A 144179-nucleotide genomic window follows, 5' to 3' on the forward strand; every position below is an offset into this window, starting at 1 on the left:
AGGGTCTTGTTAGTCACCAAATGTCTCCAATGTGAATCCTTCTTGTGACTTTCAGAAAATATGTTTCTATTAGAAGATTTCTGTAGCATTTTCCACTTATTTATCTCATATTCTCCTGAGAACAAATTTGTTACAGTCCATTTCAAAAGCAAACATTACACAAATTCAGAAAAGGTGCTTTATTCCAAGGATGAAATCTTGTTAGATATTGTGCAGTGTCAAGGCTGAGAAGAGGGTGAAATACTGATGCTCTTTGATGAATACATCTTCATCTGTGCTGCATCTATGTATGACTGAACACACAAGAACAACCCAGCTCCACAGATGATGCAGCTTTACTTGCTTCGTGGACTTAACAGGCAGTCATGAATTTTGTTTTATTTTAAATTGGCTTTGATATGTTGCAAATCAAATACTAACATTTTCATTTAAAATGTTAGAAAATATTATCAGAATTGCTTTTATGGGAAAAAGGAGGCTTGTATTTCAGAACTACTTATCAATGCTACATTTTGTAAATTTAGAGTAAATGCTACCTATTATTTATCATTTTATATGTATCTATGTATCATAATCTATATATCTATGCATCTATATATCTAACATCTATCGATCCATCCATTCATTCATCTGTGCTGAGGATGGAATCTGTCTTAGTTTGGGTTTCTAATGCTTCGAGGAAACACCATGACCAAAAAGCAAGTCAGGGAGGAAAGGGTTTATTAGGCTTACACTTCAGCATTGCTGTTGATCCACTGAAGGAAGTCAGGACAGGAACTCAAACAGAGCAGGATCCTGGAGGCTGGAGCTGATGCAGAGACCATGGAGGGGAGATGCTTACTGACTTTTTTTCCATGACTTGCTGAACCCACCTTCTTATAGAATTCAGGACCAATAGCCCAGGGATGGCACCACCCACTGTGGTGATTGATCACTAAATAAGAAAATGCCTTACAGCTGGCTCTCAATGAGGCATTTCCTTAGCTGAAGCCTCTTTCTCTGATGACTCTACCAAGTTGACACACACAGTACAGAACCCATGGCCTGGTGTCTAACAATACCTCCAATCCAGTAAGTGTGGCTTATTAAGCAAAAACAAATATTATGCAAAAAATGAGGAATAACATCAAATTACATGTACATATAAGAGTGCTAGCTAGGAACTGTTAGTGATTTTTTTGAATGAGTTTATACACATATCATCATTTTACTTTATCATGTGTTCACCAGAAGATAAACTTGTTAGAGTTAGAAGACATATGTGTGTCTTCTTAAAATATATAGGATAAGAGAAAGAATAGGATAGAGAAAATAGGAGGTAGGACAGAGGGAAGGAGGGAATTACAATATGGATGTACTTGCCTTCCAAAATGATCCCAGTGTCCCTACATTGATTCTTCCATTTTTACTCTCCTTTGTCTGATTGAGAGCTTCTCTCTTTGTGTGCAAAGTTAACAGTAAGCCTCCATCCTGAGAAGACTGTGAAATGTATCCATTATCACAACTGTGATGTTTGGTTACAATCTTGTTCTTTGTGTAGCTGTTTTTAGTCCAAAATTTGTCTCCCCTCTCTTTTGTCACCAAAACTATTTTCTCAATCCAACAGTACAGGTCACCCTGAACTTTCAAAGATACCTCCTAATCTTGATCTCCATGGCATCACAGTATATGGTTTCCAGTCCATCTCATTAACCACCTCTACATCCTTGCCTTCTGTTTCACCAAATTCCCAACAACTTCCATGCCCATCAAATGTCAGTGATATCCATTGATCTGTTCAGGTCAACCTTTTCACTGACAAAATTATTGCCCCATCTACTTAGGCTATGTTATAAGCACTAAATGTTAACCTGTTCAAGAATGAGTGAATCCTCTCTGTCCAAGAACAACTGTTCAAACACAATCCTTTGTGTTCTTAATATAGACCGATTCAGAATGTCTTAGTATTTCCAACACAGATTCCTCTGTTATTTAGTTCTGTATTTAGTTTCTTTCTGCCGATTTGCAGGAGCATAACTCAGGACTCCAAATTTCACTACTTGGATTCCCCAACAAATTGTTCTAACACCTGCCTATCTGAACTACAACTCCACATTCTACCCTTACAAACAGAATCATATTTTTGTGCTGGATATTTCTTCCCTGTTGAACACCTCATTAAAACCATGGGTGTCTTCTTAAGATTCTAAAGATAAAATCCAAATGTAAACCTAACTAAATTTCCCATTATTTGGAGTTTTCTTTCTTTCTTTCTTCCTTGTTTTCTTTTTTTTTCAACTTTTCAGCATCTTCTCTTGATTAACTTACAGTAAGTCCTCCCTATAGTTCTTCCTTTCTCTCAGTCTGGGCATGCTATATCTGCTGCTTTTATATTATATTTTACCTGTCTCACACTGCCTTCAGGAAAACTGTGTTTTCCTTCTTGTAATTTGCTTTAATTCTTCACCTTCCTCCATGAGCTTTCAGGCACATGAGAAGAGCAGTTTATCTACCTGTCTGGGAAATAGTAAATTCTCTTAGTTATTTTTGACCTGCTATAACAGAATCATTCAAATAGCTAATTTATCAATACAATGTATTTTTGGTTTTCATGGCTCTGAAGGGTGGAAAATGCTGTAAGTCAGTTAACATTTGGCAAAGACTGTATTGCTACATCATCATGAAGAAGAAGGTGAAGGAGCAAGCACAAGAGTGAGGGAGAGACTGGTCCTTTATGAAAACTCACTCCAGAGATCATTAATTTTCCCTCATATAATGCATTAAGGCATTCCTGGCTGATCACAGTTCGAAACCACAACTTCCCAACACTGTTTTATTGATGATCCCTTTTCCTCATGTGAAGTATGAGGGAAAGTCATGTTCAAACCATTAAATTTATCTAAAGGATGACCTTTGTTGCCCTTGACCTACTTGCTCTTCTGTCTCATGTAAAATCTTATCAGAATTTTTTTCTTACCATATATACTTCTACCAGCTTCTACATCACCCCCCAACACCACTCCTTTGCTGGGATCCCCTTTAATGTTCTATTCTTTACAATCTATATGTTTTCCAATCATGTTCCCCCAAACTTTTCATCTCTGTCAACAGATTCCAAAGCTACGTCCACATTTTCAGTTATTTGCAGCAACAGATGACTCACTCTCAGTACCAATTTCCTGTTTAATATTTCTGTAACAGAATTCCACAGATGAGTAACATATAAAGAAACTAATATAGTTCTCACAGTTCTAGAGGTGGGAAGTCTAACATAAATGTTTCAGCATTTGGTGACAACTTTCTTCTTATATCATCCATGGCAGAGGCAGAAGGCAAGAGAACATAGAAAAGATAGCAAGAAGAGTGTGGCATGGGGATAGAAATAGAGGTAAACTCTTTTTCTCTTAATCCCATATAAGGAATTTATTCCCACAATATTGGTGTTAAGCCCTTTGAGTGGGCACAACCTTAACAATACTACAAAAGTCCCATTGCGCTTGGAGCTAAGTTAGTAATACTTGAGCTTTGTGAGGCATAGTCACAACACTGCCTAGCTCCTCACTGAACATTTGTGCATGGTTGAACGTTTTATAGATGAGATCCATAGCAAATTTCCCCCAAATCCCTTCACTCTGTTGAATTACTGTTGCTAAATCAGTTGTCAATTAATTTAATCTAATACACAATTCTATGTAGAAGTGATGGGGAATGTCCTTTTGTGTATGTTCATCTTATTGGTTGTTGAATAATGTACTGTTGGCCAATGAAGGAGCAAGTTAGGTGGGACTAGGAGTCAAGGAGTATTCTGGGAAATGTAGCAAAGAAGTGTTGTGATCCAGGCAGGAAGTGACATAGCAGGCAGACTCAGAATTTAAGGAAGGACAAGCAGGAAGTCGTTTTCTTTCTCTTGCTCTTGCTCTTCCTCCTGTTCTCTGCTCTGGAGCCGCCAGGTGATCTGCCAGCAAGAGAGGGTGCTTACCCCTGGCATCCTCCATAAGATAAGTGTTGTGATTATGGTTTATAATTAAAAATAAGCTAGTAGATGAGAAATCCTAGTCATTGGCCTAGCAGCATTTGTACCTAATGTAAGTCTCTGTGTGTTACTTGGGACCTAAATGTGGTGGCAGGCAGAACTCCATCAGCCTGGTGGAAAGTGCCCATTTGGCAGCAGGCCTTGGACAGATGGAGTAAAGACTTATCATAACATAGAAGCAGATGCTAGCTCTGAGTTCTTTTGATACTGTTCTTGAGTGTCCAATGAACTACAGAGATGAACCTAAATCTTACCTGGAAAGACACTGTCCTAAGCAGAGATCAGGAGGTGACTTGTGATGCCTTTTCCTGAGAGATGCAGAGAACTAGCTTAGGTTTGGTCCACATTTTCCTGCTTTATGTGTCTCCTCCTGTTCACATATTACTGCTTTGATTTCTACAACTATTCTGTTCCTTCAGTTACCTCCAGTTATACCCATTTAATCATCTATTTTATTATTATTATTATTATTATTATTATTATTATTATTATTATTATTATCATTATTATCAGCCACTCTGTGAATCACTTCTTGCAATGAATTATTTCTACTAATAACCCAGTGAAGTTTCTTTCTGTGCTTAATTTGGAAAAAAAAACTAGGGATAGTTTGTAATCACATAGATATTCTGTAACCAAATTTGACTTTGAACTCTAATGTAAGTACTCATTTTATGGTGTCTGAAGGGTACAGAGACTTTCTGTACGTCACTGTCACCTGACAAAGTTAAGTAGTCGGTGAGTACTTTCTGTGTTAATGAAGGAGTTATCATTTTGAAAGAAATGGGAAATTCTTTTCACTTTATATTAATCCATCTTCATCAAACACTGAAAGGGTGTATATTAAGAACTACTTGCAGCTGCAGTAAAATGATTGACAACAAATATTTAAAAGAGCAACAAATAAAATAGCATGACACTATCTAACCAACAATAAAGACCATTGAACTTAAGGAAAGTGATATCCCAGCAAACCAAAAATGGACTAAGGCAAATATTGGGACAATTTCTATTTTGTTTCTAAAACTTCTATTTTAACCAATGTGAAGTTTAGATCAGCTGTATGTCATCACAGTTTATGTGGATATATTTAAGATATATAAGTTTTGTCTGAGGTAAAATGAAACATAAAATGAGTAGTTCTCAAAGGTATTCATAGCAAAAATTAGTTAAATATTTGTGATACTGGCATGCACTATCAGTTCTTTTCATGATTGCCTTACAGTAGATTGCATATTTACTCTTGGAGAAATAAAAGCATAAACAGCTAATGCTGGGTTAAAATGAAATCATAAAATAATGACAGACTTATTAGGAAGTATTAATGATTCAACTTTGGCTATTTGCCTGAAATAGTAAATTATCTGGAAAATAGACATATTTTTACTTTAAAAGAAATATATAAAATAAATTAGCAGGGTTAACTGTGGGCACAGAAACTGATATTTGAAAATTTAGTTGTGTTTGTGGGTTGAATAGATTTCTGTATGTCACTGTCTTCTGACTTAAGTGTCATTTTATGGCTTCTTTATCAGAAAATGTCTTTTTAAAAAAACGACTTATATAGCCTAGTTAGGACTTTAACTCACCATGTTAGTTACTTTTTTATTGTTGTCAGAAGGCAAGGCAACTTGTAGAAAGAGTTTATTTTGGGCTTACCACTTCAAAGGGTTACTGTTGGTGATTGCAGAGTGAAGGCAAAGGGTGGGAGGGAGAGCAGCATCTGAGAGAAGGAGGCAGAGAGAACTCATTCAAAATAACATGAGCCTTCTGGAATCTCAAAGCCCAGTGCAGTTCTAGAATATTATTTTAAGGTGTGTTATACTTGTTTATGCTCTGGAACATTTGTGATGTTCCAGTGATGTAAAGATGTGTTGCTTTTGTCTATGCTGCATTTGATAACTTTGTGAAGCTGTGATTCTTTGCCTGTCTAAAATACCTAGTGATCTAATAAAGAGCTGAATGGCCAATATCGAGGCAGGAGAATGACTAGGTGGGGCTGGCAGGCAGAGAATACAAACAAAAGGAGAAATCTGGAAGAAGGAGAAGCAAGATAGAACAAGGATAGGAGGATGCTAGGGGTCAGCCACTCAGCCAACCATGGAGTAAGAGTGAAAGTAAGATATACAGAAGTAAGAAAAGGAAAAAGTCCAGAGGCAAGAAGTAGATGGATAATTCAAGATAAGAAAAGCTGGAAATAAACAAGCCAAGCTAAGGCTAGGGATTTATAACTGAGAATAAGACTCTGTGTGTAATTTGGGAGCTGGGTTGTAGGTCCCCCAAAAGAGGCAAAAGAGCAAAGAGCAAAGGAGTAAAAAGAGTATTTAAAACACCAACAACATTTTGACATTCCAATGTGGGACTACAGTAAAAAACAAGAACCACACCAATGGCATATTTCCTCCAGAAGTGCCACACCTCCTAATCCCCTCTAAACAGCCACCTACTAGGGACCAAGTATCTAAATGCCTGAGACTTTGCAAAGGGCATCTCAATCAAAATGCCATGCTCGCTAAGTAAGCAGAGCTAAGGAAGGCCTTGAACTCTCTTCTTCCTGCCTCCTCAGCACTGAGAGTACAGGTGTATACCACTTCACTCTGCTAAAAAGGTAGGGTTGTTTTGTATTTTGTTTGTTTTTACCAAGTTTGCTTGATGAAAATCAGTACTCATTTCTCTCCCACTATCCAATCTCTTCTGATGCCACAATCCAATCTGGATACTTGAGTCAAATCAGTGCAGAAAATTCATTCTTAATGATGACATAATGAAAAGTAGGAAAAAGAACATGCATATTTTTCTGTTAACATTTCCAAAAATAGTACAGAGTCACAGTTATCAACAGGCCATGTCACAAACCTGGGGACACTAGGCATTATCAGTGGAAGTTAAAGCACTGTGGACCAAAATATAATGGTGACTATTCTAAGAGTGACTGAAAGCAAATTGTGAAGCAATTTGTGGAAGCAAATTGTAAAGTGGATACTGAATTTTAAAAGGCAACTATTTTATTAAGAAAGACACAGGGTAACCAAGATTGATAAACCAAGTACAAGATGAAGAAATGAGTAGGCTACACAGGAGAGTGAAGAACTTCCCACAATTTGTGCATATGCCTGTGTCTCTGTCACCAGCATAACTTTCTTTATAGATATGCATTTCCTCATAAAAACTCCACAAAATTGTAAAAGAATCATCCAGCAAAGTGTGAACAGACTCATTTGTTTTTGACTTATGAAATATTAAAGAAAATCTAGTATTTTTTGGCTTGCTAAGATTGTAGAAGTTTATGTGTTTTTGAGACACTGATCTACCATTAGTTACTACATCAACAACCCTGAAAGAAACAGAATTGGTGTTGCTGAGAATTTGGACTTCATTAAATGGTACCTATTGTTCTGCTGGAAGAATTGGTGTGTTGCTGAGTATTTTGAACTTCATTAAATAACATCTATTTTTGTGGTGGAAATGCCGCCACCTCAACTTCTGGCATCCATATACCCAAACAGCCTAAAATGTTCCAGTGGAAGCTCCTGAGCCCCTGGCACACACATACCCAAAAAGTCCGAGATGATTATGTGGAAGCCCCACTCCTGTCTCTATCTCTAGACCTTGCCCCCCTCAGAAAGCCTGCCACAGCAGCTTCTTCTCTCAGAACGCCCACCAAGATTTTGCCCCTCACCAGGGCTGCTCAAACCATGCCTATAGGCTACTTAAGATCTGACTGCCATATTTGCCATGGGATTCTTCTCCTGCCCTCCTGAGGGTCACCCAGGAGTTCTATGCTCTGTTCATTAAAAATGGATTTATTAATTCTGTTTGACTGGCTTATTACATCAGTGGTGGTGGATATCCAATAACCAGGAATTCAAAACTTATCATCTTTGAATAGACTTTAAAAATAATGATTCATGACTAGTGTTGAAAGTATTTCCTGTTCTACACTAATTGAAGAGCTGCCAGCTCATATGGAGATGACCAAGAAGATACGTCAGTATATTTGTGTGTGTGTGTGTGTGTGTGTGTGTGTGTGTGTGTGTGTATTAGAAAGAGGAAAGAATGCTCTTATGTTTCTTAATTACCTTTGTTTTTACTGGAAGTTAAAATAATTTTGTGAATGTGAGGACTTCTCTGATGGATACTCATATGGCTACCCCTCCAAGTTATACATAAAGATGAGGTAGCTGTGGAACTGGAGGGTTTTGAAATGTGTAACTTTATTTGTACTTAACATAGAAATGACTTCATGATCTTAGGTGCAATAGCAAAGTCCAAGAGTTGAGAAAGAAGAAGAGATCCTTTTCTGTCCTGGATTTTTATAAAGTAATTCTTTTTTATAGTTCCACCTAAATATTTTCCTGGATAACTCTTAGTATCACTTATAGAAGTGTTGCTAGGAGGCCTAATTAGTGGTAAATGTGTCATTATATAAGCATGACATTTTTTCCAATTGTTAATGTTGTCAGGAAATAATAAAGTCAACCAAGTAGGCATAAACATGGGGAAAACAAATTTGTTGCCATCTAAAAATTACTAGAAGCCCTCGATATAGAAAATCAGTAAAAAGTTAATACAACACAGTTGTGTTATAATTTATAACCTTCACCTTTCAACACATATCAAATAGCTTTTATTTCCTGTGCCTGAATTAATTTTACTTAGAAAGTTCCCACCAAAAGGGAAAAGAAAAGTCTCTGTCAACAGCATTTCAGTTGCTTTTAGTTTAAATGGTCTCTTAGTATGGAATAACCAGGAAGCCAGGGCATTTTAGGGGTGACTGCTTTTATACCCAAGAGCAAACAGCAGAGTTTCTGGTAGATAAAGGGAAACTGCCTTCTCTGAACAGGACAGCTACAGGCTTGGTCCACTGGCTGTCACTAGCTCCTTATTGTTCTCTGTTATGATGCAGCTGTGCTACTCTCCCTGTTCTAGTTACATTGACTGCAACTGATCCAATCACCCTGACTTGGACACATGGTCCCAACACTAAGCCCCTTATTTTGCAATTTCTTTTGCAGACTCTTATTCTACCTATAATGTTTTGGCAATCCACAACTGTGTATGGGAATTTACAAGTCTCCTGCCTGCCACATATTTGCAGAATGAATTCACCAACACAATCTGTGCAGGATAGAGTACCCTCCACCCTACAACAAACTTTCAGCATAGGCTCCTTAGTGGGGCCCTCCGGTCCATCGGATCTGCAATTTGAGGAAAGCATTGTGGGGCCTGGAAAGTCTGTTTACAATCTCAGGATTGATGTAGGATGGACAGGAGAATATCCAGAGATTTTATTGTTTATGTTTCCCTGAAACAGAGCTGGGAGTTAATCTTAGCAGGGATTTAGAAGCTTCAGTCCATCCGGTGTAGAGGGAGAAAACTGCCATGGTAATAAATCCTTATTAATTCTTCTGTGTGAGGACATTACTCCCCAGTTTTATCAGGTCCCAATTATTACTTGTTGATCTTAATGCCTATGCTGTGGTGTTCTGTTTAGGAAGTGTTTTATTGAGCCAATGACTACAAGGCTGTTCCCCACTTTCCCTTCTATCAGAATCAATGTATATGGTTGTATGTTGAGTTCTTTGATCTATTTGGAGTTGAGTTTTGTGCAGGGTGATAAGTGTGGCTCTATTAACACTCTTCTACATGCTGACATCTAGTTTGACCAGTATGATTTGTTGAAGATGACATCTTTTTTTCTAGTGTATATTTCTGGCTTCTTTATTGAAAACCAGATGTTTGTAGGGTATGGATTTATGTCTGGGTCTTCAGTTTGATTCCATTGATCAACATGTCAGTATTTATTATTATAGATCTGTATTACAACTTGAATTAGGGAATGGTGACACCTTCAGCAGGTCTTTTGTTGTTTTAGATCTCCTGTTTTTTGTTTTGTATTGTTTTGTTGCAGTTGTTTGTTTTTCCAAATGAAGCTGAGAATTGTCCTTCCAAGGTCTGTGAAGAATTATGATGGAATTTAACGAGGATTGCATTTAATAGTATATTGCTTTGGGTGGGATAAACATTTTCAATATAGTAAGCCTATCTATCCATGGGCATGGGAGAACTTACCCTCTTCTGGTATCTTTTCAACTTCTTTCTTCAATGATTTGAAGATTGTATCATACAAGTATTTCATTTGCTTGGTTAAAGTTACCTCAAGATAGTTTATATTATTTGAGGCTATTGTTAAAGATGCTATTTCTCTGATTTCTTTCTCAATTTTTCATTTGTGTTTAGAAAGACTACTGTTTTTTGTGAGTTAAACTTTCATCCAACTACTTTGCTGGAAGTATTTATCAACTGTAGAAGTTTCCCTGATGATATTTCTTGGTTCACTTATGTATACTAGCATATAATCTACAAATAAAAATACTTTGACATCTCCCATTCCAATTTGTATTCCTCTGATCCCCTTCAGTTTTCTTATTATACTTGCCAAGACTTCAAGTAATATATATTATAGATATGGAGAGAGTGGACAACTTTGTATTGTTCCTGATTTTAGTGGAATTTCTTCAAATTTTCCACCATTTAAGTTGATGAAGGCTGTCAGCTTATCGTAAACTGCCTTTATTATGTTTAGGTATGTCCCTTGTATCCATAATTTCTCTAAGACTTTTATCATGAAGGATATTTTGACAAAGGCCTTTTCTGCATCTGAGATGATCATGTGGGTTTTGTCTTTCAGTTTGCATATAGTGGATTACATTTATTTTCTTAAATTGAACTATCCCTGAATTTCTGGGATGAAACCTACTTGATCATGGTGTGTAAAGTGAGATTTTTCTGGCCCGGTGAGGCCCTGTGGCCACTTCAGCCCCAAATGATCACACAGATGCTATATTAATTATTAAACTGTTGGCCACTAGCTATGATTTCTTAATTATTAACCCATTACTACTAATCTATGTATTTCCACATGGTCTTATCTTACTGGAGAAAGGTCCAGGGACCTCTTACTCCTCTGGCATCCTCCATCTTGACTGTTCAGCGTTTCTGCAGAGAAGAGAAGAGAGAAGAGAGTGGTTTCCTGCTTGTCCCTACTTATATACTGATTCTTCCCTGCTGTGTCATTTCTTGGAATCCCATGATGGCTCCTCTCCAACTATACTTCTCAGAGTCCTCCTTGTCTCCTAGCCCCACCTATCTTGCTTCTCTATTGACCAACAGTGCTTATTCATCAACCAATAAGACAAACATATACAGAAGGACATTCCCCATCAATGGTGGATGATCTTTTTGATGTGTTCTTCAATTTGGTTTTCATGTATTTTACTGAGTATTTTTGCATCTATGCTCATAGGGGAAATTGGTCTGTAATTCTCTTTTCCCTTGGGCTTTTATGTAGTTTGGGTATCAGGTAACTATGATCTCATAAAATGATTTGTGCAATTTTATGTTTCTATTTGTGGAATAATTTGAGGAGTATTGGCACTAACTCTTCTTTAAGTCTGGTATAATTCTTTGCTAAAACTTCCTGGCTCTGGACTTTTAGTGGTAGGGAGGCTTTTAATGACTTCTATTCACTAGAGGTTATAGATCTGTTTAAATTGTTTATCTGACCTTAACTTAACTTTGGTAAGTGGTACATATTGAGAAAATTATCTCTTTTATATTTTCTAATTAGGTGGAGTACAGCTTTTTAAACTAGGTCTTTATATTCTCTGGAGTTTCTCAGTGTTTGTTGGCTATGTTCCCCTTTTTGTTTCTGATTTTGTTAATTTGTATCTTATCTCTGGGTCTTTTAGTTAGGTTGTCTATCTTGTTGATTTTCATTGATTCTTCATATTGTTATCATTGTTTCTATTTGGTTGATTTTGGTCTTCAGTTTTATTATTTCTTCCTGTCTTTTCCTCTTGGGTGTGATTAATTCTTTTGGTTCTAGAGTTTTCAAGTATGCTGTTAAATTGCTAGTAGGAGATCTCTCCAGTTTTGTTTGGGTTTCAGTTTGGGTTTTTCCACACAGGGTTTCTCTGTGTAACCCTTGCTGTCCTGGAACTCATTTTGTAGACCTGGGTGGCCTTGAATTCACAAAGATCAGTCTTGCCTCTGCCTCTAGAGTACTGAGATTAAAGGCATATGCCATGAGGCCCAGCTTGTCTCCAGGCTCATTATGTATGCACTTAGTACTGTGAACTTGCCTCTTAGTACCACTTTATTGTGTACCAAAAGTTTGGGTAGTGTTTGTATCCATTTTCATTGAATTCTACAAAACCTTTAAGTTTTTTTTTTATTTCTATCTTCACCCATTTTCCATTCAGTAGAAAGTTGTTCATTTCCATGGGTTTGTAATCTTTCTGTTGTTGTTGATATCTACCTTTAATCCATACTAGTCTGATAGGACACAGAATTATTTCATTTTTCTCAAATCTGTTGATACTTGCATTATGTCTGATTATGTGATAAATTTTGGAGATTCCATGGTTGAAGTCTTCTGTAAATATCTGTTAGGTCCTTTATGTTTATAGCATCTGTTCACTCTCCTATTTTTCTGTTAAAGTTTTGACTGGGTGACCTATTCATTTGTGAGAGTGGGATACTGAAGTCTCCCTCTATCAGTATGTGAGGGTCAATATGTAGTTTAAGTTGTATTAGTGTTTCTTTTACAAACTTAGGTGTCCTTGTTTAAGGCATAGATGTTTTATTCACTTGGTGGTAATGTCCTCTAGGTGGATTTTCCCTTTGATGCGTATCTTCTTGACAGAGACCCCCACACACACCCTCACACATTAGGTGCTCCTTCCCAGATCCCAGATTAGTCACAAACCACACATAAGCATCTGTTTTTACAGACAGAACTTTTAGTAAGCAGGAAAGAAAAGTTTCAAGAGACTGCTTTCCAACTCAGGCAGAAAACAGGAGCAAATGAACTTGCAGGTATATTTTTTATTTAAATTAGAAACAAGCTTGTTTTACATGTCAATCCCAGTTTCCTCCCTCCCCTCCTCCCCTAACCCTCACTACCCCTTATCCCATGCCCTTTCTACTCCCCAGGGAGGGTGAGGCTTTCCATGGGGGGGTCATCAAAGTCTGTCATATCATTTGGAACAGGGCCTAGGCATTCCCCCATGTGTCTAGCCTGAGAGAGTATTCCTCTATGTGGAATGGGCTCCCAAAGTCAATTTGTATACTAGGGATAAATGCTAATCCACTACCAGAGGTCCCATAGATTGCTCAGACCTCCCAATTGACACTCATGTTCAGGGGGTAAGGGTCGATCCTATGCTGGTTTCCCAGCTATCAGTCTGGGGTCCATGAGCTTGAAACCTGCAGGTATAATTTTTAGGAAGAGAAAAAAGGGAAGGTCTGTGTTAGAATTGTCTAGGATGTGGTGGTATATTTTGATTGAGAATGTTAATTAGGTGAACCAAAGAGGGCTTTTGATTGCTGAACTTTGGTACTCATTCTCAGGAATGAGTCTGGTATAAGAAAGTGTTCAATAAGGGAATAGACCTTGGTGGCTATCTCTAGGGATGTAATCTAAAGGTTCTTAGCAAGGCATATGGAACAGGAAAGAAAGGCAAGGACTGCCAGAACCACATGCTCAAGTGGTCTAGTACTCCTTCAATTCTCTATTTCCCTTGATTACCTTTAGTTTGTTGTCTATTTTGTTAGATATTAAAATAGTTATGCTAGCTTGCTTCTTAGGTCCATTTGCTTGGAATATCTTTCCAACCTGTTATCCTGAGTCTGTCCTTGGTGCTGAGATGTGTTTCTTGGATGCAAAAGAAGGACAGATCCTGGATTTGCATCCATTCTGTTAGTCTGCATCTTTTTATTGTGGAATTGAGCACCTTGATATTGAGAGGTATCGATAGTTGATTCCTGTTATTTTGTTATTGGTGGTGGTGGTGTTTGTCTGTGTATGTGTTTTCCAGGTTTTCTTTAAGGAATTTATTTTCTTTTTCTCACCCTGTTTATGTTTTCCTGGATTCCTTTAAGGGATTTACTAATTTCTTCTTTTAAGGACCTTTATCATCTTCCTATAGGCAGTTTTAAGGTCTTTTTCTTGTGTTTCAGCTGTGTTGGAGTAGTCAAGGTCTGCTGTGGTAAAGACCTATTGCCCTGGCTGTCATTGTTGTGTTATTACACTGGCATCTAGGTATCTGGGATTGGGATGATTACAGGCCTACATGCTAATTTCTGGTTTTGTCTTTGTTGGATGGGTGTTTTGTTCCTTGGTTTCTGCTTTCTTTCTGGGTTTTCAGATAGTCTAATGACTGTGTGTTGTCTGGTAGGATATTTTCTTTGGACCTGATAGTTGTGGCCACTGTGTGAGGGGGGATTCTGGATAAAGCGTGTTTCTGGGTATTGAGAGCTAACACTTAGGAATGGGGATAGGCTGTGTTCACAGGAGGGAAGAGAGCAGAGTAATTAACCAGGATCTGCTTATTTTATCTCCTTGGAATGAAGGAGACAGTAGAGGAGTCACTACAGAAGGTCTGCTGTAGTCCTGGGGATGACACTAGGGGGTGGTTGGATCTAGAGGTACAGAAGGAGAGGGAAAGATTTATAGACAGCCTACTTGCTTCCCTGGCAGAAGTAGTCTGTGAGTTGCCTACTGAATTTGGGGGCTGGGATAAAGTAGGGGAAGGAAGGTTAGGAGGATATGGTAGTTTGAATATATGCCCCCATAAACTCACAGGGGGTAGCACTATTAGGAGGTATGGCTTTAGTGTAGTGGGTGTGACCTTTTTGGAGGAAGTGTGTCACTGTGAGGGTGGACTTTGAGGTCTCCTTTGCTCAAACTTTACTTATAGTGACACTCAGTTCACTTCCTGTTGGCTGTGTGTCAAGATGTAGGACCCTCAGCTCCTTCTCCAACACCATGTCTGCCTGGATACTGCTGTGTTCTACCATGATGCTAATGGACTAGACCTCTGAAACTATAAGCCACCCCATTAAATGCTCTTTTATAAGAGTTGTGATTATAGTGTCTCTTTACAGCAATAGAAATCCTAACTAAACCTGTCTGGGTGGGCAATGGCCTATGACTTCAGAGAAGTTAGAGGCTCTAGAGGTTTAGGAACAGCTAAATGTTGACATATTGAAGAAACCTACCATCCCTTGGAATTCTCCTATATTTGTTATTAAAAAGAAATCTGGAAAATGGAGAATGCTTACAAACATGAGAGCCATTAATAAAATAATTCAGCCAATGTGCTCTCTATAGGATGGTCTGTGGGATCCACAAGAGATGTAGGCAGGTGAGAAAGAAGGTTGCATCTGGTTTCTGTTGCTGAGTTAGGGATGAGAATGGGGAATTGGATTTGGTGGGGAGAAGAGAGTGGTGAAGCTCTTCAGCTTACTTGCTTCCCTGGCAGGAGTGGTCACCTAGTTCCCTTCTAGTTAGGTAATATCTGTTGCCTTATGAATCTAAATGAAACCTACATCAAACTAAACTAGCAATTCTTAAGTGGTAATGTTCATATTATCATGTGGGATGCTGATTAAATATGCAGATTGCGTGTATATGTCCTTTACATTTTTATTATTTATCTGCATTATATTTATACCAGTATAAGAATGTAAGACCAGAGTTCAATAAGGCTTAGAGCAGTGGTTTTCAACCTTCCTAATGCTGCCACCCTTTAAGACAGTTTGTCACATTATGGTGACCCCCAACAATAAAATTATTTTCATTACTACTTCATAACTAAATTTTGCTAGTGTTATGGATCATAATGTAAATATTTGTGTTTCTGATAGTATTAAGCAAATCCGGGGACCCAAATGTTTCCAACACACACGTTGAGAACCACTGCTTTAGAGTAAGCCACTTTATCTAATCCCATGTTACATTTACAGATATGGAAAGTCACCATATCCAGGATACCATATCTACAAATCTATTCTATATAAGTCACTGTCCAATTCATTTGCAATTAAATAATAAAGATTTCAAAAGTGAAAGAGTAATTAGAGTTGATTTCAGTTTATTTAAATAGGTCATTTTTGAGTCAAAATTTTGGATAAAATTAAGAGTACAGGTATAGTTAGTTCAACAACTGTTAAGCATGTTGGTCTGAGGTTTGCTCTGACACGTTCTTAAATCTAGCAATACAGAGAAGAAAATTGGAATTATATATGGTAATTATTGGCATTCTAGGTGGATAAAATTAAAGATGAAAGGAATATCTACAGAAATAGCTATCTTGGAGCTCCAATTTTTCATTTTTACATACTAAAAAATAATTTGTTTCTCTTACATGTGAGCTTTAACTTTATGTCAATAAGTCTCCCAGAAGCCACTAGATTCAATAAATAGACTGATGACTACAATCACATTTAGTGTTTAGAACTCATTATAGAGGAATACTTTCTCTTTGTCTCCTCTTCCAGTGCTAAATAGGTAGCAGATGATAGGGACACCATGCCTATGATTCATTCACTAGTATTGTGTCTAAAAGTAATTTATGTGGCAGCTCAACCACGGAGTGATTTCAAATTTCTAAACAGATGGTAAAGTACATGAGCGTGATTAAATACACCCCCACAAGAACAAGTTTTTGTTCTCCATAGCATCATGTAGCCTGTACAGCTCTAATTCCAGTCTAGATGTTAAAAAACAACTGTCAAAATACACAGAACATGATTACACTTTCTATAGTGGGAAGGTGCATGGAAAGCTAAAGTTCCTGACTCAGAAGCAAATTATTATGTGGCCTCTTTTCTCCAGTAATGATTCAGCTGCAAAGGTGATACTTTCTCTATTCGAGGAATTATTTCAAATTACAGAAAAATATTTTGCATATTTAGAAAACTTTTTCACTTTATTTCATTTGGATCATTTCTCAGGTTGGTGACTTTAAGGACTTGATTAAAATTGACACAAGAGACCCCTTTGAGGAATACCCAAGAGTAAAAGAGAATATGTTGTCAAATAATTATCAAGATAGCATGAAAATAAAACACACATCTATACTAATATAAACAAGATTTCTAATAGATACTATTCCTAATTTAATGATCTATGATCCTCTGGAAAATACCTCTGTATAGAAACAGCTTATATACAGTAAGACATAATTTGTCAAAGGCATACATGTGTTTTTACATTTATTGAAAATTTCCAAGGAATATGAGCTTAAGAGACTCTAAAATTATCAAGAATATGGTATAAATTAAGATATGAAGTGCATTGTAGTTTTTAATTAATAAGTGTTATATTTAACTGGCTTTAGCTAATTTTATTTCAGATATTTTAAGTGGGACTTTCCTTGGTAGAATATAAAATCATACCCACATACCCTATATATTACATATTTCTAGAGGCAAAATTAAGTAAAAACAAGAAACCACTTATTTAAGCAAACACAGGCATAAGATATGTTATCTTAAAAATGGAGAGATAAAAAATATGCATAAAATAAAAATGGTAAAATGAATGATCCACATTGTACAGACACATGAAGTCTAGAAAATAACAAAATAGCAGATTATAGATAAAATGTTACTGGTGCACAATATGTAAAACCATACACTATACTATAGTATTAACCAAAGTATGAAATAAACAACCAGATAATGATGTAGGTAAAATAATAGAAATACTGGAAAGGCAAGAACAGAGAAAAGCATCATGTTGCTGACATTCAAATTATGTGCATAAGTGAAACATTTTAACCTTACTGCATTGCATAATGCTGTGTGTCAGCCGTGGTTCTAAATAGAATACTGACTTAAATTCTCAGAAGGATTAGTTAATGTGTCAACTTATTTTACAAATATCAACTATCAGAAATGTTATTAGCACATTCTTTAACTCAGTAATAAGTTTCCATAGGTGTTACATGAGTGTAAAAGATAGATTTGCATATTCTTTACAGTTAAGAACCAGGAAGGGCCAGGCCATTTGTGAAAGTTGTATATTAGTTGGCTGATGATGATCTTGGATGCTACTTTAAGAGTCATTGATCTGCATAGTTAAAGGAAATACATCTATTTTTCTAAGTTGTATAAGTCTAAATGCATAGAGACTGCCTTAGTTAGGGTTTCTATTGTGATAAAAAATACCATGACCAAAAATAACTTGGGGAAGAAGGGGTTTATTTCATTTTACAGTTTGTAGTTCAGCATCCAGAGAAATTAAGGTAAGAACTCAAGGCAGGAACCTGAAGGCATGAACTTATATAGACGCTACTTGCTTAGCTTGCTTTCTTAAAGCATTCAGGAACAATAGCCTAAGGGAAGCACCAACCACAGTGAGCTGGGCCCTATCAATCACCAATTGAGAAAATGCACCACAGGCTTGCCAACAGGCCAGTCTGATGGGGGCATTTTATCAATTTAGGTTCCCTTTTCCCAAATGGCTCTTGCTTGTGTTGAGTTAACATAAAACTAGTCTGCATAGATATGCTGCGAATTGTTATTCCTAGAAATCACTCAATGACATCTTAGTGCGTTTCACTACTCAAATCAAATTAACCAATAGGACTCTTCTCATGAAAACATATTACAGACAGAGAAGAATGATGAAGTCATTGCCATAGTACAACACTTACAATGATGCTGAACTGGGTGAGACTGACCAGGAGATCCATGTAATTGAGTTCAGACTAGAGGCCACAGAAGCTATAAGTGATTGATGTCACTAGACCGATTGAAGACAAGTTAAATTTTCACAATGTCGTGATTTTAAAACATTGAGTCAATAACTCCAGGGTCATAATCTTCAGATTTTAAATGAGAGACAATTAATTATTTAACATAATATTTACCAGGAGGGAACAAGAGATAAACTTCTTGCTATGCAATCATGAGGAATTGAGTTCAGATCTCCAGTGATCATGTAAAAATGCTACACATGACAGTGCATACCTGTAATCTTAGTGATGGCTGGTGGAAAAAGGAGGATCATAGGGGCTTTCCAGGTCAGCTGGAAGAGTGAAATAAGTGAGTTCCAGGTTCAGTAAGAGACCCTGTCTAAGAAAATATTGTGGCAAGTGATAGGGGAAGACATTCATTAGTAATGCCTTGCCTTCATATGCACATATATACACACACCTGCATGTATATATGTGTATATACAAGACATATATCTATGCATTTACAGAGATAGATAGCTGCTAGGTAGATAGATAGATAGTTAAGAGTAGATTCAGCCATTTAGAGTCCATACATCTATACATACACAAATATGCACACATATAGATAGATAGATGATAGATAGATAACCAAGAGGAGGCTCAGACATTAAGAGTACATACATCTATACATACATACATACATACATACATACATACATACAGATGATAGATAGCAAAGAGGATGCTCAGCCATTAAGAGTACATGTTACTATTCCAGAGAATCCAGGTTCAAGTTCCAGAAACCCACATGACAGCTCACAAAGATCTGCAATTCAGTCTCAGAGAATGATACACTCTTCTGGTCTCTGTGCTCACTAGGCATGCAAGTGGGACACAGACATACATGCAAGAAAAACATCCATGCATTAAAAATAAGTAATTTTAAACATAAATTATAAAGACAGCCAAACAAATTTTCAAGGCAAAAAAATTCAATATATAAAAGTCAATTTTATATTACAAATGACAGAGCATAAGGAGTACAACTTGAAAAAAAGACATTTACAAATTAGAAAAACATTGCATTTCCAGAAACAAACCTGCCAGGTATAGATGTGTTAGATATCTATACAGAAAAGTACAGAATATTCTGAGAAGAAACACAAATACCTGATGAATTTATTAAGTCATTGATTAGAAGAGCCAGTTTTACACTTACTTTTCCCCACATTGACCTGTAGATATAATGTAAACATTATCAAACACACAGTGGGATTTCTATTAGAATCTGTTTCTGAAATTTAAATGGAAAAACGAGGGGAGGCAATAAATAGTCCTGGAGAACATATAGCAAGCATTTACTGTGTTGGATGCCAATATTAACATCATCTGTAGCTGAAAATGCGTGCTGTTTATTGGCCTCTGAAGTGACTATATAATGTGTTGTACATTAAAACTTAGTTGCTTTTTTGGAGTAGGCCATTTTATTGTGGTATGCTTCATAATAAAAATGGTATCTAAAAATGAAAAATTTAAAGATTTTCTCTTTATAGCTTCCTAAATCTAAATTCATTAATAAGTCTTAAGTATGACATGACACATTGCTCTTACACACTGTTGCTCAGGTAGTTTAGTGAAATACTTCTTGACCAGGCTGGAATTAATTGAGGAATATCAAGCATACTGATCTTTATATTCAAGAATCAAATATGAAAAATTAGGCCCCTGATTAAAATATCTTTTATGTGAACATTGGTTATGTCCTACAATTCAGTTGCATAATCACTCATTTCTGAAGTTCCTTTCAAATACATCAGAAATAGGAAATACTTTTACTTCTGGCTGAACAAAAGAGTCCCTAAGTAATATTAGGAGGGAAACAGTCCCCCTAAAATAGTTTGTTCATAATTTTATATTTAAAAAAGAAATATGTTCATCAAAAGCCTTCATGTTTGAGATGGTCTGGTCTGCAAGCTTATTTCCCAGTCTAGCCCCCATGGTATCAGAAAATGCTATGTAAGCTGCCAAGGGTGGAAAGCAACTAATCAACTTACCTAACTTCAACACCTATGAAACATGATGATGACAAGCATGGCAGGATATCCATAAAGGTGTAATAAATGTCCTTCAATGTTGGTGGTAACCAACGTGTATCTTATTGACTTAAGCCCCATTCCACAGGAAGGAAATCATGCTTGGTACTGACTGGTACTGAAACCATTGTCAGCTCCTGGGGCTATTAAGTCATGAACCTACTACTACCACTGGCTAGACCAAGGTAATTTCTTACTACATTCTAAATCTTATCCTTATACCCACAGAGAAGGGTAGCCACCATCCTTCATCAAAGATGCCTCTCTTTACAGCAAATGGAGCCCATAACAGTAAATCACAACTAGACACAAAGCAGAGATCACTAGAACACAGAGATTCCAGCCACAACGGATACATCATACTATATCACAGTTCCTGCATCTGTGGCTTAGGGACTATTGCAGAAGAGGGGTCAGAAAGATTGTAAGAGCTATAATACAAGGAAGCCTTGAAACAGTATCTTTTAGAAGTGGCTGCATAGCTGGGCAGTAATAGAACATCACTTTAATCCTAGGATCGCTGTGAGTTCCAGACCAGCCTGGTATATAGAGCTAGTTCCAGGACAGCCAAGGCTGTAAAACCTTGCTGACCCCCCACCCCCAGGCCCATGGAAGAAACTGTGTCGATAGAAAGTGTGGTGATATCGTGCTTGAACAGATAAAGCCTGACTGAAGGTCAGAGAATAGAGTTTGCCTCTAGCTAACCATAGAAGTCTGGAGATCTGTACTTATAGGCAGCAAGGAGATGCTGGGTAGAGAGAGGATACAAGCAGGCAGACACAGGAACTCACTCTCTTGTCTGCTGAGATGCTAAGGAGGTAAGATGTGGCTGTGGCTGGCTGTGGCTTGCTCCTTCTTCTCTCTGATCTCTCAGCATTTTCCTCTATATTTGACTCCAAGTTTTTATTACATAGACTTATTAAGGACTCATTTTACATTTTGGCAGCCAACATGGGGCTCGAACCCATGACCCTGAGATTAAGACTGCATATCTGCTTCCAAGAAATATATAATCACCTGTTCATATAAACACAGTTTGCCATTGTTGTGAGACAGAGTCTCATGTATGCCAAACTGACCTCAAACTTGAAATCACTATACAGCCAAGAATGACCCCATACTTAGTTTTTTGGGTTTTTGTTTGTTTGTTTGTTTTTGTTTTTTTGTTTTTGTTTTTGTTTTTTTCCTAGACAGGGTTTCTCTGTGGCTTTGGAGGCTGCCCTGGAACTAGCTCTTGTAGACCAGGCTGGTCTCAAACTCACAGAGATCCGCCTGCCTCTGCCTCCTGAGTCCTGGGATTAAAGGCATGTGCCACCAACACCCAGCGACCCCAAACTTCTTATCTTCCTGCTTCTACATTCTAAGGCCTGGGGTTATAAGTGTGTGGCACTATGGTGGGTTTATATGATCCTGAGACTCTAACCCAGGGCTTTGTACATTCAAGGAAGCCACTCTATCAACAGACCCACATCCCAAGTGCCAAATTGTAATAATGATTCAGGTACAACACAATAGAAAACTTCCCTCCTGTATTTCCCTGCAAATCCTGCTGCATCTCAGAGAGCCCAACAAATGATGACACCTCCCCCAGAAATGATCAAGACCACTCCCACAGGGTATTTAAACTGGCCCCCAGAAAGTAGACATGTGGTTTTCCAGTTTTTCTTTTCCATCTCTTCTCTGGTGGCTGGAAGGTCATCTGGGAGCTTTGTATCCATTAAACATGGACTTTTTCTAATTCTGTTTGATCTGGTCTGATTTGGATTGCTGCATAAGTGGAGAGGTTTATCGGGTGCAGAAACTTTTCAGTATGTAACCAACTAAACAAGAATTGTTAAAAAGAGAAAGCTATTATTTCATTTTTGTTTAAAGATATACAGCTTACACTAAAATTGTGAATATGGAAAATATGTTCATATATTTTTGTTCACCTTAAAAACAAACAAACAAACAAACAACAACAACAACAAATCGTGAGGATAATGTGAGGTGAAGCAGGCCAAGAAATATGCAAGGGTTTTATGCAACTGTGGTGTTTTTCCATTTTATTGTCTCCCTTATCCACTTCATTGCAATTTACATAGACAAACAGAACATTGAACGCCATTTTCAATTCTAAGGCAACGCTTTGGACTTGAGCTTTCTTCTCTAATCAGATTCTTATAATCCTTCTGTCTCTATCTTCTCCACATTTTCAAGCAACTCTTCTCATACCTTATCGGCTGTTTTTAGGTCTCATATCTTGGTTATGCCATGAAATCGTGTTAAACGATACCTAACATGCACACTATTAAATTCCGGTGTTGGACATGTTACATGCCCCACCCCCCCATCAGAGCCTCTTCTGATTCTAGGTACTCATCAATCCTCTCATCTTCTGGCTGTTGACCTGTTCATTTCCCAGTCCTTTCCCTGGTTGGGTCTGGAATTGTTAGCCAAATGAAAGAAGCCTGGGTGCTAAGTGAAGAGCTGTTCAGAGGCTCCTTCCTGTTTGCACTGCCTGGTGTGGGCAGAGAGGGCAAGGTCTCCTGCTGCGTGTGTCTGTTTGAACAGAACACAGGAGAGGCTGTTTTTGTCTCACTTCCCCAGGCACTCACTCAGAACTGCTTTCTAGATCCATCTGTGGTAAAATCTGAAAATGTGCTACGCACAATTACACAAGCAAATACAATGTCCCAAGATAAATATGCCCTATTAGCAGGCAGGCCAGAACTGAAGTAAAAGCAGGTGTTTCTTATATTGGGTCTGATTGCCTACATGTGTGGCTACTCTGAATTATTTCTTAATGAACCCTGAAGAGTGATCTCCAGTAGAAAGGGAATAAAAACACTCCACAGTGCTTCTAAGGCCTATCTGATCCTCTGCTGAATTAATACTTAAAAGCTGAGTCTTGTAATTAACTTAAATTTTTTAGATTCACCATGACCCATTTTTCCTAAGCCAGCAAATTATAAATTCTAACTCTGAGTTAGATTTCCTCTTCTTGTTATTCCTGAAGGATCATGGCCTTTTAAGCACAGAATTCTAATTTGATAATGATGTTCCCTAACTGGATGCCACACAGCATGTGAAATATTCCTGAGTTTTAATGTGCATTATATTGTTCAGCTCTAGGAGGAATGAATTACATGGAAGGAAATGTGATCTTAACAGTAGAGGGATATTGTCTTGTTTGTGTTGTCAGGCTGAACTACACTAGCCAGCTCTACACAGCATTCTTGTGTCTATCAAGTAGAAAAGATAGATGATGACCTTGTTTATTTCTCAGCATCAGTATTTTACATAGCAAAACAGGAGGACAGCATTCAGAGCCAGAGTAGTCCTCAGTTACGGAGATGATGTGCAATACATCACGGATGATGTACAACCAAAGTTTGTAAAAAAAAAAAAAGGGGGGTGGGGGGGCACAGATAGAAACTGCTTTAAGCTTTGTGACTCATTCAGGTGTCATTTGTAACAAGCCAACCTTGTAGTACATAACAAAAGCAGTGAGAGCCAACACATGGACAAACTAGCATGACTACATTCCAATAAAATTTAATTTGGACACAGAAATTTTAGTTTTATAAGATTTTTTGTCCTGCAGGATATTATATTTTCAGTATTTTTAACTACTTGGGAATATAATAACTATTGTTACCTCTAAGACTGCAAAAATAGATTGATCGGGTATTTTTGTCCCATGGTTCAATATTTGCTGACCCTTACTCTAGAGGATAACAGACTGGGCAAATCATTAACATGTAGAAATGGAAAGAGGATTTATTTTGACAACTTTCTACCATGATAATTTCATTTTATCATCCTCCATCAATCTGACATAACAAAAATAAGGAACATAAAAGGATGAGATACACCTTTTTCAAATCAAAATACAAATTGTATGGCACAGAAAAACTGACTGCTCACCTGAGTGGCTTCCAAGTAGAGAATGTGACAACCCTTAGTATAGCCAGGGAGACAAAAGACCATTCAGTCCTTTAAAAATGATTTAAATAGGAAGGGTAAAGGACAGTTGAGGATTGAAAAGGATTTATTTGCATATATTAGTGCAGAAGGAAGTGCTTAAGTTGAGTTTAAGAACTATAGAAAAGGCAAAGGATTTGGGCAAACAGATTAATTGAAGGCCAAATATCAAACCTAGTAAGATGTTAGATGGTGGAAGTTTCTGTTCTGCCTACTCCCTCAGCCAATTAGCTCCAAATAAGCACACAGAGACATATTAATTATTAAACTGTTGGCCGATGGCTAACATACCCCATCAGATGTTCTCTTAGGGCAGTATAGAAGTCTGTACTTTATGGTAAATGTCAGAGGTTGGAAGTGAGTTGTCAGGGAATACAATAATATATATATATATATATATATATAGCTTGGAGTCTTTCAATTCCAGTTTCCTATGAAAAAATAGATCTGACAACATTACTCTAGCATTTCTATACCTGTTTATGAAACAGTGTCTCACTTTTTCTTAGTTCTAAACTCTTGTTATTGGATCATTTTTCTGTCCCATTTCACTAGTTTTGATATATATATATATATAAGGATGGTTCATATACACTTCATATCCATGAAATCATCATGTATTAATTGTACTCATCTCAAAGCCTTAACACACACTCCCAACTATTCTATCATGGAAAATGTTACAGTATTTAATGTAGTTCTGGATGCTGACAATAAAGAATAATCACTCAATTCTCTTGGTGCTTAAATCAAGTAAAGGGTTATAAACAATCATGGAATAAAAAGTTAATAAATAGTTTGGAAGAAATTACCAGCTGGGATGGATAATATAAAATAGAATAAGGGGCTGAGCTGATCAGACTTTATTGGTAGAGAGACAGCAGAGCAGATACATGAAGGGAGCTAAGGAGGAAGGCAGGTGCACAGCTGGAAGAAGAGAAGAATCAGAACAAAGCCTTGCATTTTGTACTGTATTGAAGGAGACCACAGCAGCTGGAGAATACAATGGGTGAGGTACCACAGAAGGAAATGATAAAACATCACTGAGAAACATGGAAATTTATTAGAGAGTTTTGAGAGGGAGATGACGTGATTTGACACATTTCTAAAGAGAGTCATACTGGCTGCTGTATTGAGGACAGACAACAGAAGGTGGCCAAGGAACAAACAAAAAGATGCTGATTAATGTTGTTTTAGTTCTTCAAATAAAACTTATGTTGACTTAGGCTAGAGCAGCCTTAGTCAGAGAAAAAAGAAAAATGAAGCAATTTGTGAGAACTAAGCATCCCTCATCTATGAGGGTGACCAGGCAAAGGCATGAACACAAACCTAAGAATGAATGTGTTTTAGAGGACCACTTGGGTGTAGATAGCACTTCAGCACCTCCCTTATTCAGAGGCTATGGATCTAGAAGTGACAGTCTCTGATATAAAGAAAATGGTTCTCCATACCTGACATGGGCCTGACAAAGCCCATCAATTAAGCTCAGACACATGAGCCACTTCATAAGAGAGCTCTCCCCTATCCCTGTGGAGCACTTACATTTTAAAAATTAGTTTCCAAAATCAGGTTAGAAAAGAGAAGTATGAAAAGTAGCAGTAAGAATTTGGAAACTTGACCTCACCAAGTCTATTATGGCACAGTGAAATCACTTCATGAATTTTATACTGCCAGTAACTGTGAGATCAGCAGTCCCACTTGCTTTGTTAATTTCCACAGAGAAAACCCGCAAGGAGGTATTGCAGAGTCATAGTGTAGACTAAGAGACTGTTTCACCAGGTAAGAGTGAGAAACACCATGGAAGGACTTCTTTATGGCATGATTCTATAAAAGCAGTTTCAGGAACTTAGATAGTGGGCTTCATTAATCCAGTCAAAAAAGGACTCCTTAGCTCACATGTCTGTTTTTATTTAAATTAGAAACAAGCTTATTTTACATGTCAATCCCAGTTCCTTCTCCCTCCCCTCCTCCCCTGCCCCCCACCAACCCACTATGTCATCACCTTTCTGCTCCCAAGGGAGTGTGAGGCCTTCCATGGGAGATCTTCATAGTCTTTCATATCATTTGCAGCAGGGCCTAGACACTCCCCCACGTGTCTAGGCTGAGACATTAACCCTTTATGGGGAATGGGCTCCCAAAGTGCATTCATGCACTAGGCATAAATACTGATCCACTATCAGAGGCCCCATAGAATGCCCAGGCCTCCTAACTGACACCCATGTTCAGGAGGTCTGGATCAGTCGTATGCTGGTATCCTAGATATCAGTCTGGGTCCATGAGCTCCCACTTGCTCAGTTCAGCTGTTTCTATGGTTTCTCCATCCTGGTCTTGAACCCTTTGCTCATTACTCCTCCCTCTCTACAGCTGGATTCCAGGAGTTCAGCTCAGTATTTAGCTTCTTCTTCCAGCAGCTACTGGATGAAGGCTCTAGGATAACATATAAGGTAGTCATCAATATCATTATCGAGGAAGGGCATTTAAGGTAGCCTCTCCACTATTACTTAGCTTGTTAGTTGGGGTGATCCTTGTAGATCTAGTGCCAGATTTCTCTTTAAACCTATAATGGCTCCCTCTCTTATGGTATTTCTTATCTGGCTCTCCTCTATTCTTCCCCTGACTCAACCTTTCTGGTCCTTCATGTCATGCTCTCCCCTCCTCTTCTCCCCTTCTCTTTCTCCTCACTCCCTCTCCTCTCGCCCCATACTCCCAATTAGCCAAGAAGATCTTGTTCCTTTCCCCTTCTCGAGAGGACCATGTATGTCTCTCTTAGGGTCCTCCTTATTTCCTACTTTCTCTGGCAGTGTGGATTGTAGGCTGGTAATCCTTTGCTCTATGTCTAAAATCTATATACGAGTAAGTACATACCATGTTTATCTTTTTTGTGACTGGGTTGCCTCACTTGGAATAGTTTCTTCTAGTTCCATCCATATGCCTGTGAATTTCAAGATTCCATTATTTTTTTCCACTGAGTAGTACTCCATTGTGCAATTGTACCAACATTTTCTTTATCCATTCTTCAGTTGAGGAGCATCTAGGTTGCTTCCAGGTTCTGGGTATTACAAATAATGCTGCTATGAACATAGTTGAACAGATGTTCTTGTGTGAAAGTTCATCCTTTGGGTATATGCCTAAGAGTGGAATTGCTGGATATTGTGGTAGACTGATTCCCATTTTCCTTGACTATGTCCTTTGCCTTACAGAAGCTTCTCAGTTTCAGGAGGTCCCATTTATTAATTGTCAAACTCAGTGTCTGTGCTACTGGTGTTATGTTCAGGAAGTTGTTTCCTGTACCAATTCATTCAAGGTACCTCCCACTTTCTTTTCTAAGAGGTTCAGTGTGGCTGGGTTTATGTTGAGGTCTTTAATCCACTGGGACTTAAGTTTTGTGCATGGCAATAGATATTGACCAATCTGCAGTGTTCTGCACACCAGCATCCAGTTATGCCAGCACCATTTGTTGAAGATGCTTTCTTTCTTCCATTGTATAATTTTAGCTTCTTTGTCAAAAATCAGATGTACATAGGTGTGTGGGTTAATATCAGGGTTTTCAATTCAATTTCATCGGTCTACCTGTCTATGTTTGCACCAATACCAAGCTTTTTTCATTACTATAGTTCTATAATAGAGCTTGAAGTCAGGGATGGTGATGCCTCCAGATGTTTATTGTACAGCGTTATTTTGTCTACCGTAGTCTTTTATTTTTCCATATAAAATTATCACACATTTCTATAGCAGGAAAAACTCTATGTCCATCTTAGAAGTGTCAGCATGTTGAAAGGGGTTTAGAGTTTGGGCACAACAGTGTGGACTTCGGATTCTTGGACAGTGTTAGACAAGCTAGATCCCTTAGCTTTCTGTTTGCATTGGAAGGGGAAAGGTTGTAAAAGAGACCCTCCTCATATGTTGCAAAAAAGTCACAGATGTATTACATCCTGGTTTAATTTCCTCCAATGAGACTCTTAATTACTGGAACCATGATAGTGACATTTACTATCCTTTTCTTGTTATAAACAACTTGGCTTTATTTCCAAAGTTTATTTATAGTTTGCCTGGGATGGAAATCAGTTATTGGTCACTCTGTTACTTATGATAGAATCTAATTACTGAAAGTGAGGCTTCTATGAGTAATTCTTAGTTCACAATTTCTCTTCTGTAAAATACGATTTTTCACTTCTGTTTACAGATGGCAGGCAGAATAGTCTTTATTTGCAAATGTTCTGAGCTTGATCCTTGTCCAAGAGAGGTAGAGACAGGAGTTCCCAGGACATTTGAGTTCCTTGGTGATGATATTTCAAGTCATTCTTCTTCAGGGTTGACTGAGTTTCTTCCTATGGCTTATACTATTATTCACTATGTACCATTATCATATGGCTTTATTATTCTTTTAAATGTTATTTATTTTAATTGACTTTATTTTTATCCTGAGTCATTTTAGAAATGAAATTTATATCAGTATCACAATTGAAAAATTAGCATCAATAGTCATAAATAGAGGAAACCAATAAGGCAAATACTTTGTTGCTTTTAAAAATGATTTTGAGGCAAATACTTGCTTTATTTTATTGGCAAGGAGATTCGAGGCAGCTTTGACAGCATTCTAGCTCCAGCCATTCTGTTGATGGCCATTGAAGGGATGCAAAAGTCATTGTACCTCTCTTGTGGTTCAGTATTAATTCAGGGTCAATGGACTACCTAAAATAATTTCAAATGTTATCTGCAGAATACTCAGGAAATATGCTAATTGTGAAAGAAAAGGAAACTCTGCTCAAAATAACATCCACAAATTGATTATTTTAATGGTAAGGATTATGGCACAGTAAGATGGCTGAATGGAAATATACAAGAACTCTGCTGAGGCTATTGATAGTCAATACCAACACATCTTTTTAAAGGGCCATTCACTCTGGAATCAGATTCCAATCTAGTCTAACGACCTTACTTGTTTCAGACCTCATAAAGGGGATTTTAACCTCTCTGGCTTCAGTTTCCTTGTGTTTTATATGGGTCTGATAATGCCTCTCTCATATGAATGTTATCAGGATTAATAAAATAACATAAATGATATATCTGCCACATACTAGGGGCTTAGTTATTCAGAGCTAATTTTGAGGGCAATGGTTGCTGGCATTAGCCCCAAAGCCTTATATTATATTATAATTGAGAAAACAAAACATATTTGGTAAATTAAACAAAGCCCCAAATTATTTCTGTGAATTCATATTGAAGAGAAATGTCAAGGAAATTATCTAAATGATCCATATGAAAACCTTGACTACTTAGTGCTGCCCAATACCAGCATGACACCTTTTTATTTGCTTAGTTCTTTGTGACTGAAGTCATCTGGACAACTGACTAAATTATAAGTTGTGTTGTAACAGCTTGAGTGTATCCAAAGTGAGGAAATATACACTGTTTAAGCATTTCTCTTGTTTAGATCAATGCCCAAAAGCAATTAGTTAAGTCTAGTGACTTGAAAGAGCCAGTGAATCCTAGCCATACACACTTTGAAAGAATTATCACATGCAGGTTCAGATGAACATGGTCACTGAGAGTAACCCAGCTCCTCATCATCCTTACAAACATCTCCTGTGTATACCTAACACATACTGTGATATGCCCACAGCTGACGTTCTAATTTTATATTGTATAGCTCTTTGTTTTACAAAGAAATTTCATTGTCTTAAAATGTACCTTACTGTTGTGGAATATTGCTTTAATGGTGTAAAGATGCTGAACTAGACAACTCAGTAGGAGGAAAAGGGTCCCAGGAGTAGGGAAAAGAGTCAGACATCCCCTACTCCCACAGCACATATGCAGAGGGCCCATCTTAGAGCCATCTAGGCTCCATGGTTGCTGCTTAGGTCTTTGTAAGCCACTATGAGACCTGATTAGTTGATTCTGTGGGCCGTGTTCTCCTGGTGCTTTTAACCCCTCTGGCATCTAAATTCTTCCTCCCCCTTTTCTGTGGGGTTCTCAGAGCTCCACCTAATATTTCAATGTGGGGTTATACTCTGACTAAAACATATATTTGATAAGTTTTAATAGTTAGTAGAAGGCAGGTAGACTGTCTCCACAATGACCAATCTAGAGCTGTATATTTAATAAATATTTGGTGAATGAATGAGTGAATGGATGAATGAATAAAACAAAGAAAGTTGCTCGTTATATATCTGATCATGCAGTGTCCATATGCCAGAACACAACACTTGGTTATTTGCTCTCATTCTCCCCTTTAAATTTAGAATAACAAAGAGTTAGAGCATCAAAGTGCCAAGGGACATAATTAGAGACCTGTATGTGCAAATGTTCCAGTTCATTTTGAGTCAGGACTTAGAATTTTAAAATTTATATTCTCCACATGTGGGTTAGGATATTTTTATGAAATATGCTCAGTATAGCAATTAGGCGAACAATAATGTCAAAGTGGCTTTGTTTCAAGGGCGCTTCAGTTCCATAAAGATACTATGTGAATGTTTGGGGAGGGTTCTGGTCCCTCATCTTTGCTTGGCCAAAATGGCCTTGATTTTTTTTCTTTTTCTCTTTTCTTTATGTATAGGCAAATCATTCCAAATGAAATCTCTGCCACTTGGACTTGGTGTGGGCAGAGCTGCTATGTTAGAGCAGCTTCTTGTTGCAATTTTTTTCAAAGACTCAAGAAAGGTACTAATAGCATATGAGCCAATTTAATTAAAATATCAAAGGCAGAGTACTTTAGCATACACAAAAATGCACACAAACACATGTCTAAATAAGAAGCAGTGGTTGAAAAATAGAGCTTTATGTTTCTATAACCAAATACACTATTTTGTCATAATTCCACATTTCCCATTAAAAATAACAAACTGGATCAAGTTAGTCCAAGTAAACTCAGTCAAATTATTGCTATTTTAAGAAAATGTAACATTTTACCTTTCTATAATTCTTTACCAAGCAGTATTAAAATTCTAAAGGAGTGTTGTAGTCTTTGTGTGTGTATGTATGTATGTATATTGTATGTATGTATGTATGTATGTATGTATGTATGTATGTATGTATGTATTATTGTGTATGCATGTCTGTTACTGTGTGCATGTGTGCCCATGTATATGTATATGTGTGTATGTGTGAATGTGCATGTGTATCTGGGTGTGTGTTCATGTGTGCCTGTGATGTGTGCATGTGTGTGTGCTTGTGTATGCATGTATATGTGTGAAGGTCTGTGTGCATGCATGCACGCACAAATGCATGTCATTGTCTGTGTCTTGCATCAACTACTATTTAAATCATCTTGCCTACATTTTGGGAATTAGCACTGTGTCCAGTATTTCTGATGCTTCCTGGGCTTATAACCTGGTTTTGAGTCCTCTGTTGATCTCTTGCCATTCCCAAATTCCCTCAGGAATGCACATTTCACCATATTAACTGAAAGTCTAATAGAGATTCAAGCAGGCCTCTCATGCATTCTCATGTCTAAGTTCATTTTCTTTTATTCCTCCCTTGTTACTATGCTGTGAAGCACAGAAGCAAGACTGACTATTCCTGTACTGTCTCACATGGGAACCCAGCATTAGCTCTTCACTTTAGGACTGGCTTTTGGCCTGCATCCTGGAGAGTGCTTATTGGAGTAATTGTATAGCTCCTCTGACAGGCCAATGCTAGTGATTTTCTGGTTGCCACTTTCATTGAGTCCTTCCCTTCCTCAATCCTCCAAATGACAGGAAGCTCATCACTGTGCCCTGCTGTGGATATTGGTCTGATGAGGACAGAAGCTACAATCACATGCTTCCTTACTTGAGTTTCTTCAAGAGGACTCTGCTTCCTGGCCTAGGCAAATTCTGGTCAGTCTCTAGGATACAGCAATCTAGTCCTCCATCTATTCTCTTTCCATTATGCTGTTTATCACATAAACTTTAAACCTGGCTTTCTTTGAGATGTGGCCTCATGTAGAAAAAAAAGGAAAATGTATCTTGAATATCAATACCCTTGACTTTGTAGATTGTGTGTCAGCTGTGAGGTAAATATTTTATTTTTAGAGATTCAAAAGCTAAGCACTGACTGCTTATTTTCTTTGTGTTCCTGGAATAAAGACTACATCCTCTGTGAAGGATTGCCTGCTGCTGGATGAACAGGAGAGGAGCTTGAGAAACCCTGGATAATATCTCAAAATGTCATCCTTCCACACAACAGATGCATGGAGCCTAGTCAGCCATTCTTGTCTGAGAGCACAGAGGAAAGAAAAGAGATATTCCAGGGACTCAGTGGCTATAGTCATATAAGATTCCAAAGTCATGTAAATGGTAGAGTGTTTTGTATTAAAGCAAAGGCTCATTAGCCGATAGTTCTTGGGTCATTAAAAAGGTCAAGTAATATTAACAACAGGCAAATGGGCTTGCTGTGTAAACAAAGGAGGTGTTTTCTCCAGACTGATAGCTGGGAAACCAGCATGGGACTGATCCAGACCCCCTCAATGTGGATGTCAGTGAAGAAACCTTGGAAATCTATGGGGCCTCTTGTAGTGGATCAGTACTTATCTCCACCACAGGAATGGATTTTAGGAGCCCATCCCACATGGAGGGATACTCCCTGAGCCTAGACACAAGGGGATTGGCCCAGGCCCTATCCCAAAGGATATGACAGACTTTGAAGACCCCCTATGGAAGACCTCACCCTACCTGGGGAGCAGAAAGGGTATGGGATAGGTAGGGTGTTAGTTTGGGGGGGTTAGGGGAGGAGGGAAGGGAGAGGGGCCTGGGATTGACATGTAAAATAATTTTCTTTCTAATTAAAAAAAAAGGAGGTGCTTTTATAAGAAAGGAGACTTGATTTTCTTTGAATACTTAGAAATTATTGTTCCATACTGAGTAGAAAACTTCAAGCTGGCTAATGTCCTTCCTTCCCCTATTCATGCTACATCACATTTACCTCCCCAGGATTCCACGAAGTAAATGGACCTAGTGCTCATTGCTCAGAACAAGCACGGGAAAGGAAGCATAAGGAATGCTGGGAATTTTTTTTAATTATGAGGCTAAGGAAATTTACAAGGTGATACCAAATTGGAATGCTTGGGTTTCCAGAGAAAGAAAGAGAAAATTTCTCAAGGGAGAGAAGGGTGAAAATCAGAGAGAAGACACACAGGCTTATAGAGGCACTGAGCATTGGGAGAATAATTCCCAGCCCCATGGATGCTGGCTCACCTGGAGATCCAAAGGATACCTGAGGAGCCCAGTTAGTATCTGGGCAATGAGGACATTCTCTTCCTTCAGGTAAGAGGTAAGGGAGCTACATAGGCCTTTGGTTTTCAAATGTCCATCACTTCACTATTTATGTTTTGAATTTGTCACCAGTAGCCTGTATAGGCACTCAATTGGGGACCAATTGCAGTCTTTTTAAAAGGAAGAATTTTCTTCTTGTGCTGTCTTTCATTTGAGTTTTTCTTTTATTATGCAAATTAAGTCCATGGATGAGAGACCACAGGAACCATGGGACTGCTAGCAGTGTCTAGTACTTCATCATGCATTCCTTGGGATTTCATGTGGGTTATAGAAGTGTTTCTTTTTTAATATAGAAATCAAATCATGTACTAAGACCTTTGCTTATTAACTATGAAAGTAGATTGCAACATTCCAGAGGGAGTCTCTCAGTGTACATAATGGAAAATTTCCACAATTCAAGAGCAAAATAAAATAAATCACATAAATTTGTTACAACAAAATCTCTGGTCCAGAACCTATACAAAAGCCCAGATATCAGGTTCACTGAGTTGCAGATTCATTACTTTACACAGAAGAAGCTGTTGCTGGAAAGAGGAAGGAGATCAAGCCTGCCCATGTCTGCCCTAGGCCTCGTAGCCCTGTCATATTTCTTTTCTGACTTAGCTGCTAGACATGGTGTTGTTCACAGAGACAAGCAAAACCCCATAGGCCACTCTTGGTTGGATATACCCTTGTCACCCATTCTGTCATTTAGCTCAATTTCAGCTAATAAATAGAACTCATTTGGTGCTTATAAGTTCAGGAAGCATTGTTAGTTGAGGTGGTTAGTTATAAATGGTAACTTGAAAGAATCTGGAGTCACCCAGGAAGGGGAGCAGCAATGAAGAATTTCCTATATTGGATTGGCCTGTGGGAATGACTGTGGGTGTCATGATTATCTTCATGGCATTAGTATAAGTGGAGAGATCTATGCACTGTTGGTAGCACCATCACTAGATAGAGGATTCTGAATTGTGTAAGAGAGGGGAAAGTGAGCTCAGCATAAGAATACATATATTAACTTGCTTCTTTCTGCTTCTTAATTGTGGATGTACTGTGACCTCAAACTCCTGCCATGGTGAATTCTCAATAATAATAGACTATAACCTGGAACTGAAAGCTGCTTTTGTAACAGCCACAGACTTAAATACAAGAAAAAAAGGGTTCTCAAATCTGGGTTTCAGATATTTTAGCCTTAAGAAATTACTTAAATCACTCTAAGTCTCAGATTTCCCACATAAAAATGGATTATAACAATAGGTCCTTTGCATATTTTTGTGAAATTAAATCAATGTAAGATCAGTAGGAGAAATAAGGACTAAAGTTCTTAATTTTGCTTAGTTTACTTCCATAGTTATACCAACTATAATTTTCATATATTGTATAATTGTATTATATATCAGCATTCATAGGTATAAATTTCAGTGGTTGTACAGTTTTTCATTGTATAGATGCCCAGGAATTTAATGAACTAACCAAATACCCGGGACTATTGAGACTATTTGGCTTCCATACATTATTAAAGTTCAATGGTTAAATATATGTGTCAAATTTTATATTGCATAGAATAGCAATAAAAGTAGAGAAAACAATAGCAACAAGATTATTAATGCAGAAAAGCAAGTAATTATATTTTTAGACCCAATCATCAGGGAAATCCAAAGAAAACTGTGTCTGTATCTCAGAATTCCTCAAAATTGACAGTTATTAGAACGAACAGTTCTAGAAGAGAAAAGGAGAAGAGGTGCTCAATAAAAGAATAACTTGAAAGTTGATTTTAGGAGCATTCTTCTTCCCCTTCTTCCCTCATCACCCTCTACTGCCAGGAAATGTCACTCTAGAATCGTGTGTGAGTGTGTGTGTGTGTGTGTGTGTGTGTGTGTGTGTGTGTGTGTGAGAGAGAGAGAGAGAGAGAGAGAGAGAGAGAGAGAGAGAGAGAGAGAGAGAGCTCCTTCTCCAGAGAATAGATCAGGGGTTCCCCAGGAAAACCAGGCTTACTTTTATTTTTGTTTTTTAGTTATTGTTTTTTGATACAGGATGTCTCTGTGTGTAGCTCTGGTTGTCCTGGAACTTGCTCTGTAGATCAGGCTGGCCTTGAACTCTGCCTGCCTCTTCCTCTTCCTCTTCCTCCCAAATGATGAGATTAAAGGCGTGCGCCACCACTGCCCCATAAACCAGGCTCTTTCTAAACCTTAGATTTCCCACTGCAGTATAGAACTAAATGATGCACACTGGATGCTGAGTTTCTTAGGATTTTAGTCCTTCCTCTATCAGTGAGCCTACTTTCTAGGAGATAGGGTATCCACCTTTCTGAAAGCTGGCTGACTAAAGAATAGAGCCTTTCAATTCTGAATCCTGGAGATTTCTCAGGACATCTTCCTGACAGGTCATCCAGCAGTTAGGTGAGGTCACATCTAAACAACAGCCTTTCTTTCCTCACTTTTAGTGTGGCCCATTGACCAAGGATTGGCAGATATCTGGGACATACTTTTACCATGAGAGATAGAGCTGATATCAAACAGGCAAATACAAGTTGCTGATTCCTTAAGGGAAGAGAAGTACACACACACACACACACACACACACACACACACACACACACACACACACCAAAACCCAAGCCTTAACATTTTCAATCATGAAATAAAAACATGGATGAAGTGAAAGAAATCATCATAAAGTGGAACACCTTAGAGGTTAGCAACATGGTGTGAAAATGAAAACTCAGTTGAAGTGCTGAAATGTAAGTTGGGAAATGCTTTCAGAAACTGTAGACAGATCTGGGGCTGTAGTTCAGCATCAGTGCCTTTGCCTAACATACATGAAACAAATTCAATCTCCATTGCTGTAAAAGTATATATATATATATTTGGCTATTGTAGACAAAAGAGGATATTTGAATGAAAAAAAGAGTATTTAAAAACTTTAGAACCATCTTATTTTGCAGCTTGAAGTGAAACCAAAAGAGCATTTAATCACTTAAAGTCTTTAAGTATGGAAAAATAAAAGTTTATTTCTACCAGAACCTCCGTGCAGAAAGAAAAGACTAGAACATCATTAGTGACCATTCTAAATGGCTAACAGAAAACCAATAAAAACTATGCTACACAGACTTATTGCCAAGTCATGGTTCCAATGCACCAGTTTTCAATAAGAACAGAAATGATATAAGCCAGAAACACAGGACAGAGGACATCCTCCAGATGTAAGTCTCCTCAGCTTCTCTTTCTGAATCCACAGAAGATACAGTAGGGTGAACTTAAGACTCCTGTGCCTTTTTCTATAATGACCCTGGTTCCACCAAGAGAAACAGCTCAATGTCAGATTTACTTCTTAACATCCATCTTTCATCATTGCCATTGATTCATTTGGAAAATCTTTGGGGTGCTCTGTGTTTCAACACTCTGGGAGAATTTACACAAAATCACACACACTGCCAAAATGCAATAGAGAATCCTGACAAATAAGAAATCCTTGACTAATATTTTGCTTTCCCTAAAATATGCCAGGAATTAAAACAGAGGTGTTCTTGAGGTTGTTTGCTTCATTTATTTCTAGATATAATGTATATCCATATATTGTGGAAGGTCTTAAAGATATGTCAATTGTTAAGTGAACTTGATTCATATATAACAATACACATTCCCAGAAACCCAATACAACAATCACCTGACATATTCAGAGTCACAAAAATTAAATTATATTGTTAGAATTTAGGTTCGAGGCATTGCTATTTGAATGCTGCCAAGTAACTATACTATACAGAAAAAAAAACTAAATATCTAATTCAGGTTAAAAAGATTTTGAATTGAATGGCTTGAGTTGACTCTTATGGTTTTCTAAAATCTGGTTACTACTTTCCTTGAAGCTCTCTACAGAAGGTACAAATTGGAGACTACATTTAGCTAGTGTAAGCTATTGCATACTTGGGACTTGGTTTTCTTATCTGGTTCTCGGGAATGCAGACACAATAAGAATGGGGTAGGAGTATAGAGTAGTAACTGTGACAGTATTCTCAATGTGCCTGACTAATTTGAAGCAGTGGGTCAGGGCTAGCTTTCTATTGAACTGTTAGGATGGCTACCCTGTATCTAGCTGTGTACGTTCTTCATAGAGAAGAATATGCCTTACCACCCACATGCTAAATGTGGGTCCAATATTGACAAGCTCCAGAAATTATCATGAGCTACTGTACTGCTTATGAGAGGGACACAGCCTGAAGTGATGTATGAGCAAATGTTTGCTTTTACTTTATGATTCTCTTTCTAATTGGCTCTGGGGAAGTTTTATGTGTATAACTTTTTTCTTTGAGGTATTGTTCTGTATTTCCTCATATGTTCAGTGGCATTTTCTCCAAACATATAATAATTGAGTTATCCTAATGGTGCAAACTAGCCCCAGGCTGTCCATTGGAGACGAAAAACAAACAAACAAACAAACAAAAACAATGGAAAGAGTGATATGAAAAGAAAGTGGAGAAAAGAAAGAACACAATAATGATGCAAACAGTCAAGGAGAAAAAGAAGGAGCCCCTTCAGTGGAGTAGGGGACAAAAACACTTAAGGGCTGCTTGTAGAGTTTCTTACAATGTTGAGCATATTTATTAAAGTTTCTAGATTCCTGGTTTCTTCACGATCTTAGAGTCAAGAGCAGGGCAAAGGAAAACAAGTGCTCTAAGCACAGAACACTACTGTGCACACAACAAACCATTTGGAAACCATTGACCTATAACTCTTTGTCTACAAATTCCAGACAGACATTCTTACCAAAGCAGCAATGGACAGTAGATACCTATATACTCAGGAGGAGGGTAGTGCTTCTAGAATTAGTCTAAAATTACTGTTCAATGAAAAGTAAAGATGATATGGCAGCCAGCCTCCACTAGACACTTATGATGTGCCAAGTTTTGTTCTAAGAGATGTTGATGATTTAATCATGTTCAGTTCTCACAAATAGTAGGGGATTTATTTCTGTTGACTTATTGAGGAGGACACTGGAACCCCAGGAGCTGTTGTAAGTAATGGTGCCAGTAAAGGGCAGAGAAAATTCCCCATTCAACTTCTCAGAATATTAAGATACCAACCAGTTCCACTTGATGAAGTGTAGAAGCACTGCAGATCTCAGTTTATGCTTTAATTCCATTAAATTAACTATAAAATCCAGATGGCATTGCCTGCCTGTGACTTAGTTTATTTGTCTATAAAATGGGAGGAGTAATAATCGTGTGGTAAGATGCCAATATATGAAAGTCTTTATGAAAATTATAAATAGTATTCCTCATGATAGCCCTGTAATCATGGCTCATATGGGCCTGATCCAAGCCTTAACTATGAAGTTATAAAAGAAGTGTGTTATTATTCAGTCACTCACAGAATCACAGGTAACTGGTTCTAACATCAAGACATAAGGTGGCAGTAAGCACAGTACAAATTGAACCCTGTCTTCCACCACTATTTTCTTTGTGTGCCTCGTCATCTGATCACCACTGTTGAATGTGAGTGCCTTGACATCTTCCTTCCCACTTCATATATGCCCAGAATCTTAACAATATGGAGTGTGTTTAGATCAAGCAGAATTCTCTGGGTTCCCAGTATTCCTAATTCCATCAAGAAATTAAATGCCAAGTGCTCTAAGAGGGAAGACCTTGGAGCAAGTGTATGGGCAAATAGATGGCTTTATACACTGCATGTCAGTGAACTGTGATTCAGGAAGTGAGGAAAGAGATATGAAAGTGATGTTCCAAAGCCAGGCACACAACTCAGACAGTAAAATCATTTCCACATTGAACTTGCCTCCCCAACCCCACAACACTGCCTATTTCAGGATCTGAAGCATGCTTGTATAACAAATTGTGATGTAATGAGTGATCTATTTCTCAGTAAACATAATGATTATTTACTTGTACTGAAACAGAGTTACATGTACATTATATGTAATAATTCCATCATGTAATTAGCTATTATATCTCACATTATAAATAAGGAAAATAAATACTTTTAAAGAAGTATTGAAAAGATGACTGAATGTTGCTAAAAAGGAAATAGCAGAGCTGTGAATCAGATACTTGTTGTCTATGCGTTTGCTTTTATCCATGTGCCTACTGTCTTTGAAATGGTGCTTAGCTAGAGTTTTGGCAATGTTTATTGAATGGTGTCATCTTTTCTATCAATTCTCATCCAATTATGCATGCAAAATTATAGCCACTGTCTTATCTAGAAACAGAGAAATAGGTAAGAACCAGGTCATCAGCCATTGCACCCTTATGTTCTTCCATACCAATTTATTTCCTGTGTTTCCAATGTCAGATGCTGTATTTCTGCCATGTGTTGGTGTAGAGCCAACCTAGACATCTGGGTGAGGCCAAAGTGCCAGAAGAGCATGAGGGCTATAACCTGTCCACTCATCACACCTCTTCCCACTTCATGAATAGATCTATCTCTTTCTCATTCATATATTCACCATACCATACCATACCATACCGTACATGCTTGTTTGTGCTGTGGTGCCAACTGCTTTTTGTCTTTCCTCTTTACTGTAAATAAAGAGCTAAGGCTGCCATGAATATGAATAGTACATGGAAGAGTCTAGAAATAGCTCTAGGAGATGTCTGCATACATAGATGCTCAAGGAGACAGAGGACACCATTATAAAATAGGTAAGTCAAGTATGAAAGAAAACGTTCTCCATACAATTGATTTTTGCTACTACATCCCTACTTTTGATAGATGAACATTCCTGAGCTCCTACTGTGAGGAGAAAAAGGAAGTTAAATGTAATTGCAAAGATTAGTACTACATCTCAGTGTCTGGACCCCTGTTATAGACCCACATTTTCTAGCTCTAAAAAAAATCCAGAAAACTAGAGTTGTATAGTTATTTTCTTAATTTAAACATAACTAACTTAGAATTTCAGAGTTACTGTTTAGTGGATTGACTCAGCCTAGAATTATTGTTTTCTTCCACTAGTTTATCATGATCAGTATGCCTCAGGAGGGTAGGACAGATACAAGTGGCTGAGGAACAGCTTGACTGTGCTGTAGTGTGAGTCAACTATGTTTTCTTCTTAGCATTAGTTAGGATGGATCTCCTCATGCATCGTACTGGCAGATACCCATCTTTTGAGGGGAATCATGAATGAAACATAATTTGTTTCTCACCTCCCTCTAGGGATTTCTGAAAATAATTGCTTATTGTTTAAATAAATGTTATCCTTGAGAAATTGCATTGAAGCAGCTGTAAACAACTGCCTCTAATTGTGGCTAAAACTGTTCTAATTTTGATCCCAGGCAACAAGCAAGAAAAACAACAGTAAAAGAAAATCCTCCCTGACATGAGGGAAAAGATGATATGCCATGAACACACATCTTCTCACTTTCTTCCCCAAATTCCTATTCCTAGGAATCTTGAAAATGATTTTGAATTGAAATGTTCTTTTATAAATAATAACTTTACATCGGAGAATCCTGGTCAACAAAATCTCAACAAAGTGATCAAGCATAGTATAGCATCACAAGTAATTAAAAGTATTTCTTATGCCTTCTGATACAAGGTACTGACAAATAGCATGACATCATTTCTTGATGGAACTTCTTAGACCTAACTTAATCATAAGACCATGTCAAGTCAACCAAAATTGAGGAATGATAACTAATTACTGCTTCTAAAATTTTCAAGGTTATGAAAGACAAAAAGGAAGTGTCTTGGATCAGGGAAGATGTAACAACCAAAATGCAATGAAACACATCAACTGATTGTCAGATAATAAAACAGATACGTAGAACAGTTGGACTCATTGGAAAATTAATTAACAGTATTGTACTCATATTAATGTTCTGTTTCGGCTAATTTTTATGGTAGTCCAACAAAATGTATGTTTAGAAAAGCTAAGTGGAAGATATACAAGAGTTCCAGGAACTAATTTGGAAGCTTTTTAAAAGTCTAAAATCGTTGCAAAATAGAGGCCTTAACCCTATATGAAAACGACAGACAACTAAGGAATACTAAGATTAGTAGAAATAATCTTCCCTAAGTAAGAGCATACCAATCTGTTATTCAATATCAAATGGTCACTTCTAAAAATCTATAATACAAGTAACATTATACAGACTGAGCAGGTTATATTTAGGAATATGCATGTATACATATACACATATATTCATGCAACAACAATCAGTGAAAAAAGAAGCAATGGCTTTGAAAAGAGTAAGTAGACATATAGGAGGCTCAAGAGGGAAGAAATGGAAGGAGAAATGATGTGATTATATTACAATCTCAAAAAATAAAAGAAATAATTTTTTAAAAATTAAGGAAATATTTATACATATAAACACATATTTCATAACCATAGGCCAGGTGTACTTTAAAAATATTTAAATCCATTGTAACTAGTACTCATATTATGCAAGTTAAGCAATTCAACATTAATATTATCTTTTAAATATTGGATGACATCTAAATACATAAATTGAAGGAGGGGAGATATTAAAAATGGGAACCTGGAGTGTATCTACTTTTTACACTCTTTCTTCTCACTGAAGAGGATGATGATTGTTACATATTTCTAAACATGTTTTTTTTTTTTTTACTTCAGAGACCCACCCAATTCCTTTGAGTAATTGTCCTTACTTTACATAAGGATGTATGTACAAGTCAGTAAAGAATACTTTCCTCCCATCCAAAAGCAAGAAAAAAAAAAGTCAGTGTTGATCATATGATACATACCTAAAGGTAACAAGTTTAAAATGCCCTACTCAAGCACACACTTGACATTTTTCTCTATGTCGGTAGCATTGAACGTGGAAGGAGGTTTTCTTTCTATCCTGTGTCATGAACCCAAACACAGTGGCCCTAAAAGTACTGAAGATGTATGTACTTTACCCTCTAGAAGAGTTGAGAACTTACAGGATGTGGGAGGGAGACGAGAAAGAATTGAGAGGAAGAGAACAATGGCAAGTGGAAGCCAAAGTGAGAGTGAGAGTGAGAGGGCTCACTGGTGTTATGTCTGTGGTTTTTGCTTCAGCTCCTGCCTTGTTCCATTGATGCTGCACTGTAACCTAGAAGTAATATAAACCCCTTCCTCCTCCAAATTGCTTTTGGTAAATATTTTATCACAGCCACAGAGAAACAATCTTGATACCAGTGAGTGAAGACAACAATGAGTAAATGACACAAAGCTAGCAGCAAATCACTTAGTAATAAAATAACAGTTTTCAAGCATCTTGTAAGGTTGAAACTCAGAAAGGTAGGGGAAAATTTAATTTCACTCATCCCTTCTCCCACACACACAGAACAAAAATACATAAATTATACAAATATGGTCAGAAATGTAATTTGGAAGCATCACAAGAAACATAAAGAGTCTAATCAACCATTAGTTGAGAAAAAAAACAAGAAAAATAATTCTATTTAAACTCTTGTGACCAAAAAGAATGTTCCATAGAAAGGCAAAATTCCTGTTCTGGTCAGCACAAAATTTGGCCAGTTATGCACATTTTATTTCATTGTAGGTGTTACAGTTTTATAATTTTTGTCAGAAGGAACCTGTTCCTGATTGACAGGGATAAAAACAATAAAAAGATAAGGGATATTTAATATAGAATAGAAAATGTGTCATCAAAGTGTAACCATTTATCTTTAAATAATGAAGAGCTAGAACTGTCATAAAGAAGCCTGAGTGGACTTGTATGGTCCTACAAGGCAAAATTAAATGGGAAACCCAGGAAGAATTGTGTTGCCACAAAGAAGGATTTTGTAACCATTTGCACCAATTCAAATAAAAGAAGACTGCTTTGGGAGACCGATGACTATCTAACAACTTGTTAGGAGTATCACATAAGAGTGTCATCTACACAAAGGTTTTGTTAACTATATCAGAGCTTTGCAAACTCTAATTACATTTGAATCATCAAGGACTAGATAAAAATGCAGTAGTTTCTGGGGTTGAGTAAAAGTCTGAATGCCTAATTAGCTCCCAAGTGATATTTGGAATGCTCATATGTAGATCACACTTTGAGAAGCAAAGAACCTGTTAACTAAAGTTCAAAAATAATAGTCACTAATTCTCTGAGAGGAGCAGAGGAAAGAGGGAGGTAAGAGTTCTACTATGCATACACTGGAGTTGAAGAACAGAGGTGTCACGGGCATGTCCTCGAAGCAAGGGCTATGCTAAAAACCCACTCAGTAAATCTTTGCAGACTTTGTTCTAAAGAAAGGAAGGTTCTTACTAAATGTTTGTGTATAAAATGGACTTTCATTAGAAAAGACCAATTATTTTCAACAATCGAAATTAACAGCACTTACCAATTCCATTTTAGTAATTCTGTATTAAATTCAAGAGTTAAGTATTTGTCTACTTTATTCAACAAAAGTCCTTCAGAATTATTCATCTACACCCAAATCATTTTGTCCACAAGCTTTGCTTTGTTACTCTACCATTTATATAGACCAGTGCTTTCCAACTGGCTGAATCATAGGTGTGCCTCAAGATACTTGGTCTTATCATCCTTGGGAAAGGCCAGGAAAGCAACTTCAAGTTGGGCGCCTGTTTCTAAAACAAGAACAACAGAGTTCCACCAAGCTAATATTTATTTTAGCAACCTACTCCAAGCATGCCCCTTTTATATCATGTAACAACAATCTATGGATCAACTAGACAAATTCATATTTTAAGTTGCTAATTAGTACAACATGACCGACAAAATCCAGTATGGGAAGATATCTACTGAGAAAGTAAGCCAGGCATCCTGGCAGGTACCACGTCACTTGGCGTGTCCAATATCAGTCTTCTCATATACTAAATACACTCATTTGTGATAAAGCTGGATATGGTAATCTCTCTAAGGGTGCCTATTTTCCAATTTACATTTTCAATATTATTTCAATACTAATATATATATACAGGTAGATTCTAAATCTATAAATATCCTCACATGGAATTATGATAATTAATTTGACAGGGAAACATTATTTCAAATCAAATAACTGATGGATATAATTCTTGGCTGGTTTTAGAGTTCTGGAGTCATTTCATTCTCTACTGTGTAACAATACATCACTGGTGGCAGCATCAAAAATTTGAAAAATTTATTTGTTATTAAAGCATGCCATAATAGAAACACAGTTCTGTATAGTGTCTAAATTATTTAAAGTATTTCCTTTGATATGAAAACCAATTAAATCAAAATGTTAAGGTGTTTTGATGAGAAATATCTTATCAGCTTCCAAACATAAAACCCAAGGTAAGTTGTCTTGATGGGATCATATATATATAAATGATTGAAAGTTATCTATATTCAAATTTAATATTGTTAAAATAGTGCATTTTATGTTCTTATCATAACTATATTATGTAAAGAAATTATCTTCTGTGAGTCCTATATACCAAATACCCAAAGTTTTTCCAGTTTGTCTCAATGTGCCACATAAATATTATTTTCTAGGTTGAGAAATCCACTAAACATTGCCTCTAGTATATATTCTATTTCAAGATATCTTCTGCTTTAGTTATGGACTCAACAGGTAGTTGTTATTACCCATGGCACACTTTTAAGTCTAAATAATGACTGGGAAATATTAAACTAAGGTATTTCATTACCATCCTTTTTTATTTGTAAATAATGCCTTGTTTTGCTACCCTGGCTGGATTGAAGCAATCCCCGTCCCTCTACATTCTTAATGCTTTCTGAAAACTTAATATTTTGAATAATATTATATTGGGTCTGGAAGTGTTCATTTTTGTTCAGTTTGCAATGAATTTTAATGAAAATTTCATATTGTGCCAGGGTACATATCTAATTTTACAGTAGCATAAGTTTCTAGATGCAGTGATCTGTAGGAGCCTATTCTTTCTTTCATACTGACCTTGCTCTTGTTACTTTCTCAAACATCTAATAAATTATTAACTGAAAGACTGGGCATTGAGAGCTGTCACAATGGGCATGCCATAATAGAAACAGTTCTGTTCAATGTCTGAATCATTCCTTCTTTATAAAAACTGGTAAGATAAAAATTTTATTAAAAAACAATTTAAGGGCTGGAGAGACAGCTGATGTGCCACACAAATAAGAATCTGAGTTTAGATCCCAGAAACCATGTTTAAGAAGGTAAAAAAAAAAGCCCAGATTAACCTCAGCACTATGAAGGGCAGAAGAAGGATCACTGGGGCTTGGTGACTGCCAGCCTAGCTCCAGGTTCAGTGAGAGACCTTGTCTCAAGGGAAATAATGCAAAAAGTGATAGAGTAGGACACCCAGCATTGTGTTCCAGGCTCTGAGCACACACAACGATATGCACAAACATGAAGTGCACATATACAAGTCCCACACAGAAGCACCTTAGCAACACTGAGCCCCATCCTCAAGTCTCGCCTTGCTTGCTTAGAGTGGAAAACAATTCTTGGCTTCATTTCTCTGCTTGTTCGGAAGTCTTTCCCCAGTATCCTCCTTTTTTTCTACACACACACACACACACACACACACACACACACACACACACACACACACACACACCCCTAAGGAGGTTGAAGAATCTTTTTCAGAAGAAATACACTCTCACTTTCTTTTCCTTACACTTTTAATTTTGGACAGAGTCCAAACCATTCCGGCAACCAAGATGCGCAAAGTAACCGTCATGAACCTCATCACACTCCCACTTAGGCCAGCTTCCCGTTTTGTTGTTCAAAAGTGGGAAAGACCCAGGTCAAAGAAGAAGCGGCTGAGAGTTGGTCAGGGGCAGCAAAGCAGAGACCCTGTCTGCTCAGGAGGAGGAGCTCTTCTACACAAGCACAGTCGCTGTCGCTGTCCAGACCTCGGTGCTGAATACCAAAGGCTGGGCTTGCTCTGGCCAGTTCAATCCTTTGGAAAGAATCCAGATGGATTCTGTCAAGGAAGTCTAAATGCTGTCTCACAGGCGTGGGGACGTTCTCTTATTCTCTCTCTAAGGAAAAGCTGTCTTTCACAAAGATACATGGTGTATTCAATGTGAAAATAGTGGCACAGTTTCAGGTAAGCACCCAAATTGAAATCTCCAGTGAGGGAAAAATAGAAAAGTTCTGGGGTAATAAAAATTATTCCCCCCTTTCCTGAGTCAATACAAAAGCCCTTGGGACACCGAACCTCCTTATTGAAAATTCAAAACTTTTTTTCTATTAATCTCTCTCCCCCTCTCTCCCTCTCCCCCTCTCCCTTCTCTCCCCCTCTCCCCCTTTCTTCTTCTCCCCCTCCTCCCCCCTCTCTCTCTCTGGGTTAGACTTTTAGATATCGCTTTAGCAGGGCTCAGAAACAAGAGAGAAGGAGATATGAGTAATTTAAAACATACTTTGAAACCGTTGTTTCAATACCCTCTTGGGGAAGCATTCATTTTCTTAGGTGATTTGGGGTAGAAGGAAGGTAGCAGGTAGCTTCCTTCCTCTGCTCCTAGCTTCTGTCAGATTTGAAAGATCTAGGAACGAGTCCTGGTTTTTGTCTGTTTTATAGCAAATGCTCATATCCAAGGGACATTAGAATCCTATCTTCACTCCCCACCCCCAGGCACATTCATAGGAGACAATAAAGTAACACAGGGAAGGGAGAGGGATACACTTCCTGCCTTGGGATCTTGGTAACTGTATTCAAATGGGGCGCTTCTCTTTGAAGAATGGAGATGTTTCTGATAGCTCCAGTATTTATGGGCAGACAGCAGAATGGACTGATACCACTAAGCCGTCCTTTCCTTTCCTTAATCCTTCCCTGCTTATTTTAGTCGTTTCTCCACCCCGCAGGGAATACCATCCACTTCTCAGTCCAGGTAGATGTGACGTCAAGAGATGGCTTTCGTAGATTTGACGTGTAAACACTCATTTCTATTCTGGCTGGGGAGGCTGGGGCTCCACTCTGCCAGGAGACTGAAGCGCTTCAGTGAGCGCTCGCCACCGCCCAGCCTCTCCCAGCGCGCCTCCTAGCTCTCGCGGAGCAACCCCGAGCCACGAGTGGTTCAGAGAGGCAGGGTGGAAAGGTCGAGTCTAGCTGGTGTTTCTCTTGTCTCGCTTCTTTTCTCTCAGCCCTTCTTGATTGTGTGAGAGCAAGGGTGGGAGCCATGGAGCAAAGAGGCTGGTCTCTGCAGTGTACGGCTTTCGCCCTGTTTTGCGCTTGGTGTGCACTGAACTGTGTAAAAGCCAAGAGGCAGTTTGTCAATGAATGGGCGGCGGAGATCCCCGGAGGGCCGGAGGCTGCCTCTGCCATCGCCGAGGAGCTGGGCTATGACCTCTTGGGTCAGGTAAGAGTTTCCACTTTCGAGAAACTTTCTGGAGCTTGACTGGTGGGGCTGGCGTACAGTCTCCCGACTGGGAGCCAGAGATTACAGTCTCCTGCTCTCAGTGTCACAACAAGCGAGGAGCATCCCCTTTGCCCCTGCGCCCCCTGTGCGCTTTCAGAAGGAAAATGCTTCCCTTATTTATTGTTTGGGCTGGGCGCCGCCAAGCAAAAGGAAGCTGCTGCAGCAGACCCTGATCTCTCTGTTGTCCGCTCTAGACTTGAAATACGCACCCATGATGTTTGGGGAGGGGGAGGGGGAGGGGGATTCCTCCACCAGGAACTTGAGGTGTACACAGGCTCTCGCCTACTGTGGGAGAGCCAGAGCTCTCCGTCTCCCTGGCAAGCAGGCAGACTGCGTCCAGAGCCGGCGCTTTCCTTCCTTTCAATATGGCAGCACCAGTTCCCAGTCCTGAAGCAAGGGGCCGGGCAAGCTTAGGGATGCCCGCGCGTGTAGGGGCTAGCCAAGAGCTCCCAGAGAGAGCCAACTGCTGGGACTAGTGACTCCAGGGTTTGGGTTGGTGGTGGTGCTACAGAGTGGTGGGGGGAGCTGAAGGGGGCCGAGGTAAAGGAAGACTCCCGAGTGTAGCATATGGGGGAGTTCAGGATTTTCACCCATAACTTGTGAAGTCCGAGCTTCCTAACTTCGCATGGCCAATGTCTCAGCAGGGTCTAGCTGCAGAAATGAATGTGGGGAAAGGATCTCTTTCTGTCTTGTTCCTCGGCCAAGTGCAAAATCATCTCCTAGGGGTGTCAGATTACGAGATAAACTGATGTCTGTCTAAGTGTGTGCTGAATTAACAGATAGGTGGGGAGGGGCGCGCAGAAGCATTAATAGCGATCCTAAAGGGGAATCCAGAGGGTGTGATTTCTAATCTCAGATTTCTTTTCCTTGAAGTAGAGTCAAACCCTCGACCCTTGCTGGGGAAACTGTCCACAGTCAAGCGGGGGAGGAGGGAGTTGTAAAACATTTTGGCGCGTTTTCTATTCTGGAGGTGGTGATTGAGACTCTGAAGTCACAGATGAGTAATCGGCGTGGGCGGCGTCGATTCCGAGCATCAAATCCACTAGGAAATACGCCTTCTCTAGCCAGAGGCTTCATTCTCTAACTGTGTGAGGCAAATGGTCTTTGAAAGGCCCATCATGAAACTCAATAAATTCCCAGTGCCTTTTTGAACCGTCCCTTAGGGACTGGGGACTAAAAAGGAGGAATTAAGATCTATGGGACAGTGGATTCAAAATGAAGATTGGCACCTAAATTCGATTTGTGTAAGAGAAGTTGTAGTTAGTGGTTTAATACAGCATTTTTGTTTTTCGGAGAGAAGGGAGAAAGGTAAAAGGGAATATGGGTGGCAGGAAAGAAGGCTACCGAAAATATCTACTTTTCAGGGCTTGGAAAGAAGTGTCAGGTTGCCAGGAGAACACGGTAAGACCAGAGAAGCACTTCAGCATACAAAATAGCTTGCAGAAAAGCAGACACAAAACAGCTTCATAATTAAGTTTGTTTATTGTGCAATTCTTGAGCATTTGGGGACCAAAATAGAGAGTAGCAGATGGAATTATCCGGGTGGGTACTATAAGCACCTTGGAAATGTGTTTGTCCTGGGGTGGCAGAGGCAGTATTTCATAGGCAGTTTGGTGTTTGTGACTGGGAAAGAAAAGAAACACATAAAACTCTTTCACCTCCTTCACACATTAGCCCCAGACACACATACAAACATAGACCACTCGGTATGAAAATAATTTTTCAAAATAAACTAGCTTCCTTCTAGTCATTTTGAATTAAAATGCTATATTCAATAACAAAATTTCAGAAAATAGTAACTTGCTTTCCTGATTCTGCTCACATCCCATTTTGTTTAGCATATAATCCTAAGAGAAGTATCCTGACATTACAGCCTCATGATAAAGCTAGGGCTAGAGTAGAGACAAGGAGCAAAGCTAGTTGACCATAGAAATAGGGCTAGCAACCCTGGCCTTTTCTTATGGCTTTTGCTATCTCTTCCCAGATCCATCTACAGCTAGCAGTACAGCTCATAGTAGATTTGCTGTCTAAGGCTCTGTTTCCCAGCTAAGCCTCAGCATTTCCACTAAAAGCAATTCCCTGGGTGACAAGAACCAACAGCATAAAGAAAATATTTCTTTTGCAACAACACAATTGTTCATCTCTTAATTAAAAAAACAAAACAGGCATCTAAAGGATTTAGTCAGCTCACATTTTGTGCTGGTTTATGTAAAAGGACATTAGCTCAAAGACTATTAAACATAGTCTAAATGATCCAGAAGGCATTGATAGCTACCAAGGAAGTACAAACATCGTGAAGTGGGGCACCTGTCTTAGATACAGCACACTTCCTGACAGCACTGAGCTAATGAAAAACTAAATCACCAAAAATTTTACCTACAATATCTTGTTTTAGCTGGATGTGGCAGTAACCACTAATAAATCCTAAGGATTTTTTTTTTTGTGTTCCACAAATAATTGTTTTCTGACAGAGTGTATTTGTTTAAATGGGCATATTTTGAGAAATATCTACATACACATTTTTTTCATCAAAAATATACCAAGGCACTCATCAAAAATTGCTATGGGAAACAGAAACATCCCTATTCTTGAGTCCTGAAGGTCATCTCAAGACTTCCATGCTTTCCTCATGAAGAAAAAGTTAATTTCAGTGGGTTTAATAAAAGATATTTTTATTAATAAAATCCATCTAACTGTGTTAGTTGCTTTTTTAAACTAGTCTGTCCATATGTTCTGAAGAAAGTGGAATGTTATTTTGATTTTTTAATAGATTGGATCCCTTGAAAATCACTACCTATTCAAACACAAAAATCATCCTCGAAGGTCTCGAAGAAGTGCTCTTCATATCACTAAGAGGTTATCTGATGATGATCGTGTAAGTGTGCATTTGTCCTCAAACTCAGTCTGACCAACTACATTCTGTGTAACTCCCAACAGGAGAAAAGCATTTCACATTTGATCCTTTTGTGTTGTAACTGTGGTTGCTTCTCTATGCTTCTCTATATTGCTTATTATTTCGTTCTGTAGAATCACAATTGCTCATAATATATTTGGATTGGATTAAGCTAACAAACATTAATTTTATACATATTCTTAGTTATATGTGATATACATTTACATATCTAGAGTTGGGTTTTGAGTGCTGAAAATCAGGGGAAAGAATTAATGAAATAATCGACACTGTAGTCAATCAACAACCTTTTATATGGTACGTGGCAAATATGAAATGCTCCTTCTTGAAATCCTTAAAGTAAAATCTAAAGATCATTTTAATATGAACCCAATGGTGCCACAGAAATATGTAGGCCTGGTTTCAGTAACACTTCAGTATAACGGAAAAACATTTTATCACTTGCATTGTTAAAATATATTAGTATTTATGAGAAAGCTTCTAATCCATTTGTTAATGAGGGATTTCTAAGTACATTATGTTCTTTGAGACAAACTGTCAGTCCCAGTTCTTTTCATCCCTTTTTGGACACCAAGTCACAATTATTTGCCAATAACAAGAATGTCTGGAATCAATATAGATAAATAGTGTGAGGACCATTTGAATCCATATTCAATTATACCTATTGGTTTGGGGGTATATTTTTAAGGTCAGAATTATGCTAATAGAAAAGACTGAATGGATATATTAGGAGTGTTGAAATATGTATGCACAATGTTGCCTCCTAACTCTGGTGTTCCTGGAGAAATGCATGCTGGTTGGCCTAATGTCTGTGCGCATGACTACTCTTTCTTAGGACACCCAGAGAGTTACTGTGAGAAATACAGAGTATTATCTCAACTTTGGGAGGGAGGAGAAGTTAAGTGACAGACGGTGATAGTGACATAACAGTTGAAAATATATAGAATATAGAAATCCTGGAAATTACATGTGGTTCAGTAATTGTTTGTTTTAAATAAGAAAACAGATTATGAGGAGAAATAATTGTTGGGCCTTAGGCTGCAGGTATCAAAAGCATTAGAGCATCCCACACTGATGCTGCTTAATCAGGACCAAGGACCACGTTGCTAGGTCTTCGTGTCAACATATGGCTAGGTGTGGTAGACCAAACTGGAAGTCAGCAAGCTTATTTAAAAAGTTTTCTTGTCTAGTGAGATCTTTTCTTATGCCCCAAACTCTCATATACTATTCTTAAAAATTGCTCTTGATTTTCACTTTACTGCTCTTTTTTAATTTTTTAATTTAATTCTTTCAATTAAACCCCATGAAATGTATCATGTTGCCTATTTTTACACACTGGTGAAATTCCCAACTTTAAGTTTCCCCTCACACAAAGATTTCTATGTATTTCCTAGCAGCTAGCTTCCAAAGACCAAGCTAGATGACAAGCAATGTATACTAAGAAGTGTGTTATTTTAAGCCACAATGATAGTGTTTGAAAATACAAGCACTTTAAAATAAATTATAGTGACTAATTGCTGGCTCTCTAGTACCTCTACTGTTTATAAAAGACTTGCAATATACTTTCTACTTGAAAATTTAAGGCATTACTAGTGGATGTCTTTGGCCTTCTGCTGGAAATTATTTTTCATTTTTTATTTTTGGATTTGATCCTCTCATTTTAAACATATCCCACATACACAACAGAAAAATCTGTGTTTGGAGCATGAAATAGTCACGTTTCCCAGCAAAATAAGAATATAGTATTATCTCATAATGATAATAACTACAAGACAGCCCTGCATTCTCTCAGGGCCTCAAGTATAATAAGATTATGCCAGAGATGTGGGCCAGGTAATTTTTATACTGTCAGATCTGTTTGCATAATGCATGCAGCTGAATTAATGACAGGTGTGCTTGGTCAGTAACACTCATCAATCACCTCAGTTCTTTAATCTGTTTCTCATATTAAATACTCCTAGGTAGGAGGTAGAAACAAAGAGGAACCAAAGTTCCACATTTCTACACACAGTACCATTCTTACATAACACCTAGAATTTTTACCTTTGGATGTAAAGGGACAAATGAAGCAGTAAGAAAGTTCTAAAACAGTCCCGGAGGACCCTTGACTTGTTGACTCATTCTGTGAAACTGGCAAGTTTTCAGCCTCAGAGCCCCGGAACTTCAGTGTGGAAATCTGTACTGTGGCCTGGTTTCTGATGACAGCAGCCTGCACTTCTATTCCCCCTGTCAACACAGTGTAAATAATATGAAGGACTTGCTGCTTTGCTTATTGCTTCTACCCAGAAGAGGACTCCTTACTGTAATAGAAGGAACCCTTGTCTCCTCAGTGGGCAATCTCTTATTCTCCCTGGGCTGGGAGTTTGGGCCATGGTCAGGCAAAAACATCACCAAGCTATGTAAAGTTTTGGTGGGAAGGCTCTTGGAGATGGAGGGAAGATGATTATACCCAGGTGGAAGCTTTATTTTGATTTCTTACCATAAAAACCTTTGTAGGTGATATGGGCTGAACAACAATATCAAAAAGAGAGAAGCAAACGTTCAGTTCAAAGAGACTCAGCATTGAATCTCTTCAATGACCCAATGTGGAATCAGCAGTGGTACTTGGTAAGTACTGAAAGAACTGTGTGGGATCTAGGTTCTTATACAGCTACATCATCTATGTGGTGTATCTGTCTGTTTTTATCTGTATTAGTTGGTGTTTCTAAAGGAACAGAACTTACAGAATAAATCTATTTCTAGCCATCTAACATCTACCATCTAACTATCTATCAATATATATATATATATATATATATATATATATATATATGGATTTATTAGAATGGCTTATGGGCTGTGGTCCAACAGTCCAAAAGTGGTTGTCTAGCAAGAGAAGTACCAAGAATCCAGTAGTTGTTCAGTCTATGAGGTCAGATGTCGCAGATGGTCTTCCATATGGGAAGGAATCTTTAATGCCAGGGAAGGAATGGACTTGTTAGCAATGGCAAGCAAGAAAAAAGAGAGTCAGCTTCCTTCTTCCATTCTTCCATGTCCTTTATATAGGGTGCAGACTAAAGGTGGATCCTTCCACCTTGAAAGATCAGGATTGAAGTAATGAAAGATCTGGATTGAAGTGAGTCTTCCCACTTCAGATGACTTAATTAAGAAAAAGCCAATCACAGAGTGTGCCAGCCATTTGGGTTTTGATTAATTCCAAATATAGTCAACTTGACAACCAAGAGGAGCCATCAGCATTGAAACCAGAATTTGGGAGAAAGTTATGCCTCTAGAAAGTAGGACTGGTAGAACTTTCCTGGTGTGGACATTTTGTTTTGCTGAATGAGTGTCTAAAACAAATCCATATGTTAATACTTCTTGTCTTTGTGTCTTAAGAGTAACTGGTGTAAATGCAGAAGAATCATGTTGGGCAGAAAAGAATTTCTTTTTTCCATCTTAAAAATTTAAGTTAGAAACAAGATTGTTTTACATGTCAATCCCAGTTCCCTCTTCCTCCCCTCCTCCCCTGCCCCTCTAACACCCTACCTACCCTATACCCTTTCTGCTCCCCAGGGAGGGTAAGACCTTCCATAGGGGGTCTTAGGAGTCTGGCACATCCTTTGGGATAGGGCCTAGGCCTTCTGCCATGTGTCTAGGCTCAGGGAATACTATTCTGTGTGGAATGGGCTCCCAAAGTTCATTCCTATGATAGGGATAAGCACAGATCTACTACAAGAAGACCCATAGATTTCCAAGCCTCTTCATGGACACCCACGTTCATGGGGTCTGGATCAGTCAAATTCTGGCATCCCAGCTATTAGTCTGGGGACCATGAGCTCCCCCTTGTTCAGGTCAGCTGTTTCTGTGGGTTTCAACAGCCTGATCTTGACCCCTTTGCTCATTACTCCTCCTTTACTGCAACTGGATTCCAGTTCAGTTCAGTATTTAACTGTGGGTGTCTGCTTCTATTTCCATCAGCTGCTGGATGAAGGCTCTAGTATGGCACATAAGTTAGTCATCAATCTCATTATCAGGGGAGAACATTTAAGGTATCCTCTCCTTGCTTAGATTGTTAGTTGGGGTCATCCTTGTAGATCTCCAGACTTTTCCCTAGTGCCTGATTTCTCTTTAAACCTATAATGGCTCCCTCTATTAGGTTATCTCTTATCTTGTTCTCCTCTATTCTTCCCCTGACTAAACCTTCCTGCTCCTTCATGTCCTCCTCACCCCTGCTCTTCTCCCCTTCTCATTCTCCTAGCTCCCTCTCCCTTCTCAGCATGCTCCCAATTTGCTCAGGATATCTTGTCTCTCTACATCTCTCCGGGGGACCATGTATGACTCTCTTAGATTCCTCCTTGTTTCCTAGGATTGTAGGCTGGTAATCTTTGCTCTATATCTAGAATCCATATGTGAATGAGTACATACCCTCTTATCTTTTTGTGACTGTGTTACCTTGCTCAGAATAGTTTCTTCTAGTTCCATCCATTTGCCTGTGAATTTCAAGATTCCATTGTCCCCCACCTCAGTAATACTGCATTGTGTAAATGTACCACATTTTCTCTATCCATTCTTCAGTTGAGGGTCTTCTACATTGCTTCCAGGTTCTGGCTATTACAAATAATACTGCTATGAACATGATTGAACAGATGTCCTTGTATGAAAGTGCTTCTTTTGGGTATATGCCTAAGTATGGAATTGCTGGATCTTGTGGTAGACTGATTCCCATTTTGCTGAGGCATCAGCATATTGATTTCCAAAGTGGCTGTATGAGTTGGCATTCCCATGAGCGGGGAAGGAGTGTTCCCCTTTCTCCACATCCACTCATGAACTGACAGCATGAACTGTCATTGGTGTTTTTGATTTTAGCCATTCTAACAGGAGTAAGATGGTGTCTTAGAGTTGTTTTGATTTGCATTTCCCTGATGGCTAAGGATGTTGAGAACTTTTTTTATGTAACTTTCAGCTATTTTAGATTCCTCTATTGAGAATTCTGTATTTATTTCTCTACCCCACTTTTAATTGGATTATTTGGTGTTTTAGAGACTTGCTTCTTGGGTTCTTTGTAAATTTTGGAGATCAGCCCTCTGTCAGATGTCAGATTGGTGAATATCTTTTCCCATTCTGTGGGCTGCCATTTTGTCTTGCTGACTGTCATTTGCCTTACAGAAGTTTTTCAGTTTCAGGAGGTCCCATTCAATAATTGTTGATCTCAGTGTCTGTGCTACTGGTGCTAGGTTCAGGAAGCAGTCTCCTGTACCAATTCATTCAAGGGTACTTCCTACTTTCTCCTCTAATAGGTTCAGTGTGGCTGGATTTATGTTGAGGTCTTTGATCCATTTGGACTTAAGTTTTGTGCATGGTGATAGATTGGAATCTATCTGCAGTCTTCTACATGACAGTGTCCAGTTATGCCAGCACCATTTGTTGAACAGGCTTTCTTTATTGTATTGTATAATTTTAGTTTCTTTGTCAAAAATCAGGTGTTCATAGGTGTGTGGGTCCATATCAGAGTTTTCAATTCGATTCCATTGTTGTACCTTGGAATACCAAACTGTTTTCAGGACTATAGCTCTATAATAGAGCTTGAAGCTAGGGATGGTGATGCCTCTGGAAGTTCTTTATTGTACAGGGTTGTTTTGGCTATCCTGGGTCTTTTGTTTCTCCCTATAAAGTTGAGAATTGTTCTTTCAAGGTCTGTGAAGAATTGTGCCTGTATTTTGATGGTGATTGCATTGCATCTGTAGATTGCTATTGGCAAGATTGCCGTGTTTTTACTATGTTAATCCTACCTGTCCAAGAGCATGGGAGATATTTCCATTTTCTGGTATCTTCTTTAATTCTTTTTTTAAAGACTCAAAAGTTCTTGCCATACAGGTCTTTCACTTGTTTGGTTAATGTTACCCCAAGATATCTCATATTGTTTGTGGCTATTGTAAAAGGTGATATTTCTCTGATTTCTTTCTCAGACCATTTATCATCTGTATATAGTAGGACTACTGATTTTTTTTTTTTTTAGGTAATCTTGTATCCTTCTACTTTGCCGAAAGGTGTTTATCAGCTGAAGGAGCTCCCTGATAGAGTTTTTCAGGTCACTAATGTAAACTATTGCATCATCTGCAAACAGTGAAAGTTTGACTTCTTATTTTCCAATTTGTATCCCCTTAATCTTCTTTTGTTGTCTTATTGCTCTAGCTAGAACTTAAAGTACAATATTAAAGGCATATGGAGAGAGTGGACAGCCTTGTCTTGTTCCTGATTTTAGAGGAATCTCATTGAGTTTCTCTCCATTTAGTTTAATGTTGGCTGTTGGTTTACTGTATATTGTTTTTTTTTTATTATTATGTTCAAGTATGTTCCTGTTATCCCTGATCTCTCCTGGATCTTTATCATGAAGGGGTGTTGGATTTTGTCAAAGGCTTTTTCAGCATCTAGTGAGATGATCATGTTATTTTTCTTTTGCAGTTTGTTTATATGGTCTCTTAGTCTTGGTAGCATATCTATCCAGGACCTTCTGGCTTTCAGAGTTTCCATGGAGAAGTCAGGTATAATTCTAACAGGTTAGCCTTTATATGTTACTTGGCCTTTTTCCTTTGCTGCTCTTAATATTCTTTCTCATTTCTGTATGTTTGCTGTTTGATTATTATATGACGAGGGGACTTGTTTTGTCCACTCTATTTGGTGTTCTGTAGGCTTCTTGTACTTTCATTGGCATGTCTTTCTTTAGGTTGGGAAAGTTTTCTTCTATCATTTAGTTGAATATGTTTTCTGTACCTTTGAGTTGGGTTTCTTCATCTTCTTCTATACCTATAATTCTTAGGTTTGGTCTTTTCATGGTGTCCATATTTCCTGGATATTTTGTGTTAGGGGTTTGTTGGACTTAAGATTTTCTTTGGTCAGTGAATCTATTTCTCCTAGTGTATCTTCAACACCTGAGATTCTCTCTTCCATCTCTTGTAGTCTGTTGGTTATGCTTGAATCTGTAGTTCCTGATCATTTACCCATCTTTTCTAATTCCAGCATCCCCACAGACTGTGTTGTTTTTATTGTCTCTATCTTGGCTTTCAAACCCTATACTGTTCTTGCAATTTTTGGTTTGTCTTTCCTTCCATTTCTTTCAAGGATTTTTCTCATTTCCTCTCTTAGGGTTTCTATCATCTGCATGAAGTTGTTTTTAGGGTGGTTCTCTTCTGCTTCATCTGTGTTGGGATGTTTAGGTCTTGCTGATGTCGATTCCCTAGACTCTGGTGGTGTCATATTGGTTTTTCTGTTGTTGGATGTGTTTTTTTTTTTTTTTAATTTTATTTTATTTTATTAGTTCTAGATAGGGAACAAGCTTATTTCAAGTCCCTTCTCCCTCTCCCTCCCCTCACCCCCAAACTTTCTCCCCCACCCCCAGCCCATCCCCCCAACCCCATCCACCCACTACTCCCCAGGCAGGGTAGGGCCCTCAACGGGAGCTCAGCAAAGTCCACCAAGTCTTCCTATGCTGATCCTGGGCCCTTCCCCATGTGTCCAGGGCCAGAGTGTAACCCTTCATATGGGATGGGCTCTCAAAGTCCCTTCTTGCACCAGGGAAAAATACTAATCCACTACCAGAGGCTCCCTGGAGTGCAGAGGCCTCCTTATTGACATCTATGTTCTGGGGTCTGGATCAGTCTTGTACAGGCCTCCTGGACAGCATCTGGGGTCGATGTGCTCTCCCTTGTTCAGGCCAACAGTTCCTGTGGGTTTCTCCATCCTAGTACAGACCCCTTCGTTCTTCATTCCTCCCTCTCTTCAACTAAATTCCCGATTTCGGCTCATTGTATATCTGTGGATGTCTGTCTCTGTTTCCATCAGCCACTGGGTGAGGGCTCTAGGATGGCATAAAGAGAAGTCATCAATCTCATTTTAGGGGGAGGGTTTTTAGGTTATCCTCTCCACCATTGCCTGGATTGTCAGATCGTGTCATCCTTGTAGGTCTCTGGAGATCTCCCTGGTTCCTGATCCCTTCTCGGGCCTACAGTGGCTCCCTCTGATATCGTTTCTCTCATCTTGCTCTCTTTCCTCTATTCTTCCCCCAACTCAATGTTTCTGCCCCTCCATTTCCTCTCCTCTTCTCCTCTTCTCTTGCTCTTATTGTAGCAGCTCCTTCCCCCCCCCACCCTCATGCCCCCAATTAGTTCGGGAGTTCATGCCATTTCCATTCCTGGGGACCATTTAACCCTTAGAGTCCTTCATGTTTCCTAGTTTCTTTGGTGAAGAGCATTATATACTGGTAGTCTTTTGTTCTATGTCTAAAATTCATATATCAGTGAGTACATACCTTGCTTGTCTTTTTGTGACTGGGTTACCTCACTCAGGATGGTTTCCTCTAGTTCCATCCATTTGCCTGCGAATTTCAAGATTCCATTGCTTTTTTCTGCTGAGTAGTACTCCATTGTATAAATGTACCACATTTTCTCAATCCATTCTTCAATAGAGGGGCATCTAGGTTGTTTCCAGGTTCTGGCTATTACAAACAATGCTGCTATGAACATGGTTGAACATATGTCCTTGTTGTAAGTACATGCCCTATTTGGGTATATACCCAAGAGAGGAATGGCTGGATCTTGAGGTACACTGATTCCCATTTTTCTGAGCAACCGCCATACTGATTTCCAGAGTGGTCTTACAAGATCGCACTCCCACCAGCAATGGAGGAGTGTTCCTTTTTCTCCACATCCTCTCCAGCATAGATTGTCATTGGTGTTTTTTATTTTAGCCATTCTGACAGGCGTGAGATGGTATCTCAGAGTTGTTTTGAGTTGCATTTCTCTGATGGCCAATGATTTTGAGCACTTTTTTAAGTGTCTTTCAGCCATTTCAGATTCCTCTGTTGAGAATTCCCTATTTAGTTCTGCACCCCACTTTTTAATTTCGTTGTTTGGTGTTTTGGTGGCTAGCTTCTTGAGCTCCTTATATATTTTGGAAATCAGTCCTCTGTCAGATGTGGGATCGGTGAAGATCTTTTCCCATTCTGTGGGTGGTCGTTTTATCCTACTGACTGTTTCCTTTGCCTTGCAGAAGCTTCTCAGTTTCAGGAGGTCCCATTTATTAATTGCAGACCTCAATGTCTGTGCTTCTGGCGTAATGTTCAGGAAGTGGTCTCCTGTGCCAATTTGTTCAAGGGTTGTTCCCACTTTCTCTTCTAGAAGATTCAGTGTGGTTGGATTTATGCTGAGATCTTTGATCCATTTGCACTTAAGTTTTGTGCATGGTGACAGGTATGGATCTATCTGTAATTTTCTGCATGTCCGCATCCAATTGTGCCAGCACCATTTGTTGAAGATGCTGTCTTTTTTCCATTGTATAGATTTAGCACCTTTGTCAAAAATAAGGTATCCATAGGTGCGTGGGTCGATATCAGGGTTTTCAATTCGATTCCATTGGTCTATCAGTCTATTTTTGTGCCAATACCAAGCTGTTTTCAGAACTATGGCTCTATAGTAGAGCTTGAAGTCGGGGATGGTGATGCCTCCAGAAGATCCTTTATTGTAAAGAGTTGTTTTGGCTATCCTGGGCTTTTTATTTTTCCATATAAAGTTGAGTATTGTTCTTTCAATGTCTGTGAAAAACTGTGTTGGGATTTTGATGGGGATTGCATTGAATCTGTAGATTGCTTTTGGCAGGATTGCCATTTTTACTATGTTAATTCTACCTATCCAGAGCATGGGAGATCTTTCCATTTTCTGGTATCTTCTTTAATTTCTTTCTTTAAGGTCTCAAAGTTCTTATTGTACAGGTCTTTCACTTTTTTGGTTAGTGTTACCCCCAGGTATTTTATGTTGCTTGTGGATATTGTGAAAGGTGATGTTTCCCTGATTTCTTTCTCATTGGATTTATCATCTGTGTATAGTAGGGCTACTGATTTTTTTGAGTTAATTTTGTATCCTGCTACCTTGCTGAAGGTGTTTATCAGCCGTAGGAGTTCCCTGGTAGAGTTTTTCGGGTCACTAATGTAGACTATCATGTCGTCTGCAAATAGTGAAAGTTTTACTTCATCCTTTCCAATTTGTATCCCTTTGATCCCCTTTTCTTGTCTTATTGCTATAGCCAGAACTTCAAGTACAATATTGAAGAGATATGGAGAGAGTGGACAGCCTTGTCTTGTTCCTGATTTTAGAGGAAACGCTTTGAGTTTCTCTCCATTTACTTTGATGTTGGCTATTGGTTTGGTATATATTGCCTTGATCATGTTTAGATATGTTCCTGTTATTCCTGTTCTCTCCAAGATCTTTATCATGAAGGGATGTTGGATTTTGTCAAAGGCTTTTTCAGCATCTAGTGAGATGATCATGTGGTTTTTCTTTTTAAGTTTGTTTATATAGTGGATTACATTGATGGATTTTCGTATGTTGAACCATCCTTGCATCCCTGGGATAAAGCCTACTTGATCATGGTGGATGATTTTTCTGATATGTTCTTGTATTCGGTTGGCCAATATTTTGTTGAGTATTTTAGCATCGATGTTCATGAGGGATATCGGTCTGTAGTTCTCTTTCTTAGTCATATCTTTGTGAGGCTTGGGTATCAAAGTGATTGTAGCCTCATAGAAAGAGTTTGGCAATATCCCATCTGCTTCTATTGTGTGGAACAGTTTGAGGAGTACTGGAATTAGCTCTTGTTTGAATTTCTGGTAGAATTCTGCAGTGAAGCCATCTGGCCCTGGGCTTTTTTTGGTTGGGAGGCTTTTGATTACTGCTTCTATCTCATTAGGGGTTATAGTTCGATTTAAACTGTTTATCTGATCTTGATTTAATTTTGGTAAGTGATATTTATCCAGAAAGTTGTCCATTTCCTTTAGGTTTTCCAATTTTGTGGAATACAGGTTTTCAAAGTATGACCTAAAGATTCTCTGGATTTCCTCAGTGTCCGTTGTTATGTCTCCCTTTTCATTTCTGATTTTGTTAATTAGCATGCTCTCTCTCTGCCTTTTGGTTAGTTTGGCTAGAGGTTTGTCTATCTTGTTGATCTTCTCAAAGAACCAACTCTTTGTTTCATTGATTCTTTGTACTGTTTTCCTAGTTTCTACTTTGTTGATTTCGGCTCTCAGGTTGATTATTTCCTGGCGTCTACTCCTCCTTGGTGTGTTTGCTTCTTTTTGCTCTAAAGCTTTCAGTTGTTCTGTCAATTCTCTAATGTGACTTTCCTCCAGTTTCTTCATGTGAGCACTTAGTGCTATGAACTTCCCTCTTAGCACTGCTTTCAGGGTGTCCCATAAGTTCGGGTATGTTGTGTCTACATTCTCATTAAATTCTAGGAAGTCTTTAATTTCTTTTTTTATTTCTTCCTCAACCCAGGAATGGTGCAATTGGGAGTTATTCATTTTCCACGTAAATGTAGGTTTTCTGCAATTCGTATTGCTGTTGAATTCTAGCTTTAATGCATGGTGGTCTGATAAGATACAGGGGGTTATTTCAATACTTTTGTACCTGTGGAGGTTTGCTTTGCTGCCAACTATGTGGTCAATTTTTGAGAAGGTTCCATGTGGCGCTGAGAAGAAGGTATATTCTTTTGTGTTTGGATGGAATGTTCTATAGATATCTGTTAAACCCAGTTGTGTCATAACTTCTTTCAGATCCTTTGTTTCTTTGTTAAGTTTCTGTCTAGTAGTTCTGTCCAGTGGTATAAGGGGGGTGTTGAAGTCTCCTACTATAAGTGTGTGTGGTTTTATGTGTGGTTTGAGCTTTAGTAATGTTTCTTTTACAAAAGTGGATGCTTTTGTATTAGGGGCATAGATGTTCAGGATTGAGACTTCGTCTTGATGGACTTTTCCTGTGATGAGTATGAAATGCCCTTCTTTATCTCTTTTGATTGCTTTCAGTTTAAAGTCTAATTTGTTAGATATTAGTATTGCTACCCCAGCTTGTTTCTTGAGCCCATTTGATTGGAAAATCTTTTCCCATCCTTTTACTCTGAGGTATCGCCTGTCTTTGAATTTGAGGTGTGTTTCTTGTAAACAGCAGAAGGATGGATTCTGTCTTCGTATCCATTCTGTTAGCCTGTATCTTTTTATGGGTAAGTTAAGACCATTGACATTCAGGGATATTAACGTCCATTGTTCATTGGTTCTTCTTAGTTTTGGATTTATTGTTGGTGGTATCATTGCGTGTGGATTTTGCCCTTCTGTTTCTTTTTGTGTTTGGTGAAATTCGATTAACTACTGCCAGTGTTTTTGTGAGTGTAGTTATGTTCGTTGGGTTGGAGTTTTCCTTCCAGAGCCTTCTGTAGTGCTGGATTTGTTGATATGTATTGTTTAAATCTGTTTTTGTCGTGGAATATCTTGTTTTCTCCATCTATAGTGATTGAAAGTTTTGCTGGGTACAGTAGTCTGGGTTGACATCCATGCTCCCTTAGTGCTTGTAGGGTATCTATCCAAGACCTTCTGGCTTTCAGAGTTTCCATTGAGAAGTCGGGTGTGATTCTGATTGGTTTGCCTTTATATGTTACTTGGCCTTTTTCCTTTGCTGCTCTTAATATTTTCTCTTTATTCTGTAGATTTGGTGTTTTGATTATTATGTGTCGGGGCGACTTCTTTTTGTGGTCCAGTCTGTTTGGTGTCCTGTAAGCTTCTTGTACTTTCATAGGCATATCCTTCTGTAGGTTGGGGAAGTTTTCTTCTATGATTTTGTTGAATATGTTTTCTGTACCTTTGAGCAGTATTTCTTCACCTTCTTCTACACCTATTATTCTTAGGTTTGGCCTTTTTACGGTGTCCCATATTTCCTGGATATTTTGTGTTAGGGTTTTGTTGGACTTGAGGTTCTCTTTGGTGGATGAATGTATATCCTCTAGCGAGTCTTCAGTGGCTGAGATTCTCTCTTCCATCTCTTGAATCCTGTTGGATACACTTACATCTTTAGTTCCTGATCGTTTATCCAACCTTTCCATTTCCAACATGGTCTCATTCTGTGTTTTCTTTATTGTGTGTATTTCAGCTTTCATGTTTTGAACTATTTCAAGAGCTTCCTTCACTTGCTTGGATGTTTTTTCTTGGCTTTCTTTGGATTCTTTAAGAGATTTATTTATTTCTTGAATTTTTTGGTTTGTCTTTTCCTCCAATTCATTTAATTTTTTGTTTGTTTTCTCTTCTATTTCTTTAAGGGATTTTCTTGTTTCCTCTTTAAAGGTCTCTATCAACTTGCTGAGATAATTTTTGAGGTCCATCTCATCTTCATGCTCTGTGTTGGGCTTTTCAGCTCTTGCCGGAGTGGAGTCCCTAGGTTCTGGTGGTGTCATGTTGGTCTTTGTGTTGTTGAGTGAAATCTTATTCTGTCTTCTCCCCATATCCTTTTAGTGGGTGCGGGTGGGTTCTCTCTATCTCCTCTTGTGGCCCAGTGGTGTGTGGGGGCTAGGAATTCGATGTCCACAACTCTAGATGATCTCGACGCTCCTGGTGGTCTCCTCGCTAGTTCCTAGTTTCTTGGTCGTTCGGCGGAATGGAAGAGTGGGGTGCTACCAGATTTGGGGCACAGGGAGCTCCTCCCTGCCTGGGCTTGTCTGGCCCAAGCCGGCAGGCTCAGGAGGGGGTGGTGGGATGGGGGTGGTGGGGTGTTCTGGTCTGGGGTCGGGAGCGGGCAGGAGCTCACTCACCTAGTTCCAGGCCAGTCTGCGGCGGCGGAATGTAAGAATGGAGTGCTAGCAGATTGGTGGGGCAGAGGGCTCCTCCCTCTCTGGGCGTGTCTGGCCCAAGCCGGCAGGCTCAGGAGGGGGTGGTGGGATGGGGGTGGTGGGGTGTTCTGGTCTGGGGTCGGGAGCGGGCAGGAGCTCACTCACCTAGTTCCAGGCCAGTCTGCGGCGGCGGAATGTAAGAATGGAGTGCTAGCAGATTGGTGGGGCAGAGGGCTCCTCCCTCTCTGGGCGTGTCTGGCCCAAGCCGGCAGGCTCAGGAGGGGGTGGTGGGATGGGGGTGGTGGGGTGTTCTGGTCTGGGGTCGGGAGCGGGCAGGAGCTCACTCACCTAGTTCCAGGCCAGTCTGCGGCGGCGGAATGTAAGAATGGAGTGCTAGCAGATTGGTGGGGCAGAGGGCTCCTCCCTCTCTGGGCGTGTCTGGCCCAAGCCGGCAGGCTCAGGAGGGGGTGGTGGGATGGGGGTGGTGGGGTGTTCTGGTCTGGGGTCGGGAGCGGGCAGGAGCTCACTCACCTAGTTCCAGGTCAGTCTGCGGCGGCGGAATGTAAGAATGGGGTGCTAGCAGATTGGTGGGGCAGAGGGCTCCTCCCTCTCTGGGCGTGTCTGGCCCAAGCCGGCAGGCTCAGGAGGGGGTGGTGGGATGGGGGTGGTGGGGTGTTCTGGTCTGGGGTCGGGAGCGGGCAGGAGCTCACTCACCTAGTTCCAGGCCAGTCTGTGGCGGCGGAATCGTTGGATGTGTTTTTATATTGTCATTTTCCCATCTCTTCTTCCAGTGGGTGCAGGTGGTGTGCCTTCCTCTCCTAGTGAGTACATGTCCAAGGTTCTCTTCTGGTGGGTACAAGAGGGTGTGATATTCTGATGGGTCTCAAGGTGGGTGTAGGTGGGTGTGAGGCACTCCCTTTCCAGGTGGGTGGGAGCGGGACCAGCACAGAGACGTCAGTAGACTCAAGGTTGCTTGGTTCTCAGGGGCCAATTTGACCTGCCTGCAGACCCCAGGGCAGGAGTTTCCAGAGTGGGCAGGCAGAATTTGGGTCCAAGGCAGGTGCTAATGCTCTCCTCTATGCCCTGAGTGGGGGTGGGAGTAGCCCAGCAATCTCAGCAGACTCAGGGTTGCTTGGTCCTCATGGGCCGAGTTAACCTGCCTCAGAAAAATATTTCCAGAAAGATCAGTCACAAAAAGATCACGGCAATGGAATTTATTCTCAAGAATCCTCTAAATGACTCATAGACCATAGTCAATATAGTCCAAATTGACAGTTCTTAGACATATTTCATACAAGAAACCCTTAATGAGGCAAAGGGAAGGAATTCTAGGAAATTTTATTTACAAATACCTAGCTGTTGGGGGAAACCCAGAGAAACAGCTGACCTGAACAAGAGGGAGCTCATGGACCCCAGACTAACAGCTCAGAAACCAGCATAGGACAGAACAAGGCCCCCTGAATGTGGGTGTCAGTTAGGAGGGCTGGGCAGTCTATGGGGCCTCTGGTAGTGGAACAATATTTATCCCTAGTGCAAGAAAGGACATTGGGAGCCCATTTCCCATAGAGGAATGCTCTCTCAGCCTAGACACCGGGGAGTGCCCAGCCCCTGCTCCAAATGATGTGGCAGACTTTGATGATCCTCCTTGGAAGGCCTCACCCTTACTGTGGAGCAGAAGAGGGATGGGATGGGGTTCGGTGGGGGACATAGGTGGAGGGGAGAGAGAGGAAATTGGGGTTGATATATAAAATAAGATTGTTGCTAATTTAAATAAAAAGATTAAAAAACAAAACAAATACCTAGCCTTATAAATCATTGTTCCTGTAAGATGTTTACTATGCCTTACATGGGCATGCTGCTGCTTGAGTTCAAGGGGTTCTCTTTGGTATGATATCAAGCCTCTACAGTAGAAGCACAGGCTGCTAACAGAACACTTGTGCTGCTGAGAATAGCAAAAAAGACAATTTTCACAAGCACATACTGAGGTTTTTGTTCCTATATTAGATAGGCAAGGCCATTAGTTCCCCATGCCATTCTTTTAAATTAAGCAATGCTTACTGATTCCAGCAGAAGACATGTATTCCCTAACATCTGTTATATATTGACTATTTCAAGGAAATCTAAGTTCTAAGTGTTTGATATCAGTAGCTCATTTTCTCTCACAACTACTGTATATTGTGAATATAGAATTACTAATTATAACCATTTCACTGATGTAGAAATAGAGACATTGTCAAGTTGAATAATTTATTTAAATTGCATGGCCACTAGTCACAGGGCCATAATTCATGGTTCCAGAGGTCATATTCCTTTTTAAAATATTCTTCTGTCATGTATTGCATCCCTACCACATTTTGCCTTCTCCCCTCTCCTCCCAATCCCTCCTTTCCACCTCCTCTGTTTTCCATATCCACTCCTCTTCCATTTCCCTTCAGAAAAGGGCAAGCCAGAGGCCGTATTCTTTTTTTAATTAATTAGTTAGTTAATTAATTTATTACATCTGAACCACAGTTTCCCCTTCCTCTTCTCCTCCCAGTCCCTTCCCCTACTTCCCCCACTTCCCCTCTTCCACTCCCTACCCCCATCTAACTCCTCCTCTGTTTCTATTCAGAAAAGGGAAGGCCTCCCACAATTTCAACAAAACGTGGCAGTAAGACTAAGCACCACTCTCCCCCCTTAAGGCTGGACAAGGCAACCAGTGTGAGGAATAGGGTTCCAAAAGTCAGCAAAAGAGTCAGAGCCACCCCCTGCTCCCACTGTTAGGAGTCGCACAAAAAGACCAAGCTACACAACTGGCACATATATGCAGAGGGCCTAGGTCAGGCTCCCTGGTGTATATTCAGTCTCTGTGAGCTGTGAGCTCCTATGAGTCCAAGTTATCTGATTTTGTGGGATTTCTTGTGGTGTCCTTAACCCTTCTGGCTCCTACAATCCTCTCTACCTTGGCCCTTGCAGGATTCCCTGGGCTCTGTCTAATGTTTGGCTGTAGGTCTCTACATTTGTCTCTGCCAGTTACTGGATAAAGCCTCTCTGACGACAACTGAGCTAGGCACCAATCTATGAGTAGAGCAGAATATCATTAGGCATCATTACATTGACTTTTTTCACCAGTCATATTGCTTCTATCCTAGGTCTCTGGGATATCTAGCTTCTAGGTCCTGGTGCTCCAGACCCATACTCACTCTGACAGTATGGGTCTCAGACTGGACTGGTCATTAGTTGGCCATTCCCACAATTTCTTTTCCACGTTTACCCCAGCACATCTTGTAGGCAGGACAAATTGTAGACCAAAAGTTATGTGACTTGGTTGGTGCCCCAGTCCCTCTACTGGAAGTCTTAAGAGGCCATATTCTTAACAACTATACACTTGCAAACTCACATGGGGGCTTTCTCTACCATTGGCCAATCAAAAGGTTATTGTTATTTAGTTTCACAATTGCCTGGTGAACCTTCCCCAATGGTACTTTTTTTTTTTTTTTAAGGGCACAGCCTATTCATGGGATTTTTATTGTGGTTACTTACACATTGCTTGCTGACTCTATCACCAGGTCCTTGGTACTCATTTACTGCAGTTTTCACATGCTAAGAAATGTGTTTATATCTGTGTTACCTCATTTCCCAACTCATACAATCATACACACTGTAAATATCAGGAAAGTTACCAGAAAAAGGAAGAAAGTATTGCCTAAATTATATATAAATAAAAAAGTTATTAAATAGCAATTTCTAGTGAGACTACAGTCTCCTGTGTGCTTATTTTTCTTAGGAGAATATCTCTACAACAACCATACATGATGAGAACTTGAGGTAGCAAGGAAGGCTCAGGACTTTGTCAAGATAAAATCAAATACCACCAAATAAAGCCTCAACATGAGAAAATCTTGAGCATCTTAATATAACTGGGAAAAAAAACAACAGAGAGTATGTGTGAAGAGACCAAAGATAATTCAGCTCTTAAGGTTTTTTGTTTTATTTTGTTTTGTTTCAATTAGGACAACTAGAAGAGTAGCATAGATGGGTTATTAGGCTCGTACTCTCAACTTTGTATTTTCATTTTACCCAATTGCTTCTTTTTCTTTCCCAAGGAAAACAGAAAAATGGCCTTAAGTTTCTGATTAAGCAAGAAAAACCATAATTTCACCAATGTGTATTTGTTTTTCTTCACTAGCAAGACACTAGGATGACCGCAGCTCTTCCCAAGCTGGATCTTCACGTGATACCAGTTTGGCAAAAGGGCATCACAGGCAAAGGAGTTGTTATTACTGTACTGGATGATGGCTTGGAGTGGAATCACACAGACATATATGCCAATTACGTGAGTCCCTGAGTGTTGGGTATCTTGCTCATCAGTGCTGCTGTCTTGTGGGCTAGTGCTCAGTCAGGCTAGAAGCTCTGAAGTATGCTCTTTGGAGCTGTCTGCCAGCATGGAAAAGACTCTGAAAGTGCTACCTTTTATGCCACTATGTTGTTATTTTTGTTGTCTCTTTAGGATCCAGAGGCTAGCTATGATTTTAATGATAATGATCACGATCCATTTCCTCGGTATGATCCCACAAATGAAAACAAGTGAGTAAATGTGCATTTTGGAGAAATAAAGTTATGTACAATGTTTTTTATCTTGTCTGGGAGACTTACGCTCTAAATTTAGTCCAATTTCAAGTCTTAGTAAATGTTGCTACATACTCTCCATACCATATTTCATTGTTTTTAAAGCAGAAGCAAAAACTGTTTTCCTATTCCTTTTAGTTTATAGAAGCGTATATACTTAAATTTCTTATTTTATAAAATTATCATTCATATATCATGAAATTCACACCTCAAGTATAACTGAATATTTGCAGATTTAGGAACAGTGTTCAGAATGCAATGGATGTAAATTGTGTGCCTCCCTTTCCCCTTCATGCTTGATATTAATCATGAAAAAGAAATAGATGCAGATAAATAATAACACCCAACAACTTCCCACGGCAATAACAATTGTCCTTTCTAATGTAGCTCCACCAGAAGGTCACAGTCAGACAGCGGACAAAAAGAGCTCAGTTGAGGTCTGCTCTTTGGTCTGTCTCAGTCTCTAAGATGTTGAAGCAACTGGGATCCTTCTGAGGGAGAAAAAGTGGTGAGCCCCTGACTCTTAGGCTAATAGCTTCCCCTTGGAGTCTCACAGTATAAAGGAAGCCAAGAGCTAGTCAGTCCTTCCAAAGCTAAATGCCAAAGATTTTCAGTCCCCTCTCCTAACTCTACAAAAACCTTACTCTAGAGACATATAGTCTCAAATATCTATGCCCATGTGAGTACTTGCCTTTTATTATACTCATATTTCTTGCAGGCTTCAGGGAGACTTTCAAATTTCCTTCTCCATATAGAAGAGACTTTCACTAAAAGAGATGAAATTGGGGTCAAAATTGGGGCATGTTTCTGTGAGGATAGGAAGCGCCTTGACTAGTTTTGGTATGTGAAGCATTCTACATGAAACATGAAGTGGTTCTCTTTCCTCTGGGGCCTGTATGCCTTGTGTAGTAATTTTAGTTTAAAGTCATTTTTCATTGATCTAAGGAACACATGTCTTGTCTGTCTTCTTGTGACCATTCTGGTACACTTGCTTCATGTAAGGAGCACCAACTCACCTGGTATCCATTTCCACCACAACCTTACCTCCCATGTGGACTCTTCCTTGCCTCATCCTTTTATAGGAAGCCTAGACTCCCTCCCACCTCCACTCCACTCACTCCAACCATCCCTACTCATCCTCATCTACTCATAAAAAATATGTTTGTATTTAGGTACCTGATCCCTTCTCTAGGCAGACACCAGATTCAGACAGCAACCATATCCATCCCCACTCCCTAAGTACCACCCCTCTCCAAGAAGGGGCACTTGACCCACACTAGCAACTCCACACACCCTGAGTTAAGTTCCATCCGCATATCTTGCACCTGCCTTCCATTCCCATACCTCCTCTTCAGGTAGCTATCCCAGACATGCACTTCCTACCCTCTCAGCACCTACTACTTGAGGGAAAGGCAAGAAGATCTCCTCCAAACCCATAAAGATTGACTAAGAATCCTATAAATCTACAGAAAATCTGTTTTTAGGCTACTGAGCTAGATCTGACACCCCACATCCATGAGGACAGCATACACCAAGAGAGACTAGGCCATATAGACTTGACCTCAACTTACAGATGTCTGTTTCTTCCTTGGAGAAAAAGGAAGGTGTTGTAGGATTTGTATACTACTCTTTTAGTTCCACTTCTCTGGGTTTGAGTAAAGGAGTTTACCAGAACATTCCAGTAACAACACAGTGGGAAAGCTAGTGAAGTCTCCTTGGAGGAAATTACAAATATCTTGAGAATGACAACAGAGCTCATAGACAAGATTCTAGACATTTTTCTCAGTTAGAACAGTCAGAAACAACAGGAATACAAGTTCTTTTTGGAACACTGCCATGTGGTTGGTATTAGCCTAGCTGGAAGTTGTAGCTTTGCCAATTACTAGCATGGAGTTGGAGTAACCTTAGGGAAATCACTCACTTCTCAAGGCCTCTACTTTTTTTCTTCTTATCACCTAAAATGGGTGATAAAGTACCTGCTGTCTTTATTTCTGAAAATAAATTACCTTATTGGAACGGCAAAAAAGAAACTTTCATTGAATCCTTAGTTAAGACTAACAGCAACCTGCCTGTGCCTAGATGGTGAGTTTGGGAAGACTTAGTGAGATCAGGCAATGTACCTCCATCCTATGCAGAGCGTGGGGCCTAGCAGTACAATATAATGTGGGTAAACACTTGTGTAATGACACTCTCCCATTTCTCTGATCATGAAAAGGGCGAAGACCTCATATGAGTCATATTTATATTACTGTAACAAATAAAATTAAATCTACTTGATAAGAGGAAATGGGTTTTTGGGCTTACAGTCTTAGAGGGTTCAGTCCATATTTGGTTGTCTCTGCTGTTCTTTGGACTTGTGGTGAGATGTAGTGGGATAAGCTCCTCATCTCACAGCAGCAGGGAGCAACCAAAGAGGAAGAGACCAACATCTCACAATCAACTTTTTAGGGTATGGTCTTAATTATATAAAATTAACCTCTTATTTACTTCAGTACCTTCCAATAGGTCCAAGGTAAGGATCAAGCCCTTGACACATGGGACTTTGGGGAATATTCCACATCTAAAATTCAGAAAACCTTTTTTCTTTCCCCAAGAGGTAGCTATGTTATCCTTAAAATAGGTTTTAAAGTCCCATATAGTGTTGTTTATGCTTATCCTGAAAACTCTGGGTTTCCAGAGCATTGCCGACCATGAACCTTCCATATACATGGTATGGAATTAACATGACATCAGTACAGGATTTAATAGCAGGTTTAAAGATGTGTTTAGATTAGTCTTACCTCTTCTACTTATAGTTGACTCAACAAAGTGAGAGATTTTTTTGTGTTTAGATCTCAACATCTTTTAAAAATGAATACTTTACTTGACTATTATTATGGAGATAACACAAATATATATATATATAATATATATATATATATATATATGAGTGTGTGTGTGTGTGTGCATGTATGTGTGTCCATATTTATGGCTTGGACATTAATGTATAGAAATTTAAATAATTGTTTATTGAAATGATTTTAATGATAAGGACAATGGTAGTGGTGTTGACAATGACAATGGTCAATGTTTCTCACTTAGCAACTGAGATGGACTGTATTTCTTTAAGAAATCAGCATAACAAGAATGGTATCATTTGATAGGAGCAGCAGGAGGAACATTTTGATTTTCTTAGCCAATTCGGAATCTGTATTTGGAAATGGCATGAGAATGTTTCTCAGAGTACTCTTGGCTATCAACCATAAAGATAGTATCCCCATCATTTATCAGAAACTACAATAAAAAATGGTTACTTTCTAGCACATTGCCAGATATAACAGCTTTTAAGTTTAGAAAATAAATGGCCCTGTACATCAGCTGGAGACCTGTTGGTTCCCAAATCCATGAGCATTGTCTCTCTAAATCATCCCTATCACTGTCCTTCATAATTACTACATAAGGAGCCACATAGAGTCACATATGAATGCCTTCTGCCAATCAAAAGAGGAATCACCAAAGAATAAATCATAAAATTTCAGGTAATTCTTACTGTTAAGCTGACATCAATCTGTATTCAGTATTGCAACACTAATTACAAATTACTTTTCTAGTCAAGTAATTAGTGTCACAAGGATGTTATAAGCAAAATAATAGTCAATACCTTGTGAAAATTTCTTAAATCAATTTTTCTTTTTTTCTTTTTGGTTTTTCGAGACAGGGTTTCTCTGTGTATCTTTGGAGCCTATCCTGGCACTCACTCTGGAGACCAGGCTGGCCTCGAACTCCCAGATATCCACTGCCTCTGCCTTTAAATCAATTTTTAAAATGACAGTTATGACCACTGTTCTAAGTTAGTAGAATATGTTTATTTGTTTGGGTAAGCACCCACATTTTGATTAGATTTAAGGCCTATTCTATGAGATGGGATAACTGATATTGCTAAAGTAGCTGAGAGCCCATGACTAGATAGGTTATGGGCCTAGGAGAAAGCCCAAAACTAGAAGAGCAAGACAACAAAATGACTCCGAATGACACATTGCTCTACCCATAATAAGTGCATTACTCAACCCTCATCAAGAAGCTTCTTGCAGTGAATGGGTGCCAATATTGCACCAGTATATACTGTAGGCAAATTGCTGCGTTTGGTCATAGGGTTTGTAGCTTGATAAGATTGATGATTATTTTTCTTCTACAGTAACATGCAGAGGAGCTATCAACACCATGAATATTATTCAGTGGAGGGGTGCATTTTCCAGCTGGACACCAGCCTGATTTCTCTGTGTTTGGTGGCATAAGTAAGCTGTGTCTTCAGCCATTATAGGGCCTTGCCATCCATCATGCTGTGGAAAGGAACCAACACATATGACTGAGTAACACTCAAAAAAAATGTTCAATATCCTTAGTCATCAGGAAAATGCCAGTTAAACTACTTTGATATTTCATCTTACCCCTGTCAAAATGGCTTTCCATATGGTTTTTCAAAAGGATGTTATGGAAATGTATTACTGTAGAAACTTCCTTAAGTATATACTATATGAAAGAAATTTAAACGGAGTCACCATATAATTAGGAAGAGAATACATCAACCAGACATCTTATGCCACCAAGTAAAACCTTCAATAACAGGTATAGGTTGCATCTTATTGAGTTATTGTCCAAAGGGTTCCAACACAGGCTATTGTATGTATCCTTTATGTGTTCTGATTTGTAAACCTTCTCCAGAAAGTTCCAAGTCAGTGTCAGTTGCCTGTGAGATAACTCAAAGTCAGAGGTAGAATGTAAAATGGGAATTTAAAAACCACCAATGGTTGATCTAGCTTCAGAAGTTGCAAGACATTGGAAGTCTCATAACATGTTCCCAAAACACCCGCCACTGTTAGTGCTGCTTGCCCACTTAGCTTCATTCTCCATAGGGTCCTGAGTGGCAGCAAGATGCATCTGACTTACCTGCTGCCTCATACCCAAGGTTTACAAGGAAGGGCAGTATTTTCTTGCCACATCAGCTTCAGTGCTTGCAAGCTGACTGGGGGAGGTAACCATCACAGAGAGAATCTCAAGGAATTGTAGAGATCCTGCTTAACTAAATGGGAACATATTAGCTTGCAAACAAAAGTAAAGAAAAACAAATGACAACATAAAATCCTAAAACCGTAAGCCCTGTTATAGAAACGGACATTTCTCTGACCTATAATTGCTGTCCTCTATTAATATGAGGAAGTATGGATATCATTTAGTCAAAAAAGACCAGGAAATCTTCTTTGGGACATCAGGGAAAATAATAATAATAAAATAATAATGGTAATAATAATAATAATAATAATAATAATAATAATAATAATAATAATAATAATAAGCAACACTGCCTTCATTGGCTCAGTAACTTCAGGAAATTTATATCCTGTGCTAGGATGAAGTACTACGGGCAGTGCAGTACTTTCTAGAAGTAGCTGGCTAGTGTTGCTCCTAAAAGGTAACCCTTCTCTAATCCTCTACGTCAGCATATCTGACAGTGGCTCTTGTACATCACTAGCAGATTCATACTCTAGCCAGCTGCTTCAGCAAGGGAATCAACCCTGGAAATGGACTCACCTAGGCATTCCTGTCAGCTATGGGCCTTCCTGAGTCAGGCTAGCAGAAGAAAGAACAATTGTTTTCTCCAGAATTTCAGAACTGATGCTTCAGTGGTAGACGTGTTGTGGGGATTGGTGTTATTCCACCAAATATTCTGAATCACCTATTATTGTCTTCATCTGACTGGAAAACCAGTCTGGTTCACTCCTCAACCAGGTTACAAGAATGTCTCACTTCTCAGTTAGTCAGTAGTGTCCACAGAAAATCACATCCTCCTCTTGGTAACAATGTCTTTGGGTATCATGGTGTGACACATGGTCAGAGGCACAAAGAAGGGCAAACAAGGGGGACCCCAGTCTATCATACTTTACCGGGGCTGACTGAGGACTACTCAATGCAAAATAGAAAGTGAGGAACCATTTTATCAGGAATAATTAATACAAAACCATCCCTAGAATAGAAAGTGAGGAACCATTTCACTTCCAGTATATAAGGAACAGAAGATGTGTTGGTGACTATCCTTGGGTGTTAGCTTACTCACAACGGTGTCAGTAGCTACACTGGCTGAGTTCTTTGTGTATGTTCTTTGTGCTCTTCACAGCATGTGATCTCCATGACAATCCTTTGAGGATAATTACTGACCCAAGACCACACCGTGGGTTAGTGACAAAAGCCAGAATTTGAACTCTCATGTTTTGCCCTCCTATCCTTTGTCTTGACAGATTTTATTTAACTTCAATAGGAAGAACACAAGGAAGAAAGCTGATTAAAAAAAAAAAAAGCTAGCACATCTAAATATCATGGATTCATGTGAAAAACACAATTGTTATCTTTGTTTCTGTTTTATAAGTTTTACTCCTTTAATCTGTAGACATGGAACTAGATGCGCAGGAGAAATTGCCATGCAAGCAAATAATTACAAGTGTGGGGTTGGAGTTGCATACAATTCCAAAGTTGGAGGTAAGGCTTCCCTTTTCCTGCAGTTTGGCACTTTAATTGAAGGCTTGTATTCCCTGCTATAAAATTAGGGGAGGGGACTTTCCCTAACCCAAGGGGAGATGAGTTCTTAACAAAATTTGTTGCAGGACTTGAGTGTGACTTGCAAGAAATTAGTGACTTTGAATTCCTAGAATATACATCCTTGCAGGAAAAATAATGACTCTGTTGAATGGCACTTTAGTGAAATTGAATTTTCTCTATGTTCTGTTTTCAGAGGATAGCCATTAAATTCTCGCTAAGAGAGCAGAAGGAATGGGTAAATTTAGCCACACTTTCCTTGCTTCTCAATTCTTTGCTTATAAGTAAAGAATAATGTTGTGGTTTTTGCTTTTTTAATTTTTTTTTCAAGACAAGGTTTCTCTGTGTAACAGCTCTGGTTGTTCTGGAACTAAGCCTGTAGATGAGACTAACCTCAAACTCACAGAGATCCACCTGCCTTTGCCTCCCCAGTGCTGGGATTAAATGCTTGTGCCACCATGCCAGACTCAAAGGATAGTTTTTAAAAGATTTTTTAAAAATACGTTATTGTTACATGAAGTAACCCACCTTATGATGGCAAAAAAGGAGAATCAGTAGTTGACTTGTTCAGTGTAGGTTAATTGAGGACATTTGAGATAATTGAGGCCTTCATATAAATTAGAAGTAGAAAACAAGGGACTAATTATAATATGGAGAGGTTACCACCTCTAGGCTCAAAATAGCAAGGGGAAAGGGAGGTCAGAGAAAGTAGAGAAAGAAATACATAGCTATAGAGAACTCCTTGGCAAGTGATGGAGGATGTCATTCTGAATGCTGTGAATATATGTTTCTCTTATTGGTTGATGAATAAATGCTGATTTGCCAGTAGCCAGGAAGTATAGGTGGCGCTATCACACTAGGAGAATTCTGGGAGGATGAAGGTGGAGAGTGAGTCACAAGGGAGAGACGCCATGTAGCCACCAGGAAGGTAGGATGCTTGGGTATTCTCCAGTAAGCCAAGCCATGTGGAGATAAATAGATTAATAGACATGTGTCAATAATTAAGAGAGATCTAGCCAGTGAGAAGCCTAAACCATTGGCCAAACAGTTTATAATTAATATAAGCTTCTGTGTGTGTATTTGGGAATAAATGGCTGCAGGACCTGGCAGAACAGAAACTTCCATCTACAGGCAAGAGCTCTAGCATCACATGTGTAAAATAAGCCACTTCCAAGTGGGTATGATATAGATGAACAAGACCTCACTCACCTTACATGACTACCCTCCTATTGGTGACTGCATGTTCTTTAAAAGTATTTCTCAGCAAGCATATAAAAGAATGACCTCTGGGTTACTTTTAATTTGTTCATAGAAACAATGGTTCCTTCCCTATGTAAGTTTCTTTTTGGAGATGGATCTTTTGTGGCTGCAGTTTCCAATAAAGGCACTTCTATGACAGATTAGGTCACAGCCACATGCCATAGACAGGAACAGGTATATTGAGGGAGGGATGTTTATTATTTTTCCTTCTGAAAGCTCTCTGTCATCTGTCACTTTGTTTGGATGCTAGAGGGAGAGGAGACACTTTTAATGAATAGTAGCCATGGCATTTCCTCTTGTGCAAGGATGCCACTTCCTTTCGATCTCACTATTACTGGGAACAGCTTTGAATCATCAGCAATAGCAACAAATCTCAGCTACTTTATAGTACATAATATTGACTCTAAAGTTCCTTCACAGAGACACAGATTTGTCCTTTTGGAGCTGTTAGGAACTGCCTTAGAGGTGTTGCAAATATCCAGTGCTTTGCTTTCTGTTGTTTTTGTTTGTTTGTTTCACAAAGTCCTTTAAAAAATGTGATTATTTAGAGTGTTTTGTTTTTCTATATGGACACAATGACATTCCTATTACATTCTCATTGGGTTGCTTCCTCTTTTTTTCTCAGGCATAAGAATGCTGGACGGCATTGTAACTGATGCAATTGAGGCCAGTTCAATTGGCTTCAACCCTGGCCATGTGGATATTTACAGTGCAAGCTGGGGCCCTAATGATGATGGGAAAACTGTGGAGGGGCCTGGAAGACTGGCCCAGAAGGCATTTGAATATGGTGTCAAACAGGTGAGATGCTTAATGAGGACTCACATGAAACTACTGGGAGAGGAGAAATCTTAGGTTAGAGGGAAAGATACAGTGAGCTTTGTGGAAAAGCCTTTCACAACTTTAAATGCACTTAAATCACTAAATCACTCTTCAGGGGATCAATGTTCAAGATTAAGAGAATTTCCACATTTGGGTCCACCATGGCACAGAGACCATTATTTTTTAAATACTTGCATTTTAAATATTCCTTGTGGATAGGGAGCATAACTCAGTTGGAGAAGTGATGGTTGTACCACATGAAAACTTGAGTTTGAGCCCCAGTATCTGGGTATAAAGCCACAAATGACAGTGCCTATTTGCTGCCAAGGCAGCAGAAACAGGCAAAGATCCCTGGAGATCAGGACCTGGCCAACCATTCATGGGAGAAAATGTCTTAAACAAACAACATGGATTTTTCTAAAAGCTAGGTAGATAGTGCCTCAAGAATGACAGTCAAGGCAGACCTCTGGCCTCCACACACATGCATGTACACCTGCACAAATGCATGTGTCTGAGCATACACCCATATGCACTCACACACATATACACAGAGAGACATGCACACACACACTGCTTTTAGACGTCTTTCTCACTTTTCTTCAGCATTTTTAGTAGTTCATCTATAGCCTAGACTCCTTGCAGTTGCTCTAAGAATGTGTTCTTGAATGTAAGGATTCCCTGCCTTCCACATTAAACATACCCCTGGAATCCTCTCACCTGTCATCTGTTGCTCTTTCACTTGAGCTGACTGTGTTATTGGATGGATTTTAAGACCTTGAACTATGCAGGACAAGACAAAAGTAGAAGCTTTGGAAAGCGCCAATTGAAAAAGCACAGAAAAAGTGGCCTTGACGAGTTTCATTCAATCCAGAGTCTTTTTGAATGCAGCTGCAAAGCAGATCTGAATAATGCCTGATTTTGTCATTCTGTCAGTCAGCCAGACAATTCATTCGGAAATAGAGGAAGTTCAAAGATTCAAGTATAGTGGCATAGCCAAGAGAAGAGTGAAAAGAATTCTAATTCATGTGCTAAAGGCCAGATTATGAATCTACTAATAAAGCAGAAAGGAAAAGCCTTTCTTGACCCCACTGCAGACAGAGCCCTGAAAACTAGAGACTGGCAGGGACACTCTTGTCCTGGTCTGTGATATACAATCTGACATTGAGCCTGAAGTTAAAGACAGATTCCAAAGAATTGTCTCTGAGAATGCTGTGTGTGTATTTCCTGGTAGTTTTGGTGGGCTTGATGGTAACCAGAATAGATGCTGATAGATTGTTATATGTTGTGTTTTCTTTTAGGGGAGACAAGGGAAGGGCTCCATCTTTGTTTGGGCTTCCGGGAATGGGGGTCGGCAGGGAGATAATTGTGACTGTGATGGCTACACAGACAGCATTTACACCATCTCTATCAGCAGTGCCTCCCAGCAAGGCCTGTCACCCTGGTATGCAGAGAAGTGTTCCTCCACGCTGGCCACCTCCTACAGCAGTGGGGATTACACAGACCAGCGAATAGTAGGTTACAGGTTGCTTTTGTTTCTGTCTCTCTGCTGAGGTAGCTCTGCAGGGCTTTCAGAGCAACCCTCTCCCCTGACCTTCGGTGGAACTGGTTTGCTTCAGCTTGACATCTCATTGGGGAAGGCTCATGCTTGCTCACTTGAAAGATTGGCATATGTTGGGAGATTTCTCTCCAGGGACAATGACACTTCTGCCAAGATGATCTTCCCTGTCATTTTTTAACTCAGCTCAGAGAAGCCACAAAACCTGTCATTACATTACAGCAGGCACTCCAAATGCCTTTTCTGCCTGTCTGATGTCTCTAGAAACAGTCTAGAAGGAGATTTCAGGGTCATAGGGCTTTGTCACCCCGTGCTTGCTGATCCTCTAATAACCATTAGCAAATGATACAAGTGCAGCCTGTACACCAGTGATATCTTTTAAGAACAGAGAACCCACATGAAAAATAACAGTCTCATTGTTGCCTGGGGTGAACTCAGCCTTCAGGAAAGCAGCTCAAGGAGTTATATGCTTCGATCTCCTCCAGCCCACGCAAGCCTGTGCCTGCGCTTCCATGAGTCATGAACAATTATTAGATTTCCCTTCAAGGGCATAATGATGAAGAACTGTTTGGAGGCATTGAGAACAGAGATGGGCACTTTAAATTTAAACATTTAAAGCCTCAAATTTAACTAGGGACGAAGAATCCACTAGATGAAGCGTGTAGATCCTAACCTCAATAAAGGAGCAGGCTAATAATAATTAGTTATTAGTTAATAATTCCCAGGTTCTGGGTACTGGTTGCCCATAACCCCAATATGTTATGATAGAGTGTTATACATGCTGTCTTTTCTTTTAGGGGAGATAAGGGAAGGGCTCCATCTTTGTCTGATCTACTCGGAATGGAGGTCCTGGAATATATGCACAATTCCCACTAACAATCCTGAAAAGAGCACCAGCACTAATTTCTGGCTTACACAAGATCAGTGTTTTATTGCTCTCTTTCTGAGCCTACTTTAGGCAACAGAGCTGTGTCGTTTCCACTGAAAGGTGCTGGCCTCCCTCTCATGCCCTATGTTCAGCTACTTGAATAATAGACTGTGACATTCTCCTCAAGGGTTCTGTATAGCAGACACACTTTATAGCTTTAGAAAGGGACATATCAGACATCTGCCCATAGGTGTCAGAGTCCCTAGCTGTTGCTATCCGTAGCATCCAAAGCTGGCTTCTGTTAAAAGTTTAAATGTTAAAATTGCCTGCTAAGCATTTTGGAATTGCTACTGCACAGACTTGCCCTCATCTGAAGCCCTGTGCACTGAAGCAGGGAAGAGACTTCTACCTTTGTAGAGATTGGTCCTTAGGTAAAGCAGTCCTGAGAGAGACAGATGGTGGATTCTATTTGAGACAGTTGCAATAATGCTTTTTCTTACGTAACGCTTTTCCTCCACATAGTCATCTCTGGGGGCTTATTTGCGTCAACAAGTATAAAGGGCATCTTGACTTCCGCAGCTCTCTGAGAAGTAGAGCCACCATAACTTGAGAAATCTGAAGATGCTAAGTGGGAAGCCAAAGGAGGTGATAATAGAACAAATTATTTTTTTACACCTCCCTCCCACACATTGAAGTCTCTAGCTAAAACTAAGACACTGAAGCCTGGGTGGGTGTCTGCTTAGTAATCATTTGGCCCCACTGTTTGTTCACCCAGCAGACTGACTGGAAGTGGTTGAGGTATTTCTGCTTTATCTCAGTAACCTCTTTATTATCCTAAAGTTAGCCTGATCAGTTCATACAGACAATAATATGGTTCAAAAATACTTTCACAAGGCAGGCTCTCACTTATGTCTCAGAATGAGTCCGGAAAAATAAATCTCATTCCAGTAATGTGAAGAATACATAATGTGACCACGGGCCACATCTAGTACACAGCAGTTTTATAACCTGAACCAAGAACCAAATGTGGGTTAATTTTTAAATCTGACCATCTAAAGGCAGAAGACATGAACTCATAGCTTCCCAATCAAGTTTACAATGAATACAAAATCTATTCTGAGCAAGTTCTGTTCAAAGAAGTCTTATCAAGATGTCATTATATCCCCATGTTACAGAGGCAGACAGATGTCAATCTGAAGGCCAGAGGGAATGTTGTTTGAGTTAGAATTTCTAAATATGCCCGACCATGCACAATGGACCTGATGATTAATGGACTGGCATGATTCACAATGATTTAGAAACAGTTCCTTTTTTATAGACACATTTCGTTTGGGAATCTCAGAAGAGAAAATATTCATAGTGGGAGTACTTCATCCCCAGAAAAGGCAACTTGCTGCCAGAATTATAGACAAGTTGCATATAGAGGAGAGTGAACTAAAATATCAGCAGATGGCAAACATCCGCTTGCTGGTGCTTGAGAGAAGGAAGTGGAGAGTGGGATCTTGAGCTTCCTGGACACAGCAGAGGCAGAACTTGGTCTAGCTATCCCTCCAATGCTCCTCATGTCTCTATTTTTCTTTCCTTCTTTCCAGACAAGTGCCGACTTGCACAATGACTGCACAGAGACCCACACAGGCACCTCAGCCTCTGCACCTCTGGCTGCTGGCATCTTTGCTCTGGCCTTGGAAGCAAAGTAAGACCCCCAAATGTGGTCAGCTTGACTGAGACTGCTTCTTATATTGTTTTCTGAATATGTGATTATAGGAGAAATTTTGAACAACTGCAAAAAGAGCAACAACAACATTTAGCTAAATCCTCTCACTTTGAAATCATTGCTGACACCTCAATGTAGATTTATGAAGCATACATCATATTGCAAATTATTTTCTAATATTTAAAAACTACAATATATTAGAAATATTGACACACATTTCAGTCAGTGTTCTTGGCTTTCTCCCCTAGTTCTCCTCCTGCACAACAAGCCTGTCCTATCAGACAGAAGTCTGTCCAAATCGTTTTCTGGGAGTGATGCTGAAAACAAAAGTGCTTTCTCCACATTATAAAACCTTCATTCTGGAGCTAATGTAACTAGATAAGACATGATAATTAAAACCAAGTCTTTATCTTTGCATACTGCTACAGACTATAAATACAAATTTGGTAAAGCCATCCAATCATGTTTCTGTAAATATTGGCATTTTTGATATGTTCCTAGAAACAAGCACACAGACTTGGGAAATCTGAGCCAAAGAGAAGGTGTGTTTTAATGATTTTGATGCATATTGACAAGTTGTTGCCTTGAAAGGCCATATCATGCTATATTCTCACAAGGAGTGTATGTTTGAAAGTGCCAGTTTCTAAAATACTAACAGTGCTTACCTTTAATGTGTTTGTTGTGTGAAGGAAATGGTGTCTTGTTTAATATTCGGCTCATTACTGACGTAGTTCAGAAGTTTATGTCTTTTGGCCTGTTGCCCTCTGATACAGCCTTTTTATGTCCCTGGCTTTTATGGCCTTCATTACAGAGATCCATTAATACTTTATCAGTTTGGCATTTACCTTCAGTTTTACTCATAGGTAACAGTGTAACAAGGCTATTGAGTAATGAGCTATGCTTTCCAGTCTGTTTCTCTAGTGTTTGTTTCTTTAAAAATTCTCATAAACCAAAACTAGATTCAAATTATTTATGTTTTATTGCCTCTCCTTTGCTATGCTTAACTTCTAAATCCCTCTGGCCTTTATTTTAGTATAAGATGTTAAAAATGGGCTTAGCAACTTTTTTACTTCATAGAAGTTGTCCAACAGTCTTAACAATTAACACAGAAGCAAACAAAAGCCTATTCACCTCACAGCTGCTTCCATAGCTTAGTTTTTCTTATCCCTGCCTTTTGATATCTGGTGACAAGAGGTGAACCGAGCTGGAAGAGGGCATAGTAGCCACCCACATATGTGTACACTACACAAAACATGCTGTCCTCTCTACCACAAGGAAGAGTCCTGAGCAGCTGAGCCTTTGTCAGAATCAGTCCAGTGAAGGATCCCTGAAGAGATGAGGGTGGAGTTTCTGGGTGTCAACAGTGAGACCCAGAATGACCCCTGTCCAGGCTTTTACCTAGTGTCTATCTATTAAGAAGAAGTGGACAGATATTGGATTAAGTTTTTTTTAATTTTTCTATTCAATATCTACCAAATGCATACAAATATAATACATCAGGCCAAGGCCATCTTGGTTTAGTGACCAGTAGAACAGAAGTATCCACTAAGCCAAACTTTATAATCTTTAAAAACAGTATAGTGTTAATTTTACATAAGAACTGGAATTTTAATTTTTATTTAAACATACGCACGTGTGTACACTACATGCTTATAATGCCTCTGTGGGTCAGAAGAAGGAATCAGATCCCCTGTAACTGGAGTTAAGACAACTATGAGATGACTGATCTGGGTGCTGGAAATCAAACCCAGGTCCTCTGCAAGAGCAGGAAGTGCTCCAAGCCCATGGAGGCATCTCTCCAGCCCCAGAACTGACATTTTAGTTTCTTTTTTAAAAACTAAATTTTATTTAAATAGAAACAATCTTATTTTACATATCTATCCCAGTTCCCTCTCCCTCTCATCCTCCCACCAACCCCCCAATCCCACCCCCATCCACTCCCCAGGGAGGGTGAGGTCTTCCATGAGGGATCATAAAAATCTGTCAAGTCATTTGGTATAGGGCCTAGGTCCTCCCCTGTATATCTAGGCTAAGAGAGTATCCCTCCATGAGAAATGGGCTCCCAAAGTCCATTCCTGCATTAGGGATACATCCTGGTTCCACTGCAAGAGGCCCAATAGAGTGCCCAGTGCTCCTAGATGACACCCACATTCAGGGGGCCTGGTTTGGTCCTATGTTGGTTCCCCAGCTGTCAGAGTGGGGTCCATGAGTTCCTACCAGCTCAGCTCTTCCTGTGGGTTTTCACAGAGTGGTCTTGATCCCTTGTTCCTCACTCCTCCCTCTCTGCAACTGGATTCCAGGAGTTTGACTCAGTGCTTAGCTGTGGATGTCTGCTTCTGCTTCTATCAGCTACTGGATGAAGGCTCTAGGATGACATATAAGGTAGTCTTCATTCTCATTATAAGGGAAGGGCATTTAAGGTAGCCTCTCCACTATTGCTTAGGTTCCTAGTTGGAGTCATCTTTGTGAATTTCTGTTCAATTCCCTAGTGCCAGATTTCTCTTTAAACCTATAGTGGCTCCCTCTATTGATGTGTCTCTTTTCTTGCTCTCCTCTATTCCTCTTCCCACTCAGTCTTCCTGATCCCTCATGTTCTCCTCACCCCTTCTCTTCTACCCTCCTTTTTCTCCCCCCCCCATGCTCTCAATTTGTTCAGGGGTTCTTGTCCCTTTCTACTTCACTGGGGACATTGTATGTCTCTCTTACAGTCCTCCTTGTTTCCTAGCTTCTCTGGAGTTCTGGATTGTAGGCTACTAATCCTTTTCTTTATGTCTAATATTAATATTTCAGTGAGTACTTACCACGTTTGTCTTTCTCTGACTGCGTTACTTCACTTAAGATGGTTTCTTCTACTTCTATCAATTTGCCTGCACATTTCAAGATTCCATTGCTTTTTATCTACTGAGTACCAATTTTCTCTATCAATTCTTTGGTTGAGGGGCATCTAAGTTGCTTCTAGGTTCTGGTTATTACAAATAATGCTGCTATGAACATAGTTGAACAGATGTCCTTGCGGTATGAACGTACATCCTTTGGGTATATGCCTAAGAGTGGAACTGCTGCTTCTTGAGGGAGACTGGTTCCCATTTTCCCGTGAAACTGCCATACTGATTTCCAAAGTGGCTGTACAAGTTTGCACTCCCACCAGCAATGGAGAAGTGTTCCCCTTTCTCCACATCCTCTCCAGCATAAACTGTCTTGGTGTTTTTTATTTTATCCACTCTGACAGGAGTAAAATGATATCTCAGAGTTGTTTTGATTTGCATTTCCCTGATGGCTAAGGATGTTGACCCGTTTTTTTTTAGTGTCATTCAGCCATTTTAGATTCCTCTATTTAGAATTCTCTATTTAGTTCTGTACACCACTTTTTAATTGAATTATTTGGTGTTTTGTTGACTAGATTCTTGAGTTCTTTGTATATTTTGGAGATCAGCCCTCTGTCTGATGTTGGGTTGGTGAAGATCTTTTCCCATTCTGTGGGCTGCTGTTTTGTCTTGTAGACTGTATCCTTTGCCTTATAGAAGCTTCTCAGTTTCAGGAGGTCCCATTTATTAATTGTCAATCTCAGTGTTTTTGCTACTGGTGTTATGTTCAGGAAGCAGTCTCTACTACTTTGTTCAAGGGTACCTCCCACTTTCTCTTCTAATAGATTCAGTGTGGTTGGATTTATGTTGAGGTCTTTGATCTATTTGGACTTAAGTTTTGTGCATGGCGATAGATATGGATCTATCTGCAATCTTCTACATGTCCATATCAAGTTATGCCAGCACCATTTGTTGAAGATGCTTTCTTTTTTTTTTCCATTATATAGTTTTTGGCTTCTTTGTCAAAAATCAGTTGTTTATAGGTGACTAGGTTAATATCAGGGTCTTCAATTCGATTCCATTGTTCTACTTGTCTGTTTTTATGCCAATACCAAGCTGTTTTCATTACTATAGCTCTATAATAGAGCTTGAAGTCAGAGATGGTGATGCCTCCTGAAGTTCTTTTATTGTACAGGGTTGCTTTGGCTATCCTGGGTCTTTTGTTTTTCCATATAAAGTTGAGTATTTTCCTTTCAAGGTCTGTGGAGTATTGTGCTGGGATTTTGAAAGAGATTGAATTGAATCTATAGATTGCTTTTGGTAAGGTTGCCATTTTTGCTATGTTGATCCTACCTATCCAAGAGCATGGGAGATCTTTCAATTTTCTGGTCCCTTCTTTAATTTCTTGTCATACAGGTCTTTCATCTGTTTGGCTAGAGTTACCCCATAATATTTTATGTTATTTGTGGCTATTGTAAATGGTGATGGGAGATTTTAAAGTTTCTGAACCTTCAAACCTTCACAGGAGGAAAATTATTTAAGAATGATGTAGCCTAATTAATCTTGTTTGTCTGTAGTAGGCTTTATCTAAAGGAGAAGCAATTTTGCTGTGAAATACATGGCCAGTTAACAAGCAGTCTGAATTTCTTTGCTCCTAAATGCAGAATTACTTAACGTGTATATATGAAATTTTCTGGGGACTGGATTTTGGGTTCTAGAATATCCTCATCATATTCATAATTAAAACATTAATAGTTTATAATCTTCCAGGTATAGAGTATAAGACTTTAATTTCCCTAATTTTGATTCTAGTTACCAATACAATGAATTTGATGTGTCTAAACATTTATATCCATCCTACTAAAGTATACAGCATTTGTTGAGTTGTCTGTTCTCAATTGCATGGCTTTCTGCATCGCATTCAATGACCTAATCAAGACTATATATCAGAAAATCCGAATGCTAGAATGTCTAGACAGGAACACAAGCATGGACCTAGTCATTCCAGACTGAATCATTCAAACAATTATTATCACCTAAGGAACACCCAGGGAGACTGGATTACCTTTGATGAAACTTGTCAAGAATGACATTTGGTGCTTATCATGTTCATACCGTGGGCCAGACACTGTGCTAAACTTTCACATACAATGTTAATTCTAAATGTGTGAGCATTATCTCACCAAAAAAAGATACAAATTCAGACCTGTCTGCCCTGAAATGATGCCACCCTATGCTGACCCCTAACAGCTCTGACATGGAGTGTTGAATGGAAGGCAATCATCCCACCAAATAAAGAAGACTGAGGTAAAAAAATATCTAGTTCCCCATAAAAGGCTGCAGTCACAGATTTCTTACTGTACCTCTAGGAGACAGGAAAGAACAAAGGGAAGGAGAAAGAAACATTCTGGCTGAGATAATCTACAAAGTAATACTTTTCTTCCCTAGGCAGTAATTCTTGAATACAGTATCCCTGGGGCAGTTGTTTTCCAAGCACTTTACCAGATTCCATTGCTAAGGACTCAGATTGTAAAGTGTCTGTCTTAGAAGCCCTGTTTTCCTCTTAGCACTGCTTCCAAAGTGTCCCATAGGTTTGGGTATGTTGTGTCTTCATTATCATTAAATTCTAGGAAGTCTTTAATTTCTTTTTTTTTTTATTTCTTCCTTGACCCAGGAATGTAGACCCTCCCCCAAACTTTTAAAGTCAAGAGAATCAGAAATAAACCATCACTATTGTACAAAGTCTTCAGGGGAACAAACCCCCATAAAATTCATACAATTCCCTTTGAAAGTTCAAGTTAGAAACTCTTCAATATCTGAACTCAAGTAAGTGCAGTTAGAGGCTGAACCAGGTAGATACTAAACCAGGTAACCCAAGAATTTTCACTGGTGATTTTGTACCCAGACTTTTTTTTATCTGTATCTCTTCTAATTAATGGAATGCTTAATTCAGTGTTTACTTCTGTAACTCGTATTTTCAATAACATTTCTCTGCTTAGTAACACAATGCAGGCTTGTCGTTTTTAATTAATGCAGATGTTGGTATGCACTAATTAACAAAGGAAGGCTGTCAGGAATTGGTCTACTGTTAGCAGCTCCTTTTCATTTACAAAATGTAAGCACACAACTGCAAAATAGTTGTTAAGAAAGAAAGAAGACTTAATTTTCCTAATTGCTGACAGTGAACTTCCTTAGATGTTTCCCAAAAGTTATATATAAATTTGAAAATACAGAAAGTACTGCAAATAAATGCTCTGTCATAGAAATGTGAAAAAAAAATGTATACCTTGAATGTGATCCCACACCATCATTTCTTAAGCCCTTAGTCTCCATCTTCATCCCTCTTACACAGATCAACCAAATGGGAAACTTGTCCATTGCCCATTGACCACCTTGATAGGAGGCTTTTACTTAGGACACCTTATTTTAAAGACTGGTATAAAACAAACACTTTAATAATGTGCTTTAGGGACAGAAGTCATTGTTTGTACCTTGAGAACACAGCCTTTTCTGATCAACTGGCTAATGATTCCTGAATGTGTGAGGGCCACAAAACAATAGGTACAGAGATGTAATTCTAATGTTAAATAGACAGAAGTTCTGAGTAGTAAGGCATTCTAGAGATTGTCACATCCAACTTTCTCTTATGATAGATGAGATGACTCAAGCCCAGACAAAGAAAGGAGCCAGACTTCGGTGGTTGAACCATTCACCAGAGCATTAAACAGTTTCATGTGTTTTTTTATATTGCTCCCTACATTGATGCCATGATTGAAAGTGTCTTGTAATTTGCTTAACTGCTCATATGATTATAATAATATTCCTACCAATTCCTGTTAGTTTTGGTGCAATACAAAACCAGATTGACTTAAAAATATAAAATCCCACCCTACCTATACTAGTAGAGTTGGACATATCTCAGAAATTTTCATTACTTATCAGTCCACTATGTGATTATACTGCATGTGATCTGGGATTCACCGGGAATCACTAGACTGGAGTCTTTTTCAAGTTTCCACCAGTTGCTTTGGAATTTCACAATATATCTGGCAAGAATGCAGGTCAGCTGAGTGAGAATGAGTGGAACTTTCAGTTATTGGGGTAGCCCATTAAAGCAACAAGTCAAAATGAGAGTTAAGCCTTTAATCATCCAGTGATAACCACCAGCATAGACATGGGGCTTGTCTCATTTCTGAGAGCCCAAATGACAGATCTCAGCAGTTTTATGAACCTTGCAGTTATGTATGTATTACTGCACTTGTAAATAATAACTGCTTAATAGAGGATAAAATTGGAAAAGTGCCTTTAGGGTTTATACATTATCTTCCATAAGGAAATCTTGACAGAAGTACCTCAAGAAGACTTTGAAGCAAGTCTCCTACAGAGAGACTTTAGAATAAAGGAATTTGCCCTGGCAGGGGCTGGGGTGTGAGGGAATGGGGTGGGCAGGCTAAGAATGTACTTGAGAAAAGTTCAGAAGAGGTCAGGGAGCTAAAGACTTGACTGCAACTTCAAAGGCCACAGTACAATGGCTCTGGACCAGGGCTGGTTCAAACATAGGTAGCTTTTGTTAGAAGTCTCATCAATGAAAGCCTTCCTAATTCCAAATGGTTATGCCTGGGAGATCATACACAAGTCTTTAAACAGTACCCAGGGTATTGATTAACTGATACATTATTGGCTCTGGGGAGAAAGCAGCAAATTGAGTCAGATTTCCATGATTCTTCAGCCTCATGGTAAGAAAGAACCTTTGAGAAATATGCATTATTTATTAAATAATGCTTGATTTCACAAGAGGGAAACAACACAGCTCACAAAACAATGAAATACTTAAGGTCTTGAAACAGTCTAATGACTAACAGCAGTAAGCTTCAAAATTATATCAGAATATTTAACATAGGCAACTTTTTATTCACTGGCATTATTTACAATACTCGTCTTTATTATTTTTTATTATAGTATGGTTACATGATTTTCTCCTTTCTTTTTCTCCCTCAAAATCTTCCCATACACCCTCATTACTCTTTCAAATTCATGACCTCTTTTTTAATTATATAATGTCACTTGTATGCATGTTTTCAAGGCAATTGTACTTTTTCCAGGAAGACTATTTTTTCCTTCTCTCAGTATTCATTGGGTGTCTGTAGCTTTTTGTGTAGGATTGAGGCCTCATAGATTTTCATTGGTCCACTTTGATATGTCTATTATTTTTGTCCTTGTGTAGCTCATGTAAAGTAGTCATGCTGGGGAGACTTTATGTGTGTAGCTTAAATATTTTATTACATTCATTTGGTAGATGTATGTGTCACAGAGCACAAACATGTTGAGGTCAAAGGACACCTTGCAGGAGTCAGTTCTCTCTTCTTCCACCATGCTGGGGATAGCATTCAGATCAACAGGTGTGATGTAAGGTGGTCCTACTTGCTTGCCATTCCCATTTACTCTTGAATACTCCAGTGCCTGGCATTCTTCTGTGTGTTTGCTAAGCGTCTGGGAATAAGGTAATAAGTTCTCATTCCTTGTGGCTAAATTCCAGCTAGAGCAGCAGAAAATAAGACACAAAACAAATGGGTTGACCAGTATGTAATAATATGGAGAAAAGAGAAACATCAGAGCAGGATGTGAGCTCCAGGAGCATGTTGCAGGGGTTGGGAGCCTCAGTAGGGTAGTCAAGGAAGGCCTCTACCTATTGTAATACTTTGAGTCTCCAACTTACACATGTTGTTTTTAAATTAATTTTACTGAAACTTCAAAGTTTACCATTTTCTTCAGCAAAAATCCAGAACAATTCCCACTGCCCAAATGGTAAAATCGAAGCTCACTCTGTGGCATTCAGCATTTTCAGTTCTGGCTTAGTTCTCTTCATTGCCTCTTCCCTGCCCTGGCATACAGACTGTGATGTGGCCAGCTGTGCTCCCACATCATGCTGCTGCTGCTCTGGTTGCCATGGACTCCCTTTTAGAAGCTCTATGAACCCTTCAAAATTTACCTCATATATGTCTTCCCAGAAAAGACATTCTCCAGGCTTTCATAGTACATTAAGTTATAAATGCAACATTCAACATACATAGTTATATAAAAGGTTTTTTTAACTGTACTATAAATTTCTTAAGAACTAGAACCACCCCCTTGAATATTCTAATAATATTTAGCACAATACCTTTCAAGAGTAATCTCATGAATTTCTTGTCATCCCTCAATATCTGCCAAGAATCGGGTTTTATAAAGTTCAAGTCTCTTGTATGAAATGGTATAGTTATTGTAAACAACATATGCATGTGTCATATGTTTCAAGTAATTTTCAAATTACTTATAATACCTAATACAATGTAAATCCTATGTTATACTGCACTTTTTAAGGAATGGTAAAAAAGGGAACATATATATATATATATATACATATATATATATATATACATATATATCAGTACAAGTAAAAAGGTTTTCTTTTGAAATATTTTTGGATCCATGTTTGGTTAAATCCTAAGTATGTGGAACCCAGGAATATGGAGCTCTGACTACATTTAAAAAACGACAAGTTTAGTAAGTTTCAAGCCCCAGTTTTTCAAATCTGATTCTTCCCATGACAAAAGCAAGGCTTAAGGTGTTAAGGCATTCCATAAACAGAACTAGAGACACAAAGAAAGTCATATTATGTGAATAAATAAATTAAATTCAAAATAAAAATAATCCATGACTCCTCCTCATACCACCAAGGGCTGTGCAGACACCCAGGGTCTGGTCAGCCATCTGAGATTATGTTAGTGTCCGAGAGTCATGCTGTCATCAGGGTCATACTGATCTGGGTAGCCTTTGCTGCCACAGGGGCCATGATAACATCCAGGTCCAAGCTGTTGCCAAGGGCCTTGTGGGTCTGTAGTCCTGGTACAGCAGGGTCTTTGTTGATTTCCATGGCCCATGTTACCACAGAAGGCCATGGGTGTTGAAGCCTGAGGACAGTGCTGAGATGGATCCATCATTTGCTAGCTCTGGAAGATCTGGCCCTGTCCTTCACTGACCACTGCAGCACAAGGGCTAGCCCCACCCCTCACTGGAGAGCCATCCACCCCTTACTACAGGTATGGGAGAGCTGGCCTGCATGGCAGAGCCTAGGAGAGCTGGTTCTGTCCTTCATCTTAAGGGGGAGGTCCCAATGGCCCAGACCAACCAAATTAGCTACCACCCAGATCCACATCCAGGGCTTTAACCTGGCTCACTCCAACATTGACCCTATCTATGACCTACAAGGGTGTAAGTGTGTGAAGGGACTGATCCTACAGAACCAATAGCCACAAGGTCTCTATGACTTGTGGCAACAGGAGGATGTCTGAGTAGACTTTCAGTGAGGGTCCAGTGATGATGATGTGAGAGAGGTCTTGAACCAGACCAACAACTTGTTGTAATGAACAGTGAAGCTGAGTGTACAAAAGGATACACTGCATGACACACCACAGCTCCCAATGGCACTAAGATGAATGAAGAAGTGTTGAAAAGGTGGGGAAAATGGAGTGTAGTGGGAATTTTGTTTGTTTATTCATTTCATTTTGTTTTAAATTAATGTTTTTAAATTTTCTTTTGGGGGGATGCTACAGGGGTGAGAGAAAGAGACAAAGGGACTGAGAAATGAGCAGAATTGGGGTACAGAATGTGAAATTCCCAAAGAATCAATAAAAATTATGTAAAAACAAACAAGCCCCCAAAAATGGCTTTAGATAAATATAAATAACTAGAGTTGGGAACAATATTTCACACCTCAACAGTGCTTGAGATTGAATTTTACTGATAGTAAATGTTTAACTTACATGCTGTAGATGATAATTTTTAGTATTGTATTGTATTGTAAGTTCTAAATAAAATAACATTAAGTAATGGAATATATATTTACAACAGGCACTTAATAATCCCTAAAAGGAGATGCTCATTTTTAGCACTTGATTTTATAAGAATACTTCATTTTGTCCCTAAAAGATACTTGGGGTCACTTTCTCTCTAGTCCAAACCTCTCTTGGCGAGATATGCAGCATCTGGTTGTCTGGACCTCTGAGTATGATCCATTGGCTAATAACCCAGGTTGGAAAAAGAATGGTGCAGGCTTAATGGTGAACAGTCGATTTGGATTTGGTTTGCTAAATGCCAAAGCTCTGGTGGATCTGGCTGATCCTAGGACCTGGAGAACTGTGCCTGAGAAGAAAGAATGTGTTGTAAAAGACAATAACTTTGAGCCTAGGTAAGTAGCTCCAAGAATTTCAAACAACTATATCCCCAAAGCACGGTCTTATTAAGTTGTTGTCACTTAAGTTTTTCCCATACCCTTGGTCTTATGAAATACATGAGGATGGAGCTTAACAGTGTTCACTTTATCTGTGTCCCTCTGGGGAGTCATGAAAAAAAAACAAAGATCTGCTAGTCAGGTTAACATATTTGTGTTTGCTTCTTGTAGACTACCTACCATGTAGCATTAAGCTTCAGATGTACCACTATTTTATATAACATTAAGACAAAACATCCTGAAACCAAGACCAATCAACAATTAGTTTTGAGATCCTTTCTCAAAAAGAAGTTTGTTTTAAATGCATTTTAGCATTGATGGAATCCAATACTTGCCTACTAGTATTCTCCAAAGTTTCTTTCCAAAGTAGCCCTACTTCATACTGCAGTTCAATGTCATGGATGGATTTTCTTCCAAGTAGGGGCCTTCATGGATTACCTCTGACTCAATGTGTGGTCACGGAAGCAGAACAATGACTGCAATGTTTTTTTTTTTTTGTTATTGGTTTTTTTTGTTTGTTTGTTTTGTTTTTTATCAAGGTGACCATAATGATAATAAAATACCACTCACACAAAGTTCCAGAGCCTGGAAAGCCTGGGAGCATTCCTTGGGAAGGCCTTATACACAAAATTATATTTTTATGAGGATCTTATTGAAATCTTTGTCATGGACCACTTTTGTTGGATGGAAAACAAACCTGTCTGAATTTGATTGTACTGCAATAGCATCGTATCTATATATTTGTATTTATTACCATTTTCTTATGCATTAAATTCATTTATAGATAATTCTGAGCTGAACTCTAATTCAGATAATTATATAACAATAATAAGCCTTGCTGATTATCTGGTCAAGGCATACATACACCTGTGCAACTGTCTCAAACAAACAGAAGGAAGCCTGGAGAGATACATTTTCTTTAACGTGCTTCTCTAATGTATGTAGAGCCCTGAAAGCTAATGGAGAAGTGACTGTTGAAATCCCAACAAGAGCTTGTGAAGGACAAGAAAATGCTATCAAGTCCCTGGAACATGTGCAATTTGAAGCAACAATTGAATATTCTCGTAGAGGAGACCTTCATGTCACACTCACTTCTGCCGCTGGTAACCTTCAACAACCAAGCAATGGTTATAGAACTAAGTCTCCTTATAGGCATTTACAATTCTTTAAAACATGATCATTTTGTTGATAATAGAGTTCTTCTTCCTGCTCATTATCACTGGACCCTAGAGAGACAAAGAGTACGACCTGCTCAAGTATGCTAATTAATAAGCTTTTCTGAAGTCACCTGCTTTCAATCTATGCTCATTTCCCTAGGACAAAGACAGAACATTCACTTCTCTTACATGACAGTGATTTTTTTTTTTATCAGAACTTATAGGTATGTCTGGGTCATTGAAGGAATCAATTGAGCTGGGCGCTGGTGGCACACACCTTTAATCCCAGCACTTGGGAGGCAGAGGCAGGGGGATCTCTGTGAGTTCGAGGCCAGCCTGGTCTCCAGAGCGAGTGCCAGGATAAGCTCCAAAGCTACACAGAGAAACCCTGTCTCAAAAAAACCAAAAAAAAAAAAAGGAATCAATTGAAAAATTGGGAATTGTGACCCATAAAGTTGAGAATAATAATTAAATATTCACAGAGATATGAATAAGAATATATGATAATGTAGACTGTACCTTATTCCTGACAGAGTCCTAGTGAAGATGAGTTAAGGACTGTTGAGCCATAAACCACAAGCCAACCAAAAGTTGTCCCTGTATATTTAAGTATGTTGGTGGGCTGTGAGAGAGGCAACAGGCAAAGATCCTGGCCACTAACCCTGATGGCTGGAGCTCCATCCCTGAAATCCATGTGATAGAAGGCAAGAACTGACTCCTATAAGTTGTCCTCTGAACTCCACACATGTACCATGGTTCACAGACATATATACATAAGCACCCCACACACACACACACACACACACACACACACACACACACACACACACATTACACACAAGTAAATAAATAAAAATATAATTAAAAGCTTCCTACAAAGTATTCTGATAAGATTCAGTCGAATAATTTCAGTTTCCATAGACTATAAACAAGGAAAGATGAGCTGGGTGACTCTATGATCTTTCCAGCATATGAAGTCTTGGAGCTTGGAGTAAGCTCTACTGAGAGTTGTATTTTCTAGATGCCTTGGGGTTTGCCTGAAATACTACTAAGATTCCTATACCATCCCATTGACAGACTATAGTTGACTTAATCCCACCTTTCATTCCCAGTTTCTAAATGCTAGAGTGAATCCTATTATCAGTCTGTAAGGTTAGGATATTCACTGACTTATGTTTGTTGTATGAAATTAGGAACCAGCACCGTACTGTTGGCTGAGAGGGAGCGGGATACATCCCCCAATGGCTTTAAGAATTGGGACTTCATGTCTGTTCACACATGGGGAGAGAATCCTGTAGGCACCTGGACATTGAAAATTACAGATCTGGTAAGCATGAATAAGAAGACAAAGAAACCAAGCTCATTTTCAAATACTTTGAAGTATTTTAAAATGTTGATGGCATCACTAGTTAGGTCCTATATTGGTAGCTTTTGAGTCCTGCTCAAAACTACATCCAGGGTTCAGGTCAGAGGCCACAGCATGGTGAATAGAACTTAGAAAATTTCTAATCTGAGGAGTTACAGAATAACTCACCCATGTCATGGTCTCTATTCTTCTCTTGGCTCTAATTCTCCCTCTGCAGCTTCTAGTTTTCCTTTGTTTCAATCCTCCCTAGCTTCTTGTTCATCTAGCCTAAATACACTTTTTATAGGAGGCTTGAAGCAATAATAAAAATAAACTGTAAGAGTTACATGGAGCACATTAATTTGGGTGAGTGATAAGGGCAGAGTCCTTTACTGATGGGGAATGTACTGTGTATGTTTATCTTATTGATTGTTAAATAAAATACTGTTTGGCCAATGAGACAGCAAGTTAGACGGGACTAGAAGTTAAAGAGGATTCTGGGAAATGTAGTAGAGAAGTGGTGATTCAGGCAGGAAGTGACATAGCAAGGAGACTCATATTTAAGCAAAGGAGAAACAGGAAGGGCCCCTCTTTTCGCCTCTGCTCCTGCTCCAGTGGCACAATGTGATCCACTGGCAAGGAGGGATGCCAATAAAGCATCCAATAATTCTTATAATATATATAGATTTATGATAATCAAGACTGAGCTAACAGATGAGGAATCCTTGTCATTGGCCAAACAGTATTTCATTTAACAATCAATAAAATAAACATGCACCGTACATTTCCCATCACTTTACCATTGCAATGCAAAGTTTCAAGGTTTCTGGTTTAAGACTGTGATGAGAGAGTGGGGACACAGTGCCTAGTGAGACAAACTGTGAGACATAGGTCTTTTATCAATGACACTTGCCAAGCAAAGAATTGTAATTATTATTTTTAGGTTGCTTTGTGTTAATAACCTGGGTTAGACACCTGCAACTCTGACCTTGTGCATGAATGTAAAGTTTTAAACATATGGTCTATTTACAAAACCCTTCAGTCTGGTTTGAACTTGCTCTGAGGTAAAAATGAGCTAATTGTGTGAATTGTTGTCTTAGACAGGAGAAATTATGTTCTTGTGTTAGTTTGAGTAAAAGGAACAAAGCAGGCTTTTAAGTGTCTTATAGTCTTTGTGGGACAATAGATCTAGTTATGAAATATATCCTAGCATATTTTCTACATATCAAAATCATACAGTTCATGAGAATTCATCTTCCTGATAATCCACAGATATATGTGCCCATAAGATTGAGATATAATTATGAGATCACATATATACACCACAGGAGATTACACACTACAATGCAGGGATTGGGGAGACACCAAAGCTGCTTTTGCACATGTGAAACTACAGACAAGAGCAACAGCTTCCCGAGTCCATGTTTCTATAGGCCTTGCCCAGATGGGATTCTCCTCCAACAGGGAATCACTTATTTGTTGGGTTGACATCTGAACACTAGTTATCACCTGCTGTATACTTCCACAGCCCTCAACAGTCCTAATGATCTTGACCTGTCCACTTCCTAGAAGAGAAAAGATAAAAGTTTAAGTTTGCCCTGACCACTTATAGACAATAATTATAAGAAACTGCTAAACTCAGTCATGCTGTAAGGGAGGAGAAAAGGTATGCCGATTAGAATTATGTGTTATCACAGAGACAGCCAGGTGTAAGGGCACCTTTGCTATGATACCTTGCTGGAGTCAAAGATAGCACCCTTATAGCTCTTCTGCTGCTCTCATTGAGTAACAGCTTCCTGTTTCAGGTTAAGCAAGACATTGTATTTAATATCTTTCTTCTACTTTTAATAACAAAAAATGTACTACAATTCTCAAAAAAAATTATTTCTAAAGCTCAAATAATACTCAAAAGCATAACAATCTTAGAGCATTACAGACTTTGTTTGTAGAACTGGGAAATTCAACTGGTAAATCCTGTATAAACACTTTAAGCCCAGAAAGATTTGGAAATCTCAAATACTTCTGGTTCCCAGCATTTTGGATAATAAATCTGTGCTAACACTCTTTGACATGCCTTAAAGTACACAGGATGATATGGCAGGGCTGTATCTGATGTGAAACCAAATAGCTGAATTCTTTGTTCCTGGACCACTCTCCTGCTTTCTCTGAAGGTCAGATGTAAATGGATGATTCTATCTTTGAGTTCTGAGAGAAAGGTGTAAGGACCAGCAGTGCAGATCTCTTAGCTTAGATAATTTTCAAAGATAAGTCAGTTTAAACTTCTAAAGATGCCAATTAATGCAAATTATATATTTTCTACCATTTCTCTGAGAATAGCTTTCTTCTATAGATCTTTGAGACAGGACTAGCAAGATGGCTCAGTAGTTAAAGACATTTTCCATCAAGCTGAGGCTGACTCTTTGAGTTTGATCCCTGGACACATTGTTGAAGAAGAGAATCAGCTCACACATGTGACCTCCATACATGTTCTTTGTCACAACTGTGAATGCGCATACATATATACACAGAATCAATCAATCATAGTTTAGAAAATGAAGACTTAGTGTGTTATGTTCTAATAGGAAGAGAGTAGTATTTTTACTTATTAGTCCCATTCTTGAACTTGTACTCACTTCTTAAAAAGAAAGATTGTATGTGTATGTGTGCTGCCTGCCTGTATGTATGTATGTATGTATGTATGTATGTATGTATGTGTGTATACCACATTCCTGTCTGGTATACAAGTTGGCCAAAAGAGGATGATGGATCCCCCAGAATTAGAGTTACAGAGGGTTATGAACTGCCGAGTGGGTGCTGAACTAAATCCAGATCCTCTGGAAGAGAAGCCCATGTTCTTAATCACCAAGCCACATTTCCAGCCTCTCCTCAATTCTTTAGCTCAGTTTCAGCTTTCAGAAACAAAGTTACTCTATTTACCAAGATGGATCCACTTCATGTCAAGTCTATACAATCTGACCCATACTGTTTTAGATATTTGACTCACAGATGCTTCAGAGACAATTAGCTTGTGAAGAACAGAACAAATGTGACAAAATGGATTTACCAGGGAACTGTACTTTTACAATTAGATACTTGAGTGTGAGGTAATAAATCAGCTTTTTAAAATGTTGTACTTACATAGTATCAGTTTTTATAAGTGGTTCCTTTCAAAATAGATCTTTGAACATGAAATGCACAACACCTTAAAATTAGATTTTAGCTATAAGATTGTTTTGGCAATCTAAATGAGTTTGTTTTATATTTGAAACACAAACTAAAAGACACATATACCTGTTTTTGCCAGTCTGGAAGAATGCAAAACGAAGGCAGGATTGTGAACTGGAAGCTGATTTTGCATGGGACCTCTTCTCAGCCAGAGCACATGAAGCAGCCCCGTGTGTACACGTCCTACAACACTGTCCAGAATGACAGGAGAGGAGTAGAGAAGATGGTGAATGTCGTGGAGGTCTGTGTAGCTCTGTTCTTGGCATGTTCTCCCTTGAACAGTAGTAAACAATGAGTGAGTAAAGATGCATCTAATTTTTAGGAAGGGAAGAATTCATGTATGCATAGAGAAAAAGGCTTGGGAGAGAAAAAAATTTTCCAACTGGATGAATCCTTGTTGTTTCTTTTGTTCTTAAATCTAGAGTTTATTAAAGTTGATGAACATTAAATTCTGTAACATGAATTTTATTCATGTATGACAGCATATTGCAAATCAAGCTGTGGTTTACATGTTACATATACCTATTATGGCATATTGTGTAGTATTATATTGCAGTGTAATTATTCAATCTTAGCTGAGTGGTGGTGATGCACACCTTTAATCCCAGTATTCAGGAGGCAAATCTCTGAGTTCAAGGACAGTGTGGTCTACAGAGCAAGTTCCAGGGTGGCCAGAGCTACACAGAGAAACCCTGTCTTGAAAAACCAAAATATAAATTTAAAAAAGAATGTTCAATCTTATTTCATTTTAACTATAATCTGTGTAACCTAGACAAAAAATATTTAAAGAAAGGAGACCAAATTTAGGCAGTCAAAACATGTAAGTTTCTCTTTGCTAATTTCTCTTTAGTAAATTGGCACTCAGCTGACATGCCGTGTCATCATAAAGAGTTATGAAATCACAATTTCTCTCAGAAAATTTCAGAGGGTAGCCAATGTTATCCTGGGTTCAGGGCTTTGCCCTTTTTAGAAAGCATGAAGAAACTGCATCTGTTTCCCTACATGACCAGCATCTAACATAGTGCTTCTGCTGTAGGAAGGGTTTTAGGATCTCTGGATGTGCTGTCCTAAATAGGTCTCTCTGCTCGATGTTTTAGAAGGTTTCGAGGCATGACATTTACATGAGGAATTTATAAACTAACTTTGAGGAAGCCTCATCTAGGGTTCTGGCCCTGTTTTTATTCTACTAAGCAGAATCCAGGAGCAAGTTCTCCACAGTAACTGAGGAGAGTTCACACTGTGAGTGTTTCTCCAAGATTCCTTTCAAAATATAAACAGGACTTTTCCGTGTTAAAATATTGAAATATGATCAGTCCTTCATAGAGTGGGGTCTAGATTCTTGTTGTCAACCATGTATGGATCAAAAAACCTTTGAACCAACTGCCTCTGTACTGAACATGTATAGACTTACTTTCCTGTATCTATTACCTCCAATAATGCAGTCTAACAAGTCTTAGCATTGTATTAAGTATTACAAATCAGCTAGAGAAGATAGTGTATTCTGGAGGATGTGTAGGTTATTTACCAATACCTTCCATTATATGCAAAGGATTGAGCAGCCATTGATTTTGGTATCATGGAAAGTCCTAGAGAACAACTGTATTTCCATAATAGTTGACAAAGAGCCTCTTCTCAGATCTCTCTCCCTAAGGATCTTCTCAGAATCCAACAGCTTCTAACAAAGCGAGGGTCCTCTAGTCAACGGCATTTGTACACAACAACCAACTTATGCTTTACAAGCGAGTAGTTAAATATTTAATATCATTTCCCCAAATGGATTAGATTGTAGCAGGCTTGAAAGTGAAGGAAAACAGCATATTGAATACATAATTGTATAGTCTCAAACTCCAAAATCACCAGACATGGAAGAATTGTGATTTCTACTTTATAGCTAGAATTCTGGGAGATGGAAAAAGCTGCCAAAGGTAAACCGTTAAAGGGGAAAATAGGTGCTGAAATACAAACCCATGTAATCTGAAGCCTTGTGTTCTCTCTACTCTCCAAATTGCTTCTCAAGTGTCGTGGGCCCGTGTTAGGGCTGCAGCTCGCTTTCCTGCTGTAAATAATGAGCTTTTTCCCTTTGTTGATGACATTTTATATTTCAGGAGCAGCCCACACAAAAGAGCCTGAATGACAGTCTTCTGGTGCCCCAAAGCTCCAGCAGCAGCAGTGTGGAGGGCAGAAGGGACAAGCTGGCACAAGGGGCTCCTTCAGAGGCTGTGCTATGGCTCCTACAAAGTGCTTTTAGCAAAAACCCACCTTCAAAGCAATCACCAAAGAAGTCTCCAGGTGCAAAGCTCAGCATCCCTTATGAGAGTTTCTATGAAGCCCTGGAAAAGCTAAACAAACCCTCCCAGCTCAAAGACTCTGAGGACAGTCTGTACAGCGACTATGTTGATGTTTTCTATAATACAAAACCTTATAAGCATAGAGATGACAGGCTGCTGCAAGCTCTTGTGGACATTCTGAATGAGGAAAATTAATAAGGGTGTGGTCCCAAGTTGGAAATATCCATGCATCCTCCTTCCCCCTTAGATGTTCCTGGGTGTGGAATTGTGTCACTGATTCCTATGCTTATAATGTCCTTTGTGGTACTTTTGCTTTTTCTCCTCAAACTATACATTGGGGTGAGTTCCAAGAGGAAAGGCAACTTTCTGAATGGGTCTCAGTGTTTAAGAATGTCTTCCCTATCATATGAGTAGAGCAGGTCTTTGTAAAGTCCCTGTTGACATGCAGCCCTTTACCCAGTGGAATGGCTCCTTCAGCCTCCCCATTTCATATCTCACAAGAACAGGAAAAGACTGAGAAATGCGTTTTAATTTGGAAAAGTCATCTACCAAGGTGGGGGTCTACAGCTTATCTTGTTCCCTATTTTTGCAATGGGGTCCTTTGAAAATGAAAGTTCACAACTAGGTCCGTACTCTAGGCCTCTCTACACCATGTGTTACTTATGCTGCGGCTGCTGATCTGATGGTTTTAGAGGGGGCGGAATAAAATGCATTATTTAGATCCAAAACAGATCTTAAATTTTACATTAGCTAGGACAGTTATAGAATATTCTTCTTGATTGGTGTACCATGAAGAGATCTCTGTGGATCCAAAGATGAATGTGACTCCTGCTGTCTATGGCCTGGCCTTCTGTTTCCCTTTCTGCCTCACATGTTGTCTGTTTCCTTTCTGAGCCACAAACTCAAAACTCAAAGAACTAATTTATGCCATTTTCTCAGAACAAAATTATGCTTGAGGTTGTCAAATTCCTAGTCATAGTTTTGTTCAATAACAAGCAGCCACTCAATGGAGAACCAATGTAATACCAGAGAAAACATTGAATGAGACATTTCTCACAAGTTGTGTTCTTAGGACAGGCTCTCCTGGTTCTCTGTAAATGAGTGTTCATTTCTGGACACTACAGGGTCTTCTTCCATCTCAGTGGATAGTATTCAAATTCTTACCAAATTGCTTCCATGGTTCTAATCAGAAAACAGATGGGCAGCACTTAGGTCTTATTTGTCCTTCCTGTAACTTATGCAGGATGTTTTGATAATGTGAAGGGCTGTTCAAAGTGTGAGATTTCACATAAAATCTGATTTTCATACCCATCTTCTATCATGGCAATAGCTAGCTAGAGGTAACACCTCCCTAGTAAGATTCTAAGTCTGGACTTCCCTGGCTGGCCTTTTGACAATGGCCTCTTTATTTGTTACTACTCAGTAACATTTTATCCATTTTAAATTAAAGTATGTAGAAAAATAAGGTTTCATTTTGACATTTTCCTACAAGTATTCATGTACTTGGAAAATGTCCATCCCCCATTAACCTGTCTTCTGCCTGTCTCCACTTGTCCTCCTCCTCTTCACATGTACTCCTGCTTCCAATTTCTGTCTTTTCATTTAATCCAGACTCCTCATAGAAAAAAATGTGATTTTTGTCTTTCTATGCATGTGATTTTGCCCACTCCCACACTAAATGAATCTGTATAAAGTGTAAATGCATTAAGAAAAGGATTTCCCACAATTACTTCCAGGCACACTCTGCCATTAATAATTGAGTTTGCTATGACCTAGTTAGTTTGTTGTAGTTATAAGTAAAAAGAGTACTTGGAGCCCTAAAAATACCTCTCAAGTTTTCTTTAATATGAGCACACCTGGTATTCATTGTACTGTTCATTAACTGGAGACCCCTGCTTCCTTCTTTTAACATGCCAATATAGACTCTAGTTGACTGTATGCCTTCATTCTCCAACTGAGTTTCGGTTTGTAAATTTTCTACAGTGTGAGCATCCTACAGCAAGTCCTAGCATTGAACTGTTCAGAAAGACAGTTCGTTTGCTTTTGCTTTGAGTGTAGTTGGTATGACAAATTTCACCTGCTGTTTCTTCATGTGATTTTGTACATACCAGGCTCTCTCCAGAGCCTTGCCTATGATGTCTAGAAGGTTTGCAGTAGCCGTGTGCTTGAAGGTTTAACACTGTGTTTGCTATGAGGTTTAATGGAATTATCACATTAAAACAGGAAAAGACTTAAGAGTTTTACATTAAATTTCAGCTGGAGGAGGATATCTCTAATTGGCAATTAGTGATTTAAAACAATGAAAGAGTTGGAAGTCAACCCCATCCTTTCCTAGTCCTTATACTAAACATAGGGAAATTTTCTTCAACTCTTTCTAATAGTATCTTTTCCCTGTAAGAACCCCAACCAACTCATGGGCTATAGCCAAAGGTTCACTCTGGATAAGCTTTAATATTTAGACAATACCATGTTTGAATGTTTCCAACCTGGAGTATATATTGTCTAGACATAAAATATTTTTGTCAGTCTTTCTTAGTGCCTATGTGGATTTTTGTGAAAATGTTAAAAATGATAATTATATAATATTCCCCTTGGAATTTTAAGCTATATTTTCTTTACAGGTATTTATAATGCACCACTGCTTTTATCAAACAGAATTTTAAAAGGCATAATAAATTATATTAAAGAATAAAAAGCTTTCATGAGAATAAGAATGTTTCATCCAATAAAATATTTTTGAAAGGCATGTCCCTTTGTGAATGGGAAAGTATGTATGTATGTATGTGTTTGTATGTATGTATAAAAGTATATGTATATATGTGCGTATGTATGTATGTGTTGTGACACTAAAAATTATGTTTATCTAATGTCCTAATGCAATGTACAACTGAGTCTAACATGGTCTTAGAATTCTTAATGGAACTCCTACTACACACTTGATGTATTAATCAGAATATGTAAAATATACTTATAAATAAGAAGAATAAATGGTTCCTCACTAAGTCAAAAAGGGAAAGCTCATGTTTCCAACAAAAATAGGTTCTCTATTTTCCACAATATGTTTTCCAAATGGACTTTAGAAAACAGGAAGTTTACATTAAAATGTTGATTAACTAATTTTTAGGAAGCCAGGCTTTCTTAGAAGCAAGATAAGTACCTACTTGAATAGGCACATTTCATTTTTCTACCCAACCAGGATTTCATGTTCATGATAACACAAACACACTGTGTGACTGAGCCTTTAACTGAGGTGTTGAAGAGGGGAAAAGACAGGTGAAACTGAGAAGACTTACTGACTCAGAGAAATCTTTTGTGGCAATTCAGTTTATAGGCCAAAGCAAAGCAGCCAAGCTGTGGCCCCTTCTTCTAAGATGTCCCTTGATCTAGCCTCCAGTCTCCATTCTCCTTCGCACTGCACATCCCTCGAAATCCTACAGCTCAGAAACAGACCCTTCTGTCCCTGAAGATGGGGTTTCCCTGACAACCAACCCCCCTTTCCTAAGAGATCAGTCATTTAAAGGAAAATAACACCTCAAGTATTCCAGAGGGACTGTTCAAACAAGGCTCCATCCTCCTAGTCCAGACAGTGTGAGTTCCTGTGTTAAGCACCATCCATTGCACAAAAACTCTTCTCTGATGATGGCTCAGAGCTGCACTGCGTAGAGGAATATGAATTTAAAGGTACTATTATGTCTATTTAACAAAAAAATAGTAGCGGGTTTACTCCCAAGGCTGTGAGTTTACAGGTGCAGTGGCCATGTCATGTCCAGAAGACACTGTCTCAGAGGATGGAGCACTCTTCCATAATGGCTCTGAATCTTTGTAGTGCCATATACATATATTTTCTCCTGTGAAGCAGGCCTTAATCCAATTACAAAGTGATTGGTTATACTCATAACATTTGGGAAAACTATTGTACCCAAGGTGATATTTTCTAATTTTAAGGGATGATTTAATCTTATAAACTATTCAAATAATGTATGAACACATTATTACAATACAAAATTTAAAATACAGAAGTATGTACTATGCAAACTGATGGTTCATTAGACAGATACACCCCTGCCCCAGTCCAAGACACTTCCAAGCTATAGCTAGCAATTTAAGTAAAGTTTCTCTAAAATAAACATTACAATAAAATTAAAATTCTGTGTAAAAATGAAATGAGATATATAAATATGGTCCTTACCTTTTAGAAACTTATTATCCATCAATTTAGATGCCCATCAACTGATAAATGGATAGAGAAAACATTGCACATATAGACAATGGTTTATTAATCAGTTGAAATGAAAACTGAAATCTTGAAATTTCCAGGTGGGTAAGGATAGAACTAGAAAAAACAAATTTACTGATTGAGGTCACTCGGGCCCCTGAGAGAAATGCCTCATGTTCTCTCTCATATGAGAGTTTTGGCCTCAAATCTTTTGTTTTATGTATTTAAAATTAACATGGAGTAGCTATGTAAGGTGAGAAACTAGAAATAAGTACTGACAGATTGATGCATTTGATGTAATAGGAGATAGTAGAAAACATTATGGTTTGATAAAGCTATCCTGGTGATCAGAATGCAAAGCCAGCTACACTAGTTACCATAGAAGCTGAGCAGTGATGGCACACACCTTTAATCTCCAAACTCAGGAGGTAGAGGCAGATGGATCTCTCTGAGTTCAGGGTCACCCAGGGCAACACAAGACTAAATCAGTCTAAAAGAGAAATAGATCTCACCCCTTCAATCCCAGCACTAGAGAGGTATATAAGGAGCTCAGTGCAGTCTCAGAGAGCAGTCTAGATTCTGAGGGTTAGTGAAGAGCAGTGCAGTCTTGAGATGTAATATGAAGTTCTGTGGATCACCCCTTTGGTCTGAGCATTGGTAGAGGTGAGAACTCTATAGTGGCTGGCTGCTTTGCTTTTCTCATCTTCAGCTTGAAACCCTATCTGTCTCTGGGCTTTTATTATTCGAGCTACAGAGACCAGGAATATGGGGCAGAAGAGTTCAAGCAGGTAGTGATGTAACTGTGCTGTGAAACTGAGGGCTAGGTGAAAGCTTACACAAATAAAATATTGGGGTTGAAGAGATGGCTCAGCAGTTTAGAGTGTTTTCTGTTGTTTCAGAGGACCAGAATTTGACCTAGCACCTCCATCAAGCAGCTCACAAATCTCCAAGGAATCTGATGCCTGCTATGGCCTCAAGGGGTACCTGCACACATATGTGTGAATACACACACCAATGACATAAAACAAATCTTTAGAAAAATAAAGTGCCCATGAAGAATCTATTTTGGGAATGTGTTCTTGAAAACCAACTAAAAAACATAATAAGATTGATAGTAGTACAGATGTGATATGAAAAACATGAGAGAATTCTGAGAGCCAAAGATTTAGACAGGGATGGAGACAGAGGATGAGCAACAGAGTGACAAGGGGGAAGTTAACCCAAACTAAGTATGTATCAAGAGGCCTTATGAAACCCCACTAGTTTGTAAAGCTAAATAAAAGTATGAAATTTTAAAAAAGAGTTTAAGTAGAGTTATTCCACATTAATGAACTATGATATTCCCAGAAGGCCTGGGTTATTAAAAGAAAATCTAGGTACAAGGCATAGGTCACCTCCCTTTGAGTTATTTCTTGGAGAGGCCTCCAGAGACATCCAAAACAATATAGACTATTGCTATTGCTCTTAGTTTTCCACCATAACTAGATCATAAGACCTTATTTCTCCAGACACCACACATTTTTGTTGCATATTACAGAAAATTTAATGTTTAACTGACCAAGAAAATTCTGTGTTGGCTCAAGGCTACTGGGGAAGAAAAGATATTAATGCTCTTATCCAGTGGTGGACTTTGAATGCTATACTATGGAACGGCCAAGAAAGGTGCAGCAATACTGTTTACAGGGTAACAATCTACTATCTTGGTTGGATTTAGGCATACTCCACAGAGGAATTCATTTTTCATACTAGAAAACCCATAGCTAGGAAGGTCATAGACCTTAAGAGAGTAATTATTGATTTTGTTGCTATAAATGATTGTGTTGTTAAACTGCCTTCTAAATGTTTATGTTTACATACATAGATTTGTGCTGCTACTAACCTCAGTCAGAGAAGTGCTTAGTTGTGCTGGATAGTGGTTAATTTCAAAGGTATGTTAAGTGTTCACAGTGCTGAAAGAGTTGACTGTGAGTGGTCAGCCACAGATGGAGCACCTATATCAACTCTCTTCTCTGAAGGCTCAAAGAGCATCATGGGACAGGGGGTGGCAAGAATGAGCCAGAGGATAGGGAAGAATGCTGTGAAGTACGTTCCCTGGACATGTCATATCTGTTGAACATATGCACTCACAACAGATGTGGTTACTGAGACAAGATCTGTACAAGATCAAGCCAGTTAAAAACACCAGCATAGATTGGGGAGGGTATACAAAAGGTCCAGCCCTAGCTGAAGAGCTATTGGTAATGCTGGCTGCTTGGAAAGGAAGTTACCTTTCTGTGTCAATAGGACTACTGGTCGGCTTCACATACCTCCACTGATGATCTCACATCCATACACATGTGGGCAGCACTAACTGAACTCAGAGGGTTAAACCTAATCAATAAAAGTTCAAAATGGCTTATGTTTTTTATTAGCACACAAATAAACAGGTTTCATTTTCCATGTGTACTTTGTGTTGGTCAATTCTCTAACAAATTGATAACTCTTTTCTCTAAAGCCAACAAAGGATAAAATGTCAGAATAAATGGGAAAGAAATAGAAACACTGTGAAATCTCTCTAGCTAGTATGTCATTGTCTTGGATATTATCATCCCACTGTGACCCTAAGGCTATCCTGGCACTGTTTAGTCATAGGCAATGTAGATTGTACTCCAATGACAGGGAGTAGGAAGGTATAGCTGAGTTCCCATGACCAAAGAAATTCCAAGGCAGCCAGTAAGGAGAAAGAACATAAGGAATGAAATAATATTCTTAATTTTGTATTATTCTTAATTACTTTTGTGGGAGAGTCATAGTGTCATTTTCAAACATAAAAGATTTATAAATCATTATTAACCATGGAGAGCATGGGTTCTTAACTACAGTCACAGCACAGTGCATTTTTAATTGAATTCTCACAAGATTTGGAAAACAAGTATGAAACAAATGGTATTATTCCTAGTTTGTACACTATAAAATTGAGGTATGGGGAGGTATTCTGGTATGTTCAAGGTCACACAGATGGTGAGTAGAACAGTTGTGTGTTTAATGTGGCAGTAATTCTAATCTCAGGATATGTCTTGCAGTAGCAATACACAGAGTTCATGCTTATTTTAAAAGGTATTTATATGATGAGTCAAGTCAGAACCAGGAGATTGAAACTATTATTTCTTTTCTATTATTTGAAATTGTAGATGGAAGTTTCTGTCCTGCCTAATCCCACAGCCACTCAGTCCCAAATGAACACACTGAGGCTACTGAATATTTGCCATGATCTGAACATGCAAATTCCACATCTTCACAATAATTGCATATTACTTCCTGAGAATAAGTTATAGTATTTAAAATGTTTGCATTATCTTACAAGTGTTTTACAAATACAGAAACTGAGAAAGATTAAGCATCTTAACATGGAACACAGCTAAGCAAGTATTTTGAAAAAGATTTGATTTCATCTTGTTTATGTTTGAGCTTCATTTCTCTTGATAAATAATCTCATGATTTCAAAAACAACAAGGTAGGCTTTATTCTGTTTCATTACTTCAAAAGTTATAAATTCCAGTAAAACTACAAGAAAAGCAGATATTCTGTTACCTCCATCGGAGTGGCCTGTGGGTGTACCTCTGGGGCACTTTCTTAACTGATGTAGGAGGAGTCGGCCCACTGTGTATGGTATAAGCACTAGGCAAGTGGCCCTGGGATGTACAGAAATGATGGCTGAGCAAAGTAAGCTGTGCTCTCTGTGGGTTTCTGCTTCAAGCCCTTGCCTTGAGTTCTACTCTACCATCACTCAATTATGGAATGTAATAACCTATAAGCCAAGACAAACTTTTTCTCCCATCTTGCTTTTGTTCATGTTTATCTCAGCAGCAGAAAACAGAACAACTTAACTCTATCTGAATTTGTATGTAGTCCACACCCAGGAGTGCCGAATCATACTGGATCTATGAGTATTCTTTTCTTAATCCTTGACCTTTCTGCCTTGATGCCATTGTGGGTGGTGTGTGTGTGGGGGGGGGGGTGGGTGTGGGTGTGGGTGTGAATTTTCACAGCTTATTCTTCAATATTTTTCAGTGGTGAACATGTGAGATATCTTTAAGTTTATAAACTAAACATTTTTGTGGGAAAAATCTGATTTTATTTTCCTTGTTTTTCTTTTGGATCTTGTGCTTGTTTTAGGCTTGATTGTTTTGATTTTACTGCAGGAGTTCTCAGAAGTCCATTTCATATACTGGTGTTCACTATGAAAAATTAAGATGGGAGTGCCTTGCTCAGCATCTCTCTAGACAGAATTATTTTTCCTGGAGCATCTGCCAAGACCAGAATTCTCTCAGCTTGAGACATTATCTTCCAGCCAACCATCTCCAGCTAATAACTCCACAGCTTGTTTCTAGGTTCTAAAGAGTGAGTAAAGCTTACATTCACCACATGCCTCATTATTTCTGTGATATAACAGCTCATGCCATCCCCTTGCCTCAGTAAGAAATGATGCAGCACCACCTGACAGAGAGCAGGTGCCAACTGTAGTCAATAAGGAACATGAGTCAGAGCCCACCAGGAGTAATAAAGAGAAAAGAAACTCAATTTCTGAGGGGAGATGACACAATGTGGTTATTAAAAACAACAGGGTGGGAGGAAGAGCCCACTCTATCACAAATATGTGGTAGAGTGGGTATTGTCCCAATTTTTTGAGAACATCATGATTTACTGCTTTTGTAGTAGTATAATTATGATTTCATATGTATCTTTTCTGTCAAGGTTATACTGTTATCAGAGCAAGGGAAAACACTGCTTCTTTCCCATCTCTATCACCCTATATCTATATGTGATGTCAAGAATTTTGACAACCACTGGGGGACATTACTAACTACAACAACCATTTCTGAAAGAGCTCCTTAATTTCATGTTTCAGGTCCTATAGAACCTGGATCTTCCTCCTTCCCATCTCTCTGTCTTCAGTCATGAAGTATAATAATCCAAGCCTTCCAGGTTCTCATCATCAAAGCTATCACTTGGTTCACACTGTGTCTTCAGCCTCACTAATGTGGACAGTTTTTCCTGATCTCCTTTCATCCTGTTATGTCATCAAACTGCACATTGCATTATATTACTCTCCCTTTGAAAATCCACTGAACTTAGAATCATACCCAAATGATTCACCTGGGTCAGAAACACTGGAGAATTTGCCCTTAACTCTGGTTGCAGTTCATGTCTTCTTGCTGACTCACTCTCTGGATTTAGCACACTAATCCATTTCCAGCTGCTCCAAAGATCATTCTTGGGGACATGCTATTCTGCCAAAATGCTCTACTCCATATTTTTCTAGTTAATTCTTTTCCATTCATCTTTCGAAATCAGTTTATAAACCCTTATTTGAGAAAGCTTTTCTGTCTACTGGGTCAGATTCAGTGAGGATTTCTCACTTATGTTCCCATATAGTATGTTTGGAGGTTCAATCACACACAACTGTTTGGTGTTTGTATCTGTAAATGACATGCCAACTCCATTAATATTTCTCATATTAATTACTATAGAATGAAGAAAAGTGTCTTATGTAAAATGGTGAATGTACAACAAACCTTTAACGAATGTTTGCTTGACGCTTGATTAGCTTAACATTGAAAGCTGTAATTTGCTTTGAAAATTAGGAACTGAAAAGTGAAATTCACCCTTCTCAAGTAGCATGAATCAGCAATTTGGGCATTTCTTCCTAGGGATTCAATACAGGTACTGTCTCTGAGCATACAGTCCAGTATGTGTACATGCACGAGAAAGATACGTTCAAAACATGGACACAACCTTTAAATCCCATCAAAACCTAGTTGAGAGTCCTAGATGCCAGGGAGGAAAAGGAAAATAAGAGAGAAATTCAAAGTTTAGAACAGGAAATGAGTAACATAAAAAGAAGCGGCAGGAGAGTTTCTTTCCCTGTCTATTGTCATCCAACTGTATAGTTATTGAGTGGAGACTTTTTATACTTTGTTCCTTTATGCTTGATGTCAGACAACAATAGATTCAGTTATGCCACAGTATACTTTTAAGGAGTCTACATTATAGGTCATCAACTGAAGCACTGACTCATAAGAATGCTATATAGTTTTATGTATTTGATAAACAAATGCACTTAAAACAATTGTAGTCTGCCTATTTATTCCTCAGACTGATTTCAAAGTGACTTGATAAAGTAACATAATAAAAGGTAAAATGAGAAGCAAGCCATATACCAGATGCTTTAAACACAGTAAGCCATGTAGATGACTAGCATTTGAGATCAAAAGCCTGTGTCATATGGAAAAGTAAACAACTCTCTGAGAGACCAAGATCTGTGGTCACTGTTCCACATCCATCAGCAGCCAAGTGCAAAGCCGAGTGCATCTGAGTCAAATGTCCAGGAAACTGCCTCAGCTTTGTTTTCTTTGCAATCTCTTAATCCATTAATTATTTATGTAAGCATTATTGGTTTACATTCAGATCTGGAAGGCATTCTAATCTATTTTTAAATGCTCTAACTTGCATGCTATGTGGCCTATGACGTCTACATGTAAGGTTACCTAAGAGTAATTTATTAGTCCCTAATATGTTTGATAATAGTCCCTAAAATGTTTGAATTTATATCCTCTTCATTATCATTGTAATTACTTAGGACCTTAATGAGCCTTCATATATGCAGGCTTTGTCTATTAGAACTTTGTGTTTAGAACCCAATTTGAACAACTAAATACTTATTTACTAACCTATTCTTATTATCACAATCAATAAAATTCATAAAATCAATATAATTATTTATGAAAATAACTTTATTTCTCAAATAAAGTGTTAATGGGAAAATGCTGTTTTCAAACATTTTTTTGCAAATCTCTTTGAGGTCTAGCTTAGCAGAAGAAAGCTGAACTCTGCTATCTAGCTCAGCCTACCAACAACCTGCCACACAGCAATACTTTGGCATATGTATAACAAGACATAGCTGAAAAAGCAAGAAATATATTTTTTGGATACTCTTTGATTCTACAGTAACAGTCAAGTTCTATGTCTCCAAGGATAAAATGTAGATTCTTAGAACATATCAAATAACATTTGTGCTCTCCCACCAGCCTGTCTTGAAGTAGTATTTATCTACAAATAATTTTGTAGCCTCACACAGTGTTACCTAGATATCACTGATACACTTCGTTATGCCTATCTGCCAAATGTTTACATAGTACATCAAAAATATTTTCAAGTCATATGAAGTAATATCACTAATTTCATTTAAAAGTCTTTAAATATTGGGAAATCCATTTTCATAAAAGCAGAAATAAAATTTTCAAACATTTACATTCCTTGAAATATTAAATTCTACTTGAGCAACAAACAATTTAAGCTGTTTGTTCTTGAAGTAGCAGGCAAATTTTATTCATTTTCAAGAAAATTTCTGCCAAATACCTAGGGGAGAATAACTACACTTCACCCACTTTTTTTTTTTTTTTGAGGCAAGCTTTCTCTGTGGCTTTGAAGGCTGTCCTGGAACTAGCTCTTGTAGACCAAGCTGGTCTCAAACTCGCAGAGATCCACCTGCCTCTGACTCCCAAGTGCTGGGATTAAAGGTGTGGGCAACCACTGATCGGCTCACCCACTTCTTAATAGTAAAAGTTGTGTGTCATGAAGGAAGCCCCAGTCTTCACATCAGTGACTATACAAATGTTTTTCCTAGAAATAACCATATCATTTGGCTTGCAGAAAATCAAATTATGCAAGATTCCCATTTTGTCACCTGATTTAAAAATCACAAATTCAAGGCTAAATTTTGGTCTCTATTGTTTAACAAAAGGTCCTTTGAAGTTATCTAGCTATTTTCTAACTATCAATGAAGCAGGGCAAAGCCTCCAGTGACTACTAGGAAAGCTTAGTGTCACAACCTTGGTCCTTGCTCACAGCAGTGACAGCTTTTCAGTATTGATGTGAATGACAACAAGGAAACAAAGTCAAATCAGGTCAGGATGCTTTAAAAAATAGCTTTGACTTTGCAAGGTCATCAGGGTATTTTGCAAAATTTCTGCAATAATAGGAAATTTTTAGTATTGAGCAATATTGATGAATTGTTTAGGTACATTCACATTTAGATGAAAACCAAGAGGTGACACTGAAGGAGAGATGGTCCTGATCAAGCAATGACTAGCACTGAGACCAGGTTGTTTATTCTCTACCTGTTAGTCTTGCACCCACAAGGAAATTCTAATGACTGGTAACAAGTTGGTTAAGGGATGATTAAGAAAAACTGAACTTAAAGTAACAGAATTCAATATCTAAATGTAAATATGTTGTCCAGAAGACAAAAGAATGTTCATGTTAATATAACTTAAATCTTCAATATAGCCAGGTTTTAAACATTACTGTTGGCCCCATATTTGAGAGGTTGAGGCATGAGGATTTTTTAGCATAAGACCATGACATAAAACAATAAAAATAAGCAAACAAAAAATCAAACAAAACCAGCAAAGTCAAACCTCATTGTGGTTTTTCTCTTAGCTCTGATTTCTCTCACCCTAGAGAGCTAATAATAGAAAGCCAGTGTCTGGTAGCAGCTACTTGGTCCTAAAAGAAATCATTTCCAGTTTCTTCTTGACTGTTCAGCTTTAGCTATTAATCTATTTCCTGGACCATCTCTGCTGCTTCCCATTGAGCCAATGCAGGGTGAGTTACTGGTAACAGTAAATTTATCTCCAACATCAATAACATGGATAGTTGCAAAATGTTTGTAATTGTTCATTTATAATTCATCAATAATTAATATTTAAAGTGTATTGCCTATCAACTCTATCTTATTGCTAGCTATTTGTCCATGCCACCATATACGTTAATGTAAACATAAGAAACTAGGAAATGTCTTCTCCACAGTGAATGGACTTACTAAAGCTCATTTCAAATGTTTCATTCACAATTGTAGACAGAAACACATTGAGAGGGACAGACTGAGAGAAGAGAGCATGGAAGAATGAAAAGGGGAAGAAATAAGAAAAGAGATACTGAAATGAAGGAAGATGAAAGAGGGAGACTAAAGAATCCTATATATAACTTGTTCCTTGCACATAGCTGGAACTATGTACCCCTTGATGCACATCTCCCCATTTTTTCCTCCTCAGCTCTCAGAACCCTCTTCTATTCTCTGTTCCTGTGATTTGACTATTCCATATTCCAAACAAAATGAGGCTACATAGTTTGTATTTTTGTATCTGGCTTCTTTGACAGTATTCTATCCACTCATTCATCCATGCTGTTACAAATGCCAGGATTTTCCTCTTTTTAAGGTGAAGTAATATCCCATCCAGTTCATACACACTTGTTAATCGACAGAAAGCTGCAACCAATCCAAATGCAATATTATGGAGCCCAGTCCCAAGGCTTCACATTTGTAGTACAACTCCTACATCTATGGCTCAGGGGACATTGTGGAACAGAGGGCAGAAAATTACAAGTGCCAGAGGAACAGGGAGGGAATTTACTGTGAGATTGTGTCTCCTAGGAATGTCAGAAGCTACACCCATAATGAAACTAACATGGCTTCCTAAACACAAGCTGAATAAAGACAACAACAGTAGATATGCTAATGTGAACCAGGAAAGTCCAGAAGGCTTCAAACCTCCATGCAGAGCCATAGGAAAATAAGGAATGCTGAGAGTGGGAGAGGTGGTCTTTCCCAGGGAAGAATACACCAACTGGTTATCCAGTACCAAGTAGTCATCCTTGGAAGCATGCATACAGTAACATTACACAGATTGAGCAGGTTATACTTACATATTTAGGTGAGCGTATATATGTATGCATGTATATATGAATGCATATAACATGTATACTATATATATATATATATATATATATATAGAGAGAGAGAGAGAGAGAGAGAAATTATGTAACAACAATTAGTGAAAAGAGGTCATGAGTTTGACAAAAGAGTCAGGAGGGATATATGGAGGGTATCAGCTCATAAAAACAAAATTGTCAGTTCTGGAAGACAGCAGAGGAAGCCAACATCCTTTAGAATTCTTCTAGGAGTCCCTCCAGAACTCACAGTTGGAAACATGATCTGTCAAGGTGTGTCCATCTAGTCTTAATTTAAGAAAAACAGTGTGCAAGAGAAAGATGACATGAGACAGGGTTCAAGCAGAGGGGTTTCTTATTAGGGAAAGGGATCATAAAAAGTGAAGGGGAAAACTGGCCTTGGGAGACAGGAGCAGCAGGAGAGAGGGAGGAGGGAGAGAGAGAAGAAAGAGGGGAAGAGAGAGCACAGAACAGAGAGAGGGGAAGAAAGAGAGAGAGAAGGATGGGAACTAGGCAGGGCCCTCTTAAAAAGAAATGTAGTGAATATGCTCAGGTGGTGGTCTTAGTGGCTGTAGCTGAGGGCATATCCTGTCAGAACCCCCAAGAATAGGCCAGTACAGATGCCTGAATACTAACACTAGTGACTGAAAGAAAAAGACTTCTTGTTGATACAACAGCTCAGAGTCCACCAATATGGGTCCTCCTGTTCCATGCCCAGGACTGGCCATGTTCTGTTTTCAAGCATTATACTCCCATCTCAGGTGGGAAGTTATTACTAAGTCTGTCTTCATAGGGAATGACTGCTTCTCTTCCCCATTAGAACCCACAGGACTGCAATGCTTTACAGGATGAAAGCCATTTTCTGAATGTGCTATACTTCCTTGATGCAAGAAAATGGGCTATTCCCAAAGAAGAATGAATGTGCTACACCTCCGTGACGCAAAAAAATAATAACAAACAAACAAAAAAATGGGCCATTCCCAAAGAAGAAAGAGGTTATATTGTTTCTGGAACATTCTTAGCAAAGAGGGATCAGATTAAGTTGGTCTACTAGACATTAGACATGAAGAGTTCTATTGCATTTGTGGAACCATTTAACAGAGGAAAAATAACACATTGTTACACAATGTAAGGTTTTTCATGCCCTACCCCATAATCCACACAAAAAGCCCATTATCCATTATAAACTGTCCCCTGTCATCTCATTCCCAGCTCACAGCAAAATTTATCCTGATGCCTTAATTGCTTTTCATAGGTCACTATTCTTGTCATCCAGTGCCCTTTGGAGGCACAGAATATCATACAATCAGCTGTCAGGTGGCCACCTTTTCCTTAGAAGACAACTCCCTGTCAAATGGAAATGAATACTTCAGCAGAAAGAGTTGCATGACTGTTTAGCAGATGCTAAAGATCCCTCGTGAAAAAGATAGCAAAGGAAACAGACAATCAGCTCAAAAGAGGGGCGAGTGTCCTAATCACTACTTCCTTTTCTGGCTGCACCTAGATATCACACTACAGCTGAGATTAAATGTCAAGGCCAATGAGGAAAGTGTGCTGCAGTTCACTGTGGAAGCCTGAGTGAAAACCAATGTGAAGACTGTGGTCATAGGCTAAATGTAAGACTGGAGTTTCAGTGATGGGAATGACTAGGAGGAGCCATGGGTACACTGGGAGCACTGGGTGTGGCTGCAGTGTTGTTTTCCCAAACTTAGCTGATGCACACACTATAAGGACACATGTGAGGGGCTGTTTGCTCAGATAATTCCTAGATTGACCTGAGAGCCATCTGGGACATTATTCTCTAAGAAGGTGTTGTCTGCAATCTTTCTGATGGTAACTGGGGTTGAGGGTGCTCACAAAGCAAAAGCAAAGAGTACAGAATATAAAGGGAGCAGAGCATGTCTCCCAAGGTACAGCCTTTAGAACCTGGCAAGAGTCAGTCAGGAAGGTGTGAGGGAAGCCTGGGCAAATTATTCCTCTTGCAGAGAAAGAGACGTTTAAATCTGTAAATAGATGGGGTCTCCTGAGCACCCCCAACCCCGGCACTCAGACCCGCTGATCCTGTGCCCAAGTCCCAGGGGATCTACATTTGTGACCACACCCTGGAGAGTTCTTGGTTCTTTAATACATCTAGCTGTTTTCTTGGATTGCTGGGCTTGCCTTCCCAAAATTGTCTACCTGCAGTGTCTCATGACTTATGAGGACAACCACCACCGAACCCAAGGAATACAGAGAGAGCTGTGGAATACTTAATAAACGGTGTGTGGTAACAGTCAAATAAACCTCAGTTCCACACCCATATATTTGATTAATACTTTGGGAAAACTCTCAGCACTTGGACTTCTCTCATTTACAAATTGGAATGATTTCTTGTTCATAGAATTTACAGGATAAAACAAATGCAAGTTATCTTGAAATAGTATCAATGTTTAATAAATGTTAGCTTTAAAAAGAAAATCAAGAGCAATAGGGCAGTATACTGGGTGTTCTATCAGTGATTTACAGACCGTTGTCATGTGTGTTGATTTAATTTTAGGAGGGGGTGGGTGACCTTCTCTGTATGCTTTTACATCAATCACAAGTGCCACCATGGTATTCCTTTGTCTTTGAGACATAGACCTTCTATGTAGCCCACATTGGCCGCAAAACTTATATTTCCCTGCTTCTCACTACTCATAGTGGGATTACAGGTATGTTACCTCACAGTTTTGACTATTGACCTGATAATTAATATATATATATATATTTGATTTTTCGAGACAGTGTTTCTCTGTATTGTTTTGGAGACTGTTCTGGAATTCTCTCTGGAGACCAGGCTGGTCTCGAACTCACCGAGATCTGCCTGCCTCTGCCTCCCAAGTGCTGGGATTAAAGGCGTGTTCCACCAACTCCTGGCCTGACATGTTTTTGTTTTGTTCTTGCATGTGCCTGTGTAGTGTGCATGCACATGTGTATACATGTTCACAGGTACATTGACACATACATTTGCATGCATGTGAAAGTGAAGACCAGGAATCGTCATTGGATGTCTTCCTCTATCGCTCTATGCTTTACTTGCTAAGACAGGCCTTGAATACACAGTGCACAGATTTGGCTAGTCTAACAGGGATCCCTGTCTCTGCCTCCCACAAACAGGGGTGTGATGGTGGGCTGCCACACCTACATGCTTTTTAGGTAAGTAATGGGAAACCTAACTCCAGGCTTCACACCTCCACATTCACATTGTCTCCCAAACAATCTCCCCAGTCTCCTTTGTTTGATTATTTTGTTTGATTATTTGGTTTTTGTGACTGGATCCTACACACTTCTGGCTGACCTGGAACACACAGTATAGACCAGACTGGCTTTCCATTTGCAATAATTCCTTTCCTTCTGCCTCACAAGGTTTGCAATCATAGGTGTGCCATTTATAGACTCATCATCCAGACTGTAGCCTAAAATTCCGGAATATATATGGCTTATCACATATTCAGCCATCAGGCATTTGTAGAGCAATTGCTGTGTGATGGATGCTATGATGGGCAATTAGAACCCAATGCCCAGAATGGGTTTTTCTCCCTGCCATTCAACTTCCTATAGAAGGTAAGCATTAAAAGTACTATTTTCCACCTTTAAAGTCAAGTCGTCTTACAAGAACCCTGTATCACTGGTTGGCAATTTGTGTGAAAGAAAAAAAAGACCATGTTTCCTATAAGAAAATACAATAAGTGTGGATTCACCAAGCTTCTCCCTCATACCTAATGGATATTCGACAATAATCCCAGCAGAATTATCCTTTGCCTCAGGCTGACACAGGATTAGTATGATATCTCTAGGGACTTATTGAGCAGATTTTTTTCTATGATGGTCTTCCTGGAAACTTTGCCGAACCCCTGGCACCCTCCCTCCTTTTGCAGCAATCATGCCTTATCAGTCTTTCTACATAACAACCAACCTGTGGAAACGAGCCATCCATGAAAGAATGGCTCCATTTACTTAGCTCTGAGCTACAGATGGCCTGGTGAATATTGAGCTAATGGAAAAGTGATACTTGTTAGCTCAGGTCAACAGCTGTTTCCACTGTAGCTGTGGCTTTTGAGGCAGTGTGTTTCAGTCTCATAGGAGGACTGCCATCTGTTCAGTGGGTGTTCTACATTTCCTGTAAAATGAAGATAGATACCAGGAACTGGAAGTGAGTCAGTGTATTGTGGAGGCTTCTTCCTATAGGCCTGCGTGGCTAGGGGAGCTGTCTGACTGGACTTCCAGGTAGATTTTTCCTGACAGCTCCTCAAGCCCTCTTGTTTTTTCTACAAGGAAAATTGGACGAAATGATTTACTTTTGCTGTTTTCTCTGTAGGTTTGTTCTGTGATTCCATCATGTTCAATGTATCTGAGTAAAAGCATATCTTATAGTCAAAGAAGTCTGTGCTCTGCCCTGTCCCAGCCCCAGAAAGAGAGGGTGGGATGAAGCACCAATGCTCTCTCTCCCTGCTTAGTGACCCTTTACTGAGAATCAGCATTCCTTTCCCAGAGAGGATAGGGAGTCTGTGTATGGAGACTGGATACATTGAAAAGGTTCATGCTGTATTGTCTTTAGTTTGGGCCTCTAGCTGAAATTGCAAGAAATGTAGAACAATTCTATTTAATGCTCTGCTGGGTCTGCTTGTTTGTTTTATCTTTCTCACTCCCAGAAATGCTTAGTCATCAATTTTAGGCATCATTTGTTTTGTTGTTGCTGTTTTGTTTTTTCCATGAGCTGATAACAGTGCTTGGTATATGCAAAACTGAAGTCCAGGTTCTACGATTGCTCAGTTTCATAGCCTCTTTGGAAAGTCACAGAGTAAATTAGTGTTTCTGGATTTGTACTTACTAGTCATAAGACAACTTTTACACAACAAATTATAAAAGATATCCAGTGTCTCCTAAAGTCAGTTTGTCACAAAGAAAATGGCTGAAACTGGTGTTTTGTAGCTAAAGTGGGTTGAGTAGCAGAAATTTCATGTGGTCTCCCTTAATTCATTCCAATGATAGGCATTATTTTCAGACTTTAGGAATCTAACAGTGAATAGAGAAGAGAGCTAGCTTTGGTGTAATCTCATAGCTTAACCAGGGACAATAAAGAATAAACAAATTAACAGATGAAATTATAAGGAGACATGTGGTGAAGAAAGCATGGAAGGAAATTAAATAGGATAGAGACAAAAAGTCAAAGAGGTGCAATGAGCAGAATTTGCCTGAACATTGAGGTTTTCAGACATCTGTCACTGCGTGGGCCTTTGGTGTCTGGCAGCTGGGTGATTTAACATCAGAAAGGAGATCATGACATTTCTCTGTGAGCATTGTCTCATGAGAAACAAGTCTCAAGAAATTTGTGCTGGGTGTTCACTGACAACATAGCTCAGCCATAGCAAGGTAGAGCAAAGCCCAGACTTGCAGCTTCCAGAAAGACAGTTGAAGCCTGTCAGGGATAGGAGGAAAGACCCTGCCCTGAAGGTTGGGGGATGAAGTCACAGCCAACAGCTTAGATAAAGTCTTCACAAGAAGAAGAAAACCCTAAAACAATTTTTTAACCTATATATAGAAAGGAAACAGACACTTTTTTATTTTATAACTTAATATAAAGTTATGGTTTTCTTATTTTAGAAGCACTCTTATTTACATTTCAATCCCCTCATTCCTTCAAACTCCCATCCTCCCATGCTCCCCACCAACCATCCCAACACACTCCCCAAGGATAGTGAAAGCCTCCACGGGGTGGGGGGGGGTTATCAAAGTCTTTCATATCATTTGGGGTGGGACCTAGGCCCTATTTCTTGTATCTGGGCTGCAATAGTATCCCTCCATAGGGAATGGGATCCCAAAGTCCATTTGTGCTCTAGTGATAAATACTGACTCCATTGTTAGAGGTCCCATAGACTGCCCAGGCCTCCCAGCTGTCACTATCATTCAGAGGGCTTGGTTCTGTCCAATGCTGGTTCCCCAGCTTTACGACTAGGGTCTCCATGCTCTCACTAGGTCAGGTCAACTGTTTCTGCTGGTTTCTCCAGCACAGTCCTGGCTACTTTGCTCATCCCTCCTCCCTCTCTGAAACTGGATTGCAGGAGTATGGCTCAGTGTTTAGCTGTTTCTGCTTCAATCAGCTATGGAATGAAGGCTCTAGGAATGGCAATTAAGGTAGTCATCAATCTCATTATAGGGGAAAGGCATCAAAGGCATCCTCTCCACCTCTACCTAGATTCTTAGTTGGGGTCATCCCTATGGATACCCTAATTTTCCCCTGTGTCAGACCTCTCTCCAAACCTATACTGGCTCCCTCCATCAAGGCATCTCCTTTCTTCCCCTCCTTTATTCTTCCCCTGTCTCAGTCCTCCTGTTCTCTCCCCCCTCCTCTTCTCCTCCTCTCCCCTTGACACCTCCCTCATGTCTCTCCCCATCTCCTGCTCCCAATTTGCTCAGAGGTTCTTCTCCCACCCCCTTCTTCAGTGGACCATGCATTCTTCTCTTCGGGTCCTCCTTGTTTCCTAGTTTCTTTGGTGATGTGGATTGTAGGCTGGTAGTCTAATTTGCTCCATGTCTAATATCCATATATGAGTGAGTATATACCCTGCTTGTCTTTCTGTAATTGGGTTACCTCACTCAAGATGTTCTCTTCCAGTTCCATCCATTTTCCTAAGAATTTCAATATTCTATTGTTTTTTTCTGCTTAGTAATACTCCATTGTGTAAATGTGCCACATTTTCTCCATCCATTTTCAGTTTAGGGGCATCTAGGTTGCTTCAAGTTTCTTTCTGGCTATTACAAACAATACTGCTATGAGCATACTTGAACATATGTCCTTGTTGTATTAATGTGCATTCTTTGAGTAAATGCCCAAGACAGGAATTTCTGGATCTTCTGGTAGATTGGTCCTCATTTTCATGAGAATTATACAATAATATTCTAGGGAATATATATTCTAATATATATACATATATTTATGTAATGTCAAAGATGAAAGCTAAAGGGCATGAAGAACAACTTTTGTTTGTAAGTATATGTGTGCATGTGTATCCATGTACATGCGGATGCTCACACACATGTGTGCAAGTGTGGAGGCCAAAGGACCACCTCAGGTGTCAACTCATCAGATACCATCCACTTTCTTTTAAGGAAACAGATTCTCTCACATGGAAGCAAGTCTGGGTATCTGATGAGCTCCTGAGTCTTCCTGCATCCCCTTCTTCCTCTGTTCTGGCATTATAAGTGAGTACCATCACACTCAGGGTTTTTTTTTTTTTTTTAATCTTGGAATCTGGACATCAAACTCAGGTCCTCATACTTGTAAGGCAAGCACTTTACCAGCTGTGCTGTCTCTGCAGCCACACTGTCAAATTTGTAATAATACAAGTCAGAGAAAAAAAGAGACATTAAGGGAAGAGATGAAACCATCAACCAAATGCTTCAAGGAATTATTCACAGAGTATTGTTAATTTTCAGAATATTAACCACAAAGTAAAGAAAGGGGCTGTAGGGATTCTATAGCAGCAATTGGACTTCAGAAGAAAGAAGAGCAACACTTTCAATGTGCTAGCAGAAAGAAAAAGGCACTAGGTGACTCTGGGAACCTGGAGGCCTGAGATACAGGAACTGTGATTCCAGGAGCAGAAGATGGATGTCCCATATCCAGAAAGGACAGCAGATTTATCTTCTTGATCTTTTTGTTCAATGAAAGGCTTTGAGAGGTGGGAGGAGACTGCCCGTACTGGTCAGGACAGGACTTCATTCACTCTCCAGATTCAGTGTCAGAGGCTTTTAAAATATTCCCATGAACACACCTAGAAACCCAGGTGTCCCTAAGCCAGTCACTATGACCACTATGACATGTAGGAAGATTAATGGTGCAAATAGTCATATATATTTGAATTTCTCATCTATATACAAGCCATTCTTAAGTAAATTGTGTATATACAGGCCTAGAACTTTGATCCAGCTAAACTAATGACAAAATATGATTTATTTCTTCATTTCTATGCCTACCCTACTAAATATTAAGTCTTTGTTCTTGAACTTTTTCAGTCTTAAAATACTGATTTTTAAAATAATATATTCTTTTTGGATATTTATTTCCCTCTGGAGTTGTAGAAAATGCTACCTGAATAAAGGTTGAGAATCACTGGTTTAAAGCAACATGAAGTTGGAAAAGGGACTTGATGATATTTGGAAAGAGGGGGGAAGAAGAAGGGTAAACATGATCAAAGCATATTATATGCACGTATAAAATTGTCAAGGAATAATTAAATTATTTTTGAAGGAGAGATGTGCTAAACCTACTGGTGGCCACAGATATGGGAGAAATTAAAACCAGAAGAACAAGCCCAAGCCCTCTGAACCCCTGGAAACAGCTGTTTGAAACATTTCTGTTACACACACAAACACACACACACACACACACACACACACACTCACACACACACCAACTTTCATGATATGTATGAGGCAACTACTCCTTAATTTCTTTGAGATAACAGCACAGTATTCTTTCAACAAACTTTAATCCACAGCACACATTCCTCTGTGACGAATACTCCTTTCTAATTACAACACATCTTAAGTGTAGTAAAGTGCTAAGCACCTTGAAGAACATACCTAAAGTCACACACAATGTTGTACAACTGACCTTACCTGCCTCCTGGGTGACCTGTGACTCTCACAGACCTTTGTGTGCTAGATCACTTCTTTGAGATGTGATTACACATCCGTGCCCCGCCCCGTGCCCCCCCCCTTGCAGGGTAATGGTAATTCCAGATGAGGAGTCATGAACCCCACCCACCAGCTGTGCTCTTCTGAGATTAATGGCATTTCTGCTCATTTACCTTTTAATGCTTATGAAAACATGCTGGGAACTTTCAAGTTCTTTGTCCATTGATCACGTGGTGTTCCCAATTCTTCCACCCCCTTCCCTAACCTGAATCACTTAAAACAAAATGCTTGATCATTTTATAGCTGCATATTGTTAAACATAAAAGAACAAGTGGATTATGTTCATCTAGTGCTAGTGACAATTTAAACACTATTTGCCACCAATTTTTTTGTTACACCCACACTATCTTTCCTTCAATATTTCTTTCTTGTAAAAATATTTCAACCATAATGTAGGTGTTCAGTAGACACACATCCCTTCATCAATCAAAACAGGTTAATATGATTATACTGTGGAGACAAATGACACCAAATTGCAGTGGCTTACAGCGACACGGGGTTATTTCTTGCCAGTGATACAGTGTGTTCTCTCCTGTGTTAGCTGAGGGCTCTGCTTCCTGTCACTTTTTCATCACCCAGGGACCCAACTTGAGAAAGCAGCTGGGATCTATGCTGGTCACAACCAAAACAGAGTAGACACAGCATAGTGAAAGTACAACAGGATGACTCTTAGCTTCTGCGTAGATTGGACAGACACGTGTCCTCCGGATAGGGTTGATGTGTGTCCCCTTCGGCTACATTTCTTTGACTTTCTCAAGTCACATGGCCAAATCTAACTCTGAAAAATAAGATAGATATTCCTGTTTTGTAAACCTTATCTTGTAGATGAGTAAATGGTAACAAGCTCATTATTCACACTAAATTGTAGCTATAGATAATTGATTTCATATCAAAATCCATAGAAAGAGAAGAAATTTAAAAACATGTAAAATCAGAGATTCAAAGTCCCAAGTCACAGTCTCAACCTTGGCTCGGTATGTTTGGTTAAAAGCTACTGGTGACACACCTTGCAGAAAAGAAGCAGGGGTCAGGGACATCATCTCATTACTGGATATGTTTCAAACCACGGACTGTGTATGGCTTGGCTGTCCATGCTCTTATTTCTACCACAGGTCTGAAAATCAAGAGCCAGTTTCAGCAGGAGAGCCTATCCCACATGTGGTTGTGCAAAGGTGATTACAACTGATTTTCACCCTTCTCCCTGTTTTATAGAAACGTGCTATTTCTTTTAAAACAAACACTGTATGGTGCAGAAAATATCAGTTTACCTTATATAAGGAGCATGTGACCAGACAGGCAGAAGCCTGACTGGAAGGAGATTAGCAAAGTGAACATAGGCTCGTTACCTGACTACTAAAGATAAGAACGAAGGAGGTTGTGCATGTGTGGCAGAGTGTGATAAGCAAGGTATTTAAGGACCAGCTAGGCCTGAGAAGCAGAGCCCATCAGGACTGCCGGAGAAGCCAGTCCGCTAAGCCAAGAGCCTCCCCACCCAGACATCAAGACGGGAGAACTCGGTAGACATGCTGCTTGAATCCAGAGGAATCTTGAGAGATCTTGAGCCATGGCCCTGCACCGGACGGGTATCCCGGTTGTGAGCCTAGTGGCTATGGTCCGTAGGACTTTGTTTCTGCTTGTGTGTATTGCTCTAAGTGTGAAGTAAAATATATATACTCAAACCCAACTTGCTGTGTCTGCCATCATTCCTCCAGGGTTTGAGCCTGGTAAGTGCTCATGACACCTTAATAAATGGTGAGTGTACATATCACACCTGTATTATCTTTGGAGTCATTTTTATAGGAAATAAACATGGAGAGATTCAAGTGGAAATTTAATTGGTTGTCAACCATGCATAGGCTGTTCAAGGGAGGAGTATGATGGGGGATGTCCTTCTGTATATATGTTTCTCTTATTGGTTGATGAATAAGATATGATTGTCTAGTAACCAGGCAGGAAGTATAGACAGGGCTACGAGATGAGAATTCTGGGGTGAGGACTCAGAGAGTGGTGTCGAGGAAGACACCATGTAACTGAGGAAGGAGTAACAGGTCCAGACATTCTCCACTAAGGTAAGACCACGTGGAAATACTTAGATTAACAGAAATGGGTTAATAATTAAGAGAGAACCAGCCAATAAGGAGCCTGAGCCATTGGCCAAACAGTGCATAACTAATATAAGTGTTAATGTGTCTATTTGGAGCTAAACGGCTGTGGGACCAGGTAGGATAGAACCTCCAGCAACAGGAGCACCTTTCCTCTGTCCTTCCTTATCTGTGTCAATGTCCCCATAGTATGTCAGACCCAGGCTATACACAGCTTCCCTGCTTTTCTTGCCTCTTAACTTTTTTTCTCCAAACTCTATCTTCTACCACAAAGTCAAAATTATCTTTTTAAACCCAAATTCGAATTGTCAGAAAGAAATCTCTCAGCTCCCTATGACTTACAAAATGGTGTCCACTCCTATAGCATGACCTTCTTTCAGTAACCTGAGGTGAAACTACATTTAATTCATGATTTGTACATCCTCAGGTTTAATGAAAATTTCTAAGCTATAAATATGCTTTTGTTTTTAAACTTACAGACTCAAGAAAACAGTTAAGCTCCATGACATAAATAGAAATCTTAAACAAAAAAAATTGTAGTCAAGTTGTAAATGGCTACATATGCTTCATCCATATACAAAAAGCAGCTCTTTAAAAAATTAAAACATGACATTCAAGCATGTCAAACTGAGACTTTTTAAAGGAAGGACTGATAATAATACACAATTAAAGTGATAGGAAAACAGTAAATTTTTATAGTCTAAATATGAATTTGTCCTTAAAATCATCTATTGCAGTTTAGACCAGAAGTAATCAAATTTAATTTCTATTCTAATTTATTCATTTATTTATTGCTTATTTATTATGTGTGTGTATGTGTGATGGGATGTATGTGTATGCATACCTGTGTGTGTTGGTGTGTCCATCATGAGTATTCCACGTCCTACTGTCAGCTTCCCACCCTGATTCCCTAAGATGGACTCTCACTGACATAGGGCTGTCCCTCAAGGCTATGGGATCTGCCTCTCACTGCTCCCAGATTTTTACATGGGTGCTGGTTATCCACAACAAATCCTTACACTTACCCTGTAAGAGCTCATACCCACTGAATCATCTCTATTATCCCTGCGAAGTTTTATTTTAATTTAGCTCACATATTGTCCCAACTGGCCTGCTTAAGTAAAGAGTAATTTACACTAGTGATTAGAGGGGTAGTCATTAGAAAAGAGATGGGAGTGGGCTCCAACAAGCTATCTCATGTACCATGATTATACCATGGTCCTGCTGCCACTGAGCATGGCATCTCACCTTAAGAAATGGGCTCCAACAAGATAGCTCATGTGCCAAGTTTGTATTATGGTCTTAATGCCAGGGGCCCCTCGGATAGCCCAAGCTATTGTGCCAGACTTTGTTGACTCTTCATGGGAGCCCTTACTAGTGAGGAGGAGAGGACTGGCGGTGGGCTGGGTGGGGGGAGTTGAGGGGTGGCAGGAGAAGAGGTGGGAGAGAGAACTAAAATAATAAAAAAACAGAATGATAAAAAAGAAAAGAGATAGGTGGTGACCATTTAAAACAAAATCTTACCAAATTTTCTTGTGTTTAATATTCCCTGTTTTCTTGTCCCAAATATAATTCTTGTTCTGTTCTTGCTCCCAAACTTCTGATTTTATTCTCCAGGATCCTTGATTCATGACAAATAATACTTACACCATTTCAAACTTCCCTTCCTTTCTGCTGACAACTAAAGCTAACTTCCCTTCAGTCCTTTTTAGTCCAAGTTGGCTTTTTTTCCAGTTTACCACATGCTTTAGGGTTGGAAGAGGGTCCATGTTCCAGATTTCATTCTCTGAACCCAAGCAACCTTCCTAGTTTCATGTTATCTAGCTTTTCCCCTTTCTCTGTCCTCAGTGTCGTCTGCTAATCTGCTGGTATACCACCTGTCATATTTTTCAAACTTCTGACTTTCCCCAATCCATAACTCATAGTAAATGACCTTACTTCGTATTGGGGAAATAAATATTATCCATCAAATTTAATTATAATTTTCCTTCAGTGATTTTTTTGTGCTCCTTTGTCTTTAAATGTAGAAATTGTCCTTGACTATCAGAAGCAGTTCATTTATCTAGGCTTAGTTTCTACTTTTCCTTCGAACTAAATACTATGGAGACTCTTCTGTCTCCTCTCTCTACTACCTCCTTTGCACTATCAATTAACCTCCTTCACACCTCTCTAAACTTCAAAACCAACCAGTCAGCAAAACACCTTGTCTTCCTGCTCCCCACCCTTTAACTAGTAGTTTCCATCCATCCTCCTGGCTTAGTTTAATTGCTTGTTCCTGCCTTGTGGCTGCATAGTAGACATTCTTGGAGCTTTGTATTGGTCCCTTACATCACCTTTATTGGTTTGTGATCTTCTCTGGGGCTTTGTTTTTCTTTTACTACTGGCTTCCTTTCAAAGATCTTCCTGTCTGGCTTTGGAGCTAATCATAATGTATTTCTGGGATAACTCTTAAAAACATGATTGGGGTCGAAGGGAAGCGAGTTCATATTAAATGAAACAGAAATTCCAGAAGAGACTCACTCATAAGAGTCTCAAGGAAAATATCTAACAATGCCAAGTTGTTAGTATGTAAAAACGGCTCTACCCACTCAGTATTAAAAGAGGAAATAATGCAGGACAGATTCAATCATGGGCCAGTTTGGGATTCTAATGCAAACTAAAAGTAAATTTCTGCTATACTATATTGCCATTTATAAGGGTACCAGTTTCAAATAGTAAACACCTCTGGTTACTTACTTTGTATAAACAAAAATAGTGACTTAAAGGAAAGTTGTGTGTGTGTGGGTGTGTGTGTGGGGGGTGTGCTTGTGTGTGTGTGTGTGTGTGTGTGAGAGAGAGAGAGAGAGAGAGAGAGAGAGAGAGAGAGAGGGAGGGAGAGAGAGAGGGAGGGAGGGAGGGAGAGAGAGAGAGAGAGAAACTCCTCAGCAGCAAAGAATGAGCAATAGCTCATTTGAAGTTGGATCATTTAGACTAGAAGACCAGAAGCAGGCCGGGAGTTAAGATAGACACTTGGCCTGTGAAAATGGTCTTTAGTGTACAGTGGGTATCAGTGTCTGTCATCAAGTATGTACTGCAGAAAAGACCCTTAACATATGCTCATACAGGTGACCCAGTAGATAAATATCAGATAAACTTGACCACAGCAGAGCTGGTATGTATACACATGCCTCTTTCTAGAGAATTCAGTGACACAAAGATAAGGGTTCCTCGCCTACAGTAACCCTGTCAGAAATCAAGATGGTGAGACTTGATGTGCTACCATCTTCTCCCTTATAACCTTTGGTTGCAAATTATTCTGCTTCTATCCTGGAAATTGCAGTCATTGGATTAAAGATTGTTTTCTGGTTAAGTTTGTCTTTCTGCCCATGGTGCCTCAGGAACATCCACTGTGCAGACACTCAGGAGAACCTAATTTAGGATTATAGGGCTCTAAATAACATTTCATCAGATTATCAAACTTATTTCATGTCAGAGGAGATGGCATCATGGGATAACAAACATAGAATCCACTGCCCCCCCCAACTGGTTGGGTAACTCAGGTACTACTATTCCACAAAAGATTAAACTAACTGAAGTACCAGCCTGGAGACACCATGTGAATTTACGATGTGGTTCATACCCCATCTTATGGTCTTACAAAGTTCTGTATATCCAGTTGTGCATGACATGAATCCAGAAGCCAATAAGTAGATTAGAAAGAAGCTATCCTCCTCAGTGCCAAAGATCCTTTCTTATTTAGGAAATTTGTGCTTCTAAGGAACCCGACCTAAGATAGCATTTAAATACCAGCCCTATACTGAGTGACAAATGCCAAAATCATCTGACCCACAACTTTTTTTTGAGTTCCAAGTCTTAGAATCAGATCACTGACCTTTTATTAAAGTTAACTACATTGTAGGCACCTGACCCTTAGTATGCCTAAAATTACATGTTCCATCTCTATTCTGACACCGTATCATGATAAATGATATGCTATTTATTGTTCTAAAGGCAGTGGAACCTTGGGGAATGCAGCCTAAAATTGTGGACATCTTTCCCTTTTTGTTTTCAAGAACAGGATATCCAGGCTAGTTTTGATTTGAGATGTTGTAGATAAAAGTAATTGTCATCTGATGCATGAGTATCCTATAAGCAAGCAAATTCTATTAGAGCAGTGAACATATTGTGTGTAATACTCTGTTACCAAGAACAGAGATCCAAACTATGTACAATACTATTAGTTACATTATTATATCGATTAAAAATAAACTAGAGAAGAGTTTGAAAGATTGTTAGTTCTAATATTTTGTGGAATATAAGCCATCTTTGCCTTTAATAGGAATACATGTTATGATGTGCTTTGCAAATGGGAAGTGATACAAATCCCAAGGAAAAGTTAACTACAGTCCCTTTTTCAGATAAATGAATGAGTCGATTACAGTCCCAAAATCTAATCATAAACCCAGACTCATTAGTAAAGATAACAGGAGCTGGATCCATCCCATCTACAAGTTGAAGCAGAGGAGAGGATGAGGAGCATATGATCAATACACATGCTTAGAGGCACTCACCACAGATGCACATGTCAAAGGAGGATGAGGAACCTAGGACCAATATACATGCTCAGAGGCACTCACTGCAGATACACAGGTCAAAGCAAATACATCACCAGAGACTTTCAGGTAACATAGAGCTCTTTGTGCTTCTTAAAATAACTTACCTCTTGGTTCACAGGGCCTTCACTTGGCTCCAGGTGGGCAGACTTGACTTAGGGTAATAAAGTTGATGTCTCCATTTGCTCTTTAGCTGAACATTTGCTGTCTCCTGGTGATTTTCCCTGTCTCCTCACCTTCCACTGTTATTCTCAGTGGCTAGGGGCTGGAGGAACCTAAGAGGAATCTGTAATGTGTCATTTGATCCATCATTCTAGAGAAGTATAAATAGGGCAGGTTAATGCATCAGCTGCTTATTTCCTTCTGCAATAAAACCAGGGGGTTAGAGTGTGTGTGAGTATGAGTCTATTGGTGGAAATAATCCTACAACATAGGCAGAATTTGAAATTATATATATTATATAATTTCAATATATAATAAATATATAATGAAATATATACTGCAAACTATATATATATATATATATATTTGTTTTCAAGACAAGGTTTTTCTGTATAGATTTGGAGCCTATCCTGGCACTTGCTTTATAGACCAGGCTGCCCTTGAACTCAGAGATCTACTTGCTTCTGCTTCCCAAGTGCTGGGGTTAAAGTTGAAATGATATTTAAGGATTTATGAATTAACCATGATATATGAATCAAAACACCCAGTTCAACCTGTTGGGCTGAGAATAAAGAAGTTATAATAGATTGATGAATATATGAACCATGAGTCCCTCCTATATCCTTAGGTGAATGATTAATACAATAAGTATCTGCCTGTGGAATGGGAGTAGGTTGGACAATTTTTGTGATCATAAATTTAGTTCATATAAGAAAATCCCAGCCAGGGGTTGGTGGCACACACCTTTAATCGCAGCACTCAGGAGGCAGAGGCAGGCAGATCTCTGTGAGTTCGAGACCAGCCTGGTCTACAAAGAGCTAGTTCCAGGGCAGCCTCCAAAGCCACAGAGAAACCCTGTCTTGAAAAACAAGAAGAAGCGAGGAGAGGAGGAGGAGGAGGAGGAGGAGGAGGAGGAGGAGGAGGAGAAGAAGAAGAAGAAGAAGAAGAAGAAGAAGAAGAAGAAGAAGAAGAAGAAGAAGAAGAAGAAGAAGAAGAAGAAGAAGAAGAAGAAGAAGAAGAAGAAGAAGAAGAAGAAGAAGAAGAAGAAGAAGAAGAAGAAGAAGAAGAAGAAGAAGAAGAAGAAGAAAAGAAGAAGAAAATCCCATAGTTTACCTATTGGATAGTGATTTTGTATCCTTCCATGATAATCTTCAAATGAAATTTGAAAATCCATGGCTTCTGTAATGCTCTTAAAAACTGATTGTTCATTAAGGGTAACATAACACAGCAAATCCATATAATTGTTGACATCAGGTCCTCCCCTGATTTACTAGTTGAGCAAGAAGAGTAATGTAAGTGTTTATCATTTTATTGTCCTTATGGTGCAAATCCATTCCGAAGGCTTATCCTCTTATGCTATAATACCTGTAGGAGACAGTTTAGTAAGGAAAATAAGTAAGTTTACTGGCAGTGAAGGACCCACACAATACACAAATGCCTATGTTAGGCTGGATTCAAAGAGCTGTAGATCTTCCTTTGTTTGCCTCTTGAGATAATAAGAGAGGACTGTCCACTGTATCCTCTCCTTCTCAAGTTTTAAATATCCTGGTGAGTACATTCTTAAGTATAAAGGAATTCCTTTTCCCTGAAGGGCCCTGGCTTGCCTAGGTTGTAAAGTTAGCATTTCTGTAGGCTCTCGTAAATCATCAAAAAGTGGAAAGGATTCCAGATTAGATCGACTCTCACATTCTTCACCTATATACACCAGGGTCACATTCAGACAATGGAGGATGCATTTCTAAAGAAGAGTCCAGTAAAGAACCTGAGTGCAACTGTCACTGGCATAGTTACTGGTGGCATTGTTTTTACTTTCAAGTTTGCCTGAATGGGAAAGATTCCTCTTTTATCAATTTTAAGATTAGATCATACAGTTTATAATCATGCGAGGATTTTGGCATCTCTTCCATGTGATTAATCTCCTCCTCATCTTCCTTAAGCATTTTGGAAACAGTCCAAATTAATTCCCAAGTGACCCAAAATGGAACAGGGATTTTTTTCTCTTGTTTATATGCTTTTTCAATATTCGTATGGACTCTGTCCCATACCTCTTCATCTGAAGTGCCCTCTTCTTCAAAACAGGACCTATAATCATAAACATCTTACAATCTATTTCATAGTTGTAATTTTGATATATGTGCCACTCCTTTCTGTAAGCTCACCATAAGGCAAAGCCTTGTTTGGTTTCTCACTCACCTCCTTCTGGGAGGCCACCAGTCTCTTATCTCAGTTAACTTCAGGTCCCTGATTCATGGAATCACTTGGGACCTAGTGGTGCCAATAAATGGCACCAATAAATGAGGCAGACTAAAGTCAACTTTATTCAGAGCATCAGACAAGGTCACCTGAATAAAATTTTCATGAGTTCAAGCTGTACACAATCACAAGAACAAGCTGAATGTATCAAAAACATGTTTTCCATAGAGGCATATAAACAAACAGCAATGGCCAGTTGTAATGAATCATCTAAAGTGTGTCACTCCTATCCACTACACCTGGGAGGGGCACATAAACATATTCTAATAACAATTCCATGTTTTTGAGGTCACAAGGACCTTGTCTTGTTTTCTTGGAATTTTCTCACAAGCATTCAGAATTCCCCTGTTCCACTGCATTCTTGGACTGTATTCTAACAATACCCCTCACCTTTTTCTAGCACAGGCTAGCTTCACATTTCTTGAGTTGCTAAGGCTGGCCTTGAACTTCTGATCCTCCCTACCTCTGAAGTGCAGACATTATAGACATGCGCACCATACCTCAAGTGAATAAGGCTGCCATCTACTTGGGACCTCATAAGTGAAATCTGGACCCTTCCTGAAACCCCTCATCCTTTTTATATCCCATATCCAACCATCAAGCTTTACAAACTCTACTCTTCTAAATATCTCTCCTACTTTTCAAAAAAAGGATATTATTAGCACTAATTTCTATTTTTATTGCCATCACCCAAGCTCAAACTCCATTTTTTTTCTCTGATGACTAACAATAGTAATTGCCTACATGGTGGAAGCCTCTCAAATGTCCTTAACTTCTGATATGTCTGCCCCATTTTCTCCTAATAGAACACAGAAAAACTTCCAAGATAAGCTACCAAAGCAGTCTTTGGTTTTCATCTCAGTCTATCATTGCTCATTTGTTTGTTCTGAGGGTACCATTTTGTCAGCTTCCTGGGAGACAGACATACAAACCAAAGAACAATAAATTGAGTGAAACCTTCTTCAACAGCCATCTGGGAGCCAAAGCTCTCAATCCAATATTTCACAAAACCTGGGTGTTACAAAAAGCATTGAGTGGATGTGGATAAGGAGCCTTCCTGAGTCACTCATCAGAGGTGATGGAAGATCTGGGTAGAATCTGAGGTACAGCCTCATGAGTGCCAGCCAGTGGCAGCATCTGAGCTGTGTGTGGACTCTTGCCCCTCAGAAACTGCAAGACAGTGTTGTAAGCAACTAAGGTTGGTGTTTTTTGAATTTCACAGGAATGGAGTCTGCCACAGTAAAGGAGGAGCCAAAGTTTGATTTTTAAAGAAAAAAAAATGATTGTGTCATTGTCCAAGGACATCTGTTCAACGATGTTCATAGCAGCACCATTTGTAATATCCAGAAACTGGAAGCAGCCTAGATGCCCTTCAACCGAAGAATGGATAGAGAAAATGTGGTACATTTACACAATGGAGTACTACTCAGCAGAAAAAACAATGGAATCTTGAAATGTGCAGGAAAATGGATGGAACTTGAAGAAACCATTCTGAGTCAGGTAACCCAATCACAAAAAGACAAACATGATATGTACTCACTCATATGTGGATTTTAGACATAGAGTAAAGGATTACCAGCCTACAATCCACACTGCCAGAGAAACTAGTAAACAACAAGGACCCTAAAAGAGACAAACATTGTCCCCTGGAGAAGGGGAAAAGGTCATGATCTCCTGAGCAAATTGAGAGCATGGGAAGAGGGGGGAGGGAGCTACGAGAATGAGAAGGGAAGAAGAGGAAGGATGTAGAGGTCACATGAGGGAGCAAAAAGGTTGAGTCAGGTGTGTAGATTAGAAGAAAGGATATGTGATAGGTAGGGTTTTAGTTGGGGGGGGAATGGTAGGGGAGGAAGAGAGGGATAAGGGAACTGGGGTTGTCATGTAATTCAATCTTGTTTCTAATTCAAATAAAAAAATGATTTAAAAAGTTTAAAATTGTCTCTAATTGCATTGGAATTAAATCCAAAATCCACAGGTTGGCTTTTGAAGACCTATCAGATGTCCTCTGCTTCCTTGGATGCCTTATTTCCACACAACCTCCCTCACCCTGCTGCAGTCCTTCTTGAATTTTCCAGGTGTTTGTTTTCACATACTACACCTCTCCCTTAGTTTGCATCCTGCTCCCTCTGCTTTGATGATACCCTTACTCTCCATTTACTCATTGCTTTTCTGCTTATATATTTCCCTTACAAGCCAATCAGTCTCTGTAAGTTTCATGAAGTCTATTCCAAACTAAGAGACCCCACCTGCTACACAGTCCCATAACACTAGCATGACATGGGACACACATCTATCTAGTTTCCTGCTGTGTTGTAAACTCCTGAGGGCAAAGAAAATAACTTTGCTCACATCTTAATCACAAGAAAGAACAGTATCAGATGCTGTATAGCATGAGATCTATACAGATTTTAGATTATTATGACTCATGTGCATCTATTTATTCAGTAATTCTTTTTCTCGAATAGTTATTGAATGGTGTTCTGTGACAGTAGGTTTTTAGCCTTGAACATCTCAAATGGTAACAAAATCCTTGGCATAGCAAATAGAGTGGATGATGGGTGGGGAAACTCAGGGGCTGGCCAGTTTCTGGATTTCCATAGGCAAAAAGAAGTGTAAAATCACATAGTGTCACTTCAACTCATTTTTACTGTTTGTATCATTGAGTTAATATCATTAAATGTCAAATGCTAAAAAAAATGTAAACTAAAAGTCATGAAAAATAATGTCATGCCATATCAAAAGACCAGGAATTTAGATGTGACTGGTTGACTGAACAGCCTGGACCAAACCTTTCCTTTCTTTGTCTGATTTTGGTGATTTATCAGAGAAGATCTGATTCTGATGCTAAACATCTTCTGTCTAAAAATTATTTAAATGAATACTTTCATAAGGAAGAATTATAGATTCTGGGCATGGATTCAATCTATGAGAGTCAGAACATTCTGAAGAGAAGGATGAAGCCATAGCAAATTTCAAACTTCTCAGGACTTGCTAACTCTACCTAGGTATTTTCTCAGGAGAAATGAAAACAAGTACATGTCGATGTTCACATTAGCTTCATTAATGTGCTATGTATTAATATATTAGTATACTTTTAATATCCAAAACCTAGATATTGTCTGAGCACCCTTCAACTGGAGATTGGGACAAGCAGACTATGGTATATCTAGCCATTAAAATAACCCTGAATATGAAACAACAGAGATGACTCTCAAACTCATTAAGCTAAGTAGAGGAATCCAGATTTATTATATAGAATGTCCTTTACCTCCTGAGGACTGTGGGGAGGTTAGTTTAACACATGCAGCATTTTGGGGTGATGGACCTTAACCCTAACTACAATGGTTTTACACAGACTATTCATTTGTCACTGACAGAAGTGAAGTATGTCGTATGTATTTTTGTACTGATGGAAAAAATATAATGTATCATAAGAAATATTGAAGCATATTCTTTCTTAGAATAAGAATGGCAACTGAAAGGGAATCTCAAAGATAGGGCAGATTACAATGAAATCATCTAAGGCCAAATGTCCCAATACTCACTGAACCAATATATAGACTCACTAGCCCCAGAGCTCATTTTCTTTATAGACTTTCATAAATAAAATGGTACATTCCTGGAAATCATCCAGTGCATTTGTTAACCAAGTTAAGATCAGGGACCCTGGGTGAAAAGGCTCTTTGGGGGAAGAGGAAATTGATCCAAATCTGGGAACCATTGAAGCTTGCTGAAGATGTCAGGGCCTGTGAGACTGGAAGGCCCACTGGTGCTATTAGGTGCCACCTCTCACAGTATCAGTAGACTTATTAAATATAAATGGGAGTTGTTATAATTCTAAACTGGAGAAGAAAGAAAATTGAAATACAAATTGAATTTCATCTCTCTATCCCTTTCAAACTCATAAACTGATCAAGCTAATTCAATATCATTTGTGTTGAAATGCTGACCCCTTGTGTTTGTGAGCCATCAAATCCCAGGACTGCTTCACTGCTTCATTGCAGTTTTCAGCTTTATTTGTGTGGATCCTGATGAAACAACCAATACAAGCAGATTTCCAATGTAATTTGGTCTTGAAATTCAATGACAATATGTGTTTCTTATGCTCCTTTTCACTTACTGAGGGTTTCTATATGTTAACCACTTATCTGAGGAAGAAATACAATCATCAAAAGAAGGTAAAGCCAACATACCCCACAAAATCAAGAAGAAAAAATAAAACAAAGAAACAAAGACATGAAGGAAACATAGAGTGGTTTTTGTTCTTGTTTTTATCTTTAGGTCATTGTCCACTTGCTTGAATAATTACTCAGCCTGCTGTCTGATTATTTGATTCTAATCTGAACTTGTTTAACAGCACATGCTTTGCTATTTTCTGCTTGCTCTCATGGTCCAGCTAATATATGGATTGCTTCTTACCAACTGGATCAATATTGTATTTGGTCCAGAGCAGAAATGAGATTAACATTCAAACGCTGTACCTATTTATACACAAGGAAAGGAAAGGAGCATTCTGGGGAGGTGAAGTTACGCTTGTCAACTTGGTTGGGTTGAGAAGAACCTGGGTAGTAAGTTCATCTCTGGGTGTGCCAGTACAGATGTCTCCAAGAAAGAATTAACTCAGGGAAGAACCACCTTCAATACAGGTATCTTATAGGTTGGTAGTCTGGATGGAATAAAAGTGGGCAAAGGAGAAAAGAAAATTTCCTCTGCTTCCTAGCCACCGTGATATGAACCTCTGAAACCTTGGACCATTATAAATTTTTCTTTTTTCTTTTTTCTCTTTTTTGTTGTTGTTTTTTTCTTTTTTATTATTTTATAATTGTAATTAGACCAATTTTAAATTAGAAACAAGCTTCTTTTACATGTCAATCCCAGTTCCCTCTCCCTCCCCAGCCCCCAACCCCCTATTCCAAATCCATTTTGCTCCCCAGGGAGAGTGAGGCCTTCCAAGGGGTGAGGCCTTCCAAGGGGGATCAATAAAGTCATATCATTTGGAGTAGGGCCTAGACCTTCCCCCATGTGTCTAGGCTGAGAGACTATCCCTCTATGTGGAGTGGGCTCCCAAAGTCCATTCGTATACTAAGGATAAATACTGACCCACTACCAGAAGCCCCATAGATTGCCCACACCTCCAAACTGGCATCCTCATTCAGGGGATCTGGAACAGTCCTATGCTGGTTTCCCAGCTATCAGTCTGGGGTCGATGAGGAACCCCTTGTTCAGGTCAGCTGTTTCTGTGGGTTTCTCCAGCCTAGTCTTGACCCCTTTGCTCATCACTCCTCCCTCTCTATGATGGGATTCCAGAGTTCAGCTCAATGTTTAGCTGTGGGTGCCTGCTTCTGCTTCCATCAGCTCCTGAATGAAGACTCTAGGATGGCATATAAGGTAGTCATCAACCTTGCTTTTCTTTCCTTTAGTTGTTTACAGCAGCTTTCCCATCACAGTAACACTGAAGTCTGACTATCAGGTAGAAACTGTCAAATTTTCCATTTACTTTATCCATTCATTTGACACATTGAATTGTTGGCTAGGGAGTAAGAAAATCATCAATGTTCTTCCCATCCCAATAACTCTTCCCTATTAGAAATACTAACCCACCAGAAACTATCTAGATCAGTTGTTCTCAACCTTCCTAATGTTTTGACCCTTAATCACAGTTCCTCATGTTGTAATGACTCCCAATCATAAAATTATTTTCATTGCTACCTCATAACTGTTGATACTGTTATAAGTCATAATGTAAACATCTGATATGCAGGATATGCAACCCCTGTGAAAGGGTGGTCCAGCACTCCAATGAGGCACCAGTATCCACAGGTTACAAACCACTGAGTTAGACATATACTGTTCATGTTTTCTGAGCCCAGGTTCATTTCTTCTGCTTTCACCTGCTACACGAAGCAAATGATAGGGTGTACTTCAAGTGTGTCACATAGCAAAGAGAAATGCAGCTTCATTTACTCAGGTGTAGTCCCCTTTTATGTCAAATACAGAGTAATTGATTTAACAGAAAACAAAGACAGGTATGAAAGAGTCTGTTGTGTAACATTACTGTTTCAACACTAATATATTTGCTATCACCTTCTATCCTGCAAATAAATAAATAAACTAAGGCAATATTTTAAAATGTAGCATATAATTTCAAATGAAAACATTTAGCACCAATTAACATTTAAAAAGAAATAAACTGTCCTTCCATTCTGACCTTGTCACAGGTAACACAGGGTGATTTTTCCCAGGTGCCAGCATTTTGATACCCATTTGAGAAACTGAATCTACAGCTGAGGTCTGCACAGTATTTTCTGTGTTGCTATAAAAGAATTTATAGAAATCAGTGTGTTATTTTTAAGTAAGGTTACATTTTCATAACTATTAAATAATTAAAATATGTACAGGTATATTTTTAATGTTGTTATTTTAAAATAAAACTCAGAGCTCTTTAAAAATGTAGAACTGCAAAACTGGGCAGCGATGGTGCACACCTTTGGTCCTAGCACTTGGGTGGCAGAGGCAGGCAGTATTATTGAACACAGCTGAACAAGGAGCTGAGGTTATTACATACATAGACTACAGATAAGCAGGGTTGTTATATACAACTTGACAAGAAGGATAGTTTAGGTAATCTTGGTAGAGAAGTCTCTGTAGGAAGAAGTCTTCAGGCCATAAAACTCTTCAGGAAGAAGTTTACAGTGGACATTTTCTGCATACAATGTCAATATTCGCACTTGGACCCAAGGAAGGCTTTGCCATCCCTCTGAGCCTCACTTAGGCAAGGTTTTTCCATTTCCATTGGGCTCAGGCACTGGGGGCATGGCCTGAGTCCATGTCATTGAGGACAGTCCTCCCTACACCATAGGCTCAAGGTATCTATGGTGTAACTCACAGTGACAGTGAAACTGCTGCACAATAGCTGTTTACACTGCATAGGTGTCTATAACGATAAGTTTTTCTGCCAGCCACCTGAGCCCCGCTGCCACGTGGCCGCCCAAAATAACATACAGAGATTAATATTAGGTACAATGCTGCTGGCCAATGACTAAGATTTCTTATCAACCATAACCATAATCTATATATTTTATAAGACTTATCTTATCAGATGCCAGCGGCAGGCTTCTTCTATTGCCGAGATCAAATGGGCGACTCCAGAGAGAGGAGGAGGAAGAGAAAGAAGAAGAGGAAGAGAATGACTTCTTATCATTACAGGTGTCTCTGCCTAAGGAGCCATCTGATTGTTTAATGAAGAGCTAAATTGCCAATAGCTGAGCAGGAGAGAATAGGCAGGACTTCTGGGGAGAGAGGAGACTCTTAGAGAAAGAGAAGTGGAAATGCCAGCAAGATGCAGAGCAAGTCAGACATACAGAATTGAAGAGAGGTAAAAGCCACACGGCAGAATGAAAATTAATAGAAGCAGGTTAATTTGAGATATAAGAGCTAGTTGGGAAAAAGCCTAAGCTTTCATAATTAATAATAAGTCTCCACGTCATTATTTTTGGGCTGGTGATCCAAGAAAGTCTGATGAGAAAGCTTACTACAATGAAACAGTTCCTGTGGTAGAGGTGTGTAAGTGTGGGGACCTATACTGAACAGTATTGAGGCCATGTGGTGAGTGAACTCTGGGAGGGAGTCATGAATAGCTTTGGGGAAGGATCTGGCTGAGAGAGGCACAGAAGGAGGGAAGGTCATGCCTGCATGCCAGCATCCCAGATCTCTAGAAGCAGAAGAAGAGAATGTGTGGTCAGCCTGAGAAACAGCGAGGTGCAGGCCACTCCAGACTACAATGGAAGACCCAGTCCCACAAAGAAAAGAAAGGAAAAAAAAAGGCAGGCACAAATTTATTCATGTTGCTAGCTACTTGTCTATTCTAGCATTAGAATTAATCTGTTGAAGGTTTTCCAGTATTCCTGAAGTCTGGACTTGGCTTTGGAAGCTGGAAGCAGAAATCCAGGCTGCGGTGGATCTACTAAGGAGATTTTCACAGCATTATTCCAGAACAACATGGGTAGCCTCACTCAGTCACTTGTTTGCAATGTAACATTTCTGGCCACAAACCTGCTGAATCAGAAGATCTTGAAGCAAACCACTCTTGTAAAGCGCTCTACATGGTGTCAGTATTTGCAGAAGTTTGAGAACTGTTGACTTCAGAGAACCTTCTATTTAGAAAATCACACTTAGAAATTTGTTTACTTTTATCTTATGTGTATGAATGTTTTGACTGCATGTGTGTCTGTATGCCTGGTACCCTCAAAGGTCATAAGAGTGCATAAAGATCCCTTGGAACTGGAGTTACAGATGGTTGTGAACCACTATATTGGTGCTAAGAACTGAGCCCAGGTCCTCTGCAAGAGCAACCAGTGTTCTTAACCACTGAGTCATCTCTCCAACCCCCTAAAATCTTGTTTAAATGCCTAGCATTCTCTTCAGGTTTTCCTTTACTTGCTGAGGGATGAGGTCTGTGTCAGTTCTTCAGTCACTATACCCAGGATGGCATTCTTTGAGGAGCAAGAGCACCACTCCAATTAGTCAGAATCCATCCTCAAAGTGAGCTGGACCTTGGCCTCGGATAGAGAGCCTGATCACACACACCCTGATTGTTACACTACACTTAGGATACTTACATCAGTTTTGTTGAGAATTGCTTCTTCATATGAAGATAATTTGGGCTAGAGAAGATGTTAATGCCACAGCATCAAATTGCAAATTTATTCCCTCTGAATCTCTCTTTATATCTCAATGTGTCTGGAGAAAGTCACTATTTGATAACTTTAAAATATCTTTTTAAATTTTTATTTTTCTTATTTTTAAATCTTTATACAGATAGAGGGGTGTGGGTGTGTGGTAAACCATTTTATGACAAGAGAGTAAATAAAAGACACAAACTTCTGTATTTTTACTGCCAGCAATTTAAAATACAAATAATTCCCACCAATACACTGAGAACTGTGATCATCGATTTATTGTTACATGAAAATTATCTACTGTATATATGCTTATGAAGATGTGAGTTTAGGAAATACAAAGGGGACCTAATGGCATAAGCCTATAGAGCTAGCTACTTTTACGCTGAGGCAAGTGACCTATCCAGTCACCAAGTGAGGCCTATCTAGGTAACTTAACAAGATCCTGTTTCAAGTAACAAAAAGTAACAAAAAGTAACAAAAAGGACTAGGAATGAAGCTCAGCATGTGTGCGGTCCTAGGTTCACCATTCAGTAGCAAACACACACACACACACACACACACACACACACACACACACACTATATAGGTTCAGAATTTTCTCCATTAAACTGTTATTGTTAAGCTTTCTTTTTCATTTCAATGCACTTCCAGAATACTGAATGATACTTTCCTGGGCATAGGATGGAAGATACTATATATAAATTATAGTTATTCTGTTTTTATAATGTTTTCTATTACTCATTCACTAATACTTATAGTTTGGGGTATAAACTAGTCCCTCAAAAGGCTCATGTGTTAAAAGTGTGGCTGCTGACAGATGGAATTTGGGAAGTGATTGGATCATGATGGCTCTAGGTAATTAATGGATTACTCCAATGATGGATTCATAGTCTTATAGTATCGGGAAGTGAAAGAATATTTCAGTGGTGGGGCATGGTTGGCGGAAGCATACCACTGTCCAGGGCCATTTTCTTTCTCTATTTCTTGCTGCCATGCTTCCTCTGTCATATGCTTCCACTACGATATTGAGCCCTACCTCAGGCCTATAGAAACAGGACCAAGAGACCATGAACTAAAACCTCTGAATCTATAAATAAAAGCAAATCTTCCCTCCTATCAAGTTCTTCTTTTTCAGGTAGCTGTTACAGTGACAAAACCTGATGAATGAAAAATTGGTATGAAGAAGTATCACTGTTGCTATGGCAACTTGATGGTATGGCCCAGTAGCCTCAGGAACTGAATGAAGGATTTTGAAGTTTAGAGAATGGTCTAGAATAGGGGTATCAACCTGTGGATCATGACCCCTTTGGGGGTCAACTGGCCCTTTTACGGGGGTCACCTAAGACCATCAGAAAACAAAGTTATTTATATTACAATTCAAAACAGTAGCAAAATTACAGTTATGAGGTAACAATGAAAATAATTTTATGGTGTGGAGGGTCACCTCAATATGAGGAACTGTGTTAAAGCGTTGCAGCATCAGGAAAATTGAGAACCACTGGTTTAGAACAATAGGTGGAAAAATCAGAAGACCCAATTGTTAATAAGCATGTGGATGAAAAAGTCCGACCCACGAGGTTTCAAATGGGAACAAACAATATTGATGATTGGACTAGAGACCATTTGTACTATACTATTGGAAAGAATGTGTCTATATTTCATGCATTGTAGCTCAAATTCTAATTGGTGTTACTAATAAAAACCCAGAGTCAGATATCAGGATAAATGCTGAAAAAGCAGAAAAGTAAAGGAGCCAGCCACTAGAGAGACTTCTTGACTCTACCGAATCTTTAGACAGAAGGGTTTGAGCTACTGTCTCTATGAATCCACAGACTGAAGAGGCTGAGATCCTGTCTCCACCTGCCTTATGTTTCTGTCTCTACCTCTTTAGTGCTGGGATTAAAGGTGTATGTCTCCCAAGTACTGAGATCAAAGGCATGAGATCCCAAGTGGTAGGATTAAAGGGTGTGCTACCACTGCCTGGCCTCTATGGTTAACTAGTGGCTAGCTCTGACCTCTGATGTTCAGGCAAGCTTTACTTGTTAGAGCAAAAACAAAATATCACCAAAATTCACGCCATTTAGACTCGGTGAGGTTGAATTTAAAAGTGATGAAATAATTAATCTATCAGAGAAAACATGAAAGCACCACAGCATTCAGGACATAGCCTAGGTGTTGCTGACTAGTTTAGCCAACATTGTAGCAAGAGCTAGGAGGAGAAAGATTTGATGAATACTTTGGCCAGAAAAGAAGCCTATAGAAATTTGTTTGCAAGAGGGTGCCGTTGTTAAAATGAAATCAAGGTCTTTGCACAGAACAGTGCTCCAATGGCTTCCCTTTGGAATCGCAGTGGAGGAGTATAATTTTCCCTTTGGATTTGTAAGAGTTTGCCTTGCATATCACAAGATATTTTGACCTTGAACATTGAGCAATGCTAGAACTGCTGTTACTCCGGGAAATCTTGGAAGCATTTTGCATTATGAGATGGACATGAGTATTTGGAACTTTCGGAACAGTATGGTATAGATAAGAAGAGTCCTGTA

The 144179-nt window shown here is 39.0% G+C and overlaps 1 protein-coding gene across 1 annotated transcript; it reads left to right on the plus strand.

Moving 5' to 3' along the window:
* Nucleotides 1-49460: 49460 nt before the first annotated feature.
* Pcsk1 (proprotein convertase subtilisin/kexin type 1) lies at nucleotides 49461-104020 on the plus strand. The gene is made up of 14 exons (XM_035438776.1): nucleotides 49461-49541; nucleotides 50911-51015; nucleotides 53548-53658; nucleotides 68831-68977; nucleotides 69152-69228; nucleotides 75692-75780; nucleotides 77723-77895; nucleotides 79215-79427; nucleotides 81932-82032; nucleotides 92851-93084; nucleotides 94072-94229; nucleotides 95477-95610; nucleotides 98933-99094; nucleotides 100959-104020. The coding sequence occupies exons 1-14, from the start codon at nucleotides 49461-49463 to the stop codon at nucleotides 101334-101336; spliced, it is 2163 nt and encodes a 720-aa protein (XP_035294667.1). The 3' UTR covers nucleotides 101337-104020.
* Nucleotides 104021-144179: the final 40159 nt, after the last annotated feature.

Source organism: Cricetulus griseus, chromosome 2, assembly GCF_003668045.3.
Source record: "Cricetulus griseus strain 17A/GY chromosome 2, alternate assembly CriGri-PICRH-1.0, whole genome shotgun sequence".
NCBI classification, from domain to species: Eukaryota; Metazoa; Chordata; class Mammalia; order Rodentia; family Cricetidae; genus Cricetulus; species Cricetulus griseus.

Bases quoted from the DNA above. Each gene is read 5' to 3' on its own strand.
- Pcsk1 (XM_035438776.1), top strand. From the start codon at position 49,461: ATGGGTGGCAGGAAAGAAGGCTACCGAAAATATCTACTTTTCAGGGCT. The intron at 77,896-79,214 runs GTGAGATGCTTA...GTTTTCTTTTAG, and splicing joins TTGAATATGGTGTCAAACAG to GGGAGACAAGGGAAGGGCTC. The intron at 94,230-95,476 runs GTAACCTTCAAC...GTATGAAATTAG, and splicing joins CACACTCACTTCTGCCGCTG to GAACCAGCACCGTACTGTTG.